Genomic DNA, 119,786 nt, shown 5'->3' on the forward strand with positions numbered 1-119,786 from the left:
GAAACACTCTCGTGTGCCGTCCTGTGCTCAATACCAACCCCACAGGACTTAGAGTTATGTAAACATTATTTAAAAATTATTCCAACATAAATACTCTTTTAAAGCTAACATACCACAGCTTTTAGCTCATAATGCCCATAGATGCCTTAATGAAATGCCATTCAAAACTACCTCACTGCTTAAAAGTACACGTGGAGGTTCTAAAATTATGTAAACAACATCCTCTACACTTCCTCTAGAACAAGTGCCAAGTGTGGTGAATTCTGATTGCAAGCTGGGGGTCGAGTACCAGTTGGCCTGAGCGAAGTTACCCACGCACTTCGCAGCCTGACTGGTGACAGAAGTTAGTCACAGGCTGACTGTTCCTACAGATGATGCATGAGTCCTACATGACTTACAATTCCGTTTTCAACAGTGTTTGTCCCACGGGGACCTGAAATCGTCCTTCATCGGCTGTCTTTGCACGTCTTGCAAACGCAGTTTGAATCAGTTGTCTAGAAGTCAAGGTCAACCACAGCAAGTATCTCCAACTCTGGAGGAGGAAATGGTCTTCCAAGTCCATGGTGGGGGTCTGCTGAAGTCAGCCAGGAGGGGTGTCAGGAGAAGCCAGGATGTTTTCTTCTCAGCACACTGGGGAATCTCACCAGCAGATATGTTGTTAGAGTTCACAGTGGCTGCTTTAGCAAGGAGACTTAGAGGGAAGGCTTGAGGTCTACCAGTGTGGTGAAAGTGATGCTCACACTCCAGGTCCCTCTGTGCACTGCCTCCTATAAGTTCTTTTCCAGGCCTGAGATCTGTATTCTCAGGGTTCCTGGTTGACATGTCCCTGGCAGACAGAAAGCGAAAATCTCCAGCCAAAGCTGTGAGTCACAAAACAGCCATGGCCCAGCATTTATCCTCACTGCTCAGTGTGGACAGAAGACAGCCTGAGTCTCCAGGACACAGTCACATTGCCTGGCACCTGGCAAAGCATGTCTAGAAATAGAGGCATGACCAACCCAAGGGCGGGCATCTTGCCCCACAGGAGAAAGGGACAGGAGAATGAGTATGACCAGGCATAGCTTGAGTGGCAGGTGATTTCAAAACCTTAATCTTCTCTCAAAGTCCATGATTGATAACATTATGACCAGAATCAAACATCTTCCCTCCTCCTTCTTGGCTGAACCTTACCAGATACATACCTCCAAGACTAGATTTTGAGTTCTTGTTTGAGAAGAAAAAAAAAACAAAAAACAAAAAAACACAACAACTCTACATTGGTTTAGGGCAGATTCACAAGGTGCTATTGTCATAAAACACATTCTCAGTTCCCGTCTTTCATGAACACTGATGTCATTTCTTCATGTGCAGGGCATCCTGGAACTTGGTGCTGGTGTATCGGGCATGAAAGCCTTTCTTGTTGATGGTGTCATCTGTGTGGAACTGAATCATCAGAGAATCTCCTGCAGAGTAGATCTCTTCCAGTGGCTGAGGAGAGGGCAGAAGAAAACCAGGGGGACATCAGGTCAGTTGGCTGTGGCTGGAGTTTTAAATACGGAGGATGAGACAGAGGTTACATGAGAACACGGGCAGGTCTGTGCTGCCACAGGGCGTCCCAGGTACCAGAGACTCTGAAAGACACTGACACAAGCTACTTTTCAAAGGAAAACATTGCCTTTTCTGCTCCAGAAAAGAGCTCCCCAGGCCCTATGATTTCAAAGACAGTCCTAGACCCACAGCTTATATGGACTCTATGGGTTATGAAGGGCACAGATGGGCTGGGGACTATTCCGACCGCTTTCAGATCTTACCTCATGTAAACCTGGCCAGGGGGGTGTTGTCTCCATTTTACACTTACGAAAACTGAAACTCGAGATCACACAGCTAATCAGGACCCCAGCTCAGGTCTTTCTGACCGTGAAGTCACTCCTGGGATAGATCTCCCAGCAGACCAAACACCAAAGCCCATGCTTACGGCCCAGACCCTGTCCAGGAGTGAAACACGGCACGGAGCCTCTGTATTTGTCACAGAGGTGTCGCCAAGGGCTCAAGGAAGGGGAGCCAGGCTCTGAGGCTGCTGTCTTCCAGGGCGCAGAGGGACCTAACTGGGCTTCCCACACAACTCACTGGTTGGGACTCTCCAAAGTTTTCCTCTGCACGTAGGCCCCACAGTCTTTGAAAGACTTTTTCAAAGGCATGGCGTTGGTCAGGTCACACTTTGTCATCCTTTCTTTTCGGGAAGACGAGGGAAGATGATGGGAAATTATACAGAGACCGATATAAACGCCATTTTGAGGTTCGGATCAGCACGAGAGGCAATCTTGACTCCAAAATGAGCTGATGTAAATTCAGCTGACAGCAAAGAAGCTTGTGTGAACAGCTCCGGAGGCCGAGACAAGGAGAGGACAGGGGCCCAGTGGCAGCGGCGCCCAGTGTGGCTCAGGCAGAGCCTGACCAGGACCCCATACCGGCCCGTTCACACACTTGCCCCAGGTGCCAGCTTCTAGATGAGGTGCAGGGAAACAGTGACCAACCCAGGCAGGGGGGAGGGGCAGGGGGCTGAGGAGAGAGGTGACAATGAGAAAAATGATGAGAACCCGGAGCCCAAGTGTGTGTTTCCAGTAAGACTCATCATTCCCTCAGGCATTTGGATTGCCTGGGGAGAGACTTGTGAAGACATGAGATATACATAAGCATGATTTAAAACAAGTTTAAAAGCCTCAAAGCCCAATCAAAATGTAGGTGGGGGAGGATAGGGAGCCCTTTGCAAACACAGGTGGAAAAGCCTCAAGGAAGGTGCTCTGACAGGGCCTGCATCAGTCAGGGACCCTCCTGATGGGCTCCCAGGTTACTCCCCGCCTCCTCTCTGGACCCCTTTCCCCTTCCCCAATGCGCTCCAGCAGCAGGGGCCGCCCCCTGCCCCCCACCCCCGCCCCGGTCTGGCACCTGGGGTGTCTCAGGCACCCTGTGCACTCACCCCAGAGCCGCAGAAGCGGCCGAGCCTGGGCGCGGTGCTGTCGTAGCCGTCGTAGGCCTCCATGTAGTCGTACCCACAGTCGGCCTCCTCCTCCACCTCAAAGGTCCGGAAGATCAGCTCGACGCCGTAGCCGTCCTCGGCCACAATCACCCAGTCGCAGCGGGCATGGCTCGGGTAGTTGTTGTCCCCAAACTGGGCGTGGGAATACAGCTCTTTGGTCTGCACTTCAGCCTTCAGCCTGCCCCCGCACTCTGGAGCAGAGAGACAGCCGCCCCGTCCCCTTGGCACAGAGACCCGTGGGCCACCCCCACCTGCTTCCTGGCCCGGGCCTTCTCTCTTCAACCCTGCCGGTCCGCTTTCTCTACGGGACCTTGCATGTGCCCTGTAGGAAAGTCTGGCAGGTTTCCTCATCCCATTTTACAGAGGCATAAACAGAGGCCGATAGGTCTGAGTTTTAGGGCTTGCTGAGGGGGGTCCAAATTGGCTCTTCGCAGCCAAGGTCCTATGTTGCAGGATTGGGTCACATAAGGCCTCCGGGGAATTCCTAAGCAAGCTACTGGAAAAAACTGGCTGGTTGGATCTCTACCACCTAATTAACTGGAAGTTCTAGAAGCACCTGGGGGATCTCCAGCCCCAGCTGCTTACTGTAATTTGTAACTGCTGCCAACAGAGGGCACCCAAAGCACATCCGAACCACCGGTCACTCTCAAACCCAGAAACCTCAGATTAGAGACTGACTTCCTCCAGCATCTGACAGTGGTGAGAATAGACTGACTTTGAGGCTCCTGGGGGTGTCACGAGTGAGGTGAGCCTCATACTTTGGGCTTGTATTCTGCAATGCTGGCTTCTGAGTTTGTGACTAGGACTATAACTCTGGTTGGCCTGGGTCCCACGCTATCTTGTCTAGGCCACTAGAGACCACATAAAAGAAACGGATAAAGGAGAGTGAGCGCCAATTAGAAACTGGCAGAAATTCTGAAGGCAAGTTCCTCCACTGCCTGTCCTCAATGTGCTCCACGCCTCCAAGGGGCCGAGCTCCCCATGGTGTGGCTTCTGTGTGGTCCAGTCCTGCCTGCCTGCCGACTCTCAACCCCACGTGCTCTTGCTGAGAATTTCCTCCAGGTCTGAGCTGTCTTTGGGAAATTTTGAGTCCCCGAGATGTGACATGTTAAGTGGAAGGAAAATAATGGGTAGTAGAAACATTTTCCATTTTCCAGAACTGGCCCTTAGGAGATGACAGGGGCTGCTCTCTGCCCCTCAGCTCCCAGACTTTGGGATTTCATGGACCAGCAAGCTTACCAATATGTTTGGAAAAGAGGATGGGAGAGAGGGAGGGCGAGAGGAAAGAAGTGTGGCCCCAACAAAGGGTTGCCCACTTTAAATGTCGATTAAGGACATTCAAAGAAAACAACTCTTCCCCCTACAGTTTCACTGTTACAGGGACACGTGACCGCGCACCTCCCACCCCCTAGCGTCAGCAGGAAAGGTGTTTGTCTCCCTGCCTCGGTGGCCATCTAGGCCTAGCCCCGTGGGTCCAAGCAGGCTGTACCTGTGCTGTGAGTTGCCTGGAAGCCTTTCCTCTGCACAGACGCATCTGAATAGAACCTGAGAAACAGGCTGCTGCCTGAAGCCACCACGGGGTCCGGTTTCTTGCTGCCGCAGAAGCGGCCAAGGAGGGGGGCCTGGTTGTCAGGCCCGTCGTACAGCTCCAGGTGGTCGTAAGCACATTCTTGGTGCTGCTCGATCTCAAACTCGTTAAATGTCTGGGGATGGAAGAGCAGAAGGGAAGCAGGGCCTCGCACTCAGCTGGGCCAAGGGCCACCTCTCCGGAGACTGGGAGAGGACGGGGTGCATGGGACACTCTCTTCTGGTTCCCAAACAACCCTACGAGGTAATCACAGGAGCTACTGTTGCTTGGGCACTTTGCAGCTGAGATGGCTGGGCTCCTCTGTCCCATCACAAGGATCTTTCTCACTTAATGGGGATAGTAGCAAAGATCAGGTACTCCCTCTGGGTCAGGAGCTGTTAAAAGTGCTTTACAAATATAACCATATCATCCGCACATCCCTGTGCTGTGTTTACTTCTACCATCCCCACTTTACAGATGAGGAAACTGAGGTCAGAGCAGTCAGGTGACTTGCCCAAGGTCACCCACTGGTAGGGCTGGAGGTCCAGCTGCAGAGCCCCCGCCCTCCACCTTTGTGCTGTGCTGTGCAATCCTTCAGTACAAATGATGGGACAAGGCTGTGTGAAATGCACACTGTTCCTCGTCTATATCCTCATAGTGGCTGGCATTTGAGGAGAGTTTTTTCCTGCGCCAAATATTCATGAGCATTTTCTCACTTAATTCTGGGACTAAGAGGGAGAGTTAGTATTAGACCCAACGTGCAGAAGGGGAAAACTGAGTCTTAGAGAAATATCTTGCCCAAGAGTATTCCTCCAAGCTAGAGGAGGCTGGAACTGGACTTAGTCCCCAGCAGGCCTGATTCCAGCCCACACTTCTAACCTTCACCAGGCTATACTGCCCACCTCCTCCCTGTCCCCCAAAGCTGGCCAGGGGAGCCCCTCCATTCCAGGCCATACACCAAGCTTCACAACTCCAAATGCAGAGCTTCTTAGGGACCGGGCAGCTGAATGACTGACGGCCTGCCCACAGCTGCCAGGAAGATGGGACAAGTGAGAGGCGACAGGGTTAGATGAAAGCTTGAACCAAAGGACAGAGCAGGAAGAGATGACGTTAGTGGGGGGTGAGGGGAGTCTGAATTCATAAAAGAGTTGCTGGAAAGACAGGACAGGGATGTTGGTAGAGAGGGATCATTAGCAGTGTGGGATTTCACAGCAATGACAAACAGTAGAAACAGGCAAAGCTCTTCACACCTTATAGAAGAGGAGCTGGGATTGGAGGTGGTATAGACACAGTGGGCAGAAGCAGGAGGCAAGACCAGCAGCATCAGGGTGGGTGATGCAACGGGAGGGACACCCATGGGACACCCTGTTGCTGCCCCCCATACAGTGAAACACCAGCTTTTGGGAAAGTATTCAATTCACATATTCTGGTAGCAAAAAGAACATGATCAAGACATCCACCATGCACTTCCCAAGGAAGTTTTTTTTTTTTTAAACTAGCACAAATACGTATGAACGTCATATAAATTTGAGATCTAGCCTAACTCTGGCCCCAGTGATCAATTGCCTTAGTTCCTTAGCACTGTAAAGAAGGGGAAGACGTTGGGCAACTACAAAAACCTTGTGGTGCTGGGACAGAAGCGCTATTTCCCACTGCACAGGCTGCGCGTTCCCACCTCCAGGGGGCGCCATTCCCCCGCCGAAACCGGAGCTGTATGTTGCCATTGCGAACCTTCTCCAGCAGAGGGCAGCGTTGGGGGGCGCACTACATCAGCGCACTCCGGGGGGTTCCCCAACCCCCCAGATACAAGGCGGTTCTCACACCCAGGAAAGCCACCGACAGCACTTCCCACATGGGCAGCTGTGCATATGAGGTGCCTTCTGTGAGCACCCTGTGGTCACGGGCTCTGCCTTTGCCACCCCTCGCTGCCCAGGGCCTGGCACAGACAGACCCCAGCACCTGCGCTCTATTGTGGGCGCGCATTGACCCACCTGTCCTCCGCACTGCCCTCACCCGCCAGTAAACACCCTGGCAAGTCCCCGGGCCATCGTCTGCTTATTATCACGTTCTCCTTTGTTCCCTTCCATTCTCCCTGCATTTTTGGCCCATACTTCAGAGGAACATCCATATGCTTTCTGGAGAGCTTACAAATCGCCAGAGTCAGAAGAACCAGTTAGAAACCGTCTGTCTGGGGTTTACCTCCTCCGGCTGGCGAGAGGGTTTGCTTTATACTCCAGGATCCGGGAGCCTCTGGGGGCTGAGAAACAAGACTTGGACCAGAGACTCAAGTTCTCCTCTGAAATAACCGAGCACAGTGTGCGCACCGACAATCATATGCACGAGAGACTTTAATATTTTAATTCAAGAGAGAATACACATGAATAACCTAACCTCCTATTGTTAATTTTTTAAAATGTAAGTTACAGAGGAAGATGAATAAGAGTCCATTCAAGAAGTCTGGGCAAGAAAAAGGATATATATTTTTCCCATGCTTGTACATACATTATTATATTTGCATAGGAAATGTCTGGTAGAATTTACCAAAAAAAGTTCAGAGATTTCATTTCTGAAGTGGGCATGGAGGGTCTAGAAGCTTTTGAGTTCCACTTTCCAATGCTCTGTACTGTTTACTTTTTTTTTCCCCCTCCTTGAGAATGTATTGTTCCATCAAAAATTACAGCTGGAAACAACTGAATGTCAGCTTTTTCGATCTCTGCAGGGAACGCCCCCTCCAACAGGTACCACTTCGAATAGGTGCTATTTAGAGAGATTTCCTTGCCCCCTCCCCCCTGATCACTGTGCAGCGGCCCCACGAGGAAGGCTTCATCAGCAACACCATTTTCCAGATAATGAAACCAAGTTCTGGAAGGGTTGAATTTCAACTTTCTCAAGTTTCAGAGCCCGGAAGGGGCAGAGCAGAAATGCAACTCCCCCTGTGGGTCTGAAACCAAAGTCTGTGTTGCCAGTCAACTATGAAAATGACTCACAAGTTTCACCCGGTGGCCCGCAGTGGAAGAGATGTTCCAGGTACACTCCCTCCGGCTGGGGTACTTGTCAGGCCAGTTGGGGCTTGCCAGGGTCCCCTCCGCACTGCTGATCCTGTGGGCACAGCCGGCTGGAGGGGGGTGCGGAGACACATGCGGAGAGAAGCAGGTCACTGGTGGGCAGCCCCAGAGGCCCTCCAGGGGGAGCCTCCATCTCTCATTCATGATGGGGTCATTATCAAATGTGGGGGGAGGGGTCAGCCTGAGTCAAGTGTCCTCTGGCTAGAGAGTTTATTTGGATTTGCTGCCTTCCTGGAGGTGCTCCAGTGGCTCGTTTTCCCTACTATTCCTATTCACGTCATGGTTATCCTTGGAAAGAGGGTAGCTCGTGGTTGAGACCACAGGCACTGGGGTCAAATGGACTTGGGTGCATCGCCTGCAAGCTGTGGGACTTGGGCACTTACCTAAGTCTCGGTGTCCTTATTTGTAAAAAGGGTACCCATGTCGTAGGGGGATATGTGGACTAAATGAGACAACGCATGCAAAAGGCTTAGCAAGTGCCAACAGAGGCCTTCATCACCATGCCTCCCACATATATTTGTTGTAGATTTTTGAAGCAGCTTCATTTAAAGGCCACAGATGTTGCCTTGGCTATGGTGCTGTTAGCAAAGAGGGTTCCAAAGACTTGCTCAGTGGGCAGTGTCTCAGTCAACAGCCAGAAGGTGTGCTGGGCACGACGCTAAGCATTTTGAATGCATTCCCTTATCCGCTCCTTAACACTTTGCAAATGAGAAAATAACTTTAGAGATGGAGAGTGACTCGCTGGTAAGGGGTGGGATCGGGACTTGAACTCGGGCCCACCTTTGGTATAAAGGACAGGAAACAGAGGGAGCTGAGGGCCTCATCAGCCTCATCACCCTCACCGCATCCCAAAGCTGTCCTGCGGCTGCAGGAGGAGGTGCCAGCGCCAGTGGGGGCAGTGGAGGGCTGGTCAGGGGGAGGAGGAAGGGGAGGGGGCAGGCAGCAGCTAAAGGGAGGTTCCTGCTCATCGCAGCCTCGGCCCTGCAGCTAGAGGACAAATGCCAACAGGGGTAGGGGCTCAGCGCCTGGGACATTTGCTGCTACACCCCTGTCCCACTCCTGGAGGAGCCCATAGGAAGGCAGCCAGTGTTTGGATGGCGGGGCCTTAGTCCCTCCTGGCCTTCCCCATGCCACAGGGGGCAAGCCTTATACCAACCCACGACCACCCATGTCTATGTCACAGGGCTGGGGTTGGGGGGTGGCCGCACCCTGCTTCTGAAGCTGTCTCAGCTCATTCAGTAACACCCCAGGCCGGCCTGACCATATGCTGTGCACCCCCATCAGATCTCCTACCTTGGAAAGGCTTATCCTAGAGCGGAGGGCCTGAAGTCTTTACTACTTCCCTCCCAACAACCTCCTCTGCAGGGCCCTATACTGAGCCAAGACCTTAGAGACCTGTGTGCTTATTAGAGATGCTCAAACTCCCTTCACAGGGTAAGGTGAGAAAGGAGGGAGGCTCTTTCCAGAATGATTGGACATTCAAAGGCATCTGGCCTTGAACTCCCAATGGTAAATGAAGCAGGAAGCAATCTTTTTAGAATTCTATTTTACTATTAGAGCTGTGTATGAAAACAAATATTATGAAATAGATGGTTGATATTTATTGACATGTCAGGGTCTCTACAGAGGTGCCCAGATTGTCTGAAATTCCTTGTAGGCATGCTTTCATTTACTCCTCGCACTCCTTTAAGAAGAGGGTCTGTTTAGTCCCTTTTAAACAGAAGAAATGGAAGCTCAGGGAGGTAAAGAACCTGCCCACGGTCACACAGCCGGTAAGTAGCAGAGTCAGGATTTAACCCTGAATCTGGAGTCAGATTCTGGAGCCTGGGGGTGTACCCGCTTTGTAACAGTAACCCCAGGAGGGTACCTGAGGGCACCGAAGCCTCCAGAAGGAGGGAGCTGCCCTGGGGAAAACCATGCTTTGGGAGGAGGGAAAGCAGGGAAAGGCCCCTCGCTCGCACTCTCACACACACGTACTCTCTGGAGGCCAAGGTCAGCCTGGCCTCCCAGGTGCGGTGCGGCCTCACCTTCCTTGCAGTCGTGCCCGTTCTCATGGAGCCGGTACCCGTTCCTGCAGCGGCACAGGTAGCTCCCGGACGTGTTGACACACTCGTGCTGGCACCCGCCGTTGTCCTTGGCACACTCGTCCTTGTCTGCGGAGAGCGACAGGCTCTCAGGGCAATCCTCTTGCACCTTGGAGCTCCACTCAAAGGTAGCCTCCACCAGGGAGGCTCCCCGATTGCCCAGGGGTGGGCGGGGGCAGCATCTGCTGGGTGGTCCTTGGTCCTGCCGTGTGCTGAATTCCCCGTACTCCTAAAACACTTGAACAAATCTCTGTGTCCTTTAATCCTACTGCCTGCCCCAACAAGGAGCTCCTTAAAGGGGAGGCTAATATTAAGAATAGTCCTAGGAACAATAATACAAGTAACTGCCGTGAATTGAATATTTATGTGATGGCCACTCCCCGAAGCAATTTCATATAGCATCTAAGTCTGTTCTCATACAACCTGAGGAGCCAGGTGACTCTGTCCCCATTTTACAGATAAGGAGACTGAGGCTGAGGACACGAAAGTGCTCAGGGCCACTCAGTGATTGAGCAGGCTGCATGATCCAGAAGCCTGGGCTCCTCCTCCCTGACCCCACGCCCCCTCTGGCCTGTGGAGGAGGGAAGCGTGTGGGCCCCGGGCAAGACGGCCCAACACCAGTCCTGCTCCACCACTCCCAGGTCTTGTGCCCTTGGGCCGTTCTTGACTTCTGTGCCTCAGTTGCCTCACCTGTAAAATGGAGTCAGTATGTGTCCTCACCTCATAGGGCTATTGGGAGGAGGAACTGAATTGGTATGTGGGCTTAAAACGGAGTCCAGCTCAGAGTAAGCGTTAGCTTGTATTTGCTCTGCTGTCCCAGCTCAAGTTCTAGCTGTTGTTGTCACTGCGGTTTTTGTAGCTCAAGCCAGCTCCTTCTGGTGACAGTCGAGCACAGGCCTCCCTCCCCAGCCCTCGACACCGGGATCACTCCGGGGCTCACTGACATCTCCCTGCCCTAGCCATACCTGGTGATAATGTGTCACCGAACACTGTGTGCTTTAGTTTTATGAGGACAACGAAGACTCCTTAAAGAATAAGGAGGTGAAGCCCACCCAGCACTTAAGCACAGGGACCGTAAGCTAGTTAGAGGCCAGGAAGGACTGTGCTGAGAGGAGTAGGCGGGTGCCCCAGAGGCTGAGAGCCTGCCCAGACCTGTCCCCTGCAGCCCGTGACCTCGCTTCCAGACCCGCACACCTGAGAAGAAGTGGGCTCTGAAGCCACGCTTGGAGACCGTGTTGTCTGACTTGAACTCCACACGCATGTTGTTGCTCTGGGAGGTGATGACCTCGGGCATCTCAGAGCCACAGAACTTGCCGTGCAGCCTGGCATCAGGGGACAGGCCGCTGCGGACCTCCACAAAGTCATACTTGCAGACCTATAAGACAGCGTGGTGGGGAGCCCTCCGGTACTCCCACGGCTCCAGCCCAGATTCCCTACAGGACCCCTTTCTGACAGCCACACCCTCCGCCAGGTTCCGGGGGAGTGTCCTGTGAACTCCTACTGGGATCTCTCTGGCCCAAGGTGTAGACATGGGGGCACTCACGCAGAGCACTCTGGGGGTGGGGGAGCTCTACCTGGGCCTTGGCTGACTTGCTCATCCCACAACCACTGCCCAAGGGAGGGGACAGGCCATTCCTACCATCCCGGTCCCCAGCTGCATCTCACCCCGGCTGTTCCCCTCAGCTGGACACTAACCCCCAGACTCCTACCTCAAGGGGACATACTTGTCTTGACCACCTCCCACCCCCAAGGCCTGCCTCCTTCGCTCTGGTCCTGCTTCTCCTTGGATTCAGCCCCCGACTGTAGGACGCAACCTCCCTGCCCGCCGAGCCCCTCACGGCTTTGCAGTCCCGAGCCACCGCCCGACACAGTCAGCTAGAGCGCAGGAGCATACGTCATTGCCTTCCAGCTCAAACACTTCAAACTGAAGGGAGATCCTGTACTGGGCAGGGGCCACCACCTGCCAGACGCAGTTCTTGTTGGTGGGGTACTCCTTCGGCCACCCCGGGCTGGTGATGGTCCCGTTCAGCTTGGTAATAAAACCACCACAGGCCACTGCACGGGAGAAACAGGAGGAAAATTCATTTGGTTTTAGTTCCAAGTGACTGCGATTTCCCCCAAGCAGCGATGAGCCCTGCTGTTCTTTAATAAAAATAAAAAAAAAAAAAGTTTGATAACCTGAACTGATTAATCCAGCATCTTCCACGGAGGAACTGGAGGGATGACGCTGAGCACAAGTCTTTGCCGCTTTGTGAAATGATGCCCGTGCTTGTGTGCTTACTGGTCACTCAGTGGCAGAGCTGGGGACCAAGTGACTTGGACCAAAGGTGACTGAGGAATGTTTGCAGCAAGCTACGCACCTCACCTGCTTCCGTGAACAAGCAGTGTCACGCGGGTGGGCAAGGGAGACGGAACACCATCCCCGTAGAAACGGAATGAGTGAAATGGGCTATTAGTTGCATCCCGTGAAAGTGCCTGCAGTTTTCCTTTGCTTTTATTTTTTATCTGAATAATTGTGTGAATGTTTCTCGGCCGCAGAAGAAACTAGACCGTGGCTCCGGCTGCCGTGTCTGGGGTGGAATTCTTATAATCTGGGCAGCCCTCTCACATTGGTGACTCGATGGGGTTGTTCTTCCTTCCGAGAGCCAGGGGCATCCCCCACCATGGATCCCATCACCTCGCCCACAGCCCACAGCCCCCTCACCTCCCCACATCTCCTGAGACTTGTCCCTGACCCCTTCCCATTCTAGCCTTGCACGTCCAACACCAACCTTCACACGTCTTCTTGTCGGCGGCCAGCTCGTAGCCAGGATCACAGGAGCACTTGTAGCTGCCCAGAGTGTTCACACAGCCCTGCTCACACCCGCCGTGATCTGGCCAGGAACACTCGTCCACCTCTGTTGGAGAGGAAGGGGACCCGACTAGATCATCACCAAGCCCCCTGGTCTGCTCCCCATCCCATTCCCCATCACAGAGTCCCCGGAAAATGTCCTCTGAGAACAAGAACAGCTTTTGGTGACCCCCTCCCCAGGAGCCTCACGTCAATGTCTCAGAAACCAGAAGCAGCTCTAGCCAACACGGAGGTCTTGAGAACAGAAGAGTATCTTGTTAGCCAGAAGCAGGGCCCCTCTGGAGGAGATCAGGCCTGGATGATTTTGTTCTTTGAAGGGTTCAGTCAGGGAATACAAGGTGATTTTTTAAAAATCCCACACCAAAAACGTCATCAGTTTTAATGCCATGGAACTGGGATTCTCCCCAAATATGGAACTTCATAGGGACATTAAGCGAAGGGTAAGAACAAAGGGGCCCATTTCTAGATGAAGATGTAGAAGTATTCTCTAGAGATAGAATCAGGACTTGTGATTTAGTATTTCAGAAATAATCTGAAACAGTGTGCTCAGGGAGACCTTCAAGGTTACAGAAAATGCTGAGCTCTTAGGTTAGCCAGACCTCCCAGGAGAAAGTACAGGAAGGGGCCACAGTGAGACTGAGTTAGCAGGGGACTTGGACGGGATTCAGCGCTGACAAGTGCGTAGTGATATGTTGGGGGCAATTGAAAACAGCAGGTGGGATGCCAGGAGAGTTGTCCTGAGAAGGAACCCGGGGTCACTGGAGAACCTGCCCGGAAATGTCAGTCCGTGCATCCCTGGAGGAAAGAAAAACCCGGGCCATGGGCATCTCCGAGAAGAGGATCAGAAATAAAAGGAGAAACTAATCATTTTCTGTTGCCAAGCTTGGGTGCATCTACCCCTGAGAGGAGACACTGTGGCCTCACCAAGCCAGAGAGCGAGCAAAGGAACAACAAAACCCTGAGGTATCTTCCAAAATAAGACAAAACCGAAAAAGCCCAATGCGGGAGGAAGAAAGGGAAGGGGTGGCATTGGTTCCTAACAGCACAGAAGGCAGGAATACAGCGAGCCCAGGGTTGGCCACAAAATCTTCAAAAGCCTACATTACACATAAAATGAGAGAAATCGGGACATCTTAGAGTTGGTGAAGTCCAGGAAAGACCCCCCAGTCCTGCCCTTACGCCATGACCCTTTTATTAACATTTCTTATGGATGGCTTTGCAGACCCTGCTTGAAATCACTGAGACCTAGGACTCTCCCTGTTTTCCAAAAGTATTTCTCATCCTTTGAAATGTGAATTGTCAAAATTCTGGCCCCTTGCAACATCTACCCCAGTGGTCCTGCAGCACAAGCAAACCCTGCAAACAGGCTGGCTCCCTCTGCACTGCCCTTTCTCCACTCGAACAGACCCGTTTCCTTCCAGCCTTCCTCATCTACGGGACACAACATACTCGTCTACCTGCTCACCCTTCACTGGGTAAAGAAACCATGTGAATGTCCCATCGTCACACACAGTGGGCAGTAAACTTGGGTGATTCTAAGAGTGATGTGTTATTGGGCTCAGCCAAAGCTTAAATGAACTGGCCAGTAGGGGAACTGAGTATAGAAGACATGCTCTAGGCAAGGGGTTGAACTTGTTCATGGCCTCAAATAAATGTAAATATGAAGTATGCTAAAATAGTGACAATCTTCCAATTACTTATTACTTTACAAGAGGCAAAGTGCTTTCTTTGGCATTTGCTAGAAAGAATAGGAGGAGGGAGAATCAATAATAAGGAGAAATGGAGAGTCCAGGCTTCTAGGATGAGCCAGACAGACCTCGGCTGGATCCATACTGGATCATGCCCCCAACAGACTGGATGATTTAACCTCTCTGAGCCTTCTTCCTGCTTTAAAAATTAGAATAGTATCTGCTTTTAGCGTGGTCGGAGCTGAAAATGACATCCAATACACAACAGATCTCACTACAGACAACAGTGGGGTTGCTTTCAAAATCCCAGTGGGTGGAGAGACACAATGATGAGGGCAGTGAAAGGGATAGGGTTACCTGGGCATACCTGAATCAGGTGAGAGCGGAGTAGTACGAGAGGAGGGGAGAGGGACAAGGCAGAAACAGAAAGAAGGACAGTGTGTCAAAGATGGGCCAGTGGAGAAGAAAAGAGATGGGCAGAAAGGCAGCACAGCAGAGTGAAGAAACTGGCAGGTGGGTGCAGGGGGAGGGTAGAAAAGGATGATGGGAAAAGCCCATCAAAATACACCAAGATAAACACGGATCATGTCGGGGCCAGAGGGAGACTCTGATGCCAGAAGGTGATAGGACTGTGGGAAGGACACACGTTTGTCATAGGTAAGAAAGGGAAGACCCCAGATGAACAAATGTCCAGGGGCCATCTTACCCATGTGCAGCGAGAGAGGACGGTAGACTGGTTTTGGGACTAAGGCAAAGGGAATATAGTTCCTCTAGGGAACTAGAAGGGTAGGACATTTATTTGCCCCAGGAAGGTGGGTGAAAGTGGTAGAGTCACATCTGAGCTTCTCCCAGCAAGAGCCGTGGGATATTTGGCCATTTTCAACCCTACTTCAACTTGGATGGATGGCCTGGAAGTGTACAAGGGGCCCTGCCCTCAGTGGGAGCCTGGGTATCCTTGGAATCACCTCTACAGTGAGGAAGCAGCATCTGTTCCAAGCCCACAGATTCATGCTTGCTCTAGGCCACAATGGTCAAGGCCAAGCCTCCTAGAAAAATCTGGGAGATGGTGAGAGGTAGGAGAAAAAGTTGAAAAGGCAGGGCTCAGCCTTGCCGAGTCATAGCTCTTTCTTCTCTGCCTTCTTCAAGTGGTATTAGTAAGAGAAGAAACCATTCCGTGTTTAGATAATGAGATGGCTCGGGTAAGATGGCAACAATTGTTTGCAGAGAGAGAGTTAAGGAATGAGATGGCAGGACACATTCCTAAGCTTTTGAAGAAACACCTGAAGGAAGCCGGTCCCCCTTGTCAACACCCCATGGGGGTCCGCTGGCACTGGGACAGAGGGGTGTGGGGGTCACTGTGGAAATCATATGACCAAAATGGCCAACCCTCAAATGCCGCCATCTCCTGAAGTAAGCGGAGACGAGCTCTGCCTGCTGCCAGGCCCGCGGGCTCTGAGAGAGACTGCCATCTGGCACCGGGAGGGGGGTGCGGAGGCCAACTGGCACGGCGGCCAGTGCCACGCGCCAGCTGGGCTCCGGGCAGAGCCTCCTGCTAACTGGCACCGAGGCAGGACTTTCTTTCTCTTGGTGCAACTCTTCTGCATGGACTTTGTAGTTCCTCTTCCAGTTTCTTTCATGGGAGAAGTCCTGACACACGCCCTGGGCACTGTGTGTTCCCACGACAGCCTACCGATGGCTTTTCTGGAAAAAGATTGGGCAGAGGAAGCTGGCTGTGTCCGGTCCTGAGGCCTGTAACTGACCAACGTGGTCGCCCTCAGCCCGTGTGGCTGTCCAGCACTCGCAATGCAGCTTGTCCAATTTCAGGTGCGCTGGCAGTGTAAAAAGGCACCGGATTTCCAAGACTTAGAATGAAGAAGCCCATAAAATATGCCACTAAGGTTGTGTATATGAATTACCTATTAAAATGACAGTCTTGTGTGTGATGGTAAATGATCATAAAATTGATAGATTGGGTTAAATAAGATTAAATAAGATATATTCAAATAATTCCACCTCTTTCTTTTGGTGGGGAAGGAGAAAGGTGGCTGCTAGCCAGTTGGAAATGACATCGGGGGCTCACGTTTGTGACGCCTCCTATTTCGGTGGGACAGCACTGCTCTAAAATGCGGTCTTGCCTTATTCCTCCTCCTGGGAACCCAGAAAGGGAGGCAGAGAAATCAGCAGGAAGCCCAACCCACAAGTGAGGAACCTGAGCCTCATTTCCTCTTTCATGTATTCATTCCCGGCGCAGGGAGCACCTACTGAGCCCGGCGCGGGCCAGGCACTGGGAGCACAGTGGAGCACGGAGCGGGTCCGACCCAGTCTCTGAAAGGAAAATGACCGCAGACGCCTGTGAGGGATGAAGGCAGGACAAAAATCCAAACCTGGGGTGCCACGTCCAAGGCCCTTTCCCCCATGTTTGCACGGCGTCCGGAGGGCAGAAAGGCGACCAGGCTGAGAATCAAATCACAAACACTAAAGAGAAATTCAACTCCCCCTTCACTTGACTTGCCTGAGATGGTGGGTCTTTCGTGGGAAGAAGGCACGGGGGGACCCTTCAGATCCTGGGTCTGTTCCTGCTCTGCCCCCTCAGAACTTCTGTTTCCTCAACTGTCAAAGGCGGGGTAATACTAATGCCGACTGTTCTGAATGGGGCTGTTCTGAAGAGAACGTGAGATCACTCACGTGGTTTCTGGCACACTCAATACAGTCCTTTCTCTCCCCTCTAAAAGGTCCCCCAAAGCTTCCACCAGTCCTGGTTCCTCTTTTAGGATTCAGGGTCAAGCTCTCTGACGTAAAAGGGATGTCAAGCCAGGCCTGTGCATTAAGTTAGTGTAGGTGAGCCTCGGGTAATGCCTTCATGGGCATCTAAGGAGACGTTGGCAAGATGAGAATTGAAATGCCCTTGGAGTCCGAGGCTGGGCAATGCAGCCCCGCCCCCAGGCTGAGGGCCTCTGAGGTCGCATGCCTGCAGCCAGGCCACCGCCATTGGCCTGTAGTCCTCTTTCACTGGCCTGAGCTCTCAAGGACAAGGACTGTGCTTTCCTCTGTGTCCCCAGAGCCTAGCACAGCACCTGACGCGTGGCTTGATGACTGCTGAATGAATGCTGACTGTGGCGGAGGGAGGAGGAGGGGTCTTCCAAACTGCAAAGGCAGCTGGGTCTCGTGGGTACTCAGAGCAAGCTGACTCAGTGCCTTGCACGCCGGCGTAGCTGCCCTGAGGGACGTGCGCCTCACTGCGGCCTCACTGGTAGGGTTGCCACAAAGACACCCAACAGGCTTGACTACATTTGAATTTAAGATGAATGTGTCTTATAATTTCTTAACCATGTGTGCAATATTTGGGACATGCTTAAACTAAAAGATCATTCTTCATTTTAAGTTCAAATTCAACAGGGCATCCTTTTTTTTTTTTTTTTTTCTGGACTGGTTGCCCTTATCTCCAGCGTTAGCCGGTACTCTCAAAACCATGCACCGCCAATTAGCAGCAGCACCAGGAATGAGGTGTGGGTGGGTCGGTGCCACGGGATTACTAACTCTGCAACACCTAATTTGACAGAGCAGAGGGTGGACGTCAGAGGAGAGGGACAGAATTAGAATAAAGCCTTCTAATCATGCGTGACACGTGCTAAGCAAAATCAGGCCTCCGGCAGCCGTCCACATTCTAGTCCCTGGAACCTGTGAATCCATGAGCTTACTTGGCAAAAAGGACTTCACAAATTTGATTAAATCAAGGATCTTGAAATAGATTATCCTGGGATCTGGGGGTGGGCCCACTGTCAGCTCACGGGTCCTTATGACTGAGAGAGGAAGGAGGACAGTCAGGGCCAGAGAGAGAGGTGCAGCCGCGGAAACAGAGGTGTGTGACGCTGCAGGAGACAGACTCAACCAGCCAGCCCTGGCTTGAAGATGGAGGGGCACCCGAGCCAAGAAATGTGGAGGCCTCCTCTAGCCACGGGAAGAGGCAAGGAAATCTGACCTCCAGAACTTGAAGACGAGAAAGTTCTGTTGTTCTAAGCCTCCACGATGATAGTAACTTGTTATAGCAGCCACAAGAAACTGATACATGGCAACTGCAAGAAGAAATCGTCACTTCCTTTTTGCCAAAGGTAACAATAACCACCTCAAAGACTTCTTCTTTAGCAAAGACAGTTCCTGGGACTAGCCATTAGACAATGTGCATTTGCCTACATGGTTTGGTTTTCTCCCGACAGCTCTACAATAGCCTCGTATGTCATTTCTAGAAGCAGACGATTTGGGGTTCAGAGACTTCGGGTCACTTGCTTCAGGCCACCCAGCAAGCGTCGCTGGTGCTAGGTCATGTGTGGTCTGGGCCGGGGCGGGGGGTGGGGTGGGTCGCACAGACTAACTTTCCGGGCATCTCAACCACAAGCTGACCTGCTGCAGCCTGGCTTCTTTGCTTGGGAAGGAAGGGACCACATTTTTTCCTCCAGTTATCCACAGTCTTATGATTCTTGTTCTGTTTCTGCTTGGGTTTCACTCTCCCAGATGCCTCGAGATCAAAGAAGATGCCCCACACATCTGTGGGGCCCTTTTCAGCTTGGAAAGTGTCCCCACAGCCATCATTTTGGGGGGCTTCACAATGGGTTAGGTAAAATGGGCAGATTGCTTCCCCTTGTTTCACAGAGAGAAAACCTGGAGTTTCAGTAAAGACCAAGAGTTGCTCAGGCCCACACGGCTCCAGATGCGTTCCTCTGACACCCACGCACTTACGTAGAACCTGGGACAAAGGGCTAAAGAGGGGGCATATGCGGAGAGTGGGAGTAAGAGAGGGACCAGGATTTCTGGACTGGCACAGCCAAGAGTTCCTGGAGAGGAGGGAAGGAGGGGAAAGCGGTTCCTCCCAGAGGTGAGTGGTACTACTGAGCTACAGAGCTCAGACGTGGCTTAGATAACACTATTCAGTGGCTGCTAGTGTGCCACCAGGCACCCGATCACAGTGTGCTGGGGAATACCTGGGCCCCCCTTTACAATGTGGTCTGAGGGGCTTCCAGGGCCCAGAGAGCAGGGAAGGAAGACCTGCCCCCAACAGAGGAGTCCTGAGAAGCCCCTTCTGCAGGGACCAGGCACGCTGTGCTTCCCATGCCATTCTGGGTCACTTTCATCAAGACTCTGCAACACAGCAGGTCCCCAAGACCACATGGAAATTTGTTCCCTGAACCCCTCACTCTCCTTGCCACTCAAGGGGAGGTTTGTACACCGGGGGCTGGTACGTCAGCAGCTGAGGAGGGAGGCTGCCTCTCGGGCCTACATCAGGGACTGCAAGGCAACACTGCCGAAGGGGTTTGAGCTCAGGAGTCAGACTGCACTGGGCTTCTTGACCTGCCACTTAATGATCTGAGTGACCCCCAAGCAACCCTTCTCAATCCTAATCAAATGTGATCCAAACCCAACTCAAAGGGTTATTTTGGGAATTAAGTGACATCATGTCCACCAACCACCTTGCAGTTTCTGATACACAGTAGGTCCTCAATTAACAAGAGTGACTACATGAATATTTATTATCAACACTCAGTTTCCCTGAGGTTTACTAAGGGTAAACTTATTAAATCTAGTTTCCAACCACAGTGGCAGAACTTTCTGCCCTGTAGCTGCCCAAGCCGTGCCTGCTCATGAATCAGTGGTGAACTCAGTAAGAGGCAACTTGAAAATGGGTCACTGCCTTCTCCCTGCAGGGAGCCTTGTTTGTGCTAAGGTTCCATATGGGTTTTGTGATTCTTAAGCCAGGGGGGCAATACCTCTTCCTGTGACTAAAAACGGAAACAAGCTGCTAATTCATACCCTTGAAAAAATTGGCTGCAAAGCCCGCTTTATTGATAGAGCCGTCGGACACAAACTTCATCCACATTCTGTGGGAGCTCGATCTCACATCTTCTGGCTTCTCATAGCCACAAAAATGGCCAATCAGGGCGCTATCCTCCGTGGGGCCATCGCGGATCTCCAGGTAGTCGTAGGCACAGCTGTCATGCCTTTCGATCTAAACAGAGAAAAGAGGCAACGTGGAAGGTGATGGATGGTCTGGCTTTAAGGCTTTTTTATGTGAGAAGGGAACCTAAGCAACACTCTCAAAGATCTAACCAGGAGGCAGAGGGACCCAAGTGTGTCCTGGGTTCTCCAAGCTGTCCCTTACTTGTGGAAGCCCAGGGAGAACCAAATTGTGCAGACTAAGAGACGATACACATGGAAGACCGGTTCTATGCAACTTCCTGGGATCTGCTCCTAGACCTTCAGTCCCCCCCACCCCCGCGCCACCTCCCCCCCACCCCTGGATGGCTGTTGGAAAGGAGGTGGATGCAATTTCAAAGTTTGCAAAGACGTTGAAGCCAAATGTCCAGGTACGGTGCATCGTGAGCTTGAAATGGTCTCTCAGGTTCTTGTTTGCAACCCACTCAATGGAAACCCATCTTTATGGAGCAGAGAGCGTCTAGAAGAAGTTGACAGTTACTTCATCCTTGGGAAAACCCGAGCGGTACTCACCTCAAAAGCTTGGAAGGTAAGTCCCACGTGAAACCCTTCTGAAACCGTAATCCTCCAAACACATTCCTTGGAAGGTCTGTAGTCATCGGGGTAGTTGGGAGATTGAATCTGACCAGCGTCTTTGTTAATGTCTCCCCCACACGTAGCTTTAGGAAGAGAGCCAGGAAAGGAGGAATGGGGTTCCTGGTCAGACCTTGGGAAGGAAATAAGTGACCCCACGGATCACCACTAGGTGGCTCCACGTGGCAACATTTTCATCTCCACCGAACCGGCACTGTGCCTCCGGAAAGGCACAATTTGATCTGTTGGCAACTTGGGATTTTTTCCATATAGAGAAAATAACCATGTAAGGCAGTGGTTCCCCATCAATGTTGTGCATCACAATCACCTGGCAAATGGTCTGAGCTGTGGAAGCAGGGGCTGCATCCCTAGAAGTTCTGACACAAGGGGGTCTGGGGGAGCTCCAAGTAACAGTGATGTCTGAGTTCCCCGAGGGATTCTAATGTAGAGGCCAGGGGACCACTGACACAGAGGGGGACGCACACACACACACATACACACACACGTTATTTCATTTATAGAAACAAAACCTTGGCCTCTCCATAATTACAATTAACCCAATATGTGGAATGAACTTTAGCAGAAATGCGCTGGTGGCAGCTGCCTAGAGCCCAGACCTATTTGTTTCCTCAGCTCAACCCCATGGTGGCCTCGGAGGCCCTTTCAAGAAATGCGGTTGTAAATATCCTGATCTTTTCTGAACAGAGGCCCAGAGTGGTTGGGTCCTTTGCTTGGGCTCGCACAGATTCAGAGGTTGCTTTCATGTCCTCGGGTTCACTACCCTGGATGGGCCCCCCAGCTGCACTGAAATGGGGTTCAGCGGGGTGGTGACAGGTAGATGATGACACCTGTTCTGAGGGAAGCACAGCTGCCCTCTCTGCTTCCAGCGTGTGGAGGAGGGGGCCCCGGGGGGATGCCTCGGCCCAGCCCCTGTGGTGGGTGCCCCGACCCCCGGGGCTCTGGCTGCTGCCATGCAGGCCTGGGTGCAAGAGGGATGGCGGCTGCGTGGGAAGGTCAGAACACAGCCAAAGCTCCCCTGTGGGTTTCTCTCATCTGAACCAACCTTCGTACACCGCGAAGAAACCCTTGCCCAAGATGCTGCTGCTGCTCCGGAACTCCACCCAGAGCCGGCTGTCCGTGGAGGTGAGGGGCTCCGGGACTTTATTGCCACAAAACCTACCTGGGAACGGAAAAGACAGGTCAGGCTGCTGGCAGACAGCGAGAAACTCATTACAGAGAGAGGGAGCGGCGTTTCTTCAATGTGGTGCCCTGTGAGCAGGAGCCTTGGCTGTGGCAATTCACCCTGTCACGCAAAGAGGAATAAAGGACCGACTTCTAGAGGATTCTAGACACCAGTCAATCGAAGAACTCCGAGTGTAGCCCAGACACGCCCTCCTCTGCCATGTGGGTCTGGTACAGGTGTGGTGGGTAATGGTCTGAAACAGCGATGGACGTTCCCCCCCGCGGTATTTCCTACTACATACATGCCCTTCTTCTGCGGGTGGCATGCCTTTGGGAAGACATTCTGCTTCTCTTGCCTCAGAAAAGGGATGCCAGAGAACATATGATAAAAAAAAAAATCAAATCTTGTAGGCTCTTGAATTTCATAAGCCTAGTCACAATCACAAAGTTTGGAAGAACTTTGTTTGGAAGAACACTCAGTGAGGAAGAGCACATTTTCCATTTTCACCCTTGTAGTCTTAGAAAGATTGCTAGGATGAATGAGTGCAGGAACCAGAGAGAGAGAGGATTAGAGAAGGGCTGATGGACCTTCTAGAAGGACCCCGTACACCGTCCCACCCTGAGGTAAGGCTCTTGATGGAAAAAGATGATAGAGACCCCAAGTGGGTTTAAATCTGTGAGAAGGACACAAAAGCAAAAATGAACTACTGGGACTTCATCAAGATCAAAAGCTTCTGCACAGCAAAGGAAAAAAATCAATAAAACTAAAAGGCAACATACAGAATGGAAAAAGATATCTGCAAATGGCACATCAGATAAAGGGCTAGTACCCAAAAATCTATAAAGAACTTATTGAACTCGACACCCCCCCCCAAAAACAATCCAGTCAAGAAATGGGCAGAAGACATGAACAGACATTTCTCCAAAGAAGACATACAAATGGCCGACAGACATGTGAAAAAATGCTCAACACCACACAGAATCAGGGAAATACAAATCAAAACCACAGTGAGACACCACCTCACAGCAGTCAAAATGGCTAAAATTAACCACTCAGGAAATAACAGATGTTAGCAGTGATGTGGAGAATGGGGAACCCTCTTACACCATTGGCGGGAATGCTAACTGGTGTAGCCACTCTGGAAAACAGTACGGAGATTCCTCAAAAAGTTGAAAATAGAGCTACCCTATGACCCAGCAATCACACTACTGGATATTTATACAAAGGATACAAAAATAATGATTTGAAGGGGCACCTTCACCCCAATGTTTATAACATCAATGTCTGCAATAGCCAAACTATGGAAAGAGCCCAGATGTCCACTGACAGATGAATGAATAAAGAAGCTGTCATATGTATATATGTATGTGTATATATATACACACACACACACATATATATTGCACAGCAATCAAAAAAGAAAGAAATCTGGGGCACCTGGGTGGCTCAGTGGGTTAAGGCCTCTGCCTTCGGCACAGGTCACGGTCCCAGGGTTCTGGGATCGAGCCCCGCGTCGGGCTCTCTGCTCAGTAGGGAGCCTGCTTCCCTCTCTCTCTCTGCCTGCCTAGAGAGGCCTACTTGTGATCTCTGTCTGTCAAATAAATAAAAATAAAAAATCTAAAAAAAAAAAAAAGAAAGAAATCTTGCCATTTGCAATAATGTGGATGGAACTGAAGGGTATTATGCTGAGCAAAATAAATCAGAGAAAGACAAATACCATATGATTTCACTCACATGTGGAACTTAAGAAATAAAACAGATGAACATGGGGGAAGGGAAGATAAAAAGAGAGAGGGAGGGAAACATTAAGAGACTCATAACCGGGGGCGCCTGGGTGGCTCAGTGGGTCAAAGCCTCTGCCTTCGGCTCAGGTCGTGATCTCAGGGTCCTGGGATCAAGCCCCGCATCGGGCTCTCTGCTCAGCAGGGGGTCTGCTTCTCCCCTCTCTCTGCCTGTCTCTCTGCCTACTTGTGATCTCTATCAAATAAATAAATAAATCTTTTTAAAAAAGTAAAAAAAAAAAAGAGAGACTCATAACTATAGGGAATAAACTGAGGGTTGTTGGAGGGGAGGTGGGTAGGGGGATGGGGTAACTGGATGATGGGCATTAAGGAGGGTAATTGATGGCACGAGCACTGGGTATTGTATGCCACCGATGAATCACTAAATTCTCCACCTGAAACTAATAATGTATTATATGTTAACTAACTTGAATTTAAATAAAATCTTTAAAAAGTAATAAAAATAAATAAAAATTTAAAAAGGATCTGGGAGAAGGACAGAACTGTGCCCCCACTTCCTGGGCAGAGCCTGGAGGGGCAACAAGACCTTAGATCCCCATGTCCCACCTGGGGTCAGAATAGAAGCATCGACACATTCATCCAGACATTAGGCAGGAGACAGGCATGCAGAGCTCTTCAGGCGGAGGGGTATGGAGGTGACTTTCCCGTAGTCCAGAGGGTGTGCGGAGCCACAGGACATCACCCACTGTATGTCTTCTAGGGAGATGTGGACCTGGCACCAATCTGAACTGGCCTGGAGTTGAGATAAGAAGGAGGCCCAGCAGCCACTTATGATTCTTTGCTCAGACAGAGGGCTAGAGACCAGGCAGGAGGACACACCGTAAAGCCACCTGGGATGGCAAAATGGACGCCTCCCCTGCCACCATGCCTTGGGACAAAGTCAATCCCTTATCGGACCCCCACGTGGAAGGAAGAAAACACAATCTAATTGAAGTTAACTTCCCACTACCTGACAGAAAGGTATATAACTGCTGTTTTATTAACAGCATAATTGCTGTTGAAATTCTGTTATTGAAAAAAAAAAACAGAAATAAACATATATTCCTCAGACACTTGGGTCTAAGTCTGAAATTTGGCTCTTCTACAGAGGAAGAGGCCAAAGGTCATGCCTTTCCTGGTATATAGGAATCTTTGACCCTGTAATTCCTAATGCCGTCTAAAGGTGGCAGCCATGCAGCAACCTCTTCGACCTCAGCCACAGCAACTTCTTCCTAAAAACCTTGCCAAAGGCAAGGGAAGCAAGGGCAAAAATGAATTATTGGGACTTCATCAAGATCAAAAGCTTTTTCACAGCAAAGGAAACAGTCAACAAAACAAAGAGGCACTGACAGAATGGGAGAAGATATTTGCAAATGACATATCACATAAAGGGCTAGTATCCAAAATCTATAAAGAACTTATCAAACTCAACTCCCAAAGAATAAATAATCCAATCAAGAAATGGGCAGAGGACACGAACAGACATTTCTGTAAAGAAGACATCCAGATGGCCAACAGACACATGAAAAAGTGCTCCACATCACTCGGCGTCAGGGAAATACAAATCAAAACCATAATGAGGGGCGCCTGGGTGGCTCAGTGGGTTAAGCCTCTGCCTTTGGCTCGGGTTGTGATCTTGGGGTCCTGGGATCGAGCCCCGCATCGGGATCTCTGCTCAGCAGGGATCCTGCTTCACCCCTTCTCTCTGCCTACTTGTTATCTCTGTCTGTCAAGTAAATAAATAAAATCTTAAAACAAAACAAAACAAAACAAAAACACAATGAGATACCACCTCACACCAGTCAAAATGGCTAAAATTAACAAGTCAGGAAACAAGTGTTGGCGAGGATGTGGAGAAAGGGGAACCCTCCTACACTGTTGGTGGGAATGCAAGCTGGTGCAGCCACTCTGGAAAACAGCATGGAGGTTCCTCAAAAAGTTGAAAATAGAGCTACCCTATGACCCTGTGATCACGCTACTGGGTATTTACCCTAAAGATACAAATGTAGTGATCCAAAGGGGAACATGCACCCGAATGTTTACAGCAGCAATGTCCACAACAGCCAAACTATGGAAAGGACCTAGATGCCCTAAAAAGATGAATGGATAAAGAAGATGTGGTATACATATACAATGGAAAACTATGCAGCCATCAAAAGAAATGAAATCTTGCCATTTGCAATGACCTGGATGGAACTAGAGGGTATTATGCTAAGCAAAATAAGTCAATCAGAGAAGGACAATTATCTTATGATCTCCCTGATATGAAGAATTTGAGTGGCAACATGGGGGGCTTGGGAGGTAGGGAAGCAAAACATGAAACAAGATGGGATCGGGAGGGGGACAAACCATAGGGACTCTTAATCTCACAAAACAAACTGAGGGTTGCTGGGGGGAGGTGGGTAGGAAGAAGGTGGTTGGGTTATGGACATTGGGGAAGGTATGTGCTCTGGTGAGTGCTGTGAAGTGTGTAAACCTGGCGATTAACATACCTGTACCGCTGGGGCTAATAATACATTATATGTTAATAAAAAAATAAAAAATTAATTAAAAAAAAAAGATGGCAGCCATGGCAGGATAGGAATGGGGGTGGGGTGGGACATGAGCTGAGCTGTACTATCAGTTCACAACACAGACCAGTCAAGGTCTACTTGGACTGGTGGTCATGGTTCTCTCAAGCTCTGACTATGGAGTCACTCAAAAATCCATTTAATGTTGGGGAAATGGGGAGGGACTCTTGATGAGTAGGGATGTGTTTTCTTTTGGGGTGATGAAGATGTTCTGAAACTGACTATGATGATGGCTGGTTGCACAACCCTGAACATACAAAAAGCCATTGACATGAATACTTTAGACAGTGAGTTGTATTATATGTGACTCATATCTCAATGTTTCTTATGTCTATTCAACAGTTATTTGGTGGGCACTCCTTTATCACCAACACCACTTGAAGTTATAATTCTCCTTTCCCTTCTGAGAAATAGGAGGAGTGAGGTTCAGGGAGGAATAAAGGCCACTGTGGCCATTTCCTGATGGCCAACTGTGGATACATTCTTTGCGGAGACGTGAGGTAGAAGCTGCTAATCTCCTTCTGCTTCCTTCCGATTCTGGCCACCTGCAGCTCTCTGGCTCTGGTGAGCTTAACATTAAGTGAGATGAGCTGAAACTTCTGCCGAGAGTTTGGCAAGGAACAATCCATCAGAAGCCCATAAATTTTCCGTAATGGTTACTCCGGCATGGCCAATTAGTGTCAATTAATTCTTGGAAAACACCACGGAAACGTGGGGAAGTACTGCTTACCAGTGAGGAGAGAGGCTTGCTGAACAGCCGTTCAACAACGTGGGATCACAAAAGGAATTCCTTCTTAGCCAAACCGAGTTTCAAGTCCAAATTTCTCCTTTTAAAACCCCAGCTGTCACGGCCACTGGAGACTGTTTGCAAAAAACAGAGCGACTTCCCATGCCTGCCTTGCTGCCTAAGAACCCAACCAGATGAGACGAACCACCCACCACCACCAGACCACAGGACAACCCTGGTCCGCTCACTGCTCTGGAGGAGGGAGGAGTTACTGCCTTGGCAAACACAGACTGGCTGGGATAAATTACAGATTACTTCTAAGTAACTTCTCTCCCCCAATCGCTGTGTATTCTTAACTAAAACCTTCTATTTTGTCCCCTGTTTTCTCAACACTCCCATCTCCACCATAATGGTTCTAAGGAAAGCCTTTTGCTTTTGAGCTTGACATTGTCCTAGGTACCCTACATACATTATATAACTGCATTCTGCTACCCCCAAATTAGGTACTATCCATAATCTAGGTTATGAGAAAACCAAGGATTGTAGAATTTGAGTTGAGCTGCATTCACTTTGAGTTACAGTCTAAGTTGTAAGTGAAGTCGGATTTGAACCTCAGCAGTCTGGGATCTTGACCTTCACCATCAATTTCACCTCCTAATTCATCACCACTGTCACCATCATCAAAAGAAAACTTCAGTATTCGAGGTGCAATTCTGGACACGGTCCGCTTTTGGATGAATAGACAGGAAATCTGGTCTCTGGGAATGTACACATCATTCCCCGTTTGGACACAGACAGGAACGAAGGTCAAAGCCTCCAGCCATACAGAGAGCTTGTGGCGATGCCAGCTTGGCTGTTTGACTCCCACCAACGTTCCTGCTCACTTGGGAGACGGCCCCCAGCCCAGGGAGCCCCAGTAGTGGGGCCATGCGACTCTGATCAGCCAGCCTGGCCTTTCTGAACTTCCCTCCCCACTTCAGGGAAAAGTTGGGAGAGGGGCTTTGTGTGTACTGTGGTGGTACAGAGTGCTCAAAGACAGTTCTGCATACAAGAGTGCATTGTTTGAGTAATTCCTCCACCAGAAATAAGGGAGGGGAATCCAATTAACATGACAGTACTTAAGAGTACTGGTAAATTCTCTCTGTAGGCCACCCCCATTCCTCCCCACTTCAGGTGCAATCTCATGAGTGACCCCTGAAACTGAAAAACCAATGTGATACCTTTAACCAATGGTGAACTATTCTCATTCTACTTACACTTCTCTTTAATCACTTTGTGAAAAAGTGGGTCCCCAACAGCCCCCTTCCAAGAGAACGAACAGGCTGGGCAGAAGCGGGACTAGAGAAAAGGTGGCAAATCCCCGAACTGATGCTGGTTCCTGGCTTTCGAGGAGGAGTTTAATAAGGATATCAAGAAGAGGAAATGCAGATGAGGACACTACAAGTGGACTCCGTGGGGAGTCATAAAGGGTTCATTCATAAAAAGTTATGCGTCCATTATGCCTGGATTTTCACACACTGCCCTGGGAAAATATGCAATGCACAGTTTTTCAGAGCAAGATGCATACTTTCACAATCAGCCCTAATCCGCTCTCCCTCCTGCCAAAGGGGCATTGACCTGCCTCCTCCCAGCAGATTTCATGGCACTGACCCCTCCCAGGGACCAGCTCGGCCCACACAATGCACTTGTTCCAAACACAAAAGTGCACTAACAACTGCATTTGGAAACATCAGAGCAGGGCCAAGTCGTTGGCAAAGGAGAATTCCCGCAAACGAAGAATGACGGTTACAGGCACTGGGCCATGCCTTGGCTGCCGCACGCGGACACACACACACACACACACACACAGTACAAAAGTGTGTAAAATATGAGCCCCAACCCGCCCCCCCAAACCCAAACAAAGCAAACCATCACCAACAACAACGAATGGCAAAAGCCCCATCTCATCAATGGAAGTGTAGTCAGAAATGCCAGGATCTGCAGTGAGAAAGTTCTTGTTTCAGGTTCAAGAAAAGGGAATCCCTGGAAATGCCTCTGGCTGTGCCCAGTCTCAGGAGCGTGTCTTGGCCCTCTCTGGGGAACCTCAGTTAACAGAGAGCTTCCTTCCCTGAGCCCTTTGCGTCTACCACATTCCTCTGGGGGGCGTTAGGGTTGCCAGATTTTGCAAACAAAAATACGGGAAGGCCAGACTCATTGGAATTTCAGCTAAACAGTGAATCATGCATTTTATCTGACGGTCCTACTACTGGGATACCCTTCTCAGAGGCAGCAGTCCCCACTCCTCATGACGAGGCCATCGGAGTTCTGGTCTGATCTCAGCCCCTAACTGGCTGTGCGGACTTAGCGAGTTGGTCCACGTTCGAAGGGTGTGGACTCTTCACTTTCCTGGTGAAGGTGTGGGCTTAGGGACTCTGTGATCCCTGCCTTGTCGAGGGGTTCATGATTCCGTGCTGTCATGGAAACTCCCCCACCCCACACAACCCCTTGTATTAGTTTAATTAGAAAATACTACCTGAATGCATTCTTGTAAAAAAATGTAGAATGATCCAAAAGTATGCAAACCAAACCTCCAAGCTGCCGACTACCTGTGCCTCCTCTCCTTTCTCAAAGGTGACCAGCTGCAGCTGTTTGATGAGCACCCCTGCCGTCCCCTTTCTATGTGGTGCTAAACAGGTCCCCATGCACCTACATTGACGGGGACGCAGGATCACTCCCTGATCCAGCTCATGGGGATTCTGATGCGGTAGGCTCCCAGGGATCTGTATATACAGAAATCCTCCCAGCCGACTCGGGTTCAGGAACCAGGTTCAGGAACCTCTGCTAACCCAGAACCAGGTTCAGGAACCTCTGCTAACCCAGAACACAGCCCTCAGTCTTTTTGCCACACCCAGTCGGTATTACCTTGGAGGCCGCGCCTCCTGCTGGCTGCGAGCATGCGCTGTGTCCACTTGCCTGAGACAGGAAGCGGAAATCCAGGGCAGGCAGCCGCCGCCCTGCCATCGGGTAACCAATCCCCTTTGTCCTAAAGCGTGCACGCTCCTGGCTGTGCTCGGCTTGCCTACTTAGATGGCCAACTAGCCCACCGATGCCACCGATGGTGGTGGTAACCTGGCACCCACTCTCAGAGCCTGCCATGGCGGCTTTCTTAAGCACCAGTGCACACAGATTCCTTTCTGTTTGGACCTCTAGGAATTGAGACTCATGGTCTTCTGGACAGAAGGGGTTTATGTGATCTTCCCAATGAAAGCTGACGTGGCTGAGTCCCTGTGGCCAGACAGAGCTTAGTATTTGCCAGCCCACTCGGGGCCACCCAGACCCTCTGTCCCAATCTCTTCTGACCTACCCAGAATCTGACTCGAAGGCACACATGGTCTGGCTACGGAACTCTCCCCCGGTTAACTCTCTCCATCTCCCCCTGTTTCCGTCTTTCATCTGCTGTCCCAACAGCAGCTCACTCCCAGGCCAGACAGTCAAAGAATAACCAGAGCGGGTTTTCTGCCCTTGTGAGGATATGCCAGGGACAAAGACCTCAGTGAAGTCTCAGATTTATCAACCTGGAAGCCCACCCTGCTATTGCTCTAAAAATGAGGACGATCCACTAACAGCCAAAACCCTTCCATCTGGCTCCTTATAAATCTACATCTCTTCCTGGCTCCCCCATTGCTATTCTTTAGCCAAATGAGTCCCTATGTCCATTTCCAGGACACTGTGCCATTAATTCTCTATACTTTCATCTTTTCAGGTCACCCATGGGAGATTGCAAATTGGTGACCAATCCTGAATGAACAGACTTTTCTCCTTGTGCCACCTGCCCACTGCCTCTTGTGGAAAGGTCCAAGCTGCCTTGTCACGTATGAGTTTATGCACTGTGCATCTACCAGAAAGGGTACACGGTTATTGTAGAAAAATTAGAAAATATAGCTAAACAAGGAAAAAAGAATTAAAAAATTCTTAAGAGAGAGAGAAAGTATGCAGGGTACAGGAGAAAGGTACAGAGGGAGAGGGAGAATCCTTGAGTAGACTCCACGCTGAGGGCAGAGCCTGACGTAGGGCTGGATCTCATGCCCCCGAGATCATGACATGAACCAAAGTCAAGAATCAGACACCTAACTGACTTAGCCACCCAGGAGGCCCCAGAATAAACTAAAACAAAAAACAACAAACAAAACAACAACAACAACAACAAAATCTCTGTCATTCTGAAATAACCACTATATGTTATTTATTTATATTCATGATTCTACTTGATATTTGTACTGTAGATCACAGAATGGTTTCTTCCAGTGGAATCCAACCTGTACATGTTTTAAGTAGTTTTGTTTTGAGTAATTCTGGTCAGGATATTCACTTGGCCACACTCCCCACCACTCCTTCATTTATTATCCAATCCCCTCGTCCTCACGTATGCCTTATTTCTGAGGGCACCTGAGTTTGCAAAGCCTCAAAATATACATATAACAGTATTTTTATTAAAATGGAAGTCAACCTCATGTTGTCTTTCGTAACACCTTTTTGTGTAATGACATACAGGAACCCCTTTCTGTATCAATAAGCAGGCACCTCCAACTTTATTTTTAGTGGCTGGATAGTTTTCCCCTGGAAAGTTGTATCCCAGTTTTTTCAGCGAACCCCTACTGTTGAACATGTAAACTGTTTTCCATTTTTCCTGCTCCAGTGAATACCCCCAGAGCTAGAACTTTGCATGCTTCCTTAATTGGTTCCTTAGGATACATTCCAAGAAGCAGAATTGCCGGGTTGAAGGGCAGTCTCGGTCTTAAAAGCTTTTAACACGTGCTGCCAAATGGAGTGCTCGGAGTTTTACAACGACACCGACCCTTGTGAGCTTCCTGTGTCCGCTGTCGGGATGGGCCCTTCCGCATGTTAATGGCATCCCATGGAACAGCCCATCACCCCTCTCCCAAGGCCTTCTAAAGTCAACTTACCCAATAAGGGGGCTTTTCTCCAGTAACCATCCCGGACCTCCACATAGTCATACCAGCACAGGCGGCTTTTAAACAAATCCATGGATGTGAAGTTCAGGACGATCTGTAAAGAGTGACCGTAAAGTGAGTTTTGGCAGCAGAGCCCGAGGACTCCTGAAGACCCATCTCGCATGCCCGTGTTCTCACATTACCTCTTAGCATACAGAGCTCTCAGACCACAGTGGGAGCGTCCTCGCAAAGACACGCTCACAGGAAATCTCGTGACATGAAATAATAAACCTTGAGCAGGATGGGGAGTAAACAGAGGAGATGAGTCCCCTGGTTCTGTCCTGGAGCTTTTGAAGTCACTCGGTGGTTTATAGGAAACAGAATGCATTAAAACGACGGGCTGGGACGCACTGAGACTGGGGATTTAGAAGGAGGTAGGGGTCAGTGAAGTTCAGAGATACAGAAAGATCTTATAACATCATCCATCATTCCAAAGGCCTGGGGTTAGCCTGGGTGCATCTGAGCAACCACCGTGATCACTGTTCCCCCTCGGCCATGACCTCACTCTTCTGGGATGGGGTGTAGCCGAAAGCTTTCCTAGAGTCAGTCTGTGTGTTCGTTCATTCCTGCATTCGTTCATTCTTTCGTTCATCACACCATTGTTAGCTGACCACCTACTGTGTGCCCGTCTGTGTTGGCCAACTGACATCGAAAGATCAGCAAGAGAGGGCTCTTGCTTTTAGGGAGTTCAGAGAACACAGAGGGTTCAGGCCAGTTAGACAGAACACTCTGGAATAAATGTGGAAAAGAGAGGGACGCACAGGAAGGGAATCCTGCAGCACCAGGGAGGGAGAACTAGAGGCTGCCAGGATACATCTCAGAAGAGGTGGCATTTAACCTAAGGGGAATAGGGAGCCAGTGGGCAGAGACACAGGGCAGGAGCACATTTTGGTGAGAGGGACTGACATGAGCTCAGGCAAGGAGAGTGTAGGTCATGCTGGGTGGTTCTGGAATGGGGAGTGAAGGCTGGGGAGCTTGGGGTTCAGATGGACTAAAAAGGAAGGTTTCAGTTCTTCTGGACATGCTGAGGCCATTCCGTGGATGTCCTTGTCCACAAAGAGTGGAGGCAGGTGGGTGGCCCTGTGGACTTGGCACACAGGTACCCTTCCCACAAACCTGCTACCCTTCCAGCTTGGGGCATCCCTGGCAGATGGCCCAAAGCAGAATTCAGGCATCCCTCCTTCCTCACTCCATCCAGCCCCACCATGTAGGGTACCCATGCCATGTCTGCCAGGCTCGGCCTGTCTCTGCTCCATCATTTCTCTGCTCTCTTCACTCACCAGGGACCCCATAAAGGCAGCCCTGCCCCACTACTGCAACCAGGTCCCTCGGGTCTCTAAGCAAAGCCCCAGGCTGGAAGGCTGCAGGTCAAAGTTCCAGGGCCTTCCCAGCCAGACTGAAAGGGCTGTTATTCGTTTGTCCCATTCTCCATGCCTCCCCTGCTTTGAACACCTCTCTCTGGGCTTCCGCACACCTGTCCTCTCTCCGCTGCTCTCTGGCTTCAGCTGGATCCCGCCCTCCCTGCTCCCCGGTGACTGTGATGGTCCCTTAGTGCAGCAGCATTTCCCTTCCAGCTTCCCTGTGCGCAGGTGACACCAGTCACGGGGGTGCAGCCCTATGCTGTCATGTCTGCTTCACCCCTATTGTTTATCCCCGAAGCTGACAGACCTCTTTCCCTTAAGATGTCTGTGTCCCTGTTGCAGGCCAGTCTGGTGTCCCTTCAGCAGTGCTGTCTGCATCACTCCTGCCACGTCCTGGCCCCTTCTGAGCACTTGGGCTTCTAGATCTATCTTGCTCTGACATCTTACGTTCATCAAACTCCTCCTATGCTCAGAGAACTTCCATGGCTCCCCCTGCCCCATCTCATAAATTAAACTCTCTACTTACCTCCCAGAGCCTCCAGCATCCGTCCTATGTGAACTTATTTCCTTGTGTGCCCTGAGGGATCCCGCTAATGGACGCTTCCCCAGGTCTAGCTCCAGCATCCCCTGCCTCTGCCCTGAGACCCTTTCTGACTGCCCAAATTGAGGCGGCCTTTCCCTCCTTGGGACCCTCTCCTTGGCCCCTTATGGTGACTGCAGAGCAGGCGTCTTTAAGAGTCAGGCAGATCTGGATTTCTGAGCTCTACCACTTACTAGCTCCGAGATCCTACTACCACTTACTAGATCAACCACTTACTAGCTCTACCACTTACTAGCTCTACCTCTCACTTGCCCACTTGGGTGAGTGATGTTTAGTTTCCTTATCTGCGAAACAACACGCACACCACTGGGTTATTGATGGGCGGCCGGAGAAACTGTATATTGAGCGTATCGTGCTCTGACACACGATAGGCACTCGATAAATGCGGTCTTAAAAATCAAGCCACACTGAGTGCTCCACAAACCTACACACTAAGCACTTTTCACAAGCTGCCTGTCCTAATTAGCGTTAAGCGTGTCCACCCCTCCTTTGGGCCAATCCCACCCGGTGTTCAGGTCTCAGGACAATTAATACCTTCTTCCACAAAGCCTTCTGATCATCTATGAAATGAAGAGGGAGAATATAATAGGCCAGCTCCCCTCCTGTGCTCCTGTGTTGTACAGTGTGTGTGTGTGTGAGAGAGAGAGAGAGAAAGAGAGAGAGAGAGAGAGAGAGAGTCAAAATTCTTTCAAACTAGACAAGTGGTTCTCAACCCTGCTTGCTGATTAGTAGCAACTCAAAAATGTAAAAACTAATACTGGGCCAAGCAAATAATCTTCCTTCAATGAAATCAGACTCCCTAAAGGTAAGGGGGAACCCTACCTAAACTCTAAGTCTCTTGAAGACAGGGATAATAAATTATCTTTCATTTGTAGCTCCCACAGTGTTCACATTTGGACATTAGAGCTCAGTCATACTGACTAGCTGGTTGCAATATAATTCTTTGGCTTTTCAAATTTTCAGAAAGGAAATATTATTACAACTTCCTTAGTAACACATTCGTGATCGAAATGAATGGGATAATCATTCAGACTGATTATTTTAAATACGTTAGGGAACCATAAAGACCATAGGAAAAGCGGTGACAAGCAAGAAGGGACACTTGAATCGATCAAGTTTGCTAATTACTAGCAGCTCAGGGAAGGCTGGTGAAGCCAAAATGGAAATCATTGGTACAGGAATCTCAATGATGTATATTCTCCCTGCCCCCCCAGTTAGCAATAATAATTAAGGCTGGAGGGATTTTCTGCATATCCCATAGCCTCTGCTAGGTAGGACAATTCAACGATTTGGGGACTGCTGAATCACTTCCTCTTCCTCCTCCTTCTTCCTGCCTTCCTCTCATTACTGCCTCCAGCAGGCACAGAGACAGCGCACGAACCCGAAGGGGACAAGCCTGGAGTCTCTCAGGCTCTGGATGACAACCACAGTGTCATAAATACTTAGAGCCAGAATAAGAGTCGCGCATGGGTGTTGTGTGTGAGCACACGTTACGTGAGCACGTGCACGTGAATGCATGTTCAGATGCCTTTTCGCCTGACCCTTTTGTGAAATAATACAGGATGATGGGTAAGCATCCAGGTTCTCACCTGCACTCAGATCCCAACTTCTCAACAAACTGAGTAGCCTCAGGCAAGTCCATTTTTTAATCAGAAAAATTAATGTGCTAATAGTTCCTATCACATGAAGTTCTGAGGATTAAAAGAGATAAACTGCATAATATGCTGAGAATAGCACCGAGGCCAGAGAAAACATTTAAGTAGACATTATTAACAGTTATGAATTAGGACTACTCGAAGGTTGGCTTCAGGCCTCCAGAAATCCATCACCCCATGGCACCCCCAGCTGCAGGTTTGTCACTTGGCCTCTCATCCATTCACATGCCCATTCAAAAAAGACTTTTTTTTTTTTTAAGATTTAATTTATTTATTTATTTTACAGAGAGAGAGAGAGATCACAAGCAGGCATAGAGGCAGGCAGAGAGAGAGAGGAGGAAGCAGGCTCCCTGCTGAGCAGAGAGCCCGATGCGGGACTCGATCCCAGGACCCTGAGATCATGACCTGAGCCGAAGGCAGCGGCTTAACCCACTGAGCCACCCAGGCACCCTCAACAAAGACTTTTTGTGTGACTTTGTGCCATGGGCTCTGTTGGGTGCTGGAGACCTCCAGCTGAATAGTCTCTGTCCTCAATGAGGTTAGGGTCTAGAAGGTAGACAACCAGATAAACCAGCAATCATGTTATTGTGAGGCAAGCTACGGCAGGTATGACTGTAGGAAGCCTGACCCAAGGGACAGAGAGGGCATCTCAAAGATGGCAGTGTCTAGTCTGAAGAACTCTTGGATTTGAAGGGAGGTGTGAAAACTCACACACACACACACACACACACACACACACACACACACACACATTTTAGGAGTGAAGAAGCCCCAGGTTCCAGTTCTATATTTTATTGTGAATTTGGGCAATTTTTTAAGTGTCTGAGCCTCAAATTCCTTATCCATATGATGGATGTGAAGAGATGCCAGAGGATTGAGAACTTACCACCCTTGGACCACGACAAAAGACGCTGCTGCCCTGGCTCAACTCTAGAGGGAATCTGGAGGGAATCGCAGAACCTTCAGACCCAAAGGATCGTGCTCACCCAGAGCTTGCATAGCTCCTAGACCTCACTGCAAGTGCCCAGGACCCTGGAGTTCCTGTCCAAATGGTCCTGAGCCTACTTCTAGAGCATGCAGAGATATCGGTCCTGGAACCCACCCTCCCAAAGGTAGACAGCATATCTAACCAATCTGCTCCTACTGGAGGAATAATTGTTTGCAAGGAGGGAGTGCAGAGTGTTTGGGAGAGTAGGCTGGGGTGTCACCATGGGTGCTCCTGAGATGAAATGGGGCTGCTGAGAAGAGAAGGAAGAGCCAGCTGTGGGTTGGGGCCAGCTCTCCCTACATTGCTACCTCCCAGAGCAACACTCTGACATGTCAAGGAATTCTTAATTGGATCCTCACCTTCCAAGGCATTCTGATGGTGTCCTTATTAAGGAGAAAGGTTAGAGTCTACTTTGTTTTCCAAACTGTGAGCTTGATTTATAATTCACATGGACATTTTGCTTCTAGCCTCTATTTGTATGACACCAGTCGGAAGTCCAGAAATAAGCAAGCTGGCGCACAGTGGTGCTCATAGCATCGCAGCTGTTTTCACTACTGTCAATAATAGTACAACCCCCACACCTCAAAGAAAGCTATGTCACTTCCTGAGGTGGTTTCACACGTACCTTTTCCCCTGGTGTGACCGATATCCTCCAGACACAGTGGGAGTAAGAAGGGTAGCCATTTGGGAAACCAGGTGCAGAAAAGTTTCCTGTTGTGTCCTGCAGGGTCTCCCCACATGCTGCACAAGTAAAACAACAACTGTGATTCAGGTAGACATGCTCCCTATCCCAGAAGCTCCCTGTGCCAGGCCCCGTCAACACCCTGTGACCAGCCAAAGCCCCCGGGATGCCTCTGTGAGAAGCGTGTCAGTCAGACTGATGATTTTCTTCTGGCTGATAGAAGTGAAAATAGAGTCTGGGCACCAAAGAGCAATACCTAGGGGTTGCTGAGGTTCCTGAGGCTCTCAGGATTGAGCATGGACTCGAGTGGGGTGCAAGTTTCCCAGACTTGCTGGGCCTTAGTTTTCTTGTCTGTAAAATGGGCAGGAGCTTCCTGAAGGGTTAATGACATGGATACACTCAGTGCTTGGCACACAGTGAGCACTGCTGTTGTCATTATGACTAACATCTGAGGCAGCGAGCACAGAAAAGTACAAGTAGGTGAAGCAACAAGACAAAGAAAATACTCGGAAACCCATTTCATGAGAAACTCATTGGGTTGAATCTTGCCTCTTCTTTTTCTGCTGCCTATCTCTGAATGAGCTACCAAATAAACATTCAAGAAAACTCCAAGATGACCAGACGTATGGGAAGCTATTCTGCCCTTGAATATTGGAGGGTTGCCTGGTTGCAAGTCTAGAAACTAGTCCTTACATATGTGAAAAATATTTCCCATGGGTCACCCCCAGAGTGTGGGAAACAAGCATCCTTACCCGTATCTGCCTACATGCAATTCAACCTCCACTGGGCAACAACCCTGCTCTTAGCTACTAATTGAAATTACTGGAAGCTGCAGTTTTAAAGCTGCAGGAAGGAATAGCTGGAGAGCAGCCCGTCATCAGCCTCAGGAAATCCTGGATGTTGGGGCTTCGATATCATGTTACTGAACAACTGCCAGGCATCACGAGGATTATGCCCAGCAGTCAACACCCCCAAGGGTTCCATGGAAATTATTTTCGAATAATCATCAACATTCTGCAAGAACAGATACATTACTCTATGGCTCCATGGTATTTACCAGCTGCCTCCAATCCTTTGGGGATGTAAGAGGCATATACATTATAACTAAATAAATACTATGGCATTTCCCAGAGAATGCTATAATGTTTCTCTTTCAATTCAGCTAGGTTATATGATATGTGCGTCCTGCACTGCAGCCCGAACACGCCCCCACATGACTAATAGCTGGATGGACATGTTTCCTAGAGTTTTGTGATGGACCAAACCCCACAGAGTCCTTTGCATGCTCTGTGATCCCACTTAGTAGGGTGATGTGATAGCCTACATTTTCTAGGATGGCCCCTTTTTCAAATATGCTGTCCCATGGTCCAGCTGTGTGTCTGGTCTACGGTCTAAAATATGTTACTGGACCTGTGGGTCATGAATTTCCTTCTTCCTCCCCAAACTACTGAATTGTGTTCTCTTCCATCAGTGGTAAACCCGGGCTGCTGTAACAGATGCTTTGCACTGATGTTCAACAGCTTAAAGGGGTCAAAGTGAGCTCACTCCCAGGACAGCAGGTTGGGGAGGTGGGGGTTGGGGTGGGGTGTGATGCTGAAGCCAAGGGGATGGAAGGCAAAGAGGGCACTTTCAAGGGGAGGGGCTTGTGGCTGGGCAGGGAAGCAGACTCCTCAGACCCCAGGGTACTGTCCAGGCTCTGATGGCCGATTTCTAGCCAATGACCAGCACGTCGCATGGCTAGGGAAGCCCCAAGGCCATAGAAACAACCTCATTTACAGCTCTGAGGATCTGGGAGGTTGACCCCCCCTCCCTAAGAACTCCTTCATTCAAGGTCTTTCTGCAAAACCCTTGGTTTTTATTCCAACAAACCCACATCTCTCACTCCCATAGGAAGTGAGGGGCATTCAGAGTTACGCACTGCGCCAGGCCCATGGTCACTGCTGCTATTCCTCTAGGCCTTCTTCCTCTTCGGGCTATCAGGGCTGGGCCAGAGAATTCCAAAGGTTCCCACAGACAAAGCTGTGAGCTCCCAGACCTATTGTTCGTGTCACTCCTGGCAATCACCTCCCCAGTTTGGGCCTCCTATGCTGTCTGAAACCTTCCTGAGAGCAGCACGCCAGAAATTACAGCAGCCTCGTCAGGTCCCCCGAGCTGCTTTCCCAGCAAAGAGGCGAGCTTGCAAAGTGTGGTCAAGTCACACTCCGAGGGTGCCCACATGGCCCTGGGACTCCCGAGGACTCAGTTACCTGGGCATTTGTACAGCTTCCTGGCTTGAGCGATGTCTCCCTGACTGAGCCGCACGCGCTGGCCAATGGTTGGCCTGATGCCATTGTCGTCTCTGCGGGGGAGGATGGTGTCTAAGAAAACTCCTCTGTGGGAAAAAAAGAGAGAGAGAAAGGAGAAAGACAGGTCAAGGCTGGCTGGCTGGCCGCGCTGGGATGTACAGTCTTTATTTCCCTGCCCACAGCTGCCTCGACGTCCCTGGCCCCTGGGCTGCCTCTCCACAGACCCGTATGACTGAAAAGATTTGCTTTACTCATCCTGGCATGTGGGCTTTCTATTTCATGCGCTGCCTACTCGCTTCCGATGGGAGAATGACTCTGCCACGTTTGCCGATCTACCCTAGTCCACTGGCCTGGGGGCTTCCTTATGGATGGGCACTGAGTATTGCCACGAAGCCCCTGATGGGTCCAGGCCCCCGGGCCGCCACATTGTACAACTTCGGGGAGTACCATTCAGAAAGACCTTGGTGTGCGTGGAGCCCCCTGGAGTTGTGCAGCGGGAACCACTGAGCATGGATAAATCTTGGAGAGGCTCCACAGAGAGCCTGGGAACCAGCACAGTGCGAGGCTCTCAGGGGCTCAAAAGTTAGTGCTGGTTGACGAGTTTGTGAATCATGGGAATCAGGGTTTGGGGGCCTTTCTAGCAATGGGGATGATTGCAGAGAGCAAAGGGTAGCTGTGAGGGCCCTGGTCTAAATATTTCCATGTACGGCCTGGCTCTGCCACCTGGGTGAACTTGGACAAGCCCCATCCCTTCCTTGAGCCTCAGTTTACTTCTCTGACAGTAAGAGACTGGCCCCGACAGTCCTGGCAGTCCCTTCCAGTTCTAACATCTTATTCTATTCCCACATGAAGGAAATTGAAATTGACCATAAGAGAGGAGCAGACGGCAGGCTGCCGGGCTGAGCACAGTCTTGGACCTCCATGACATGGGCCTGGTAGACCCCTGTCTGAGCCTCATTTTCTGCCTCCAGACCCCTGACGCAGGGCCTCTCTGGAAGGGAGGGCCTCCTTCCGAACCAGCTCCTTCTCCAGTTACCTGTGTCTTCCCTCCCTTGTTAACCAGGTTTCCGGAAAGAACTATCTCCATTCTGTCTGACTGCCCACCTCCCATTCACTCCTCAATGCAACTGCAACCAGACTGTCCTACAAAGGTCCACAGCCACCAACTGACTGATGACCCCGATGGACACCTGTCACCCCTCACACACCCTCCCTGACAGCACTGACATCAGCTGCTCCTTCCTTCCTCAGACTCTCTTCCCCTGGCTCCCAGGGCACCGACATCTCTGAGCAGCAAGGGGACATCCATCTACTTCCCGTTTCCCTCTCTGGGCTCTCCCTGGAGGTTCTGCCTTCTTCTTCTTCTCCTGCTCCACTGGCTTCTCTGGGTTTTCCCCTGCCATGGAAAGGTATACAGAAAACTCTGTGATTCTGAGCCCCAGAATCACCTGCTAAGCTCCAGATGCCCGGTTACCCTTCCCAGTGACCACACTATCCTCTGGGTCTGACATCCACACTCAACCCATGAACCCTGTCTCCCAAGACTCAATCCAAAGGCTCCATGGCACCTTCCATCATGGCTCGATCCATGCCCTCCCCCTCATTCCAGACCACTGCCTCAGCTCAGACAGCATCCCCTTCCTGACTTCTTCCCAGCAGCTTCCTCAACTGGCCTCCCTCCCATAGACTCAGCCACCTCTGTGGGGCCCCTTTAACACGACAATGGGATTGTCCAGAAATTCGAGTGCAGGCTTGCATCCTCTCTGCTCAGAAGCCTCCACTGATCTCCAGTCACCACCTGGATCCCCAGGCTCTTGGCCCAGTGGCCTCTGCCTTCCTCTCCAGCCACTTCTGACCCCTCTACCCCACTTGGTGTCTGAAGCAACACCAAACTGTTGCTAGCCCCAAATGTGCCCTTACACATGCTGCCCATCTTCTTGTCCACCAGCAAACTCCTGTTCATTCGCCAAAACCCCAGCAGATGGCTTTCCCTCTTAAAAGTCTTCTTGAACCTTTTTTATCCAAACCATCTCGAGTTACTAGTTCCTTTCTCTGGGCTATGTCTGGGCCTTATTTGTCTAGTCTCTTTGTCTCATACTCTATTATCTTTTTTGAAGGATGAAGGTATTTGTCTTCTCTGCTCAATAGTAAGTTCCTCAAGCAGAGACACCAAGACCTTCATCTCTATGTTATCAGGGACTGGAGCATAACAGGTCAAGAAATGCTTTTTGAATTAAATTATGTAACCAAGGTAAGGCAGTGTCTTCAAAAAATCTTGCAAAGCAATGTACCCCCAAAGGAAATGTGAAAATCCACATTACCTATGTATTAGCTGAAATTCTGTACTACCTTGAAAGTTGCCCCAACTTTGCCAAGTTTTAAACCTCAAGTAATGACTCCCCATAAAATTCTAAATTCAATCACCTACTAAATCTAAAAAGAGGCACTTCTGCCCTAACATAAAATATGCTCATTTGTAATTATTTTCTTGATTCCCCTGAGGGAAGAAATTTCGCTGCACAAAATGTAAAGCTCATCACAATCTCTCAGCAACCCAGGCCAGCCAACCCCGCTAAAGCCCCCCCACACAGGTGACTCTGCCAGGAACGTGATGTGTGGGTGCCATTCTTATTAGGGTTTCCTCCCCACAGGTGAGAAAAAGCCTGCAGAGCTTAAGCATCTCTTCCAGAGTCCAGAGCTAGTAATGGCCAGCCAGCCCTGGGACGCAGGCAGGCCTGGAGCCCATCTCCCACATCCCCCTCCTTCCAGCCAGTGTTTCCCATGAGGGCGACTTCAGACACCAAAACAGCAGGCAAAACATCAGCTCACGCTCGGACAGCACTGGGGGGCTGGGACTCCCTCCCCAACTTTCCCCTGAGCTGCCAGCAAGGCAGTGGGCTCTGGAAGATAATTACCGCAAGAGGTGTCCCTTGCATGAACCACTGCAGTGACATCCCTCTTAGGTAGGACAACTCTTAGCATTGACATTCTGCTAAACTAAGAAAAGGTTGGGCAGATGCTTTAGGGAACAAAGCTGTTGGCTCTGAGCTCTCCAAACAAAGAGGTCCCTGGACCACAGAAGTGCATCCTCAGCTCCTGGACACCTGTCCAATGAAACCTGCAGAGATACCACTCCCCAGAGCCTGGGTCCAACCACGGGGGAGGAGGGAAGGCCGGCAAGAAACTAGAAACTGGGGGCGCCTGGGTGGCTCAGTGGATTAAAGCCTCTGCCTTTGGCTCAGGTTGTGATCCTGGGGTCCTGGGATGGAGCCCCACATCGGGCTCTCTGCTCAGCGGGGAGCCTACTTCCCCCTGTCTCTCTGCCGGCCTCTCTGCCTACTTGTGATCTCTGTCTGTCAGAAAATAAATAAAATCTTTTAAAAAAAAAAAAAGAAAGAAAGAAAGAAAGAAACTAGAAACTGAAGTTGGAAGGAGACAGATCAATCGTAAAGACACACAAAGATGGGTTTTCCTACCAGTAAATGCTTGATGGGCCATTCTCTACTCTTTAACAAACTCAGATGATGTGCAGGCTGGATCCAGGGAGTAACGACATGGAATTAGGGAGTTAGGGACTGTGAAACTTGACAAAAAGTGGGCCAGGAAAGACCATCAGTAAGGAGGCTATTGATCCATGTCCCACTGAACAAATGAGTTTCCTGAAAATCCATGCAGAAAACTGGCAGAAAGGACAGTGAAGGGATCCACTTGCCACAAAATAGATTTGCCAAAAATCATTCCAAACTCTGGGGCAGGGGTAAGCATGTAGCTGTCAAAATAATGAATGGCGCCTCCTATTGTCCATATTCTGGGCCTTGCACCTTGCTTGGCCAATGGAACAAGACAGAAATGATGTCCTCTGCAGGACATCAGAGCCTGGGTCTTAAGAGTCCTGCAGCCTCCCAGCTTGTCCTACAGGAGCTCTGAGTCCCAATGCAGTGAGGAGTGCAGTCTAGCCTGTTGAGGATGAGAGGCCCCAGGGAGGAGAACCGAGGGGCCCCTCCGCCGGATAGGCAGCACAACAACCACACATGGGACCAGCCATCCTGGACTTCCCAGCCCAGTGGCACGGCCACACGACTATTGCCATGGAAATGATCCCAGGCAAAACCAGAGAATGAGCCAGAATGACCCACAATGTCACAAAAATAAGTGGTTGCTGTGAGCCATTGGTTTCAGGATAGACTGTTCCGTCACACTGATGACATCATGGTGGCAGAAGGAGATGGCCACTTCCCTTCAAGGACTTCAGGGGAGCTGCTGGACTCCTATGTGGCTGCCCATCATGCCCATGGGCTGCTCCCTCGCCCATGTCTCCCTCTGAGGGATTCTGGGTACGCTTGGTGGTGAGCTATTATTTCAGGGGTTCGGTCTATGGGCTTCCACTGGTCTGTGCCGATAAGCCGCACCATGTTGACAACAGTGTTAATAAGGGTTATCTCCTTGAGGGGCAAAAGGGATGGCGTTACGAACTACAGATCACAGGGAAAAAAACTAAAGATTTTTTTTTTTCTTAAAAGAAAAATAAGAAAAGGGGATGCCTGGCTGGTTCAGTCGGTGGAGCCCGCAACTCTTGATCTCAGGGTTGTGAGTTTGAGCCCCACGCTGCGTGGAGAAATAAAACCATGGGGCACCTGGGTGGCTCAGTCAGTTACGTGTCTGACTCCCGATCTCAGCTCAGGTCTTGATCCTGGGGTTGTGAGTTCAAGCCCCATGCTGGGCTCCATACTGGGCGTGGAGCCTACAACAAAACCAAACAAACCAAAAAGACAAAACAAAACAAAACAAACAAGAAAGAAAGAAAGAAAGAAAGAAAGAAAGAAAGAAAGAAAGAAAGAAATGCTGATGCCAGAAGCCACTAGAGGCATTCTGGCCCTGGCCTCTGGTTTCAGAGCTTCTCCTAGTAAATGGCACATGGTAGGTGCCAAGGAGGCAGTGCAGTTTCTGGAGCCCATTGGAAGTAATTTATACCCAACCCCCCAGCACAGGAGATGCTATGTAGATTCTCCTTATGACGTGACCACCACGTCTCTGGTATGTGGACAGAAATGCCTGAAGATAATGGAAGTTTCTTCCTTCACCTAGTCGCCAGCATTTCAGATCTCCCAGGCTCCTTTGATTGATTCATTGATTATTCATTTAAGAAATATTTATTGAGGGACGTCTGGGTGGCTCAATCAGTTAAACGGCTGCCTTCAGCTCAGGACATGATCCCAGCGTCCTGAGATCGAGTCCCACGTCGGGCTTCTTGCTCAGCAGGGAGCCTGCTTCTCAACTCTGCTGCTGCCTGCCACTCTGCCTGCTTGTGCTCTTTCTCTCTCAAACAAGTAAGTAAGTAAATAAATAAATAAATCTTTTTTAAAAAAGAAATATTTATTGAACATCTATCGTGTTCTAGGCTTCATATGGTGCTGGGAATTAAAAGAGGATCCCCTCAAAGATCTTAGTCTAGGGAGAGAGAGGAGTTTAGATGAATGCATAAGAATTATTAACAGACAAATGATAAAGCAATATGGAGAGTTAGGACAGCTATGGAGACAAGATCCAAGGTACAACCTGCTCACTTGGGCCAACTTGACAGTGGTTCTCTACAGAATCAACACTTTGTCTCTATTTAGCAGCCTGCAACCCCAGGGCTGATGTGGTATGACCCCATATTTCCTACACCATTTCCCAAACCCAAGAGTCAGCCCAGCCTCCACACTCAAGCATCCTGCTCTGACCCCTGCAGGGTGGGCTAACATCCTGCCTATCCCCTTGTTTCCTGAGACACCCCCCACCAAAGGTCCCCAGGAAGGTCCTTCAAAGTCTCTGCTTCCCAACATGCAAGAGGAAGCCTTGAATGTCCACATGGCAATGAAGGCAACCCATTCTGTCGGTGCCTCACCTGTCTGCACCAGATTCAGAAAGCACAACAGGAAATGTCTGAGCTGGGAGGGGCTCAGAGAACATCTAGTCCCACCCTCTCACGAGGAAACTGATGTCCAGGGAGGTGGCGATATGATCCAGCACAAAGCTATCCCCAGTTACTGTCTACATATCCCTCAATAGCACCGTGTATGAGAGCACTAGGATTGGAACCCAGTCTTTGATTCTCATTTCAGGGGTCTCTTCATTACATGGTGCCCCCTGTGTCCTCTGATAAAGAGCCAGGAGAAGAGTAATAAGAACAGGGTCAGTCAGTCGCATGCCAGGTGTTCAAAGATGCTGACTTGGACACAACTCCACCCACCAGAGCTCCAGAGAGATCCCGCCTGGCTGCACGCAGGGTGGAGATGACAGCTAAATCAGCTGTGTGCTCAGAGGGACAGCACCAAGCTCCCCCCCGCAATGGAGAGCTTGGGATGGGGAGGTTTGGAGGATCTCTCCCCCAGTCCTGTGACCTCATCAACAGCAGGCTTCCAGCAGCCCTACCCAAGAGCCAACAAGCCCTGGGTGCCCAGTTCCCTGTTCACTCCCAAGAGCGCTGTGTCACCGGAAAGAATGGCTTCCATTGATCTTTATGGACACAGGAACTCGTGAAATTATTTCCGTCTTTGCTATAACTGCTAAGAAGCGCACGGCGAGATTTGCTGCCGATCCCACCAAAGTGTACATGACTTCATGGCATATATTCCCAATAACCAGCTGATTCCAAGCTTCAGCGTAGCTCTCTACCCTTACTCTCCCCTCCCCCGCCCTCAAGTTCCCTCATTTATTTGTTTCTTGTCCTATGTATATACTTGAACCCATTTCAAATCTATTTTCCCCCTCCATGATCAAATAGATAAATAAAAAGCAAACAAGCTAGTTTTAAGAGGTAACTGACCAAAAAAAAAAAAAAAAAAGTGCCGAGAGAAAATATTTACCCTGTGTCTCCTCTAACTCGAAGGTTTCAGAAAGACCCACAACACTGGGACCAGAGAGAGAAAACTTCTCTATACAAAACACTCATATGGTCTAGAAGCAAGGGCAGTACTGGCAATACTTAACATCCAGTCCGGCACAGCAATAACTCATTAGAACAGATCCCACTGATGCCAGCCGTAAATCACCGGTCTGGCCATCCTTGGGTACACGGGCTACCATCGAGCGTGACCAGCAGGCAGGAAACCTGGATCTTTGTTCTCACTCTGACCCCAGCTACCTGTGTGCCCTCGAGCCGGCTGGAGCCTCATTTTCTTCCCCTCAAAAATGAATCCATGATTTACGACCCTCCCAGCCCTCCTCTGGTCTAGCTTCCAATAAAGCACACCTCTTGGAGAGAAGCGGTAAGCGTCACCAGGCTTACCCCAAGGACATGCTTTGGAAGACTCCCCCGCCCCCTGGATATTTTACCCAGAGCCCCTAAGTTATTATCCTGGCCAACCTCTCGATAATTTCCCCTTTCCAGTTTGCTGCTTGTGCCATTAGGGCGTGATGGAACGCCAGCTTCGCGACAGGATTCAATCTTATTAGCGGGAACCTGATTAGATTGTATTTCATGGCAGCCCGGAGGCCACTGTATTTCAAGGACAGACAGGCCAACTGTGCAAAGAGCATGCAGAGACCCACTCTCCGCACACCTCCAGGCATCCGACCCAAGCCCACGGCAGGCACAGTAAAACACAGATGAGGCAGAAGCACAGATTCCGACCTTGAGAAGGTGTTCCGGGCGTAGTGCATGATGCTGTCAAAGTCGTAGGTCTCTCCCAGAGAGCTCACTTCCCCAGCTTCCATTTTTAAGAAATTATACTCCTGACCTGTGACACAACACTCTGTTAAGGCCTTTGAAAACAAGGCAGGTCCCTGAAAGGAGGCAGAGGGGGAGGAGGAGGGCCCATAGCCACTTCTGAGAGCTTCGGTTGGCCCAATCAAACAGCAAGGCTGCGGTTGTCCCCCTTGTCTTTAACAGACTGGAAATTTGAAACTTCCAACAGCCCTGTGTTCTCCCAACCCCACTCCCCAACAGCCCCTCCCCAGGTGCCACTGGAAACCCTTACTCTACGTTTGTAGACAGGTTCATTATTGATCTGATTGCTCAAAAACTTAAAAAACAGATCTCTGATCTTGCTACGGAAAGAAAAGAAGAAAAATCAGAGAGCTAAATTCAATCCCCAAGAATTCACTATTCGGATTCTCAAAAGCATTTAAGGCAACCAGATGACTCAGTGCTACTTTCAAGTTCATTATGAACTTCTATATAAAATTATTTCATATGAGAATTTCTGGTTTTTGCTTTCTGGTTTTTTGGGGTTTTGTTTTGTTTTGTTTTAAATCTAGATACCCTATCTGCCTTGGGGCAGGCAGAAATACTGCATTTACATGTACTCATGTCCTAATTGTATTTGTTTCAAAAAGATGGGCTGCTGAAGTCAGCAAAAGGGGCTCTTAGAAAAGCTACCAGGAGAACTCCTCTTTTGGCTTCTCGGCTTTGATGCTACCAACAGTGTTCTGGTCCACTCTGTTCCTGTTGGGAAATGGAGCTGGATTTCATGGTCCTTTACAACGTAAAAAGTCATTTTGTTTCTGCTGTAATCTACAAGCTAGGGCTTCCTCCCAGGAAGGACCACAGAGGACACTGGCAATGCTGGTGACAAACGCCTGCACAATAGGGTCGCTGCCTCCTTACAGAACAAATGAGCATTGGTCGGCTCCCGGAAACCCCTCCCCTTCACACCTGCCTGCCCTGGTGGATGCCAGCTTCCTGGCCAGTGGCTTCTGGACTCCATACTGGCTCCTTACCTGGTTGGATGTTCTCTCTGATGATGGTGACATGCTGGTCTCTATCTGGCCGGGTGTGTTCATGCCAGAACCCAACCACATGGCCCAACTCGTGCGCCACAATGCCAAACTTGTCACAGTTTTTCCCAATGGATATGGCCTGTGGGCCTCCTCCTCGGCGCCCAACATAGGAACAACAGCTGGACAGTTGCAGAAATACCCAGGTTAGCAGGTCAGAGAATAGGAAGAGTCTAATACCCTCCCCAGTGTGTGTGTGTGTGTGTGTGTTTGTGTGTGTGTGTGTACGTGCACACACATATGTATCTAAAAGAAACAGACTTTCAGAGCTGAAAGCACTCTCATTGTCTGAGTTCCCTCCCAATACAGAAATACCCTCCAAAAATGGTTCACCTTTTTGGTGGTCATGGATCTACTTGAGAACCCAAGGAAAGATAAGGCCTAGATTCCCGAAATAAAGAACACACCCTTTCCAACCCCAGACACCCCCAAGTCTCTGCTGGATCATCTCTGATGACAAGGAAAAGAGATAATGAATGGAGTAAGCTGAGTTTCTGTGAAGGATGAGTCTTGATATCCTTATCAGAGGAGCCTTAGAAATGATGATTCCTCTTCTGGGCACAATTATTTTTTTCAAATAACATTTATTCCTAATATATTATTATATATTATTCCTAATATAGAAAGATATAAGGAATTAAAATGGCCCACAGTCCTACTGCCTTTACCACCCAGAAAACCTCTATCAAACATTAAAAAAAAAATACACAGTTGGGGCAATTGGGTGGTTCAGCTGGTTAAGTAAAGTGACTCTTGGTTTCAGCTCAGGTTGTGATCTCAGCATGGTAAGATCACGTCAGGTAAGTTCACGTCAGGTCCCACACTCATCAGGAGTCTGCTTGAGATTCTCTCTTTCTCTCTGCCCTTACCCCTCCCCCACTCTCTCTCTTTCCCTCTCTCTCTCTCAAATAAATAAATTAATCTTTAAAAAATATATATGTTCAGAAGATTGAAGTATTGTCTCTCATCCCCTCTAATCTCTTCATCCAAAGATAACCATTGTGAACAGTGTCTCAGACATCCTTCATAAAAATTAGTATACATTTTTTAAAATTACAAAATGCATTATGTACATTGTCCTTCATTTTTTATGTTTTTTCCTCCTTAATTTAGAGATCTTTTTATAATAGTGCATAAAGACCTCCTTCATTCTTCTTAAAGTACAATTAACTTTTATTTAATCAGGCTCCTAATAGTGTACATTTAGGCTGATTCCAATTTTTGCTATTTAAACAAAGCCTCATGGGAGAGGAAGAGAAAACAAACAAACAAATAATAATAAGGAAACCAAGAAATGGTTGGACTCTTGTTCATGTCAGGGTAAATTCTTAGCATTGGGACTGATAGATAAAAGGGTATATGCATTTGAGATTTCAATAGATTATCAAATTGCAATCCCCAAATGTGTCTACTTACATGCCCACTAATAATATATTAAAAAGCCCTATTTCCCCACAACCTGGACAACACTGGTTTTATCAAATTTTTTTTGGTCAGATGGATAGGTGAAACATGGTATTTCACCATATCAAGATTGGATAGCTTTCCATGTTTTATAAGACGTTTGTATTTCTCTTTCTTGTGAACTTTGTGATCACATCTTTTCCCTATGTTCTTTTGGGTTGCCCATCTTTTTATTATTTATTTGTAAGAACCCTTTATGAATTAAGGAAATGAGTCTTTTTTTTTAAAACTTTTTATTTTTTATAAACATATATTTTTATCCCCAGTGGTACAGGTCTGTGAATCGCCAGGTTTACACACTTCACAGCACTCACCAAAGCACATACCCTCCCCAATGTCCATAACCCCACACCCCTTCTCCCAACCCCCCTCCCCCGGAAATGAGTCTTTTGATTGCCAAATATATTGACAATATTTTTTTTTCACTTTATTTCTTATTTGGCTTTTTGTTTGTTTGTTTATGTGTTGTTTTGGTTTTGTTTTCACCATAGACAATTTTAAAATTTCAGTGTATGTAATGACTTCATTTTCTTTTGCCCTGCTTAGAAAGGCCATCTCTAGGCCAAGATTATAAGTAAACTTCACTCTTGTTTCTCTCTAATACTTTTTAAATTTCTTTTTTTTCTTTTCTTTATCTTTTTAAAAATGTTTACATCTTTGATCCAGCTAGAATCATTCTGATGTAAGAAGTGAGGTAGGAATCCAGATTTTCTATTTTTTTTTTAAGTTTTATTTATATATTTGACAGACAGAGATCACAAGTAGGCAGAGAGGGAGGCAGAGAGAGAGAAAGAGTGGGGAAAGCAGACTCCCCACTGAGGAGAGAGCCTGATGAGATTTGGGGCTCAATCCCAGGACCCTGAGACCAGGACCTGAGCCGAAGGCCGAGGCCCAACCCACTGAGCCACCCAGGTGCCCCCTCCAGCTTTGTTTTTTTCACAATGAGCTCTCTACCCCACTGTTAAAATATGCAAATGACTAATATAGCTCATTTAAGTAATACTCATTTAAAATGCTACCTAAATTTGTGTATAGGCATATTCACTTTAAACTCTTTTGTTATGTTCTAAGTGATCTTAATTATTATCATCTTCACTTGCATTTTAAACCCTAGATGTTTGACTAGACCATCAGACCTCTTCCCATAATCCCACACTACTTCTGTCCCTCTGTCCCTGTTGTTACTGTTTCTCTCTCTGTGCCTCTTTCCACCTCCTCTCTCTCCCTCTCTCTCCCTCTGCCTCTGTCTCTGTCTCTCTCCTCTGTTGGCTATTTCTACATGGTCATTCCTCCAGATAAACTTTAGTATCATTTGTTAAATTTCTAAAACATAAATACACATATACCTACATATGTATAAATGTAGATATTTGCATCACAATGACACGCATTTATAGGTTATTTCAAGGAGTGGTAACATCTTTACTATGTTAAGTATCCCTATACAGGAAGTGGTATGCATTTCCATTTTTACTTTTTTTTTTAAGTTTCCTTAGAGTTTTAGCATTTTCTTCCTATAGGTCTGGCATATTTTTGCATTTTCGTTAAGTTTATTCTTAGATGTATTATTTATTATGTTTCTATTAAAGTGATACTTTTCTCATTACAAAAGTGTATCAAATTATTTCATTATAAGGAAAAGTAATTAATTTTCTTGTTACATTTGTAATCAGTCACCTCATCAGGGTCTCCTTTTGTTTCTAAGTTTCTCAATTGTTTTTCTGGGTTTTGGGGTACATGTTGCGCTAACTTCAAACCATGCAAACATTGCCTTACTCCTGCCAATACTTACTGTGTGTATTTCCTTCTCTTATCTAATTATATTAGCTAGCATTTTCCAAAACGTGTAAAATAATTGTGGTGATCATGAATATCTTTGACTTGTTCCTGAGTCTAGAAATGCTTCTAGAATTATCATTGTTAAATCTGATGTGGGCTGTTGGGACACACACACACACACACATACACACACATACAGCTTTAGCCATATCTCTCTAACTTAGAATTGTAGGGCTTTTATTACCTGGATAAGTTATAATATTCATCCTGATTCCTTTGTGACCTAAGAGTTGTACAAACAAAAAATGGAGCTTTTAACTTACTAGGTAATGCACGGGTATTTACTCTACTCTTTGTCATGATGTCCAGTCTCATTGCTTTGCAATCAGAGAACATGTTAATGCTCTTTCTGCCTTTGAGAATCCATCGAGGTGTGTTTCATGCTTAACAGATGGACAATGTCTATAAATGTTCAACACGCGCGTAAGAAGAAAAGATCTGTTATCAGATTGCAGAATCTGATAGATCCATAGGATCAACTCTATTCTATTTCTCCAGTCCGCTACAAATCTCTACTCATTTTTTGGTCACCTCGACATTGATCTTCTTGGGTGGACAGAAATGAAATAAAGTCGCCTGCTGCTGGTGTTTCTGTCAATTTCCCCTTGAATTCCCTGGGGCTGGTTTTATGACTCTTAATGCTGCACTGTTTGGTGCATAAAGATTTATGACGGTTATATTCTCACTGTAGCTTGGACTCCTTCTCATTATAAAGTGTCTCACCTTTTTTTTTTTTTTTTTTAAAAACACTCCCCTACTTTAAAAATGAAACAAAACAAGAATGAAACAAAAAAGGCCTTCTGTGTAACTAAAATTACGATCCTAACATTCTTTTTGTTAGCATTTGCCTGTGTGCCTTCTTTCTTTTTGCCTGTAACCTTTCTGGGTCATTCTCTTCAGTAGTCATTTCATGCATACCCCATGTAGTTGGGTTGAAGTATATGAACCAGTATGGGAAACTTTTTCTTTCAGTAGGAGAGGACATCACACTTACATTTCCTGGCATAACGGCTAAATTTGGTCATAATCCAGGCACCTTATTATTTGCTATGTTTTCTGGAGGAAGTCTCTTAGCCCAGGGAGCCCATAAAATTACATGCAGAATTTTGCATAAACGTATATCCATCATGAGGAAGCCATAGCTTTGTCAGAGTCTCAGTACGATCGCGGGCCTCCAACTGGTTGGGATCTCACTTCTCCATATGAAACACCCCAATTCCTTCAACTGCTCCCATGACAGGAGATCCAGACCCCTTGTCTTTCTAGAATCTTCTTCTTGACCAGCCTACTTTGTCCTGGGATTATGAGTTCATTGGGGGCAAGGAGAGTTTCTGACAAACCCTACGTTGCTATTGATCACAGCTCCTTGGAAATATTTGGTTTTACAGAGAAAATTCAACTCTCAGGAGCCATCAGATTTGTCTGGCTCAGGTTCCACTGAAGTGGCCTTGCAGGTGCCTACTTACCCACAGGTTCTGTAACTGAATACAATGAAGCTCTCCTCATCAGTCCTTTCTACGAAGGTCACACAGGTGTGCTTCTCCCAGTGTCTCATGGCCTGCTTGAAAATGGCCCTCTGGCTTCCTGAAATGACAGGGCAGGTCTCATCACAGTCCTGATGGTCTTTGCCTCCCTCGGAGGCCATACGCCATGCTGACTCACAACGACGCTTTTTCCAATGAGAATTGGTCCCCCAGACTAGAAATGCGCTAGGAATAAGGATTTCCCTTGCAAAGAATATAAAATTTCCTGAATTGCCAAAACTCAGGGAGAAAGAGTTCGTGAAGGGAAAAGAGGATAAAAGTAGATTTTCAGAATATCCCAGACTCTCTGGCTTTTCCTTTGAATGGAGGATACTTTCATCTAAACTTAAAACAAAAAAGCTTACCCAGATTATTCAACTGGAAAATTTAAGGCTTTTGAAGTAGCTCACCAGCATTGCATTCTGAGGCTTCATTTTATTTTCTATCTACGGGAGTATGGGTCCATATGCTCTCAAAAGTTTGTTTTCAGGTACGTTCATGCTACTTTTGCCTGGGGCCACAGTGTTTTCTGGTGGCTCCTTGAGCCTCCTTTTCTACAAGCCCTTTGAAAACAGGTGAATTTCATGCTTTCTCTGAGCACATCTTCATATTTCCTTGAGTGGAAATGTGTTGAGAAATAGAACAGTAAGTAAACTCTCTGGGAGAAGAACAGAGTAGTTGTAAATTGGCTGATAGTTACTTACAGTCAATATATGTTCTCTAAAAGAAAACAATATATCAATTTGAGATAAAGAACAGTATTTTGATTTTCCTAGAAACAATGAGAAGGATCTAGAGAAATAGTGTTTGGGGACTACAAAAAACAATCGGGGATGGTGTCTGAGTTCTAGAATGACCTTGTTGCCAAAAACAAGCAGAGCACTGGGGAGGCTTCCATCATAGTCTGGAAGATCTGGGTGTGATGTCATATTGTCCCCCAAAACAAACAGACAGAATAAAGAATAACCTAGCCTAACTGTCCACCTTTTTTTTTTTTTACATCTTGATATTTTTAGTTCAAATCATTTATAGCTCAATCACTCACCAAAATAGCAATCCCACTAATTCCAGAACAAGAAAAACCACCATGTTTAGAGAGTTCTCTATATAAAATTAGCTAACTTTGGAAGGTTGTGTAAATCTTTGGTCAGAAAAGCACACCGCATCTCAAAGAGCGCGATTAAGCACCAGGGAACAAAAGTCAATGCATTTCAGGTAATGGGAAGTACTGTACAGACTAGAAAGTGGGGTGCTGAGAACAAGTGGCCAGTGGGATATTGGGGGTATCAGGGAGGCAAAGAGGCCTTTTTGGGGATGTGTCATCTGATCTGAGATGCAGTGATAAGAAGAAACCACGAGAAGGTCTGGGGAAAGAGTGTTCCAGGCAGATGGAGGGCAGGTGCAGGTGTGTTAAAGCAGGAATGAGCTGGGCATGTTCCAGAAGGGAAAGGTACCTGTAATGTCAGCACACAGAGACTGGGGAGAAGAGAGCAGGAGCAGGGCAGGAGACTGGGTGGAACAGGGGGCAAGGGCTGACCTTGGAGGCCATTGTCAGCAGTTTCAGTTTCACTAGTAGTGATGGGAAGCTACTGGCTGACCTACGTATTTTAAAGATAATAATACCAATAGCAAATAATTACTAATTACTATGTGCCAGGTACTAGTCAAGTGCTTCATCTAAATTAACTCGTTTAGTTCTCAAAACAACCCTATGAGCTAAAAAATATTATCATCCCCACTTACAGAAGAGGGACTTAACCTGGCAAGGTTAAGTACCTTCCCACAGGGTGTACTGCCGGCAAGCAGTACTAGCCGGGACTAGCCACATCTAAGGGCCCACTCTGCTTACCCTGCATATTGCTGCGGGGATGCGACCGGTGTGGGTGCCCACCCAGGCAGGAGACAGGTCAGCCACCCTGTGTGGCTTTGGCCTGGAGGGCTTTGCTCACCTACCCATTGTGCAAACCCTGTCCCTCTTTCAAGACCGGGATCATGTGTCACCCCCTGCATGAAGGCCTGGGGACTAGGTGATCACCATTGAGGATACAGTCCCAGCAGAGACCACAGTTTTGCCAGGCTTAGAGCACTAGCCCTGAAGGCATAATGGAGCACCAGCAGGTAGGACGGCCGTGTCCCAGGCTCTGCTCCACCCCCCGGGGAGGACACAGCCCCAAAGGAGGTCTCCTCTGCGACTACTGACCAGTGAAGTTCCCACCGATGACGTAGGGGATGACCCCTCCAGGCCATATTCTCTCTGTCCTCGAGGTTGTGGCTCTTCGGACGCGTGGAGAAAAGGTCTCAGCTAGGGCATCCGAGGTCCGGGGGCTGTGCAGGAGCATGGCATTGTCCTCGCCATCTGCAAGAGAGGCACGCTGCCATTTACTCTGCCTTTAGTTCCTTCTGTCCATCATGATTAAGACTATAGTATCCATGAATCCACAAAGAACATGTGTTCTAAAGGGGGTATTCGGTCTGTTCGGGGTTTTGAACCCCTGGGTGTCAGGAAGGGTGCCGGGGCTATGATGGAAGCAGGCTGGCTTGCTGGAAGCCTTGCACACCCTGTGGGGCTCCATGGAAGCCGGAGAGAATCAAGCAGGGACGGAACAAGGCATCCTTTGGGATGGAGTCGAGTCAGGGATGCTCTCTTCTCTGGGAATATCGGAGGGAACTTACTGAGCCAATCTCCAGCCCTGACCAAATGCCCATCAATGCTGCAAATGTGGAAAATAATTTGGCCAGTCTGACAAAGTGAACCAGCTTGCAATGGTTCAGATACTCTTTGCAAGATGAGCCTCTGGAAAAAGCAGCGCCTCATAAAATCCCCCAGCTCTTCCCGATCTCTTGGCACAGCTAGACCTTTAAGAGAGGGAGGTGGAAAAGAAGTGGAGGCCCTTTTAAGGTTCGGAGTCCATGGTGGGGCCCCAGAAATAGTAGAGACAGACAGGTGGGGTAGAATCGCTTGAACCTGTGGCGCCCTAATCATCAAATCCACGTTCATTTTGTCCATCACGCAGACAATATAAGCTTTTGTTTTCAGCCTACTTATATAGATTCCCTCATTATTCTCACTTGGAACATTTTCTCTTCAGTTTCTGTATCTTTTCCCTCAAAATCAGCTTTTGATTTTTTTTATCGCTTTCATTTTTTATTATTCATTAATTTTATTTCTTTTATTACTTCCTTCCATTTGCACTTATTTTATTCCAATCTTTCCTTTCTATCTTCTTTTCTTTTTTAAAAAACTGGAGATATAACTCACACACCGTAATAGACATTCTTTTAAAGTATACAATTTAGTGGTTTTTAGTATATTCACAAAGTTGTGCAACCATCAGCACTACAGAACTCCACAACATTTTCATCGCCCCAAAAAGAAACATATTAGCAGTCACTTCCCATTTCTAGCCCCTGCCCCAGTCCTTGGCCACTAGTCATCTACTTTCTGTTTCTGTGGATGTGCCTATCCTGGACATCTCACACAAATGGAATCAGCTGATATGTAGTATTTTGTGTCTGGTTTCTTTTCCTTAGCATGTTTTCAAGGTTCATCGGTATCATACCATGTATTAGTATATTATTATATTTTATGACTGGATAATATTCCATTGCATGTATCTACCACATTTCGTTTATCCATTTCTCAGATGATGGACATTTGTTTCTGCTTTTTGGCTATCACGAATAATACTAGTATGGGCATTAATGTATACATTTGTGTGTGAACATATGTTTCCTGTTCTCCTGGGTATGCACCACAGACTGGAATTGTTGGGTCATACAAGAACTTTACATTTAACAACCTTTTGAAGAACTAGCAGGCTGCTCTCCAAAGCATCATTTACATTCCCATCAGCAATGCATCAGGGTACCAATGTCTCCATATACTTGTCAACACTTGTTATTGTCAAGCTTGTTGATTATAGCCATCCTAATGGGTGAACTGGCATCTCAGTGTGCTTTTGATTTGCATTTTCCTAGTGACTACTGATGCCAAACATCTCTTCATGTTCTTATGAGTCATTTGCATATCTTCTTTGAAGAAATGTGTATTCAAATCCTTTGCCTATTTCTTAATTGGGTTGTCTTTTTACTGTTATAATTATTCTTTGTATATTCTGGATACCAGACCCTTATCAGACATATGACTTACAAATATTTTCTCTTATTCTGTAGGTTATCTTTTCATTTTTACAATAGTATCCTTGGAACCATAAAAGTTTTAAATTTTGATGAAGTCCAATTTATCCATTTTTGTTTCTTATGGTTTTGTGCCATAGAAATTACAGCCTAATCCAACCTCACAGAGATTTATATCTATGTTTATAACTATGTTATATCTATTTATATCTACAGTTCTATAGTTTTGGTGCTTATATTTAAGTCTTTAATCATTTTGAGTTAATTTTTATATATGGTGTGAGGTAGGGGTCTAGTTTTATTCTTTTGCCTGTGAATATCTAGTGTTTCCAGCATCATTTGTTGAAAAGATTAGTTTTTCCCCTATAGAACTGTCTTGGCACTCTTGTAACAAATCAGTTAGCCATCCTCTTCTGGCTTCTTGAGTTGAACGTTCGGCACATAATTTTCAATTTTTCTTATATTCTACTGTTGATATTTTTAGGCTAAAATTTCTCTGAGTTCCTCTTTAGCAGTATTCTATCATTTGACATGTATATGTCAATGTTAGACATTGATATATTCTGTTAGCTCCATTTAGACTTTCTTCTTTGATCTTTTAGTTATTTAGAAGTGTGATTTTTAAAATTCCTAAATATTTGTTTCTCTGTGGGTGTTACTGATTTCTAACATTGCTTTGTGTTCCAAGGATCCATTCTCCACGGTGGGGGTCAGTAAACTTTTTCTGAAAAAGAACAATAGTAAATATTTGAAGTTTTGTAGTTAATACATTCTCTGTTGCAACCAACCAGCTCTGCCACTGTAGTGTGACAGCAGCCATAAACAATATGTAAATGAATGGGTATGGCTGTGTTCCAATAACAGCTTATTTGCAAAAACAGATGGTAGGTTGGATTTGGCCTCCTGGCTGTAGATGACTAGCCTATGCTCCAAGGTTATCAATTCTTTGGTATTCTGAATCTTCGTTTGCAGCCCAGTACGTGATTGGTTTTTATAAATGTCCCAAATGTCCTTGGATAATGTGTATTCATTTCTATAATTGATGGTTAAAGGATGCTACATATGTTATTCACATATTCTACCTACAACTATTTTGGCTCCTTGGTGTATCAGTTACTGAGAAAAGTGCCTTAAACAACTCTGACAACTAACATTGTGGACTGCTATTTTCTCCTTTATTCTTAATTTCTGCTTTGCATTGTTCAAGACTATGTTGTTTAAGTAATACAAGTGAAGGACTGTTAAATGTTCCCAGTTGAATTATTTAAATGTTCCCAGTAAATTATTTCTTTCATCATTAATGACCCTCTTTATCTGTAATACTGTTTATCCATAATAAAGATTATTTTGGCTGATATGAATATTACTATGCCAGTTAAATTTTGATTACTGTTTGCCTCATAGAGCTTTTTCCCACTCATTTATTTTTGATCTTTTTATGTAATTATGTTTTTTTAAATGAGTCATTCAACAGGCATTATTCTGTGAGTAAATTACACTTCCCACAACAATAACACAAACTTTGCAATGGTCTTATGGTTGAGATTCAATTTTTTAATTATATGAAATAGTTTTTGTAAATTGAAATTTTTATTGATATACTTATAGATTCACATGCAGTTGTAAGAAATAATAGAGAGATTTTGTGTACCCTGTACTCCATTTCTCCCAATAGTAACATTTTATAAAACTATAGTACAATATCACAACTGGGATATGGACATTACTGTACTCCACTGATTGCATTCAGATTTCCCCAGCATCATGTATACTTGTGTGTGTGTGTGTGTGTGTGTGTAGTTGTATGGAATTTTATCACATGTATTGGTTTGTTTACCACACTTTCAAGATACTGACCGTTGCATTAAAATAAGAATCCTTCATGTTGGCATTTTATAATCCTATCCACATCCTTGGCCCTCTCCTCTCTATATTCCTGCCCCTTTACTCTCGTCCATCCCTAAACTCTCAACCACTAATCTGTTCTCCATTTAGAAAATTTTTCATTTGAAGAATATTACATAAATGGAATTTAACAGTGTATCACCTTTGGGAATTGGCTTTTCTTATTTGGCACAATTCCTTGGAGATTCATGAGGGTTGTTTTATGTATCAATAGTTTCCTTCTATTGCTGAGTCATATTCCATGGTATTCAGGTACCACCACTTGTTTTAACCATTCACCTGCGAAAGGATATCTGGGCTGTTTCTTGGTATTACAAATAAAGCTGCTATGAACATTCGTATACAAGTTTTTGTGTGGAAATAAACTTTTATTTCTCTGAGATAAATACCCAAGAGTGGAATTGCTGGATTGGTAGTTGATGGTAAATGAGTTGATTTCTGGGTTCTGTATTGTGTTCCATTGAACTATGTGTTTATCCCTCTGCTAAGAGGACATGGTCTTGATTACTGCAGTTATATAGTAAGCCTTAGTAACTCCCATTTTAGACTTCTTTTCTATGACTGTTTTAGTTATGTTTCCATATAGAGTCTATGGCTGTCCATGTAGATTTTAGAATAAAGTTGTCTCTGCCTACAAAAAGAAATGCTGGGATTTTGATAGGAAATACATTAAAACAATAGATCAATTTAGAGATAATTTTATCTTTACCATACTCAGTCTTCCAATCCCTGGACATACTATGTCTCTGCATTCATGTAGGTCTTTCTTGATTTCTTTCATCAGTCTTGTGTGATTTTTAGTGTATAAATATTGTACATGTTTTTTAAAAATGTATAGGAATTTCATTTTCTTTGGGTACTTATAAATTGTATTGTGTTTTAAATTTTTATTTCTGCATAATTATTCTTAGTATATAGAAATGTAAGCAATTTGGGGGTTTGGGCCTTGTATCTGCCATGCTAAATTCACTTACTAGTTCTAAGGTTTTTTTGTTTTCTTTTGTTTTTGTTTTTGTTTTAAGATTTTATGTATTTATTTGACAGAGCTCACAGTAGGCAGAGAGGCAGGCAGAGAGAGAGAGAGGGAAGCAGGCTCCCTGCTGAGCAGAGAGCCCTATGCGGGACTCAATCCCAGGACCCTGAGATCATGACCTGAGCCGAAGGCAGTGGCTTAATCCACTGAGCCATCCAGGCACCCTAAGTTTTGTTTTGTTTTGGTTTGGTTTTTTTAGATTCATTAGGATCATCTACATAGCAAACAAGTCATTTGGAAATAGAAACAGTTTTATTTTTTCCGTTCTGATTTTCATGCCTTTAATTTATTTTTCTTGTGTCAATGCAGTGTCTGTAACTTCCAAAACTATGTTGAATAAGAGTATGACAGCAGACGTCTTTGCCTTGTTCCTGGTTTTAGGGGAAGTAGTCAGTCTTTCACTATAAAGTAAGATGTAAGCTGTAGGTTTTTACTTTGTTTCATTTGTTTTTATTTTTTTTTTTAAGATCTTATTTATTTGAAAGAGAGAGCAAGCAAAAGAGAACATAAGCAGACTACCCACTGAACAGGGAGTGTAGTGTGGAACTTGATTCCGGGACTCTGGGATCGTGATGTGAGCTGAAGGCAGATGGTTAACCAACTGAGCTACCTAGGTGCCCAGCTATAGGTTTTAGGCAGATGCTCATTATCAAGTTAAGATTATTTCTCTCTATTCTTAACTTGCTGTGTTTTTATTATAAATGTTAGATTTTGTTAAATGCTTTTTTTTTTTCATTTAAATGCTCAGTTGATGTGATCATGGGATTTTTTTTTTTTTTTTTTTAGTTTATTGATATGGTAAGGTTACACTGATTGATTTTCAAATGTCAAACCAGCCTTGCATATCTGGAATAAATTCCACTTGATCATGGTGTATAATTATTTTTTACATGTGGATGGTTTTGATTTGATATTTTGTTGAGGATTTTTGCATATAATTATAATTACATTTTAAGTATATCTGTTATGAACACCAAATATCTACATTTTTTCTTGTTGTTCAACCCAAGAATCTCTCTTTTAACAGATGAATTATAGTTATTTTATAACTGACATACCTGGCATTATTTCCGTCCTCGTGTGTGTGTGTGCATTATTTGCTATTTTTTTTCTTTGCTTCTTTGTTTCTCCTTGACCGCTTTTGTAGAAATAAGATATTTTCTGTATTTAGTTTTTATTTCCATTATCTCCTTTCTAGTCTTTAGCATTGATTCTAATTTTTAACATTTAAACTGGACTTAAGAAAGTACAAAGAATTCACAAACTACACGATAGACCTGAAGAAATCAGAATCTCCATTCTCATTCTGAGAATAGAAGGATCTTAAGGCATTTTAATTTACAAAGAGACCTTTTGCTGTTTCACATTACTGTTTACTTGCTTTTAAGACCCCAAATAAATTGCTATTTACCAATGATTTGTTTTTAAGACAGATTTATATCTGCCTTCATATTTACCATTTCCTTCCTTACTGCTACTTCTTGCATTCCAAATCTCCTTCCTAGAAATGCATTTTTTATTATTCTTTGATGATGACAATAAACTCTCAATTTATTTTATCCTCAATCTATTTCATCTTCACTCAGTTTGTTTTATCCACACTCTAGAAATTAAGTCTAGCTGGGAATGTACAAAATCCCAAGTTGACAGATGTTTTTCTTCAAAGACAGTATTCCAGTATACTTCAGTCTTCATTATTAACAACAGGAGATATCCTTATAGTTTGATGGTCATTTCTTCACCTGTTATCAGTCTTATCCTTTGTTCTGTTCTCCTTCTTTTGTTTTTTTGTCTTTCTCAGCATGATTATAATTGTCTAAATATGGATTTATATGAATTCTCTGCTTGAGACCCAGTACAATTCTTCCTTCAACCGTGGAATATCCTAATTCCTCATCTGTTTGACCACTGCCTCTTCTTTCCCAATATCCCTATGAAATTTCTCTCATTTTCAAGAATTTCTACTAATTATGTGCTTAACAGTCTCACTTTACCCATTGTGTCTCTTTCCCTTCTTCCATATTTTCTTTGTCTCTCAATGGTGAAATTTGTGTGGTTTCCTCAGATCTATTTTCTACTTCACTAATTCTCTCTTCATTTGTGTTCAATATACTATCCAATTTCAGTTTCAACAATATATTTATCATTTCTAAAAGCCCTAATGGCTTCTAAATCTGTCATTTCTTTTTTCCTCTCTACTATAGTTTCAAATTCTTCCATTGGTTCCTTTGTTATATATACTTATTTAATCTCCTTCAGATTGTCCTATTATTCTTATATCTCTGGGTACCAATTCTCCAATTTATTGTCTCTGCTGATTCTCCTCAATGGATTAACTTTTTGTGTTCCTAATGTTTTTATTTAAATCTCATTTTTATGGGAGATCATTCCTTTCTAAAAGAGCCCCATATGCCATCAATTATGACTGTGAGCCTTTTTTTTTTTTTTTTTTGGTGCTGTGGGGATTTTAGGGTCCTAGATCAGTTTTTACGTTATTTCTAAGTTTAGGGTTTCCATATTTAGGAAATGTAATTTGAGAACTTATACCAACATGGGGAACAGGATTTCAGATTCAGTTTCTCATAGATGATATATTTTTACCCACACTTAGAGCCTAGGAAAGAGAACAAGATTTCTTGCCACTCCTCTTAACCATTGGGCAGAATTTTTTTTTTACTCTCTCTCTTTTTTAATGAGTATGAAGCCCTTTGAGGGTGTGCATTGTTTATGCAATATCTCGTGCTTCACATGGACCAAGGCCATCTCTCCTGTATTTATAGGCATGAAGACACCAGCCCCCGTCCCCCAAATCTTAGCCCAATTTGAATGCCCTCTACACATTCTTGCCACCATCTGAAGCTTAATTCTGTGGATTTGTGTTCCCTCTTCTCTTCTAATCATGGAAATTTCTCTTTCTATCCTTTGTTCTTAACTCTGTATCTTTTATTTGGGATGTTGGGAAGGTTATATATTATTTTCAGCAGTTCTGTTTTTGTATGGGGGTTCCTAATAATTCAGTTGGTCATACGAACAAGAAGCCTGTCATGTAATACCTTTTAAACATGAAAATAATTGTTTTACTGGTAAAATTTCTAGATCAGAAGTCACACACTTGCAACTTTTGGGATAAACCCAACTCACAGATGTGCTTTGGTTGGCCTGGACACTTTTGGCCCACAATATGGGTTTTTTGGTTTTTTTTTGGTTGTTGTTGTTGTTTTAATATCACTTTAGAAGCCAACTTTTACAAATCAAGGGATTTCACATCAGGATCCAGATTTTCTAGTTTTTCTTTAAAGACAGAAAGATGTGGCAACACTGGGCCCACGTTCCCTCAATCATTTACAACCCCTTTGAGTTCAGTAGTACCTGCTCACCATAGGTACAGCATAGGTTGTCCTGGTTGTGGGAGCCTCTCCCCCACTTCCCACTGTCCTATATAGTCCACACACACCCCCGCCACATTACCTGCTGGGCCTTTGCAGCTATGCCAACACCAGACAACAAATTGCATCCAAATGCATTCAAATGTGAGTTGCCCCCATCAGCGGGGAAGCTCCCCAGGGAGGGCACCCATCCCGGCAGGCCTGCTCAGTACTCCAGGCACACCCAGAACAGCGCCTACTTGCTGGTAAGTATGTACCGCTTTTGCAGTCTGAATGAATTAATTAAAGAATGGAAGAGTTATTCTAAAAATAAACAGCCCAACAGTCCAAACAATTCCGTGGCGGAAACACCTCCAAAATGTTGGCAGCCCTAAGGCCCTTAATGTTTAAACCCTGAGAATCATCATGTCTGAAGTAATCACAGGCAGCGATGTAGCAAGTGGAAGTTTATTATTCATTTCCCAGAGGGTTTTCAACAAGTCTCTTAATTTTCTTCTGCCGCCAACTCTCCTTTGGAGAATGGGCAGAAATAGTCCCCTAGTCGAGGGACCAGCGCTGAGACAGCCCATGTTTCTCAGACAAGCTGGGCTGCGTCCGCACGTGGGCCGCTCTGGCAAGGGCTGGGCTGCGGCCGAGTCAGCGTGGGAAAATCTGAAGTGCACCTGGAAGGAGACGGGGCTGTAATTTCCAGAGATGGGTTATTGAATGACAGCTTCCCCCCTCGGTCCAGTGAGAAATTTAATTTGCCGAGGACTCAACACAGGAAGCATTTGCCGATTAAAAATATGTCTAAACAGATGTTCTGCTGAGCCTGGAAGAAGGATCTTAATGCAACTGTCATTATTGGATTTTCTTGGATTACTACTATCTGGAATCAGAGTCCACAGAGAAGGATGTAATTATTGATTATGGCCAAGAGTCCTACATTTGAAGAGGAGCTCAGGGGCATCTGAAAGGATTTAACACGCTGCGGGGGAAGGCAGGGGGTGCTGGGGGATAAAGTCCATTTAAATTCTCTGGCTCGGGGAGCAGACCCTGTCCTCTGCGGCCACAGATCTTCAAGGTTCCATCTCCAGCGGAAGGCACAGGCGTGTCATAAACAGGACTAGGCCCACCCCAGCCTTCTCAAGTGAGGCACTGGGAATTTTCCATGATTTGACTGGTCAGCCCCACACTGGGAGCAAACATCCTGAGAGTCCAGCCGTCCACAACACCCCCCCACCCCAGGGTGGTGGGCAACATAGCAGCTGGCCTGCGAACCTGGAGAGGCTCCTCCTCCCTGAGGAGGCCCTCCGTGAAAGTGGAGACTGAATTATTCTCCATGACAGTTTTCGAACCTGGCTGCACATGTGAATCGGCTGGGGAGCTTTTTAAAAATTCTGGTGTCCGCCCCCTACCCCGAGATTGCCACTCAATCAAACAAGAGTGGAACCCAGGCATGATAGTTTTTAAAGCTCCCAGGTAGTTCCAAAGCACAGCGACGTTTGAGAACCATAGATAAGGTTAAGAGCAGGGGATTGTTTAGGGTCTGGAGAGGCTTGGGTTCAAGATAAATGCTGCCATTTGCTACTTGTGTGGCCTTGGGTAAGACACTCTTCTTGCCTTCGGAATCTTCCTTCCTGCCGCATGCTGGTGTTGTGGTTACTGAACCAGGTAATGAATGTCAAACGCCCGCCATGGTGAGGGTTCCAAGCGAGCTTCAGTAATCGCTAGCCAGGTCTGCATTTGGGGACGGGCTAGAAAGAATGCCTAAAATTAGGTTCAGTGGTAACACCCATTACTGACATTAGTGACATTCAGGGGTTTGCGTGCTGGGCAGTGCTTTGTAAGTGCCAACAGGGCAAACAAGATTCCACTGTGATTTCCTGCAGCACAAAGCCCTTAGGAACTGTTACTGGGAGTGAAAGGTCCATTCTCATCTATGAAGATGGTTCTGGAAATCGGGCTCTATCATAACAGTCAACAGCTTCATTGGAGGAGCAGTTACACACTCCATTTCATTAATCCCATTAGCAGCCCTGAAATGCAGGCTGAGCGCTCATCTCCAGGGGAGGGAGACTCCTCGGACCAAACGGTCTGCCAGGGGGATGCTGAGTGAGCAATTCTCTGAGCCGCCCCCCACCTCCCCGCCCTTCCCAGAGCTGGGAGCACAAATCCCTGCCGTCAGGGCTGAGGGGAGCCACATAATGCCAGGAAATAAGCCTGCTGCTGAAGCCAGGGGGCCGTGGTGGGGAGGGGGCTTCCCTCAGATCCTTTCTCCTGCTTGGGCGGTCTCTTTTTCTGGGGGTGTTGGGAGGGGATCGGGTTGTGATGAAAGGGGAATCTGAGATTGACACAACTTGTCTTATCTTTAATTCAAACAAAACAAGCAGCACCCACGCTGGCGCCTGACAGGGCCCTGGAGAGATGAATCGGATGGAGGGACAGGCTAGAACGGCCTGCCTGCGGCTCACCTCTGAGGGTGCCAAGGGTCTCCTTCCCCATCAGGCTTGCCCGAGATGCTTAAAGATGTGTCCGTCTGCTGCTGCAATACGGTGTGGAGAAACTTGGCCTAGCCTTGACTCTCGTTCAAAAAAAACCGGGGTCACTGGACGGTCTGCAGACTAGGATTTAGCCCACTATAGGGATGTGAGGCATGGTGGCTAGGGCAGTGCTTTCACTGTCCTCCTTAAAAAGCCCAAGGAGATCTCGTGTTTCTGTGCAGGTGCCAGGCACAAGGCAACCTACCAGAGGCGGCATGGTAATGAGCTGCGGCAGCCATATTCCTTCCGGTCTCCCTTAATTGTGTTTCTGTGCAGCTGCTGCACAGCTGTGGAATCCCAGTCCAGAGGTGGAGGGTGTCCTTCCTGGGCTGCATAACATTATTCTTGGAGGTGGAGGTAAAGAGGAAAAAGTGGAGAAGCTACAGTCACTGAGTACCTCTTAAATTCCAGACACCTGGCTATGCACTTTGCATAAATATTTCTAATTCTCTCCAAACCTCATGTGAACACTTACCTGAGGTCCTAACTACTAAGTGGCTAAGCTGAAGTACAAACCCACGTGCGTCTGATGGTCCAAGTTTATTTGGTTGGGTCATTTTACACCAACAAAGGAGGCAATACTATGAACCCTGACCCTGTCCATTGCTGGTGGGCAGGTAAGAGGCAGTGAGAGAAGGCTGGAGTTGGTCTCTAAGCATGGCCACAGCTCTCCTCTCCGTGAGCTCATGATGCTATTCGCATTAAGGGGTGGAATCTCTTTTCTTCCTCTTGAAGCTGAGCAGCCCTTTTGGCTTGTCTGACCAATAGACTATGGCAGAAGGAGCATTCTGGGTACTCTTGAGTTCAGGCCTTAAAGAGACTGGTGGCTTCTGGCTCTTCCCTCTGAGAAGCCAGCCGCCATATTGTAAAAAATGGCAAGTTAGACAGCTAATGAAAACCCATGTGGCGAGAAGAGCCACATGGAGGCCCATGTGACTACAGCTTTTTTTTTGGACCACCCAGGCCAGCCCAGGCCAGCTGCTAGATGAATGCAGTCAAGTGAGTGACCCAGCTGATGTCAGCCAAAGAAACACTCCACGGAATCCAGTCAACCCACAGGATCGTGAAAGATAACAAATCACTGTCTGAAGTCACTAAGATTGGGAGTGGTTTTAGGCAACGATACGTCACTTAGGAAGGAAAAATCAGGTGTAGCATCTACATTACTGCGGTGCTAGCAAACCCCTCTAGTTTCGGTCCCACCTCCTAGGCTCCATTGTCGGCACAATGTGCTGGTCATCCGTGGCCAAATCAGAGTGCCATGGAGATTACGAGATGTCTGGGGAATCTGAGAAAGCACAAGTCAAAATACTTTGAAAAAGCAAAGCAGGAAACCACAGATTTTCAAGGAAGCCCTGCACATGGTCCCAGCAACATGCTATGAGAGGGAGAAACAAATGTACGTTTGACAAAGGAGGGGGTGCGACGTGGGAGCTGATGGATCTGCCTTTGTCTGAAAGAGGCCAAACTGGTAAGTGGGGAGGATCAGCAACCCAACAGAAAAATGGGCAAAGACAGGAAGAGGCAGATCACAGAAGTGCACCCCTATGTCACTGGCAAAGGCAGGAAAAGAGGCTGGGAGTCAGCAGCAGGCAGGGAAATCCAAATTCAGTAATAATAAACTCCTATTTACATTATCAAAAACAGAGAGCACGTAGTGCTGGAGAGGATGGGGTGAGAGGGGCACACTCACAAGTCACTCTGGAAATGTGAGCAGCTTTAAGCCCACTCCAGGAACACCTGTTAAAAACACCCCAAATGTGTAGGATTTAGGTTTGGGAACGTCTACTGTGGCATTGCTCGTGATGGCAAAAACTTGACAGGGAGTGAATGTTAATAGATAAGGGAACCATTGGCTCAATTATGGCCCATCCACGCCAGGAATATTTTGCAAAATATTCAGAAGAATAAACCGAAGTTATCACCAGTGCGTTATTCAGGGGTTTTCCCATGACATACTGCTGAGTGAGAAAAGCAGGATTCATAAAAAGCACGTATCGAATAGGATCCCGTTTTGTAAAATGATGAAGCTTATATTTGCACGTGTGTTTACATCCCTACAGAAGTGTCTGTGTGAACACACGTGCATGGAGGAAAATACGAAGGGTGCCCACAGAAGCATCGGCCGGGGTTACTTGGGGAAGGGCAGAGGAGCGAGATGTGGGGAAGAGAAGGAAGGAAGGTAGCCCAATTAAAGGGAAACGAATTTAAAAAAAAATTAAGAAAGGATATGATGGTACCGTTACACGTATGCATTTGTGTGAAATGACATATATGCATATGTATGTATAAAATACAAAATAGCATTCATTAAAGCGAAAACATAAAGCAAATAATGATTTCTACTTTATCCCTAAATAGGCATCCTTGAAAACAAGGATTCTGGCATGTAAAAATTATTCCTTTTGACAGGGCCAGTGGTGGGATGGATAACGCATCTGACTGTAGATCAGAAGATTCTAAGAAATTATTTCTTTTGACACTGTGTGTCAACTCTACTTCAATAAACAAAATTTATTCCCTCTGCCCTGCATTTATTTTATGTAGAAGAAGCATCATCGGCAGCAGCGAGCCCGGATTCCTGCAGGGTGCTGGCCAGACAGAAGCCCACCCAGCAGCTTCTCTCAGCCAGCATGGCTTCTGAGCGGGAAAAACTCCTCCACATGGAGATGCTTCCAGTGAGACGCCCTCCTCTCAACCCCGGGAAGGCGCACACGTGTGAGCGTCAGTATGTAGACAGACAGACTTCCAGGCAGGCACCTGCTGATGAGTGTCCCTGCCCACAGGCGGGCACAACCTCACCAGCCCCCTCCCCCAGCAGCTCGCAAGGTCTCTGGGCTACACCTTCTCCACAGCTCCCATCCTAGCTTTATTTTCCCTCCTTGCCTCCCACGCCCACTTGTTCTTGTTCTTGTTCAGATGTCTAGTCCCCAAAGCCCCATGATCCCTCCTGTCAGCCCCTGGGGGTTGCAACTCACAAGCTAAGCAGCGGTGAGAAAGGTCAAAGCCAGACTGAAGACCATTCCGTCCCTAAGTAGCCAAACACCACCCTCAGCCAGTCCGTCCTCAACAAAAGCACACACTCCCCTGTGCCCAGAGACTTTGTGCTCCTAGTCCACTAAGATAGCAAGTAAAAAGTGGAATAAGAGGTTCTCAAAGCTGGGGCACCTGGGTGGTTCAGTTGGTGAAGCATCTGCCGTCCATTCAGGTCGTGATCTCAGAGTCCTGGGATCGAGCCCCGGATCGGACTCCCTGCTCAGCAGAGTCTGCTTTTCCCTCTCCTTCTGCCCCTCTGCCTGCTCATGCGCATGCTCTCTCTCGTTCACTCTCAAATAAAAAAAATTTTTAGACCACAGTTAACGTTAGGTTACGTACACCTCACAACAAAGGTAATCCGCTTGGTAGCTAAACACTTTAGACCACAGTTAACGTTAGGTTACGCACACCTCACGACAAAGGTAAAAAAATTTTTAAGAGGTGTGCAAAGCCAGGGGCAGGGGGAAAAGGGGAGTGACTTCTTAGTGGCTGTGGGGTCTCCTTTGGGGTGATGAAAATTTTATGGAACAAAAATTTTTCTGGAATGAAATAGTGGGATGGTCATACAACACTGTGAATGCACTTAATGTCGCTAAGTTATGCACATTAAAATGGTTAAAATGGAAATTTTATATTATGTGAAATTTATCACAGCTGAAATGGGAAAAAATAAATAAATAAGTAAAAGACCCAAAGGCCTGGGAGGGCCTTACATTACCCTTGCTAGCTTCCTCACTGCTGGTGTTGGCAGCTGTTGCATTCTCCCAGCCCTCAGATGGCTGTTCCTCCAGTCCACCTAAAGGAACGAGAAAGAAAAGTGAGGATGCATCAACCTTCTTTGTAGGAGCACCAGGAGCTCGGGAGCAAACTTGATCCCCTGGGGGATGACCAGGATCCCTGGCAGAGCAGGAAAGATTTGACAACACGGGTTGATTGAGAGCCCATCACGGGCGGGGCACCGTTCTAGATGCTAGGGCGGAAAAGAACCCGCTTTTTCATACCACGCACATAATTCACCAGTTAGAAATGTATTACTCTCCTCCGTCAGTTCAAGAGTACTTGGAGTCAAATATACAAAGTTAGGAGGCAAATCCCAAAGTCAACCTGGAAGTCAGCTTCCTTGCACTTACCCCCCCATTAGGAAGCCCGCATCGCATGTAAACAGGACACCAGCTTCTGAATGCAGCGAGGAGCCTCAACACTGCTTTTAAATACGTGATGTGGTCAGCTACTGCCTTGGCTTAAGTAGGCATTTGGGTTTTCTCTTTGGGGTGAATCTCATTTTAGAAATTGTTCTGTTGACTTTATATATCAGACTCTGCAAACACGGCCTCGGTCAAGGACAGGCATGCTTGTCTTTATTTGCGAGTAGCCCTTGTGCATAAACCTGGTTCACATCTGTCCCCACCAGGAAGGTGGCCAATCAGCCATGAGTGTTAGACCTACGGTGAGCTGGACCTGTGTGCGGTTCCAGGAGCCGGAGGACTCAGCAGTGAGCTAAGACAGATGGGTCAAATGGGTAGCGGGACGAGAAACGCAAGGTAAGAGAACAAAAGGACAAAGTCATTGTGGGTTCCGAAAATCTGAAGATTGGATGCAGGATAAGGTAGAGTGCTCAAAAGGGGCCTTCCCTGACCATGGACGCAGAGGTCTGGGCCAGGACCAGGAAAGAATCTGGACTGGGAATGAGCTTGCCCCACGGAGGGGCTCATCGTGGTAGGCAAGGGGGAACCAGGCAGCGAGGGAGGCCAGATCCACAGGGATATGAGGAATATAGTTGCATGCAGGGAAGCAGGGAGCCTGATGGATTAGATACGAGGGACTGAGAGAGGTCCCCAGTGACTCCCACATTTGGGGGTTGAACAACTGGGTGGGCTGTGACACCAGGGAGCAGATCTGAGGACAGAGCCCATGTCCAGAAGAGACTATTGTACATATGAAACCACATCCAAGCACCTACAGTATAATCAACTTATACAAAAATAATTTCTTGCATCTGTTTAGAAATCTGCAGCTTACAGAGCTGTTTCTCCCTCATTAAACATTCTGTGGCAGAGGGAGTGTAACCCCATTTTACAGAGGAGAAAATCAAGTCACAAAATGAGTGGCCCAGGGTCGTGCTCAGGACGCCGTCTCCCGGTCAGAAGCCTGAGGATCTTCCCCGTGCTCCACAGCCCACAGGCTTCCAGCAATGCTCAAGGTAAGGTCCCAAACAGGTGACCCAATGACCTGGCGCGGCACAACCCGGGGAGCCGGCCCTGAGGCCCCGCAGCCGGGCCTCCACCACACAGCCCGCCTCTTTCCCTCTCCTGCCGGCGACCCTGGCGGCGGACCAGGCGCGCGCTGACATTTTTGCGGGCCTTCATCCTGCTCGTTCTGTGGCCTCTCTGGCCAACTCGGAATCCGCTCACACACTCCCTGCAGCTGCCGGGGGGTTGGCTGCCAGCTCCCAGCCCTCTGGGTATTCTTCCAGCTGCGGTATCATTTCCTCTCGGGCTGAAGGTCAGGGGAAATCCCGATGGTATGAAAATCACAGGCCGGCAGAGGAATGTGGCATGTGAGGAGCAAGGGGGAGCCTGAAGCCAGAGCTCCGGGACTAGCTCCGTCTCTGCTGCGTAACTGCGGCTAAGACCTTGGGCGTTTGTATTTTTCATCTGTCAAATGGGCTGTTTGTTTTGAAGACCAAATGAGGTAATGGGTTTGTTTAGGCACTAACTCATTCAACAAATATTTATCCAACACCTGCTACAGGCCAGATGCTGTTTCTGCTGCTCAGGATACAACACAGAACAAACTCTACCCTGACCTCATGGAAATTATATTCTGATGGAAGGGAGGGGAGAAAACAATAAGCAAATAGGCGACTAAATATTTAAGTCAGTTGCTGAGAGGCGCTACAAAGAAAATAAATGAGGGTGGGGGGAAAAAAGGAAGTCTAGGGTTAAGGGGTTACTGTTTCGTGGGAGACGGAAAAGCAGAAACCTGGAGAGTGTGAAGGAGAGAGTCTACCGAAGACTGGGGAAGAACATTTCAAACTGGGAAAAACAAGGAGTGCAAAGGCCCTGGGGTGGGAGTGCGGGCTTGGTGGTAGGGAGGAGGTATGACTGGAATGGAGCAGATGAGAGACAGTAGTAGGTAGTGTGGCCAGAGGGCAGTGGAGAGTCTGGAGGGTTAGCTTGTGTGGTGCCATTTCCAGGATTTGGCTTTTATTCCGAGGGATCCAGGCGAGAGCCAGAGAACACGAGAGGGCTCTGGAACTGCACCAGTTTGAATGTGACCAGGGTTACTAGCAGTGGACAGGAGAGGACTCAGAGGCTGGCTTTTGGAAGGAAACTCCACACAGCAGCAGCCCCGCAGAGAAGGTCGGTCAGTTTAGATGTGCTTGGCCCCTGCGAAAGGGGTGGAGGGAGGCGAACAAACGAAAGCTGAAGGACCCCCGGGCACAGCCTGGGTTCAGGGTTAGCTGTAGGCTGTGGCTGAGGGAGCAGAGGCCAGGAGAGACAGAGATTCAGCTCTGCAGTGGGCAGAGGAGGGCCGGGGTGGAGGACTTCTGACCCACTCGGCCCCCTGGTGCTCAGAGCTATAAAAGGAGCTCGAGCTCTGATGTTGAGGCAAGAACGGGCCCCCTAGTAGCTAGAGGTGGGGAAGGATCAGTGTTTACCAAGTCCAGTGATGGAGCCGAACACGCACTAAGAATAGGGCTGAATGCCCTCCTTGTATTGTGTTTAATGATTGTCGCCTCACAAAGACACAATGACAAAACAGCCATAACCATCCGCATTTTCCAGGGAGGACACAAGGCTCCAAAAGGTGAATCGACTTGCCTGTCTCGAGGGAACAGAGATGGTTAGCAAGGGAGATGGATGAAGGGGTGGGGGGTGTCTTATCCGACCCTCCAAATCTTTACTCCTTCCCCTCAGCTTCGGGACCAGAAAGAACAAGTGCAGTGCCAGGGTCGCTCTCCCTGATGAAACCCTTCCTGAGGCTCCCCACTGCCCTTGGGATGAGTTCTAATTCCCTGAGGCCTCTCCTGCCTGGTGCCCTGGGGCTTCCTGCTACTTCCCTGCTGTCCTACTCAGCACCCATTCTCACCTATAGCACCTTCATTTCTATTTTCCTCAGCCACACCCACCTCTCCGCTGGCCGGATCCTAGTGGTGCTTTAAATTTCCGCCGGGACACCACTTCCTCTAAGACACTGTCCCACAGTTCTTCCCAGGTTAGCAGCACTCTGTGTGCTCGTGCAGGGCTCGGGCTGATTCACGTCCCAAACCGCAAGGTGTGGACCTCTCCTGTCCATTCAGAGGATCCTTCAGTTTGGTTTCTAGTTTTTAGCATCTTGATGAAAGGGCCCTTGTCTTGTCCAACAATGAACACTGCGCCCGGCAGATAGCTGACACTCAGTAAAATACGGGATGGACGGATGAATGGACTGATGGACGGATGGACGAGTCAGGTAGACAGTTCTTAAAAAGATAACTCAATCTTTTCTAACTCAGCCTAACAGATGGAACAAATGGTTTTCATCAGCTTTTATGGAGAAAGGGAAGCAGATATTCTTGGGACAATGGTTCTCAACCTTCACTGCAATTTGGGATCACCTGGGAAGCTTTTTAGACAAACAAGCACAGAGGCCGGGACCCACCCATTCAGAGGTTCTTATTGAATCAGTCTGGGCCTGGGCTGGGCCTCAGGATTTTCAAAAGCTCCTGAGGGGAGTCTAAGGTACAGCCAAGCTTGTGATTCTCGACTCAGAGAACCTGTAAGAGGAAGCCTTATCTTAAATTTTCTTACAACTAAACTCTTCCTTCCCAAGCTCCCCAGGAATGAAGATGTGGAGCTGGAAACACATCAAACACTAAACAACAACAACAACAACAACAAAACTCCTTTCTCACATCTGTATCAATGAAAAATGTTGCTCTCTTCCAGTAAAAGCTAGCAAGTGAGTAAGGCAGGTATGACAGTGGCTGGAACAGCAGCCCCAGGCACCATGGAACAGGAAGAAAAATATAGCCTGCCCGAGACAAAGATTGGGGACAAGGGCGGAGGGAGCATTCAGGGTGTGGGGCTATATTTTTCCTTGGGTGTAACTGCAAGACAAAAAATATTTGAAAAAAAAATACATATATACGCCCGTATTTGATCTTTGGTTAATTACTCTTCGGTGAGAGGCTATGCAGAGACCTTGTAGATTTCATTAGTCACAGGGGCTTATTCAAACGTCTCCTTTGCATAAGAAACCCAGGCTTACAGCTGGTCTCTGGGAAAGAATGCCCTCCAGGCCTTGAAAAGAGAGCTACAGGGCTGTTCACGCTCTCACTGAAACACAGCAGAGGTCAACGGCCCGTGATGCATGGGGCCAGGCTGAAATGTTTCTATCCAGCATTTGCAATTCAATCCCACAGTTTCCTTTATAGAACAATTCACTAAATTCAGAGTTGTTCTTTTTTCTAATTCACCATATAATTCACCTCCCAAGTTCAATTAAGAAGCAATCTGTTAGCAACTTTGGGAGCAAGCTGCTTTTCTTTGGGAAAGCCCAATTTTCTTCCGCTCCCAACAAAAAGTAGCTTAATTATATGCATCATACGAGACATTGATGTATACACAACACTCCTCCACCATAATTAATGAAATATTAACTATATACATCCAAAGACATCTAAGCAAAAAGAGATGGGCTCTTCCAAAGCCCAGGAGGACAGAGCCTTGTCCCAAAGATCAATACTGATCATTTGAATATATGTTCATGCATAATGACTATGAATTAATATTCATTAATATGGTTTTATAGACAAAACTTGATATCAGTTATTCCTTCTATCCCTCATTCATAGAATCTAACATTACGTAGTCCTTGGTTTTCTTAAACACAAGAATAACTATGATTTTAAAATTTTTTTATTTTTTATTAACATATAATGTATTATTAGCCCAGGGGTACAGGTCTGTGAATCGCCAGGTTTACACACTTCACAGCACTCACCATAGCACACACCTTCCCCAATGTCCATAACCCAAACCACCTTCTCCCTACCCACCTCCCCCCAGCAACCCTCAGTTTGTTTTGTGAGATTAAGAATCTCTTATGGTTTGTCTCCCTCCCTATCCCATCTTGTTTCATTTTTTTCCTTCCCTAACCCCCAAACCCCCCAGGTTGCCTCTCAAATTCTTCATATCAGGGAGATCATATGATAATTGTCTTTCTCTGATTGACTTATTTCGCTAAGCATAATATCCTCTAGTTCCATCCAGGTCGTTGCAAATGGCAAGATTTCATTTCTTTTGATGGCTGCATAGTATTCCATTGTATATATATACCACCTCTTCTTTATCCATTCATCTGTTGATGGACATCTAGATTCTTTCCATAGTTTGGCTATTGTGGACATTGCTGCTATAAACATTCGGGTGCATGTGCCCCTTCGGATCACTACATTTGTATCTTTAGGGTAAATACCCAGTAGTGCGATTGCTGGCTCATAGGGTAGCTCTATTTTCAACTTTCTGAGGAACCTCTATGCTGAATAACTATCATTTTTAAAGTGTTGATTATTTGCAGGTGCTATACAGACGTAAATCAATTTAATCCTCAAGCCAACCCTTTGAGGTAGGTATCATTCCCATTTAATATGCAGGGTAACTGAGGCTTAGGGCAGTTAAGATATCATTGGACACACACAGCCATTGGGTAGAAAGGTTGAGATTCTCTCCAGACACTCTGGTGTCAAATGCTTTAATATACATCACACACTGAAGTAACCCTGCCAGGCAACCTATACTCTCCATTTACTGACTTTTATTTCGTTTAAAAAAAAAAATTTATTTGAGAGAGAATGTGAGCTAAAGAACACAAACAGGGGTAGCAGCAGAGGGAAAGGGAGAAGCAGATTCCCCACTTAGAAGGGAGCCTGACATGGGGTTTGATCTCAGGACCCCAGAATCACGACAGGAGCCAAGGCAGATGCTTAACCGACTGAGCCACCTGGGCATCCCCTCCATTTACTCACTTTTAATACACCTGTATTTACAGCTATGACGCACCAGAGGTGGGTAAATCTATCATGAAACTGCTTTGCTTTACTCTAATAATAATAATTTAAAAATCTCTAGCACAAGATCCTAAAAATTGCTTTATTACTAGTCTCTTCAATAAATCCTGGTTGAGGGTCTGCTTTGGGCCACACGGGGCTGGGCTCCTAAAGACAGGACAACCAGGGCATGCCTTTATGGGGCCTTCATGGTTCTCGTGCAAAGCATAAAAATCAACAATAAACAATGACATCATTCCACGGAGGGATGAAGCACTTTGAAGAAATCAGAACAGTTTTATGAAAGAGCAATGGGGGATGAGAGCCCAGGGATGGCATTTGAGCTGAGACCCAGACTCTCCTCCATCTGGGGAGAGCACTCCAGCGAAAAAACAAAACCAAAACACAACCAAAGCAGAAACTAGCAAACAAAAATCCAGCAAGTAAAACTGAGTCTTGCTGGCTGGAGCCAGGGCTGAGAGCAGGCAGCATGGCAGGAGGGCCTGAGGAATGCATGGCCAGCTCCTGTAAGCCTTTCTGATCCTCACAACCATGCCTTAAACAGTCTTAATTTACCATGCCCTTTGGTCAGATGTAATATGCACAGCAATCCCATGAGTAAGTAACATTATTCCTCTTTTACAGAAGAGAAAACAGAGGGTCAGCAGTAAGTTGTTGGAGTTCACCCAGCGGCTAAGTGATGGGATCTGCATTACTGGTCTGGCCCATCTGACTCCAGAACCCGTGTTCCTCTGCCCTCTAGCCCACACCTGTGTGAGTGTGGTCTGAGTGAACATCTCAGGCCAGGCTGACAGATGACATAGCTGCCCACCTCCGTCAGTGTAAGAAACACCTGCTCGGCGGAGGTTTTCATTATTCATTAGATTAAAAAAGGGGGGGGCCAAGACCCCTTAACAGGTTGATTTGGGAATGAACTAGTCAACCAACCACTATGGTAATCAATGTGCAATCCTCAGCAATTTGGTGCCAAGTAAATTTTATATCTATGCCAGATTTCAAATGCTACAGAAGGGAAAGGGAAAATGAGTTAAAAGATCATTGCCAGCTTTCGTTAATGAAATGATTTAATATCAGCAAGTGTATAATAAAAAGGGAATTCTTATACACTGCTGGTGGGGCAAGAATATAAATTGGTAACATTTATGAGGTAATTTAGCAAGATGTATCAAAACAGGCAGTAAAATGACTTTGACCCAAGAATATGACTTCTGGATATGGGCACAAAGGAACTGATTGACAATAAAGACAAAGACTGTTTCATCTCCACATTTTTACAATAAAGACTGTGCTAACTACACCCCCAATGGGGGGGGTAGTAAAATGAATTACTATGTAATGGAACACTATGTAACCTCAAAAACTGTTTTAGAAGAGAGTTTACCACGTGGGAAAAATGTTCATATTGTAAATCAAAAAACAGGTAAGGAAATAATGCTCAGGGTGATTCCAATAGAACTGGGTATGATCCCATCTCTCCTGGAAAAGCATCACAAAAAAGATGGCGGAGAAAAGACTGGGATGGAAATACCCACAAGGCTCATCGTGATGATCTCTGGTCGGTGACGTCTGGGTGAATTTTATTTTCCTACATACCTTTTGAAATTTCCAAATTGTGATTACTTTTATAATCAGGAAACAAAGGGATCCCCACCCAAAAAGAGCTAGATTATAGCACACACTTGGTTATGACATGTGCTCTGACTTTGTCATACACATTTGCACACACACGTGCGTATACACATGTATGCACACACACACACACACACACACACAGAGGCGGCTGCCAGGAAAACCCTTCTCTGCTGGGAACAGGGAACATAGTTGCAAGAAACAGAGCTGTGTTTCTGCAGATGGAAATGTTGTGGGCCTGTGGTATTTTCTGCTTTTCTGTTCTGACCATGGAAGGAAAAAGTCATGAGTCCGCACCTTGGCAAGATGGAAGGCAAGGAAAACTCATGGCTGAGGAGTGAGAGGGCCAGTCAGAACCTTCTTCCCTCAGGTAGTGCTAGGTACTCGATTCCCAGATCCGGCCCTCCCTTCTCCAGCCAGTCACCTGGCTCCCACCCGTGTTAGAGCACTGGCTGATGAGGCCTCAGGACTTGCTTGGCTCCAGGGGCCAGCTCATGGACGGCTTCTTCATCACGCAAATTAGAGCTGCTCTCTTTCCAGAGCCTCTAGCCAGACAGCCACTCGGCTTGGCATTGGACCCTCCTCCTACCCTGAATGCCGGCTCCTGCGTTTTTCCTGGTCCCTGATTGTTGTTAGAATGAGGCCAGACCTTTAGCCTAGGTGTGATCTCAAAGTGCTCGCTGCTGCTCACCTGGCTTCAAGCCTCCAGTGTTCTCCTGAGCCTGGGCTCTGGGGACTCTCACACACGTGGCCCAAGGCCTTTCACACCCAGCCTGGCCTTGGCTTCTCCGAAGGCTGTTTCCATCATTTATTGCTGCAGAGCAAACTATCCCTCTCAACAGAGTGGCTTAAAATCATCATTTTATGCTTGCTTCTGAGTCTGTGGGCCAGGAATTGGGGGCAGAGAACCAGTGGCGTTGGCTTGTCTGCTCCACAGCATCTGGGGCCTTAGCGGGGAGAATTCAGAGGGCTGGGGGAGGACTGCACATGGCTCGTGTGCAGCTGCATGTCTGGGGACTCGGCTCTCTTCCATGTGGCCTCTATTTCCAGTCCTCTTGGGCTTCCTAACAGCATGGCTCTCCTGGACTTCCTATGGGCAGGATGCTTCCAAGAGGCAGCATTCCAAAACGATACGTCCCAGTGTGCCACTGCTTTGTACAAGCCCCTGCTTCCATCACGCTCTCTAGGGTTCTACTGGCCAAGCAGGTCCCACATCGGAGCCCAGGGTCTCAGAGGGAGAGGACAGTACCAGGGAACAGCAGTGCCTGGGGAGGTCTGTCAGGCAGCACGAACGTAACAGCCTACCTCCCGCCTACCTGATCTCTGTTTGCCTGAGGTTCCGGGAAATCGGGGTGGGGGGGGGGGTTGCAAGATGAGCCTGCAGCGTAAGTGCCAGGGCCAGAGGGCTTCGGATACAGCCTTTACTTCACCACATCCTAGCTGTGTGAACTTGAACAAGTCATTGAACGCTTTGCTCTTTCAGATTCCTCATCCATAAAGTGAGGGTAAGAGGATTCACCTCCTAGGGTTGTTATGAAGATTAAGAGAGCGAATACACGCAAGGCATAGAACAAGGCTGGCCCCAAACCAGCACTCAGAGTTAGCTACTCCCACGATTACTATGATCACCATTGACTCTAAGTCATCCTCAGTCACACAGCCAGAAAGAGGCAAAACTCAGATGCAATCCCAGGCTCCAGTGAGGCTTTTATAACATGGGGTGATTTGGGGGCTTCTCCCATGCATAGATTTCTAGAAGCTTCTGAAGGGGTGCTTCTAAAGCAGGGAGTGGTCAGGTGTGTCAGTGGTGGGGCACTAGAGAGACACGGGGGTAAAAATTCAGATGATCAACAAGGATCTTGGTTTTGTGCTTGTGTGTTAACTGCCTGCCTCCATGACACCCTCTAAAACACCAGCTCCATCTTCCATGATGCATCCCAGGCCTGGGATGGTCCTGGCAGACAGGGAGGGAGGGAGGCAAGGGAGGCCAGAGGACATGGAGTTGGGACTCCAAAGAAGAAGTGAAGACATCCTCAAGCAGGCAGACCATAGCAATGGAGAGGAGGGTGCTTAGGTGAGCTCGTTAGGTGATGGCACTCCAAACACTGCTATGTTTGGGGCACAGATGGCTAAGAGAAGCAGGTAGAGGAAAGCCCAAGTCCGGTCTGAGATGTGATCAAGGCACTCCCTTCCACAGTCATCATGCCAAAATAGGCCATTGGAGAGGAACGTTTCAGATGACCCAACAGAATAGTCAACGCAAGAGACCTGGGGTAACTTTAACAGGAAATGTGTCTAACTGCACTGGGAGAATTACATACTTTGTTGCAATCTGTAAAGATAATAGTAAGTGAGGAAGAATAATTCTATGTTCCTGGACGGAGTGAGTAAATGATATAAATGGGTCAGTTTCTCCAAAGGAAGTTAAGAATTTAATGCAAACATGATGCAAATTCTAAGAAGATTTTCCTGGGGTCCTCTTAGATTTTTGTAGAAATGTGATTCCTAGACTCACCTAGAAGAATAAACAAGTGAGATTATCTAAGACTTTAAAAAAACAACAACAACAACAACAAAACCCAGAGCAAGGGCGATGAGGAATAACACAGCCCATCAAATGTTAAACACACGAAGAAACTAACATGACAAGACACATAAGTGAATGGAACACAAAACACACACTACATGATAAAGGAAAATATCGCCAAACCACCAGGAAAGAATATGCGGTAGACGGTGTTGAGCTTATTATTTAGAAATTAGGGGGAAGGGTATCGAACCTACCCTCAGAGAAAACCCAAATGGATAGAAAGAGTGAAGTGTAAACAAACCAACCATAGGAAAACATTAGAAAAAATATTATTTCCCAAAGTTATAGAAGGAAAAATTTTATATGTTCATTAGCATAAGAAAAAGAAAAATTTGGTTTGACACATTCAACTTTAAAAACTTTCAAACATTTGTGTATCAGAAAGATAAATGCCTTAAATTGGAAACAAATCACCCAGACAGGGGAAGATGTCTAGACTGACGGTGACAGTGGGTACAATCCTTATTATACAAATAGTTCAAGCAACTCAATGAGAAAAACTCTGTATCCAGTAGACATTGGATAAAGGAAGTTGGTGAACACGCCACAGAAGAAAAATCTAACCGGTAGGTAATTATACAGACGTTTACCCCCGAGAAATGAAAATAAAAGCAAAATGAGATATCATTTTCCCAACAATTTAAGTGGCAAAGTAATGAGGTTAATGGTAACAATTATGCTGCGTCTGGGGGAAATGGAATTTTCCCTTTGTGAAGAGTTGTTCATGCAGCCACTTCGGTGAACATCACAGGACTAGGTACTAGGAACACACAGACACATGCTAGTTCACAGAGCTCACTGCCCCGCCTGGCAGGAAAGGAAGAGATCAGGGCATGCGGGGGCTTCCCAGAGAAGGGGTGGAAGAGTTTGAGGGAAAGGAGGATGGTAAGGGGCAAAGACATTGCTGGCCATGGGGCGGGGAAGAGGACAGCCTATGGGGGGACACTTCAGCCCAAGTCCCACCAGAGTGTGCTCCCAATGCATCATCCCAACTTCTCTCCCTCACCTGCCATGTCCCACCAGCCCACCAGCCACCCCGCACCACTCCATTCTCCCTGCCAAGCTCCCCCTGAATGACAGCATTCAACCTCTGCCTTCCCCCCGTAGCGCACAATCCTTCCAGCTACAGCCCTCGTCAAAATACCCAGGCCCAGCTCTGCCTCCTCCAGGAAGTATCCCCTCCTCCATGCTTTATGACCTCTCCTTTTCGTGACACATGCTTAACAAATACGTCCATCCAAGTTGAACGGGACGGGACTAGCGAATGTTGGCATGCGTTATCCCAACCAATATTCACTGCACCTGCAGGGGGTGAGGATTTGCTATTGTTGTCCCCATTTACAGGTGAGGAAACCAAGTTCCCGAGATGTAAAGTACTTGATCTGGGTCAGCAGCCGGCATGCAGCAGAGCTGGGAGGTCTAACCCCCAGCTCTTGGTCTTTGCCTCTGGGCTCTGTCCCTTACTGTGTGACAGGAGCAGCGAATGAAGGGGAAACCCCAGAGGCTGAAGAAAGGGTTACCTAGACACCAGGGGTAGGAGTCTCACTGCGCAGTAAGAAGTTCAGAAGAGGCACATGTGTGTCCTCATAGAACAATCTAAACAGAGGTTAATGTGACTAGGGTTTTTCTAGGTGAAGGCATTTGTCGGTGAAGTATAATGGCCCCTTTGCTTCAGAGCAGGTTAATATCTACTAATGGTTCCATCTCACTGATTCACTACGGCACAAAGACCCTGTTCTGATGCCAGGGCATTTGCTGGGCCATAAAACATGCCCTCCAAGGCCCTGAGTGTGCCCTGTCTGCCCTTTCCTGTGTTTCTTCCTCAGTGCCATGCAGAGCCCCAGACAGGGCACGCTGTATTGCAAGGAGGTGCCAGAGACTGAAAGTTCAAGAAAAGAGTCTCCAAAAGAAAGATCTTCTTTCACATTGCCAGGCAACAGCTGAAGCTCTGGGACACTCCTTCCTTGGTGGAGAAGAGAGAAGCGACATGATCAATGCCACGAGAGCTGATTTGGGGCCCAAGGATGGTGTCCTTTACCCACTGGCCAGTATGCAAACTCAGATGTTAGCTGGGGGGCCAGGCAAGCAACACATCAGAGTGCAAGAGCCTAGCCTGGAGAGATGAAGAGGGCTAGTGGGGTCTGTGGCAAGCCACAGAGCGCGTGCTCCTCCGCAGGTCAACCCATCCTTATGCAACTCCATTGATTGTTGCCACGTGGAAATTCTGGATCAGCGTGGCCAGATCTCCCAACTTTTCAAGAGAAGCCAGAGTTAGTTCCGGATTTTTATGAGAAATCTGATTTTTTTCAAATGTTGGCAGCAAGTTTAAAAATGTGAGCACTACAAAACAAACAAAACACATCTGCAGACCAGATTTGGCTGGTGGGCTGAAGGCTTAGGACCTCTGGGCAGCTGAGTGAATGGGAAAGCCATGCCTCTAGGGGGTGCCAACGTCAGAAGAGACGGGAGCTCCTTCCTCGGGCAATGGCAGCCCAGGTCTAGGGGTGCAGGAGGGCAGCAGAGAACCTGGGAAGCAGAAAGCAAGAAGTAGCGGAAGCGAATTAGAAGCTCAGTGCCAAGGCCAGCTGGGGCTTTTCACTCACTGTTTGCGGGCAAACAAGCTCATTAAAGGACACCGAAGAGAAATAAGATGACCAGAACACAGGAGGAGAATTCCCTGGCAGCTCCGCCACCATCATCACCTCCTCTCCCTGGACCTCCTTGGAAACCACAGAAATAATGACCTGCAGACCTCGCTATAAACTGCCCCCAGAGAAATGGGATTTTGCGCCGGCCATCCTGCACATCAGCCACAGGTTAGCACAATGCAGGGGAAACAGGAGTCTCATCACAAACACACTGGCAGGACCGCCAGCTGCCCCTGAGGCTGCATCTGCAGCTCTCTGGGCCCACCCACTTGTCACTAGTGCTTGGTGGCTTTGCCGTGGGAGACCGTCTCGGCTCTCTTGACCTCTCTCCTGCCCATTGTTGTGTGTTGCTGTTTTCTAAGAAAGGATGTAGGGAGGTCACAGCCAGGTTTCTGCCCATGCCTAAGGGAGCCCACTGGAGCATCTCAGGTTCGATACAATTTGAGCAGAACATTCTGAAGTTCCAGGAGTCATCAGCTGAAGGAGGAGCCAAAGGTCCTGTGGTTCTCTAAGCAGCGGTGCATGCAGCAGAGAGCACACATTAAGTCTCCATACATTTCCAGATTATCATTGGCAAAAGAACCAACAGATGCCTTTGTGGCCCTCAGGAAGCTTAGAATGCAACGCTTCATTTTATAGATAAGCAAAGTAAAGTCCCATGAAGCAAAGTGACATGGCCAAGGTCTGTCACAGCAGCTAACTTTGAAGGGCTGTGGCCTTTTGTCCTAAACAACTGAGTTCATTATCACACCCAAGAAGAAGACACTTGAGTAAAAAGGACATTTGCGACAGAGGTCATTTTCCCACTGTGACAAAATCTAGAAGGGCCAATTACAAAAGCAAAGGTGCGTAGCTTTAAGAAAACAAAATACTAACTTAAAAAAATATTTGGGGGGTGATTCTTTGTTGGATACAAACATCCTTTATTTTGTCCAAAAGGATTCACCACCAGGTTCTCTTAAGTCAGTATGGGGAATATTTTTTATGTCTAGGTCACTGATACTAGAACGATCGATTGGAAGGCAGCATAAATAAGCAAGGATGACTTATTTCATTTTGTTCTGCTCTCGAGGTCTACTATTTAAGATCCACTTTTTAAAAAAAGATTTTATTTTATTTATTTATTTGACAGAGAGAGATCACAAGTAGGCAGAAAGGCAGGCAGAGAGAGAGAGAGAGGGGAGGAAGCAGGCTCCCTGCTGAGCAGAGAGCCCAATGTGGGGCTCAATCCCAGGACCCTGAGATCATGACTCAAGCTAAAGGTGAGTGACCCACTGAGTTACCCAGGTGCCCCAAGATCTACTACTTAAGTTAAAAACAGGCAACATAGAATTCCATCCAATAAATACAAACAAAGACAGACCCAGTTAAAGGGCAGTAAGAAACAGAATCAGATTATGAAGAACCAAAGAATGATGTCTAGGGAGGTAAGGCACTGCCTTTCTGATAGCCAAACTGAGGGACAACGACTGGGTCCTCCTCTGCTACTGGCAATCCCCTGCTCCCGTGAGGGTGTGCTCCCAGAGCCCATGTATTAAGATGGCTGATGGGAACTCATAAAGTATTTCCTCATGGAAATAATATCAATGGCAAAGTGGTTGTGAGGTCACCAGGCATGGCCCCAAGATCAAGTTAACCCAAAAGGGGCTGCCTCCACAGCTCCACTCCTGGGGGTCTCACCCATCACCTCCTCAAAAGGCAGGCTGCTCCATCATTCATTGTTCTCTGGAGTGACAGACACAGACTCACCTGTTTCCATCATAGCTTTGATGCCTCCACCTACCTCCCTGGGGCTCTGTCAGCTCTCAGGTCAACTCATGTTATACTCTCTCCTTGGGAGACTCCTTCTACTCTTAGGACTTCCACAGCCCCTTGCCTAGGGAGGCACTGAAGGCATCCAGCAAAGGACACTTGAGCTAAGGATCATGATGGAAACTCAGGCATGGCGGCCATGATGGGTCAGGTACAAGAAGAGGCAAACGCAAAAATAAGGCACTCTGTGGTCCCTGAGAAGAGGGGCCAGCTCTACTCCTTTCTCTCCAATTCCTACTCCAGTCCCCAAGAGGCTGGCTCTTCTCTATTTCAGTCTATAGGTGGCCCTGAGAATATATTCTTTTTTTGTTTTTTTTTTTAAGATTATTCATTTATTTATTTGACACAGAGAGAGAGAGAGATCACAAGTAGGTAGAGAGGCAGGCAGAGAGAGAGGGGAAAGCAGGTTCCTGGCTGAGCAGAGAGCCCGACTCGGGGCTCAATCCCAGGACCCTGAGATCATGACCTGAGCCACCCAGATGCCCCCCTGAGAATATATTCTTAAGTAAATTCTTCACTTGAGCTATCTTGAGGGGGAATCTGTAAGTTGAAACGGAGAGAACTTTGCCTACAATACCAGGTGTTAAATCTTATTTGTCCTGGCTTCTCAAGCAGATCTCCCAATTTTGACACAGGCTCCTGCATTCAAGGCTCATGAGGGGCCCCGGATTGTGGCTCCCTGGATGAGGGCCCAAGGGTGGTCACTGCTCCTCCCTCACCCAGCCCCATACCCCACTGTGGCTCCAAGTGGACTGCCCGCCCAGTGTCCCCAAATTCTGAGAAATGCAGTCATAACAAAAATCAGCCGAAAGGTGAATTTACTTTTCCCAACACTTCAAGTTCACAGCGAACTCTGGCTTCAATCCAAGTTATAAGTCAGCCTCTGAATGAGGCCCCAGGGAATGAGATGATAGAATCCTTATGTTGCATTCTTTTTTTCTTCCCAAAGAACAGATGTGCATTTTATCAGATGCCTTTTCATCATCTCAAATCATCTTACTAAATTGAAGACTTTATGGGCAGAATAACTGCCAGGCCTTGCCCAACTCCTGCCCCACTGCCCTCCCCTTCTCGGCTGTTAACTCTAGTCTGTGGGGTCAGTCCCGCCCTACACTGTGGCCAGGCCTGTCCTAGGTCAGGGGTGGGGGTGGGGGTAGATGTGGAGAGTTTAGGCTCAACATGGGAGGGTCTCGGCAGCACTTTACCTTTGACCCGGTTTGGATCTGTGTGCTCCTGCCTAATTTCTGACCCTTGTCTTCATTTTATTCTCTCGGGCTAAGTCTCCAGCTTACCATCTTCCCTAATATTTATGCCCCAGAAGGATTGGGGGGGGGGGGGTCCTTGCCTTGTCCTCCCAAGCTCACAGCACAAAACGAGAACTTCCTATGAGTTCGACTAAAGGTCCTTCTGATGCTATTTGCCTGGGTCTCCACTCTTGCCCTCCTGGTGGCCCTGCTTTGCCCCCTGGCAGGCCCTGTGCCCCAGGCTGGATCCCCAACACCAACTCCTGCCTGGATGACAGCTGTCACCTGGGGCCTTCCCTCTGCCTACTGGACCACACCTCCTCTGGGAGATCGGTGGCTGCCCCACACCAGCAGGGGCTTTGGATCTCAGTTCCCCCCACTCTAGGCTGCCCCATTCTTCCCATACCCTAAAACATGGCCATAATCACATCCATCATTAACGCTCCATCTCTTGAATGCCAGAAGAGAAAGTGGGCATCCTTGGTAGTGAGCACAGAAGGGGTCCCCCGTTAGCATCTGCTACTTGAAAGAAGGAGGGAGGGACGGAACGTTGGTGTCAGAGGGTCAGGAGAGCTGTGAGGCAGACACACGCCAGAGTAGGAGTTCAGCAAGTAAAGATCAAGTTCTACCCCAGGAGGCAAGGAGAATTCTCAGAGGAGGGCAGGGATGATGGGAGCGGCCAGCTGGGGGCGGGGAGGGGCTGCAGGTCTCGGGGGGAGAAGGGATAAAAGGAGCCCTGGAAGAGTGAGCAGGAATGCTGGCACTCCCTCTTGGGCATGGAAAAGACCTAAGGACCACATTCTCCCTCTGCGAATTTATGTGAGGGGCACCGCAAAGATAAGCTTTCGGCCACATGGCTAAATGATGCCTTTTTTGGACACTTCCTGCAAGGCGGTCAGGGCTTGCCGAGCCCGAGGGCATCACTGCGGGCATCACTCCCCAAGCATCTCTTTCACAGGGCTGGTACCCCACATTCAGTGCATCCTGCATTCAAGCAAACAGTCCTAACCACAGCTGACCTCTGGGGGGAGCAGAGGAGCAGGGAGGCGCAGAGGCCACCAAGCACTCCTGAGACTGGTGGCCCCATCCGCAGACCACAGGTGTTTTGTCTGGCACCTTTCTCGAGCAGAGCCTGACGGCAGAACGAAAGAAGACGAGACAAGACCTAAGATGAGTCATGGCTGGGATAGGCTGGGGGATGTGGCAAGGCACACAGTGACCATGACCGGAGACCACTGAGGGCACGCTGAGGTGCAGCCTCGATGGTACACAGAACTCTTCCACGTCTTTCCCCATCAGCTCTCAAGAGTGCTGATGGGGAGACCCAGTCTCCCCAGTTCAAGGGGACAGCATCAGTGGTGAGGCCAGCAGCTGTTTCCAGAAGCAGTGGAGTGTAGAGGCTAAAAGGAGGGCCTTTGACCTGAGAATTAGGTCCTAATCTGGGTTTGGCCAATAATCCCTTGTATTAGAGTTAGTTACACACCTCTCTGAACGCTAGCCTTCGTGTCTATGCCAAGAGTACCCACCGCCTAGAACCGTTGTGTGAAGGTTAAATGAGATCACATGTTTAGAGTCCGTAAGACATTCGCAGCATATAGCAAATGCTCGCTAGTATCATTCTCTTTGTCCTCACTACTAGCATCCAATCCATTTTCAGGTCTCTCTCTGGCCAACAGTGCAATCCTAGAGTTTGACACAGGAGGACCGGAGAAGGCTAGGGAACTGACAGAGATGTCCCAAGGATGGCCCAGCTCCAGAGACCCCGGGGAGGGTGTGCAGAGCACACAGAGCAATGACAGAGAATTCTGGGGCTCACGGGGGGCTGTAGAGTCTGAGACACAGAGGTGGGCAAGAGAAAAGAGAAGACAGAAGGGGCAGCCCAGGGGCAGCCCCGGAAGCTATGATTACGGGGCACCTACCAGGGGTCAGGCCCCAGCCTAAGTGCTTTTCCTATCACGCTTTCAATCCCACTGCTAGACAGGCACTAATAACCCATTTTACAGATAAGGGACGAGTCACCCTGCGCCCCCCCAGCTTACCAATACAGAGCCAGAGAGGAAAACTGAGGCCCACCTGTCTCCAACATCCAAGCCTTTCTACACTGCAGTTCTGCAAGGTCTGGAGGTCCCCATAAGAACATCTCATGTGGCTCTTCAGTGGGCATGGTGAGGCCAGGTGATGGCAACGTGTGCCGTTCCAAGTCATGGGCAGAGTGAGAAAAGGAACTCTAAGAGCTTGAAGAATCCACCAGGTGGAAGGGTCCTCAGGATTGGGAGAGGAAGCCCAGAGAAGGGAGACAAGGCATCCCAACCTACGTCCTTCATGCCTGCTACTTCATTCTTTTGAACTCAGGAGCCCAAACCACTGGGCTCACGCAGACACCCACATGCTCAAACAGATAGCAGGAATTTAGGAACTGAGGATTTAGAAGAAAATTGGCTTCTTAAATAGAGCTGGACATGGCCCAGTGGCTCAGAACAGACAAGACGGGGCCATCAGCTGCCCTCGGAGCCAATAAGTCATTACAACCATCTCCCCTTTCCAAGTCCTCATGACAAAGCCCAAGAAATCAGAGCCATCATCCGGATGGAGGTAATGGCAAGGCGAGACTTCCTCTCTAGGTTTCCAGACATTTGTGAAGATGGGAATGAGCAACCCTGGCTTCCTGGACTCTTTGGGGAAGATACAAACAAACAAAAGTCCAAAACATCAAGCACGTTGCCCTCCACCTTGTGTGTTTAGCAGAAGAGGTGTCTCCAAACTCAGAAACGGGGCTCTCGGGCTCTGCTCCATCCCACTGAAGACGATGCAAGACGGTCGGAGAGTGTGTGCGTGCCTGCGTGTGTGTCTGTGTGTGTGTCCCGCTAAGTACTTCCTTCACTACACAGCTAATCCGATTAGCTGCTTTAGGAAACTCGGCAATGTTAATTCAAGGGTCCCATTCATAGAACAGCTTGGCCCATGCCTGCTCAGAGCTCCCATTCTTCTATCTGCAAATAAAATGCACACAGAAGGACTTTCTCTCCGCGAAGAATGCGCTCTTTCCTCCTTACCCCGCACACAGCCCAGATGCTGCTGCCACTTCCTCTGGGAGCTCCCATGGTGGGGCCAGGGGCCTGTCAGAAAATGGGGAGAAAATAGAGCTCTTTCCACCTCAAGCGCAACATGAGGCCCATTTTCATAGTGCTGTCAACCCAGGAGGCCTTCCAAGCCGGCAGCCGTGCTGAGTAAGTTGCATCATGAGAGCACGCCAGCTATAGGGTTCTGGTGGGGTCACTGGCTTTCCCTTCTTTCTTCACAGAATGGGGACCTGGAGCAGAGGGCACAGTTGGAACAAAAGGCTGAACAGAGGGAAAGTTGAGGCTTGTACAGACACGATGTCATTCTGTTTGGCTGGAGGAAAGGAGAGGGAACGGGGCTGGAGATCCAGGTTGTAGACAGAGCATGGACAACGCAGACCAAGGTCAGACTCAGGAATGTCTCTGCTAAGGGATAGGGATCCACGGAGGGTTTTATGAGACATAGTTGTTGTGTGGGTCTCTGAGGACTGCTCTAACAAAGAACCACAAAGTAGGTGGCTTGAAACAACAGAAAGCCATCCCCTCCCAGTTCTGGGGGCTAGCCGTCTGAAATCAGGGTATTGTCACAGTCCCGCTCCCTCTGAAGGCTCCAGGGAAGGAGTACTCCTCACCTCCTGCTAACCAGGAGTGGCTCGGGCAATCCTGGCCATCCCCAGGCTCCTAGATGCTTCACTCCAGTCTCCACCGCCCTCTTCACACGCCCTCTTCCTCTTCGCCGTGGCTGTGGGCTCCCCTCTTCTTCTAAAGACTCCCATCACTAGATGGAGGGCTCATCTCAAGACCCTTAACTAATTCCATCTGCAAATCCTCTAGCTCCAAACAAGGTCCCTTTCTGAGGTTCCAGGTAGACATGAGTCTGAGGGGACATTACTCTACCCACTCCAAGGGGTTGCAAGGTCAGGGCCAGGAAGATCACCTGAAGGCAGGATGGGGAAGGAAGGACCAGAGGCAGGGAGACTGATTCCTCTAAGTGAATGATGAGCGGCTCCCTGGTTGGGGTCCCAGCAGCTTTCTTCTGGGGCCAGTGCAGGCCCCCATGTGGGCTCATAAACCAACCCAGGCACAAGGTCTTTGCTCACCCTTTGGCCCAGAGAGGCTCCAGCCTACCCTCCAAGTGATGGCAAAGGAACAATTACACACACATATGAGGTTCTCTGTTCCTTCTAACTGGCAACATGGTGGACATGTTGGTCTAGTGGAGGACAAATGGGAGCTGGGAAAGCTGGTTCTAGTCCTGGTTCTGCCACTCACTGGGTTTAGGACATTGGGCACCCCTAGGGAATGAGGTCACCTTGGTCACATCCAGGCCAATGAGATTGTTCCATTCTGAAGTCAAGAAAGCAGCTCCAAACTCACAGGAGGAACCAGGAAAAGAAGGCCTCTGGGGCTACACTGCAGGGTTCTGTGCCCTTTCCACTCGGATCTCCCTCCAGGGATTCAGCCCCACCCCCCCAATCCCCACCCCCCGCTTGAACCTCCTTCCCTCCCCTAAAACACAAGGGCACTAACCAAAGCTTGAAAAATGAAATAACCTAAATCTAAGAGCACATCCCTCCACACATTTGGAAGCAGGAAGACGGAGTAAAGATATGGTTCCTTTTTATTTATTTATTTTTAATCAAAGCAAATGTTTAAGGATCAATGCTCAAAGTTGTTCACAGCACCGTTGTTTCTAACAGAAAGAAATTACAGGAAGGAAAGGGAAACCCTCTCCGTGTCCGTCTGTATGGGACTAATTTGATGCATTATGGCAGAGTTGTGCATTAAGTGTGATAGACCACAATGTATCCCATGAAAAGATGTCTACAAGGTGGTGGTAACTGAAAGACGCAGGTTGCACCAGACAGTGTTGAGAAAAATCCCTTCTATGTTTCCAAAATATCTGTATGCACACAGCCTGAGCCCAGTGAGGCTGGAAGGAATCCAGTGAACAGATAATGACGCGGATCCCTGGGGCTGGGAGAACGGGAGATTTTTACATTCTACTTTGTACAATTTTAAGCTATTGGACTTAAAAAAAAAAACTAACGGGGTATTAGTTTCATCAACAAAAACAATAAAAAATATTCCCATTCTGAAAATAAAATGATTCTAGATGGAAGCGAAGTACTATTGGCCCACAGAGAAAAGTGATCAGGATAAAAATCACTTTGCCATAAAAGGGTACCAGAAAAAAAAGAAAGAAAGAAGGAAACAACATTCTAAGCTTGGGAAGGGGGAAACACCAGGTAGGTATATGTTTCAAAGGCCTCAAACCCAAGCTGCCGATGTTCCTTCCCACACACAGCGAATTTTCCCCACTGTCCACGTTAGTCTAAACCCCTCAGGTCAGTGTGCTTTCTGCAAATACTACTACTACTACTAATGAGGAGGTGGCAGAATTGATGTTTATTGAGCACTTATTATTAGCCAGGCACTGTGCTAAACACTTTATACATGTTCTTTTTGTCCTAGTAACATCACTATTCTCATTTGATAGATGAAGAAACTGAGACCCAGCTCAAGGATCTAAACCCAGAGAGTCTGATCCTAAAGCCCGTGACTACAATCAGTGCTTTACCCACACTTCTGGAAGCAAAGCCTTGATCATTTAGGCCACAGGAGATGGTTCCATGCTCTGCCGCTCTCCGCCAACCCCTTCCTTCTTTCTCTGCACCTATGTTGGCCAGTGCCTTGTAGATACAGGGGCCTGGGACACTTCCAAGGGATCCAAAGACAAATGTGAGATAGACCCTGCCCTCTCTGAGTTCACAGGGAAGAAGGAAAGAGAAGACTCAAGTTCTTAGACCAGAGGCTGAGTATGTTAGCCTTGGAGAAGTGCTGAGGGAGGCGAAGGCAAAGCTGTTAGGCTTCCCTTCACTGCAGCATCCTGAGAGAAACTTCCGGGCAGGCAGCTCTCCAGGAGCTGGCCTCCACCTGGCAGCTCCCAGCCTCTCCTTGGGGTCTCCATGGCTCTCTACCACAGCCTACCCCAAAGAGCCACCATCTAGTGACTCACACCTTTCTGCGGCTCCCTGAGGAAAGATGGACCCTGTTATTCTCCCCATGTGGCTTCTCTACAGCCTGAAATGTTCTTTTCTCAATTCTTGACTTCAAGAACTCATTCTCTTCCTTCAAGACACAAGGCAAGAGCATCCATTCCCACAGTGCCTTTCCTGGCTCGCCCACCTGGCCTTCGTCCCCGCACTCTTCTCTCTTCCTACTTCTCTCGGTTCATTACAGCCCTGGCCATGAGGAATCGGTTCATCTCTTCACCTGTCTGTCTCATTCCACTAGAGAGGAGCACCTCAGTGATAATATCTGCCATTGCCTGACAACTGGCTGCGAGCCAGGCACCAGGCTGGCCCATTACCCTGGGACTTGGTCCTTCCAACCCCCTGCGGCATGAGTGATGGTTTCATCCCCATTTTGCAGACAGGAAAACTGACCCTTAGAGATGTTAAAGAGCTTGTCCAGGTCTAAACCCTGTCTGCCTGACATGAATAGTCTCCCTGCTGACAGGGATCCCGTCTTACTCTTCTTTTTCCAGTACTGCACTTGCCATGAGAGGGCCGCCCAACAAGGGTACAAAGCTTCAGTTATGCAAGATGAATAAGTTGTGGAGATCTGCCATGCCACACTGAGCCTATGGTTTATAATATTATTTGTGCACTTAAAAATGTATAGAGAGTAAATCTCTTGTGTTCTTACCATAATAAGTTTTTTAAAAGTCTCAAAGGAAAGGAAAGAGGGGCATCTGGGTGGCTCAGTTGGTCAAAGCCTCTGCCTTTGGCTCAGGTCATGATCTCAGGGTCCTGGATCCCTGCTTCCCCCTCTCTCTCTCTGCCTGCCTCTCTGTTTGTGATCTCTGTCTGTCAAATAAATAAATAAAATCTTAAAAAAAAAAAGAAAAAAGAAAGAAAGAAAGATAGAAAGAAAGAAAAGGCAGGGGTGGGGGGAGAGGCAGCAGGGAGAAGTGGCAGTTGCAGCCTTGGGCACATGTGAGCCCTGGTCACCAAAAAGCCAGTCAGGGTAAGCCCCACCAGCCTTCCGCCTCATAGCGCAGCCCCTTTTGCTCCTGCTAAGAATGGGGGTTCCCCAGAGCTGAGGTGTCTGAGCCCAGCTGGGAGAGAAGGGGGTAAGAACTCAAGAGACCAGTCCCACTAGAATTTCCCCCAGGATGAAGGTAAGGAGGGAGCCGAGTACTCAAAGTCTGAAGCCCATTGGACTTCTGGGTTTGTTTGCAAAACAATGCACAGTGCCGCAAGCAAACATCTTTCCCAGAGCCTTGCCTTATTAACATTACCAACTTGGAGCCTGGGTAGTAATTCTCTCCAACCCTGGGAAGTGCTGAGAGCCCAGAGTGATCCCACTCCTGACAGCTTGGGCTCAAGCCTGAACCCTCTGAGCTGGAGCCTGAGCCTCCAGATAAAGAAGCAAGTGGAGATTCTCATACAAGGATCAGCAAGTCTGGAGGCTCCAGTTCCACAGCCCACAGTGCAGAAAGAGCGACCCCTCTGGTTTTCCCCAGACAGGTGGGCTTGGGACTGACAGGTCAAATACCGAAGTCTCGGGGTCCACATCCACCCTTGCCAGAGTCCCTGACCCTGCTCCCCAGAGAAAAAAAAACGGGGGACACAGTACTTACCTGTGCTATGTCCCCCTTCCTCTCCCGACTGCTTGATCCAGTCTCTGGCTTTGTCGATGTGAAATAACTTCAGATCCTCTTCATCTAAGGCAATGTCTCCCCAAAAGACAGCTGGAGAAAAAAATTTAAAAAATTTTTAAAAAATAAATGAGTCCATTTAAGCTGGATATCAGAAAAAAGTTGATTTATTAATGCCCCAGAGGACATGGGACATTGGGGAGCAAACTCTAGAAATAACAATACAACCAATCAAATCTCTCCCTGAACCTAACACATAGGGCTGGTAGAGACAGAAGAATGGCATAGAATAATTCTGTGTATCAGAGCCACAGGGCTGGACTCAAACACCATGAAGATCAAGGCCTACTGTCGGGTATTTTGAAAGGGCACCCTGTCTTACTCCAGCTCTAAGCAGCTCTGGGCAAAACCACCACATAGAGACAGCTGTTTCTTTCTTCTCCAGAGTCCCCAGGATATAAAAGAAAAGCATAATGTGATAAATGATACTATTGTTCACAATATTTGCTGCCCTTCCCTGGGGGAAGATTATATTTCTTTGCTCCATTAATGTCGGAATTAGCCACTTCACCTGCTCTAATAAATAAATGGGAGAGAAAGCTTCAAGAGTTAGTGCACGATTCACATGCCCTCTCTTCCTTTTCCCAAAAGACAAGCACCATTCCAGATAGGGGTGACTCTATCAGCCTGGGTTCTAGAATAAATATGATGTGGGGCCGAGATATAGCCGATCGGGTTGCATATGTAGCATGAATGAGGAGAATGAAAACTGCTAGTTTTACAAGTCTCTGAGATTTGTGGCTATTTGTTACTAGAACACAACGTCTTTATCCTGACAAATACAGCAATTGCTATCAGGAGTAGTGTGCTTCTGTAACAAAAATCCTTGCCCTTGTGTTTGGGCAAGGCAGTGGGTGTCAAGGAAACTGTCACTGAAGCCTGGAAGGAGGTGACCTATGTTATGCAGTGATGGGGTGGCCTGGTAAAAATATGGGCAGATTCACTTGGAAGGCAGGTGATAAGCTGAATGAGTTATGGCTTTAAGTGAAGGGATTGAGAGTCAGAATGTTAGTAGCATACCTTGGTGGTTATTAGCTGTGTTTGATAAGGTATTACGAGAAAGAAAGGGGTTTTGCAGAGAACTGGGCAGTTTATAGTCGAAATGAAAAGGCACAGAGAGAGTCCAGAAATTCAACACTAAGCAATAAAAGTAGAACTGAGAGGGCATTCAAGTAACAAAGGCTAATTAAAACTTAGCTTAGTGGTGTGGAGAAATGGGAACCGTCATCCATTGCTAGTTGGAAGATAAGATGGTATACTCCCTATGGAAAATCATTTGGCAGTTTCCTAAAAAGTTGTGTAATCTTATCATAAGATACCAAAGACTATATATTACATGATTCCATTTATATTAAATGTCTACAAAAGGCTAATTTATAGAGCTAGAAAGATTAGCAATTGCTAGGGTTGGGTGCAGGACTGAGATATGACTATAAATGAGCACAAGGGAGCTTTTCCATGTGGTAAAAATGTTCTGTAATTGAATATGGTGATGGTTACACAGCTATGAATTTACTAAAATCATTGAATTGTACACTTACAACGGTGAATTATACAGTATGTAAATTGTGCAAGAAATCTGTGTAAGAAAAAATAAACCACTCAACTTTATGGCAAAGACCAGTCAAGATGGTTCCCAGTACATTCTTTCAGTGGGATAAGAATGGGGAGGGATAGGAGACCAAAAACATGGTTCCCTCACAGAGGTCTAGCAAATGTCAGGTGCCAGCAACTAAATCCAGAGAGACAGGCATGTCTAGAAAACAACCGTGTTGTGACCACCCCACGTGCAGCTGAATCAAACAGGAAGATGACTAACATTTCAGAAAAGTATTGTGCCAGAAGAACCACTAGCACAGCCTGCAGGAGACTGCAACTGTTTGAGCCTTAAATGACCCCAAATGATCCTTGGGCCCCCAAGCTGAAAAAGATTGCCTCAGATACAGCCAATGAGAATAAGGGAAAAGAAAAGACAGACCCTCCCCTGAATGGAGCCATGGAGGGTCATGGAGGAAAGATGACTGGAGAACTACTCACAGGAGGTGGAATCAGAGCCCTCCCCGAGAAAGTACACATGGGGAAGACACCTCATTGTCTGCCACTGTGTCCTGTTCCTGCTCAAGAGCCAGGAAAGAACAGGGCACTAAGGTATAAGTTTTGAAAACAACAATAGTTCAGGGAACAGCAAAGAATGCTGTGATCGATTAGTGATGTCTGCCATGAGCAAGTGTGGGAGTGGCAACCCTCAGGGGGGTATGTTTGCCATCAGATGCTTTTATCTTTAGGAGGAGAATCTGGGTAATACTGCAGCAGAAAAGAAACCAGAAGTCTGGTATATAAGTGGCTGCTCTTCCTAGAAATCTAAAGTTATAAACCAAAAAGTGTTCCCAAATAAAATAAGACACTGTCACAACACATAAGAAAAAGTGATGGATCAACAATTAGGACTCACAACTGTGCACTAGTACTTTCTGCAATGGTGGTAGAGCTTTTCACTATGTTAGCCAATAACTACATGTGGTTACTGAGCACTTGTGGCTGATGCACCCGAGGAACTGAATTTTACATTTTATTTTCTTGTAATTAAAATTTAAATTACTATGTGTGGCTAATGGCTATATTATGAATACAATATAAATAATATAAAATAAAAATGTATATCATATGAAATAAATAATATGATAGAAAATAAATAATATTTAAAATAGCAGCAAAAAGCAACACATATCTAGGAATAACCTCGATACAAAAAGTGTGATACTATGTTAAGAATGTAAAATCCTACTAAAAGCTATAAAAAGTCACTTGACATGAAAAGAAAAACATACTATGTTGCTGAAATGCTCATTCTTTTCAAAGTAATGTGTAGGTTTACTATACTTCAATCAAAATCCCAAAAATGCTTTTATTATTGACAAAATGATATTAAAGTTCATCTGCATAATTAAGTGATAACAGTCAAGAAAGAGTACTAAAGAAAGACTGGCTTCATTGGACTAATTAATGTTATATGTTATAATATATATGATATAAAAATACATGTTATAAATCTGTTATAAAGCTACAACAACCCTGAAACATGGAATAGTCTGGAACCAATCCCTAGGTTATATAAGAAAAGTCATATATGAGAAGCAGGCTCATAAATTTGTAGAAAGATAGGGACTAACCAATGAATTGTGTTGAGACAAAGAGGTTAACTGCTTGAGGAACTACCAGGTTGGCTTTGAACTTACACTACACCAAAATAAATTCCAAATAAGTAAAAAAAAAAAAACCACACAAAAAACTAAAATTTAAAAATTAAATCAACAAATTGGCCAAACAACATTTAGAATCAAATGAGCTAAGCCTATGCATTCGAAACACACAGCTACTGAATTCTGACCAAAAGGCAAAAACACAGCCCCTGGCAATCTCCTAAGAGAAGCTCGGGGAAAGATTCCTATCACTGGGGTAAACTTTCTCTTTCCCCTACCAACCCTGGCTACTAAAACGTAATCCATAGACAAGCAGCAGCATCACTGTCTCTGAGCTCCTTAGAAATACAAGTTCATGGGACCCACACCAGACCAGCTGAATCAGAAGTCCCATGTTAACAAGAGTCCCAGGGAGAGTGCGGGCACACTCAAGTCTGAGAGGCAAGAACCCAAGGCACTAGAGATTTTGCTTCAATCCATCATGCCCTGGGGGGCATAGGCCCCGCTGAACCTCTTTTACTGCTTGTCAAGGCTGTAATGGCGAGGTCAAGTAGGGTAATTCTTCACAGAAATATAGAACCTGAGGACAGGCCAGAGGAAACATCTAAAATGCACATCAGTGAAAAAGCCATGGGCTTCCTTCTTGGTCCACCCCACTGAACTCCAACCTGCAATTTAGGGAGTTGTCACAAGGTGGTGGTGTTTTGTTAGGAAGCTCTGGCTAGGAACCATGTGGGGAATAGATTATGAAATACAATAGGAAAAATGCTTTTTGGAATCCCAAAATAGAAATCTTTAAAGTAGTCGGATATAGCTTTAAAGCTATTATGTGAGAAATTTGCAAAGATAAAAGGGAGACTAATTTTAAAGAAATACCTTCTAATGATAGCTAATTAGTGATGTGCTAAGAATTAAGGATTGGCTAGGGGAGGGGAGAGCCCTGGTTTGTAGCGTTTGCTGATTTCCCTGTGTAACTCCCACCATGGCTGATTTCAAGGTGGCAGAATGTGGTGCTGGGAAAAGGAGCATACTATGGGCCCTCACAAGCTTGTGGGTAAGAACCAGCTCCAGCACAGTAGTGTAATAATTATGAGGAGTATCTATAATGTTATGATCCCCATATGATCCCAGGTGTATGCCTGACCCTCAAGGCTTCAAACAATGACCACAAGTCAGCCTTGCAGGAAAAGGCTCCCATCCCGGGATTCTCACAGCATCTTGCCCTGCCTGTCTTTTCCCATCTACAACAGAAACATACAGCACTCTTGTCTCAGGTACCAGGACAAATGAACTCCATACGTCAACCTCAAATGAAGGACCAGAGAGGAGAGAAGACTTTGTCAAGGTCATACCATCGGGAAGTCTTCCCAGATGTTTTAAGTTAACCAAGGCCTCCTAGATTCCCAAGCCAGATTTCTCCCTGACCAAGCCACTCTTCCCGAGGTTTCACATTCTAAATAAGAAATGTGGCATTAAATATCTTTCCTTACTGCAGAACTTCTCAGAGCCTTTACAACCCTAACAAATATCATGAGTCTCCAAGAGAAGAAAATTCAGCCTTTCCCAATGTGGTTTGCCCTGGAATATATTTTCACTGAATCATGACCTAAGGAAAACGTTTTGGAGACTGTTCTGGAGACGGCTCAGCAATCCTCCAGGAATTATAGACTGTGAGGCCTAGAAGGGGCTCTACTGGTCTTCAGGTCCAACCTACCCACTCATGCCTGAATGGCCTCACACACTTCCAGTGACACAGAGTTCATGTCCTTCCAGCGCATCCCCCTTTATCTTGGGACAGCTCTCCTTTTCTCCCAAATCTGGTGCTTCAGTTCTTCTCCAGGAGCAAGGCACTGAAGATATAGGGATTGATCATTCTTGAGCACCAGCCAGATACCAAGCTCTTACAATCCTTTAACCCTGCCGACAGCCAACTCCATGCAATACATATCATCACACTCATTCTTCAGATGAGAAAAGCCGGCTCAGGTGATTAGGCAATTTGCTCTGGGCCACCTCTCAAGTCCACTCTCAACTGCCATCCATCTTTGCCTTGAAATGATCCATGATGCTCTGTGAGGGAGGAAAGACTACAGAGGGACTAATTTAGCCTCGGGGTAGAATTAGGAAAGGCCTCAGAGAGGGGATGACACTTGAGTAGGAGGATGACTTATGAGCAGAAGTTTGTCAAGTGGACAACAGGAACAAAGGACATGCTGGCCAAAGCAGCAGCATGAGCAAAGGCCCTGTGGTGAGAAGCAGCAAAGCAGTGTCAGGACAGGTGCAGAAAGGGCCCAATGATGGCAGCCTGCTTGATGTGGGGGACCTATTCATGGGACTGCCAATGACAGCAAGAGCAAGGCAGAATGTGAGCTCATGGGAAGTAAGGGGCTGGGCCGGGGGAAGAAAGGCCCAGACCCCAGGAACAGAATCTGGGGCTGTTAGAGCACCCACAGTGGAGCTGGTCAAAAGCAGCCCCTCACTTTGGTGCAGCCCTTTACAGTTCCCTGTGACTCTCCTCTCCTCTCTACCACTCACTCCAGATCCTCCTCACTACTCACCCCTCCCCACCACTTACCCCAGACCCTAACTCAGAACCTGCTATGTGCTGGGCCTTCAGAACACGCTCATAAGTGACAACTGAAGGCATGTACACTCCCTGTTAAAGTCACAGGGGAAGGCAGAACCAGAAGCGTGAGCCTCATTTTATGGGGGAAAGTAAGGCTTAGGGGAGTTAACAACTAGGCCACATTTACAACCTGTGAGAAGTGGGTGGGCCTTGAAATCAGACCTTTTGGCTCTAAACTTGGAGTTCAGTCCACCACCTCACACAGAACCCCGTCTCTCAAACTGGGGGCTGATCCTGTGGTGGAGATGATCTAGGTGGGGGCTGATACCATGGTCAGCAGCAAGAGACCTGTTTCCAGAGGAGCTGCTGGCCTGACAAAGGCTTCACAGCCCAGCAAGGCGTTTTGAGGGGACACAAGGGTTGGAGGGGTTAGCCAGGGTACTCCTACACACCCCTTCCCACCCGAGATTCTGAAAGTCTGGTGGGGGGGGGGTGGGAATCCTCCGGGTGTTATGTGGTTCTTGGTTTGGGTCTTACAGAGCTGGAAGCCCGTGAGTCAGGCAGAAGCCCAGCCAGTCAGGGGAGGACACCTTTGACTCCGCCATCACCCTTTCTCACCAGCCATACCCTCCCTGGGATCTGTTTCCTGGCGCCCTGAGAGTGGGAAGCCCAGGGGGGCTGACCCAGCTTGGGGATGTCCCTGACCTTCCCAGTCCACGATGGCTGCAGGGCTCACTCCATCCTGGGGCTCACTCCCAAACCAACAGAGACCAGGATCTTTTGTCCCATGGGAGTGACCTCCCACAGGTGCTTACCTCCCCCTCCCCTCCCATTTACCAACCAGGCCCTTTCCTCACCTTCGTATACAACTTGGGCCTGAGCTAAGAGGTGATCTATTTTTCATTCAGCTTCCCTCATAGGGACCTCATCACCCCTGTTCCACCGCAGCGCTGCATTTCAGGACACGCCAGCCCAGATTAAAGCAGTGTGGAGGCCCAGGCATCCCTATATTCAGAAAGAGGGGGTCTGGATGCTCTGTGTGACATGGGACAAATAAATTTTCCCTTTGATGGCATTTTCTTCACCCAAACAAGGAGAGAGCTGAACCAGCTCGGCGCTTCCCAAATCACGATTCACGAACCACTTGGGTTCGAAGTGTCTACGGAGAATGTTGATAGGACGACCCCCAGGCCTATGAAATCAGAATCTCTGGGGACAGGACCAGACCCCCTGGTCTCATGACCCCCCCACCCCCCTACCACACAGGTGACTCATGCTCCCTGACCAAGCCCCCCACCACACAGGTGACTCATGCTCCCTGAAGTTTGGAGAACACTTCCACGGCCTTTGAGGTCCCTCCAGCGTTAATGTTTGATTTCCCTACAGTTTCTGTATCCACCCCCCAGGGCCTGCCCTTTGTCATCCCGTTGACAAGCCACGCAGGGAAGGATTGCGCTAATGCTCCATTTAAGAGTCGCCTAGAGAGAAGCTGAGATTACCAGAGGAACTAAATAGGGCACATTCTGATATGGGAATTCCTCTCGGCAAACAGGCTGAGGCAGGTAGGGTGCGGAGGGCCCAAGGCGGGGACAGTGACAGGGAAATCCTACCCAGAGACACATTTAGTTCACTTCAAGTTTCCAGCAGAGGGATTTAACAGGTTTAAAGCAGTTTTCTGTGAATCTTTGTCAAGGGAGTGTATGTACAAACAAACAGGGAGGGGTTTTTTTTTTTTGGTTTTGGGTTTTCTTTTTTTTTTTTTTTTTTTAAGTAAAAAGTTAATCGGCTTAAAGTGTGCAACTAAATAAGCAAAGCTTACATTAAAGTGACCCACAGAGAAAGGACCCCATGGAAAGAAAGTTCTAGGAAATACAATATGGCCTCTATGTTCTTTTGTAGTTTCACGCTATAAATATTCATGGGGTGGTGTTAATGGGGTCCACAGCTCTATGCAACCACAATAGTTTTTTTGTTTATTCTCAGGACCATGAACTTTGAAACCATGAACCTAAATTTCAGGACTCTGCATTCAGGCGCATTTGCAGAGCACGAGGGGAGAGGTTCGGGCTCTCGGAGGACAGAAGAGAGGAAACCGGGCGAGATGTGAATCACGCCTCCTGGATCTTTTAGTAGAGATTAAAGAGTAGGGTCTGTTTAGTATGGGAGGCCTTCTGTCTCCGGGTGTCCAGCTGCTCCAGCTTGGGGAAATGGCCCTCACGAGGCACAGATAGCTTCGTTACTCAAGCATATGGCAGAGAGGACTGGGGAGTTGGAAATGTTTTAATTGGATCCGATTCATTGCAACTTTCACATGCTTTAAAAAACCTCATCTGAATCATGGAACTTCTAAGCTGGAGAGAGTTTAAAAGTCATCTAAGTAATGTCCTCCTTTTCCATGTGAGGAAACAGATCCGGGAAGGTCAGACGACGTGCTCAATATATCACATCCAGAAGCCGTGTCTCCTGACTCTCCACCAGTGCTCTTTCCACTTACACCAGGGATGGCAAACACGAGACAAACATGTGCTCCTCTCCCTGCAGGGCAGATCTCCCTCATCGTGGCCCTCCCGTCCATCCCCACACAGTGCTGCAGAGGGCCCAGCACGAATTGATAGAGCTGGGACCTATTTGCCATCTACACCCTATGCTAGGCTGGCAACGTTCATAGCCTATTATCTATTGGTTCCAGCTAAGGATTTTCTATTCAGAGTCACTTATAGCCTGAACTCAGCTGTCTGGGCGCACAGAGCAGAAACACAGCCGGCCTTAGACTCCACAGGGCTCTCCGTGTTAAAGGTCGGTCAGGACCGAGGAGAGCACCACATAGAGAGGACTGAGCTCCGAAGCCTAGTTCCACCACAAGAGAACACCCAGCCCTGCCTTCTGCCTTGGTTGGCACCATCCTGTTTCACAGATGAGCCAACAGAGTCCGGCTGGTGCCTGGGCTGGTGGCCACCTAGCTCGAGGCAGATATGGCCTCCTGCCTCTCCATCACACTGTGGCTGCCCCAGCGCATTGCGAGCCAGGCCACATCTGTGCTTTCCACGCAGGACTCGCTTGGTTTAAGAAACACCTGCTCGCCTATTTCCCAGAAAGAAAGGATTATCCACTAGACTGGCAAGAGCAGGAAGGTTGGCTGTATTTGCAAGGTTATTTAAGTTTTATAGCTCAGAATAGGTTTCATCTCATGCACCAAGCCCCCTCAATTAGGCATGTTTCTTGGAGCACTGTGAGGTGACTTGGGCCCACCGAAAAGAGCACCATGGTCAATTAGCTATGTCTGCCTTTGGCATGGGGGAGAAGCGGCATCCCGGGTGCCACACATCGGCCATTTGGAACTGTATGTTTTAAAGATACTGCAAGCGCTTCCATCCATGTATAGGAATATGTGCAGCAAGTCCTGAGCTATGATTACAATTATTTATTTTATACCTCCTCTCCACCCTCTCCGCCCTGCCCAGGAAGGCCAATCCTATGGACTGTATCCTCCACGGCCCCCTGCTCTCTGGCTTCTGCAGGCATTCAAACAGCAGGAGACCCCAGCAGACAAGACAGAAGAGGAGGGAGAGACACAAGCATGTCTTCCCTTCTCCCTCCCCCGGTTTCATGCCGTGTCTCCCACAGCAGGTGTCCCTTCAGCCACAGGGGTGGCTTGCTGGCCTCTGGGTGCTTCCAGCTCTTCTTTGTTCCTTAACTCTGTCTCTGTAAGTAGTCTCTTCCTGAATCTCTTCCACTGAAACCTCTGGGGTAAACTCTGTTTCCCGCTGAGACCCTGGCTCACCTTGTTCTAAGAAAAATCCTTCCATTATTTCCATAGCTAAACAGGAGGATGGTATTCAGACTGGTAAGGGGATTGACTACTTTGGCCTAAGAGCACAATTTCATGGCTTCACTCCAGTGGAATATGACTGACTGAGATCTCATACTCGCTGTGTTCAGCCAGAGCTCACAGGCCTCCACTCAGTGTTGGAGAGAGGGTACAGTTTAGGTCCTAAGAGCCAGAAGCTTCTTGGGCTATAATTTTGCATCTTATGTGGCTGATCCCAGGACCAGGCAAAACTCATAAGCCCTAAAATCTCCATTGTGGAATGATCCTTCATAGGGCCACAAGTTACCAGGGCAATTATGCCAGACTCATTCTGAAGACAAAGGCGCACTGGAGATCCTAAGTAATGCAGTGAGTGGGAAGATATGCAGGCCCAGAGTAAAGGAGACCTGGCATCTACCCCCAGGCCATAGCTGCCCACGGTGGTCCATGTGACCTTGGACAAGTTACTGTCCCTCTGTCTCCAGGCCCTCAGGATTCTCACAGGAAATGTGAAAAACTTAGAATAAGTAATGTCAGCGGTTCCTTCTAGCTCTAACAGTCTACAGGATTTTACTCTAAAATCTTACCTTGTGTATCTGTTTAATGTTCAGTAATAGTAACGAGCTTATCATCACTGTGACTAAATTTTCTTCATAAAGGTCCAGCAAGTTTTGTCTACTATGGCAGGGATCACTTGTGGCCCACCAAAACTTCTTCTCCTTTCTTCCATAATAACAGAATCTCTCCTTTTCCGTTCCAGGCCTTCTGGAAGGAACATCTGCCTGACTCCCACGTACCTATCTGTGGCCACGTGACCATGAGAGAGTAGAAGGTGGCGCGGCGGACGCCATCTCCTGTGAACCTTCTTTTCATACATTCTTGGTCCCTCTTTCCTTACCATGTCTCCCATGTCTAGGCTGTGTTTGTGATGGCTTGAGCTCTGGCTTCCATCTTGGGCCATGAGCACACGGGCCTCAAGCTTGGGAGAACGGAGGGGTGAGCTGTAAGGAGACTGTATCCTGGAGGATTTCCTGGAGCAGAAGCTTACTGACTGGCCTTGCATTTCAGAACCTCCAGACTCTGATGTGAGAAAGAAACATCTAGCTTATGTAAGCCATGTTCCAGCTACCAATATATTGTTTCTCAGCTCTAAATCGACCCTTTTTGGTCATGCTTCATGATGCTGGAGCTGCACCCTCAAACTATTACTCCACTGCCAGCTGGCACGACATCAGGCTTTATCCGTAGAGGGCACCAGAGGAATAGTGCCCAAGGAAGGGGTTTATCTTCCTGGTTCCACTGGTCTCATCTTTCTGGTTCCTCCAGAGTGGCTGCCAGCAATGTTCAGGAGAATCACGGTGTCCTTCCTTCAGAGTTTGGCCTACACTCCCATGGGCAACTCCCCACTCATCGGTCGTTATCTGTAGCACCTCAGTGAGCTTCGACAACTTCTGGTGAGCCATCGTCGCACCCTTTCCTATGAAGGTAGAAGTTTCTTCTGGGTGGGGAGGGCGGCCTCTCCCAGGTTTACTCCTTCCCTAGGGATTGCTCCCCATGTCTGCTGGTTCTATTTCCCTTCGAGTTCTCCAGTAGCCACTTCCCTTTCGCTAGTTTATAATTATTTATATTAAATTTTTGAATAAATTCCTCAAATTACCGGTGTGATTTCAGTCTCCCAACTGGACCTCGACAGACATAGCCAATTAATGTGAGTCCACTACTAGCAAACCCAAAATCTTAACTGATACAGCCACGCAAATCACCATGAAAGAAATGAATGATATGGTAGAGAACAAACCTTCTGCTTTTTAAAAATATTTTCTCCAAAAATTGCTCGTGACAAATATGACAGATAAAAGGTTGAAGTTCCTAAAATGTAACAGTTTCTACAGAATGTTAAAAAATGACCATCCAATTAAAAAAATGAGGAGGAACAGAACGGTGGAGAAAGCTCATAAATAAGAAATAAACTAGAGGAAATAAACAGCATAAACAGGAAATGCACATAGCAAAAGAAATATAAATGGTCAAAATAAGTTGTTAGAAGTTCAAACTCCTTTGTAAAGAACATATAATTACAATATAAAAGCAAATTGAAGAACTCACAAATTATTCTTCTCTTATCCAAGCAGCAAAGATTTTTAAAACTAGACTACAGAATGCTAATCTTCACGGAAGTTGAAAGGAATGAAAAAATGTGCAGGGCAATTTGAAAAGAAGAATCAGAAGCCCTAAAAGATTTCACACGTCTGCCTCAGCAATTCTACATGTAGGGATCTTTTCCAAAGAAATCCTGTTAAATGACCGAAAAATCTAGCAACAATGACTCCAGCATCATTGTGTATAAGAGCAAAAGAGAAGATGGGGGGACATCTCTATGCCCAACAATAGGGGATTGATTAAACAAACCATGGAGCATCTATACAATAATGTACAGAGCAACATAAATCAACGTCATAGAGGGGCGCCTGGGTGGCTCAGTGGGTTAAGTCTCTGCCTTTGGCTCAGGTCATGATCCTAGAGTCCTGGGATCGAGCCCTGCATAGGGCTTTCTGCTCAGCAGGAAGCCTGCTTCCCCCTCTCTCTCTGCCTGCCTCTTTGCCTACTTGTGATTTCTTTCTCTCTGTCAAATACGTAAATAAAATCTTAAAAAAAAAAATCAACGTCACAGAAGTACATTTATTACACAAGCCGCTTTACGATCATGGAAAGAGGGTCATGCTACTAAGTGAAAATGAAACACCAGCTGGCTCAGAGCAGTATGTACAGCATTTAAAGAAAAAACATAAACATGCATAAGACCTGTTTGGAAGAATATACAACCAACTGTTAAAAATTACTTCTAGACTGTGGAATTACTGGAAATTTTTAGTCTTGCTTGCCCTTTCTATTTTCTAAATGTTCTCCGGTGGATGTGTATTAGCTGTGTAATTAAGAAAACTATTTTATGTTAAAAAGTAATCTCCCTTGGGGCGCCTGGTGGCTCAGTGGGTTAAAACCTCTGCCTTTGGCTCAGGTCATGATCCCAGGGTTCTGGGATCGAGCCCCGGATCAGGCTCTCTGCTCGGCAGGGAGCCTGCCTCCTCCTCTCTCTCTGCCTGCTTCTCTACCTACTTGTGATCTCTGTCTGTCAAATAAATAAATAAAATCTTTAAAAAAAAAAAAAAAGTAATCTCCCTTTCCTGCCCACCTCCAAGACAACCCAATGCTTACTGAACTCATTCATGCTTCAGCTCTGATCTTGAGATGCAGCTCAGCTTGGGACCTCCGTCACACACAGACCCACAATCTCCCTCCCATCTTCTCTTCCTTTCCATCCCTGAGGACGTAGCCCAAGTGTGCTCATGTTCCCAGGCCTAGACTTCCTGGTGGTCCTCCTATTTCCTGCTTCTACAGATCCTAAACCTTATATGTCTTCATTATACTAGTCCTCTGCTCAAGAAATATCAATAGCTCCCCATTTCTTAAGGGACATGTTTCAAACGTCTTAGCTTGACATCCACTGTTCCAAGCTTCTTTCAGTCTTGTTTCTGCTACTCTGCAAAGGAAACCAGAAACGATCCCCCAGTTCTAGACACATCAAATGCACTCCTGCTACTTCACCTTGACTCAGTTCCATTAACGTGCACCCCAGCTTCTTCAAATCCCATCCATCCTTCTAGGCTAAGATTGGGGCTTACCAGGAAGGCTTCCTTGATTTTCTCATGGTGATGGCTACCTTTTCCAAACCCCTCTGGTATCTCATTTGCTCAGGTTTTCATTTGGCAAATACCACTTGAGCTCCCACCTTGTGCCAGGCACTGTGCTGATGACTGGGAAACCAAAGATTCTAATTCCTATGCCTTCTGTGCCTTGGAGCTCATTGTCACACACGGAGACAGACATTGAGGAAATAAATAATCACACCACTGGCAATATCCAGCAACGGACAGCGAAAGTGCCATGCAGGCGAACAAAGGTGATCGAGAGATTAGATGGAGGAGCCCTGATGGAGATCAGGGCCCAGGAAGGCCTTGGAGCGTCAGGGTGGGGGGAAGCGATATGTAAGTGGAGGATCCTAAGCAGATCTGATTTTATAAACACGATCAAACGTGCATTCCAAGAGGCGCGCTCTGCCTACAAAGCGGAAAAGTGATGGCAGGAAGCAAGAGGGGCAGCAGGGCGATGGGATCAGGCACTGCCGCAATCAGCCCAGCGCGGGGGGGGGGGGGGGGCACCTTAGACCAAACGGTGGCAGTGGAGACGGAGGGAAGGGGACTGGCAGACTGCAGTCAGACTGCACGAGAGGGGAAGGAAGAGACAGATATACGGATGGCCCCAGGGTTTTTCTGGTTGCAGCACCTGGATGGACTCTGGTACCACGTGTTACCTCCCACCACAGAGCCCAGCCCTCAGGAGCCGAGCTGACTCTGACTGAGCCCGGGGTGAGAGGATGGCAAACCAGGGCCCGTTCAGGAAGGAAGAGAACTGACCCAGGAACATGAAAAAGAGTTGGGTGGAAGGTAGCCTGCTCCTGTGGGAAAGGCAGGAGCTCCTGGCTCGGGCAGGACTCACATGGACTCAGAGCCAGTAACCCAGGTGGGAGGAAGGGGAGGAGGCTTGGGGCAAATTGCAGGATGAGCCTGGAGATAAGTGGCCCAGCTGGCGGAACGGGCAAAGACTGGGGCTAAACGTCAACACTCAAGTGCTCGTGCGGGCGAGCTTGAGAATATTTATTGGTAATTGACAGAAGTGGTTAGAGGGTGGCGTGATCGTAGATAGGTCTGTAACCAATCAGCAGGAAAGCTCGGTTCCTGTTGCTATGTTTGCATCCAGGCAGAACTGTATTATGAGCAGGCTAAGAGGATACCATGAGAAACCTGCTTATATGCATTGGGTTTATCTGTCACCCCCCTCTGCTTCATGGATGAGAGCAAGAGAGCTATGGAGCAAGAAATTGTCACTTGCCTCGTGCTATGGGTCCCAAGAGAACTCTCCGTAGCCCTGAAAGGGAGAGATAAGCATACACAGGCCGCAGAGAGATTGTCACTTGGAGAGAAAATCTTAAATGGGGAACAATAGCAGGAGTAATAGTAACCATAGCAAAGAGAAGAGCTAACAGTTAATAACTGCTTGTGAAACACTTGTGTTCACTGCCTCGTTTCATCCTCCAACACACCTATTTGATGGGTTTTCATATCATTCCCATTTTCCACATGAGGAAACGGGTCCAGAGAGGTAAGGAAACTTCGTCAAAAACACCCACATAGTGAGGACAGAGGCAGGTTTCATGTCACGGGCTGCCTGAGGCCAAAAGCAGTCTCTTAAACATGACTTTTCACTGATCTGCTCTGTCTCCCAGATGGCCACTCACCCACAGCCTCCTTGGGAAAGATCAGCCATCTAAGTCCTCTCCCTCTGGGGTGGAGAGAGAGACTGGACCCACCATCCACGACCAACTGGATACCAGGCACTGCTCTGGGCCTTCGGGAAAGGGACGGAGGAACAGAGAGGGGACAGATGCCATTCAACACTTTGTATCATTCTCCCCGATGCTTTGGGACTAAGAGTACTTTGAAGGCCAGAACTGTCTCATCCTTGTTGGAGTCCTAGCCAAGGATAGGGAGAAAGATAGGGAGGAGGCGATGGGCTATGGTGCTCTGGGAGCAAGTTCACCAACGTGACCTTCAGTCTGGGCAGCACAGAGGTGCTTGTTGACCATGTGGAGGGATCCAGGAGAAGGGAAGTGGCTCCAGGTCTGGAGAGGCCCTACGCTTAGGGAAGACAACAGAGGCTGGAAGTCCTTGCCTCACCGTGTAAGAGTTCAGCGTTCCATGCATGCCCTGGCCTAGCCTCTCCCCTGTGTGACACCCGGACCACATCTCCCAGGGCCACAGATCGTAAGAGGCCAGACCATCTCCCGTGAGTGTTCAGATCATCTCCTGGCTATCGGAGAGACCAGTGGACAGAGGAGAAGGAAAACAACTTTAAAAATCATCAGGTATGGCCCAAAGCTTTAAGGCAGTGCTGTAACTACTGTGAAGGTTAATATCGTAGCTCTCCTTCTGAAAGTCATGGTGAGGGGTAAGAAGGTAAACGTTTGGGGATCAGTGAAGTTACATCCTAGGTGTCCACAGCAGAAGGACTGTGCCACCCTCAAAGGTGATGCGGGATCAAATCCTACTCGCACCTCAGCAATTTGCAACTTGGAGGAATTAATGCTTTTATTTATTTATTTATTTATTTATTTATTTATTTATTAAAGTTTCTATCTCATTATTTGAGAGAGAGAGAGAGAGCATGAGCCAGGGGGCGGGGGGAGATGGGGAGGAGCAGAGCTGAGGGGAAGCAGACTCCCGGCTGAGCAAGGAGTCCATGGGGCTTGATCCCAGGACCCTGTGACCATGACCCAAGCCAAAGGCAGCCGGTTACCAACTGAGCCACCTGGGTTCCCTGAGGAATGAATGCTCTTAGAAAGAGGAGTGGCTGGGGGGGAGGGGGGAGCCGGTGGCTGAATGGAGGTTCTGGCCCAACACCAGTCACACATCTCCAGATAGTCAGGGGCTGGCTTCCCAGTGGGGCTTACACACCTGTCTGGCTTGCAGGGCACAGAACCACCCCTCCACCCCTGCCTCAGCATAATACCAAGGAAGCCAGCGACATTCATGGCAGATCTGTTTTCACACCAAGGTGTTTAGATACAGAGGAGTGATTAGCATCCGCATAGTCAGGAAACACCAAGCTCTGGAAAAACCATCCGGCTTCTGTTGTTCAGTTACTTGGTTTCCTGCCACTTGGAAACCTTGTTGAATTTCTGTGGGTTGATAGTAATAAAAACAATAATATTTACTGAATATTTACCACGTTCCAGGCACTATTCTAAGGCTTTATCTGTATTAATTCATGTAATCTTCATAACAACTCTACATGGTAGATATTAGTATCCACATTTTATAGTCGAGGAAACAGATTCAGAGTGCTGAAGCAAGTTGTTTGGGGTCCCACAGCCACAAAGTTGTAGAGCCAGGATCTGAAGTCAGGCGCTCTGTCTCTCCAGCCTGCACACTTAGCCCCCAGGTCTCTCACAGCATGGAAAGCGGGACTCAACTTAATCCACACACTTTTTGCGCATGACGGGTTCTTCCAGGGCCACAGGATTATTGCAAGATTTATTGAGGGATTCCATTTGCTCCCAAGTTTGGGTGCAGACCCAGCAGGCTGGGGAGGAGCCTGCCCAGGCTGGTTCGTGGCTGGAGAGTGGCCAGAGAAGCAGTGAGAAGCAGAAGGTCCCAAACTGACCACGGGAGATGCTGCTGAATGGGACAACCTGTTGGCCTGCCCACACCCTGCTTCTATCAGTCAGCAGCATCTTCTTGCTTAGGAGGCAGTGCCCAGCCCTGAGCTTGGCGGGTGCCCTGCAGATCCAGGGCTGCTGTGGATGCCTCTGTGGTTCAGCTCCTGCCCTCCTCTCTGTCCCACTGGACAGAGGATTAGAGGATTTGCTGCCAACATACGTGTCACTCCCAAAGGAGGGTGTGGGACACTGGTCACTGCTGGACTGGCAAAGAGAAGGAAGAGAACAAGGGGCTCCACTGATGTCTGAGTCGGGGTTCCACGTTAGACGATACCATGGAGGACTTTGTGTGCGAAACCTGAGCTCCGTCTACAAAGACAACACCGGAAGTCACAGGACCATCAACGTCAGGCCGAAGGTCTGGACATGAAGCTCAGTTTCCCCATGGGCAAAATGGGAACTGCCACAGCTGCCTGTTTACTCCTGAGCTGGGTAAAGATCTATGGGGTGGCGCTCCTGCTATCACTCGGCTCTGGGATCATGCTCATCCCAAAGAGGCCAACGTGTTGTTCCCCTTCCAGGCCTCTCCTCTCCCAGACGCTGCCCGCCCCCATGTGAGTCTTGACCGCTGCTGGGACCGCTGGGCTCTGTTGGGCCTCTGCAGACCACACTGGCTCTGCTTGCTTGAGTTGCTGTGACTCGGTATGACACTTACTCAGGGGCCGAGACCCTGCATCTCCTCCCCTAACCCAGCCCTGGCCCATCCACCTTCACCTATGTTTTTTGGTGTTTAGTGAGCTCTAACTCACACACCATAACATTCACCCTTCAAGTACCTGGGAGACACTGGTTGCCAATAATTTTCAGGCCTGAATTTAAGAATCTCTAACATGAACTCAATTGTTCCTCTATTACAAGAATTTGAGTTCCTCTACAGTGTGTCAACAAGGAGCACTTGCTCGGCGCTTGAGCACTTGCTCGGTGCTCTAACGATGAACACGTTGGTCACTGAGCACATGCCCGAGGCCGAAGCTGTGCAAAGCACTTGACAAACACGGAATCATTTAACCCTTTCAGCAACCCCTGAACGGGGAATGTTAGCCATTCTTTCCAAGTGAGGAAATGGAGGCTCAGAGAGGCTAAGTAACTCACTCCAGGTCACAAAGCCCTGCACAGGGGTGGCAGATTTTGAATCGAGGTCCATCAGGTGTCAAAGCCTTTGCTCTTAAGCACCTCGGGCCCTGCCCAAGTGCACTTCAAGGGTGACAGATTAGAAAGAGAGATGAGCCAGATGCCGCTCCTGCCTGGAGAAGTGGGAAAATAAACGTCCATTTCCATACACCCCTGAAATATTTTGACTCCATCAGATCAGCACCTGCCTATCAGTAAGGACACCAGAACAAGCAGGAATGAAAATAAAGTTGTAAATACCAGCTGCCCTCCCCTGAGCCAGATGTGACTGAACAAGGCTCCAGATGATTCCAGGTAACCCCCTGTCAGGGGGTTCTCATCTCCATTCTGCAGATGAGAAGACTGAGGCATGGAGAGGTGGTGACTTGCTCAAGGCCTCACAGGGAGTAAAAGGGATAAGGACCCAGGCCTGACCACCGCCCCAATCACCACCACCTGCAAACCTTGCCAGCAGAGGCTCAGACACTGCAGAGGAGAGACAAAAAAAAAAATGGTCGTCGTTCTATACCACTGAGTGTGGGTGGTTTTTCACACAGCCATCCAAAGACCAGGGAGCAAACAGTGAAGGACAGCAGCCTTTGGAGAAATGCACCAGCTCCCTATTGTACGGGCAAGAAATTCTACGAGACTTTCTGGAAGCTTTGCAGAGGTTCTGGTGGGTGCAAAACTCCACCGACCATAGCAGCTACTTCAATTCACTTCCTTCGTTGGACTTCCTCCTTCCCTGTTCTACTCTTCCCGCTTCTTGGGATCACCTCTCAAACCATCGACACGCAAGTCCTTGTCTGAGGAATCCGGCTACAACTCGCCACAGGTAAGTGGTTTATTCCCATCTCCATTCTGCAGATGAGAAGACTGAGGCATGGAGAGGTGAAGTGACTTGCTCAAGGCCTCACAGGGAGTAAAAGGGATAAGGACCCAGGCCTTCTGGTCCTGAACCCAGCTAAAAAATTGTGGGTGAGAGCAAACAGGCAGGAGAAGCTCTTAAAAGCTTTGCAAAGACTGCTTTCAGAGACATGGCACTCAGAAGGATGTCTTATAATTCACTGTCATTTGAAGCCTTGGCCGCACTTACAGTATCAGATGAAAAACAAAACGGCAGAGCTGCAGACTGCCAGGCAGAGACCGTGTCCAGAAAGACCAGTGTACCTCAGCAGTCCCAGGCCAGGAGGGCTTGCACACACTCACTCCCACTCCACCAGCATCTGATTTGAAAAGCATCTCTTCTTACAGCATGAAGTAGATTGCTTATTAGTAAATTTGAATGTTCTAGTTTAAAACTTGCTTCAAAGGTCCACTTGAAGGTGTTCTTTCAAGTTTCTAGAAAACCTGTTTGTAAAGAACCTACATATATAGCAGGCACTGTTTTAAGCACTCTAATCTATCAGGAATCAACCTCATTTATAAACAAGGACACTAAAGCACAGAGAACTGAAGTGTCTCACCCAAGGCCACACAGAATGTAAACAGCAGAGGAAATGATAAAAATCGCAAACAGTAAAATCCTAAAAATAAATAAATAAATAAATAAAATTTTTTAAATGGTAAAAGTGGTGAAATAGTAAATAGTAAAACTGTAAATGGTGGAACTCTTACCAGTCTGGTCAGCCTCTGAGAGGCTGAGCTGGAAGCAAAGGTCATAGAACCACAGAACACTAAGTAGGAAGGAGCCAGGCGCATATATTCAAATGCCCGCAGGGTGTGAAGCGAGCACAGGACAAGAAAGCTGATGGACGTGGACCAAGAGAACCAGCTTCCTCAGCCTGTCAGCTTGCAACCCTAACAAGTCTAACCACTTATCCTGCAGATAAGCAACGGAGACCCAGAGAGGAGGCAATCTGTCCGAGGTTAACACAGCTCCACGAGGCCAGGACCAGATTCAAGCCTCTCCTCCCTGAACTGTGTCTGCAGCATAACGTACTGGCCCCCACTCAAGAAACAGCAGGTTTCAGAGCCCTGAAGCCCTCCTTCTTGGCAGACGAGCCAGAAGTTAGGACTTGACTTCCGTAGGATGACAGGCTGCCCTGAACATTTGATTTAAATGTGGAACCAGGAAATGCAGTGTTCCCCCTGAGCCGTGAGGCATGTCCTTCCACTGAGATCTCAGTGCCCTGGTGAACTGCTTTTTGTCCTTCTAGAAGACTTTTCCTGGCTCAGGGAATTCCCAGAAGCAGGGACATCCTGAGAGGTGACCTTTTCCCCAGGTCTTCCTTGCCATCGCCCTCTGCTGGCCATTCTTAGAATGAGCACAGCTGGAGGAGAGGCCCCAGCCGCAGGAAGATCAAGGATGGCCAAGGAACTTGCCTGGAGAGGGCCGAAAGCAAGCTCCCAAGATCCTCTACTCCCCAGCCCAGCCCGCCAATTGCATCCTGTGGGTGAAGAGTCACAGCACACACATGCCCTGGTTATCTAGCATTTTCTACAAAATTATTGGACAAAAAGGAGGCTTCAAGAGGCAAAGCTGCCACCCAGTTATTTCACAAGGTTGAGCCTGGGAGCCGGGAGGGCTCTCCCAGACAGCCCTATGTCTCTTTCACCTGGATTTTCAGCATCCCACATACCAGAGGTCTCGGTCCATACCTCAACAGACTGATGGCTTCCCGAGTCCAGGCCCCAGCTGCCCACATGGCTGCCCAAAGGCCCCAGCACACAACTGTAGAGTCCAGGATCTGACAAGTTCATCGATGGTTGATTCAACCCCTTTAGCCCCCGCCCGGTTTTCACAGCCTCGGTGTCTGTCTTTTCCAGGCAAGGCCACCCACCATTCCAACAGTGCTCCAGAGATCTCTCCCTGGTCATGGGCTGGGTCCCATGACGAACTGGGATGCCTCAGTTGGGACATGCTACCCGCTGACGTTCTCTCAAATGACCCAGGAACCAATATTCCTGCCCCTCCTAACTCAGAAGCCCCACCAGGTACAGTAATTGGTGGGTATTCTGGAGGACTATTCCTGCAGGGTAAGACCAGCCCCCTCAAGCCTGGCTTGAACTTCAACCTTCACAAGATTCTCAGGTCTCACAGCCTCTGGGTCCTCCCGCCTCCTAGTGACCTGGTGTTCCCCAGACTTCGGCCAATTCGGATCTGTCCGACCCCCAACTTTGCCCATAGCCGCTGCAGGGAAGACCCAGATCATTACAGGACCATCTATCTCATCACTCCATTCGCAGAGAATTTTCCCACACATCATGAGACTTCCTATAATTACTGTCCCCAATTTAGAGATGAGGGAACTGAGGCTAGCGGAGGTCTCCAGAGAGTGAAGAAGTGGGGGTACCGGCCACGGCGCTCCCCCAGACCCGGCCGGCCACAGCACGGGGAGAGGAGGGAGGCCGTGCTCTCCGCTCCGTCTGTTCGTCTCTGCGGGCCGCCGGCCGCCGGCTAGGAGGGGTGAGGCGGGCCTCCCAGCCCATCCTCGCCTGGGTCCCGGCCGGAGCTCGCCGCACTCGAGAGCTGTCCGGAACCTGCGCCCGGGCCCCCGAGGCGCTGCTGCCCGGAGCGAGCGGGCACGGAGGCCACGCCCCTCGGGACACCCGAGCCGGCTGGTGGCTCCGGGAAGGGAGCCGCGGCGCCCGGGCCGAATGTGCGCCAGAAAGACCCGCGCGTCCCGGCGCCGCTTCCTGAGGGATTAGAGCACCTGCCGGCTTCCATCTCCGCGACCCCCAGGCGGGGACCACGCTGAGGGGGCTATCGGGAACTTTGCGGCAACTCGCGTCACTCGCATTCTCCCTCAGCTACCACCTTCCCTGTGCCCGCCGCGCCGCTTTTCGGGTTTTGTTCTTCTCTTCCCAAGAGCAGGCGCGAGATTTCGGGAAACTTTGCGCACAACTTGCAAACGCGGGGAGCCGGGGCCAGGGCTCCCTCCGAGCCCGGGAGGGGCGCGCCCTGCCCCGCGCCTTCGGCGGCCACTCGTGCGGAGCACCTGGCTGTCAGGCGGCCCGGGCGCCCGCCCTCCTCCGCAGGGGGAACGCTCCCGAGGCTGCCACCCGGGGCGCGCCGCAGGCCCGCGGCCGGGACGTCCCAGCCGGAGTGGCATTGTCTTCCCGGGGAGCCGGGGAACCTCGGGGGAGGGAGGGAGACCCGCCCCACAGAAGGCAGCGCCCGCTTGCCCACCACTCATTTGCATTTCAAAGGCAAACTTCTGCCGGACTTCCCCGGCGGCGGCGGCGGCACCTACCGGCTTTGCACGGGTCGTGGTAATGCTCCAGCTGCTGCTCCGCGCCCTCCTCGCCTTCCAGCGCCGAATAGTCCGGGGCGGCGTCCGAGAGCTCCGCGAGCCCCCCGGCGCCGCGGGGCAGCGGCGCTAGCAGCAGCAGGAGAGGCGGCAACAGTGGCACCGGGACCCCGAGAGCAGTCGCCCGGGGCATGGCTGCGAGGGGCCGACGGAGCCCGCGGGAGCTGCGTGTCCGGGAAGCTCCTCTCGGGTCAGGGACCGCGCGCGAGGGTCAGGTCGGTGGCGGCGCGGCGATTACGCACGGCGGCCGCGCATGGCTCGGGCGCGGGGCGAGCAGAGCGCGGCGCCGCGGTCCGCGTCGGGGCGCTCAGGAAGCCGCGGATCGGAGCTACTTGCCCGGCGGCCGAGGCTGCAGCGGCTGCGACTGTGGCGGTGGTGGCGGTGGTTGGAGCAGTGGCCGCTCCGCCCCTCTCCACCCGGGCTGGACCACACAGCCCTCGCCAAGGGCCCCGGGCAGCCAATCACTCGGGCGCCCGAGGCGAGGCCCCTCCTCTTCCCGGCACCTCCGCAACTTCGGAGGAAGGGGAGCGAGGTGAAGATGCTCCCGGCAAGGACCGGGGGCCCGCAGGGCTCCCACCGAGTCGAGGGCGCCCTTCTCCGGGCGCCTCCTCTGGCTCCGGCCCCCGAGAACGCTGCTCCTGAAGATCAAGGCTGGACTTTCCCGCCTTGTTTTGTCGGCATGACTCACTTTACAACACCCTGATGCACACGTGGGCGAAGGCTGGCAGCAGCGGTTGTGGCTCGGAGCTCTCGGGACCAGGAGCCCGGTGTGAGCGGCCCGCGTCGTTACCAATTGGCTCTGTGCTTTCGGACAATCGTTTCTCCGTAGGAATGAAGTTAATCTTCTCGCTGGTAGCTTTCAGCTCAGAAAAAAACAAAAGATCACGATTCTCTCAGCTTTCTCAATATCCCTCGTCTAGCCATGAAGGACGCTTGTGCCAGCACCCACCTCACCTAACCTAGTGGCTGGTGATGCGATTGCCTTAGGGGAAGAATTATTTAAAATGACAGATTTCCCCTCTTGGTGACCCTATCCTTCAGCAAAACTGTTTTAAGATGCTTCGTGCAGGCAAAAAGATTGACAAATGAACAGCTGTATGTGCTATTTGTGTTAAATTACAGACATGTTTTTATTAAATAAGCCACTCACCAGTAACTTGGATGGAATAAAAATGACCAATTTTTGAAGTCTGGTTATTTTTTGCCAATTAAAAACATATGACCAAATAATTTAGAAGAATAATCAAGAGATATTTGAAACCCACTCCCAAATTGTACCTTAAATGTAAAAATTGTCAGAACTGAGCCATTTTGACTTATAGACATAAAAAGTTCTATTACCATGAGGCATTTCAAAGACCTTTTTATGCAAGCAAAATTACCCTAATCAAGAAGTAAAACACATCAATGTGTAGAGATTTTTCAGCATCCCACCCAGTAGAATATTTTTTCATTTAAAATATTTAAGCAAAATATGAACTAAACTTGCTTTTAGGTTTCCACATGACTTCACGGCCACTAATGACAAACTAGAGTTGGGCTTTATATACAAGACTCTAATTTCTTGGATTATGGTAATGTCCTATCTATTAACTAGGATAACAAGTCCTTCAAACCAGTAAAGGTTTAAAACAACTACTGGAAGGTAGTGTCGGGGGTATTTTGTCTTCACCCTTAGAAATCCAAGTTGACCCTGTTTCATCATCAAATGGGCACATGCAGAATGGAGCCAGATTGGGCAAGAAGATCTGATTTGGAACTCCTAAGTAGGAGAAAGAAGTCTGGGGGGAGTGGATGCCACCAAATGGCAGTGAAGAGGCCAAGTGGCCATTAAACAGGCAATAGGTGTGGGAAGGGGTTGAATGGCATTTCTGCCTGAATGCTGGAAGGAGTCAAACCCAACGCCATCGTTCCCTGCACTGAACCCAGTGAAGGTCACCACCTGTCAGTAGGCAAGTCCACAAAGTCAACATCTAAAAAGCCTAAGAAACTTCTGTGACACTTCCAGGTCTCCAGATGGCACTAGGTAAACAGCCAACTGGCTTCCTCATTAGCAGGGAATTCCTCTAGAAAGTAGGACATTATAGGAGACCTCCTGTATAAGCCCTGAGGTTGTGAGCCTTTGTTGCCTCTAATCCCCACCTGGTGAGTAGCTGCCAGTTCTTCTCACCAACAGTCTTTGTCCAAATATTTTGAAGACAGTGGTGCTCCTGAATGAGCAAGCTGCACAGTTTTAGGTCAGAAGCCTTGTTTGCATGCTACTTTGGCTCTCCATCAATAAACAGCAACAAACATTTGGATTATCGTATTGAGAGGTTAGATAGGAACAACTGAAAAGGGATGGTTAATAATTTTTATCAGTTCTACAATTACTGATTTCACACACTAGTTTTATACTGAACCCTGATCTTGACCCATGTAATTTTTAAAATATGTGTTTTTTTTTTAAGATTTTATTTATTTACTTGACAGACAGAGATCAGAAGTAGGCAGAGAGGCAGAGAGAGAGAGGAGGAGGAAGCAGGCACCCTGCAGAGCAGAGAGCCCGATGTGGGGCTGGATCCCAGGACCCTGGGATCATGACCTGAGCTGAAGGCAGAGGCTTTAACCCACTGAGCCACCCAGGTGCCCCAATAATTTTTATCAGTTCTACAATTACTGATTTCATACACTAGTTTTATATTGAACCTTAATCTTGACCCATATAATTTTTAAAATATGTATTTTTAAATTTAAATCCCATGAGAATACTAGAGGTAGATTTAGAGTAAAAGGCTTTATGCTCTAAAGCGGCTCAGCATAGTCCCATTACATCCATAATTATTCATAATTTTTGTGGTTTCCTCCCCCACTGTGGAAAAACTGCCAAGTGGATACAAGCTTCCCCCCAGACCTCCCTGTTAGTCAAATGTCCATCCATCCATTTCCAGATACCCAGAGCAGCCCGGTTCTCTTGCAGCAGCTCTCAAACCCCTGTGCAACCCCTCCAAATGGCCAGCTACTCCACACAGGCCACTTTCTCCTCATTTTGCCATTCCAGACCACTACACATCACCGCCATTTCCTCCAGGGTAGGGAGAAGAACCTCTAGAATAAAGCAGGCACTCTTATCTGGTAGCTCATTCCTTTGTTTACGTTACCACTGAGAAGGCACTTTGAGTTCCTTAGAGAAGGTTATTAAAAATATGTTATAATCTTTGAACAGCTGTTCAAAACCCCTTGTAGCTCTTCTCCAAAACCTTTGTCTGAGCTCCTCCAACACACTGCACCTATGTACTGTCAGGTCTTCCTTCCACACTTCCAGTCTTGGCTCCTTCCACCTATGTCCACTCTCCACTCCTGTTGCATTAAACACCTTGCCATCACCCTAACAGAGCCTTGCTGCTTCACACCTCCATGTTTCTGCTGGGGACATCTTGATAACCACACAGCCTGCATCCTCATGCCAACACCTACCGTAACCCTCAAGCTGACCACACTTACGACACTTACCTAT

General features: G+C 47.9%; 1 protein-coding gene across 2 annotated transcripts; it reads right to left on the reverse strand.

The window, feature by feature from the left end:
* Positions 1-688: 688 nt before the first annotated feature.
* TLL2 (tolloid like 2) lies at positions 689-118,727 on the reverse strand. 2 transcript variants are annotated; one of them, XM_032313404.1, is made up of 22 exons: positions 118,433-118,727; positions 116,234-117,146; positions 93,943-94,053; positions 69,977-70,054; positions 55,440-55,595; positions 53,183-53,300; positions 48,357-48,535; positions 47,269-47,374; positions 39,615-39,739; positions 37,312-37,427; positions 32,034-32,136; positions 21,893-22,009; positions 20,770-20,915; positions 20,074-20,269; positions 12,504-12,629; positions 11,627-11,787; positions 10,927-11,107; positions 9,676-9,801; positions 7,571-7,698; positions 4,506-4,719; positions 2,957-3,207; positions 689-1,467 (listed from the first exon to the last, which is right to left on the reverse strand). In XM_032313404.1, exons 2-22 carry the CDS (start codon positions 116,421-116,423, stop codon positions 1,333-1,335), a joined length of 3,063 nt encoding a protein of 1,020 aa, XP_032169295.1. In that variant the 5' UTR covers positions 116,424-117,146; positions 118,433-118,727; the 3' UTR covers positions 689-1,332. The 2 variants fall into 2 exon arrangements, with proteins under 2 accessions (XP_032169295.1, XP_032169294.1); XM_032313403.1 differs by having other exon boundaries at positions 116,234-118,727.
* Positions 118,728-119,786: the final 1,059 nt, after the last annotated feature.

This window comes from Mustela erminea, chromosome 14 (assembly GCF_009829155.1).
Source record: "Mustela erminea isolate mMusErm1 chromosome 14, mMusErm1.Pri, whole genome shotgun sequence".
NCBI lineage: Eukaryota > Metazoa > Chordata > Mammalia > Carnivora > Mustelidae > Mustela > Mustela erminea.

Bases quoted from the DNA above. Each gene is read 5' to 3' on its own strand.
- TLL2 (XM_032313404.1), bottom strand. From the start codon at position 116,423: ATGCCCCGGGCGACTGCTCTCGGGGTCCCGGTGCCACTGTTGCCGCCT. The intron at 55,596-69,976 runs GTAATGTAAGGC...CCTCTCTTGCAG, and splicing joins CAGTGAGGAAGCTAGCAAGG to ATGGCGAGGACAATGCCATG. The intron at 53,301-55,439 runs GTCAGTAGTCGC...CTGTCATTTCAG, and splicing joins CATCGGTGGGAACTTCACTG to GAAGCCAGAGGGCCATTTTC.